The 121,896-nt window shown below is 43.3% G+C and overlaps 2 long non-coding RNA genes across 3 annotated transcripts; one reads left to right on the top strand and one right to left on the bottom strand.

Moving 5' to 3' along the window:
• Positions 1–753: 753 nt before the first annotated feature.
• On the bottom strand, positions 754–22,429 carry LOC146046282 (uncharacterized). The gene is made up of 4 exons (XR_014465831.1): positions 22,334–22,429; positions 16,649–16,808; positions 9,157–9,302; positions 754–1,452 (listed from the first exon to the last, which is right to left on the bottom strand). It is a non-coding gene; the product is annotated as an uncharacterized LOC146046282 (long non-coding RNA).
• A 520-nt stretch (positions 22,430–22,949) lies between these two features.
• On the top strand, positions 22,950–109,542 carry LOC146046284 (uncharacterized). 2 transcript variants are annotated; one of them, XR_014465833.1, is made up of 4 exons: positions 22,950–23,079; positions 26,890–27,017; positions 33,365–33,504; positions 109,471–109,542. It is a non-coding gene; the product is annotated as an uncharacterized LOC146046284 (long non-coding RNA). The 2 variants fall into 2 exon arrangements; XR_014465832.1 differs by lacking the exon at positions 109,471–109,542 and adding an exon at positions 48,093–48,991.
• The last annotated feature ends 12,354 nt before the right edge of the window (positions 109,543–121,896 follow it).

The raw sequence follows: 121,896 nt of genomic DNA, 5'->3' as shown, positions 1-121,896 counted from the left end.
AGGTCAGTGAGTTTCTGGTCTCCTGAAAGACCCTTACATCTTTCAGCCAGTGCTGCACTGACATGTCTGGATTCTGAGAGGAACAAAAATGTAGTTTAGAGGAGGTAGCAAACGTCTACCAGACCACAAGATCCTTAGAAATAGAAAAAGTAATATATACATATATATATATAAGGTAGCGGGGGGGAGTGCTGCACTCACGGCGTCTTCTTCAAATAAATACACAGCAGTCAGTTGAACTTGCAACGTTTCAATGCCTATATTCTGGCATTTTCGTCAGGTATCACGAAAATGCCAGAATAAAGGCATTGAAACGTTGCAAGTTCAACTGACTGCTGTGTATTTATTTGAAGAAGACGCCGTGAGTGCAGCACTCCCCCCCGCTACCTTGTTTATACACTCGCTCCGACGAGTGTTAGGTACTGACACCCGGCGCATCAGCTGTTTATTAGACGGAGAGCCGGTATAAAGGACTATGTACATATATATATATATATATATATATATATATATATATATATATATATAGCTCACCAAACTAGAACAGAAACGAAAAGAGGATTTTAGATGCTCTGCGATGCTGTAAATAGATTGTTCAGATTAGTCTGCTGATTAAGAATGGCCCCGGACACACTGTTGCAATGTTAACAATTTTATAATAAAAAAAAACATACCAATACAATTAGATGCACAATAAAAAATACACAAATATATAATTCTAAAATATAGCTCAATTAGTATGAGATAGCACTTAAGGGAAAGGAAGTCTCCAGAGCTCTATTGATTATCCGTGGGGAAATTATTTTTAAATGTAGCCGCAGTTCAGCATGCATAAGATCCGCACAATGCAGGGTTAACAAGCCGGTGCAAGAAGATAGCCAGTCCTTTAGTATGTGGGCAAACACGCAAATAATGTTAATTGGCAAGAAGTCTGTCACCGGGTTAGGCAGTAATGATACAGTAGCACATTCAAATCCTTGCATATACTCACATGGAATGTGTCAGATCATATATTTCTCACCAGGGCATAAGTATTAGCTGTTAGTATGGATTTAACGCTCAGCTATTTGGAATTGTAGTAAAAGCCAGTGGATATATGAGCGCTGAAACAATCTGGGATGCAGAAGTGCTCACCGCAAGCAGGTGAGCTGTCCGTGCTGCTGTTAGGCTTGACGGTGTATGTCGGGCACGGCGTTCAGTGTTATTGCAATAGCCGGCTACAATAGACTGGAGACTCCACAGGAAGTACAAGTGATGTCAACGTGTTTCATAACCAATATTCACTGGAAACTTTCTCAAGACGGTGATCTGTTTGCTTGTAATCAGTGAGTGTGTGTATAAAAGGTCAGTGAGTTTCTGGTCTCCTGAAAGACCCTTGCATCTTTCATCCAGTGCTGCACTGACATGTCTGGATTCTGAGTCATGTGGAAAGCAAAATAATTGTCAAAGGATCTGTAGGAAAAGGAAATTGAACTGTATAAAACAGGAAAGGGCTAAAAAAAGACATCCAAGCTATTGAGAATGGCAATCAACAGTGTTCATGCTCTAATTAAAAAGGGGAAAATGAGGGATTCTGTGGAAACCAAATCACCGCAACTGCATGGAAAATTATTCAAGATGCAAAGAAAAATCCACAAATAAATTCAGCTGAAATACAGGTCTCTCTGAAAAAGAGTGGTGTGGTTGTTTCAAGATGCACAATAAGAAGGCATTTGAAGAAAAAGGGGCTGCATGGTCGAATCGCCTGAGCATCAGGAATGCAGTTAAATTTTTGGAAAACTCTGCACTCCGCAATCAGCTCTAAACTCATTTTTCAAACACAGCCTGTGGCATGGCAGGTAGTAGCTGATTGGTTGGTGGTTTATCACTCTCCATTTTATCACTTTTCAAGCTTAGTACATCTGGCCCATAGTCCATGATACCACACCAACGCACGATTCACAGGACAGCTTTATCAATGCAAAACCTGGTGGTCACATGATATAAGCCTCCTATTACAGGATTGTACAGGCAGTTATTTGGTATGCTGGAGCCACGCCAGACATAGAAAGGTATAGTTTTAGCGGTCTACCTTCACTATGTGTAATTGTATAATACAAAGTCCACATTCTTAATAGAAATTGTTAGTAAAATGAAAGTACTATATAGATATAGTAGGTATGATTATATGTGGACACATTTCTTCCTACCTTCTTTTTTTTTTTTATAATTTTTATTGAGTTTTCTAGTAAACATAGCAACGTTGAATAAATAAAATCACATACAATTACCATTCACATCCAATATAAGACAGTCATAGATACCAGGAACATAAAGAACTGAAATCTATTAGAGTAGGTAATTTAGTAGGAGGTTATCCACCTCCCAGGAGACAGGCTGAAATAGGAGAAATTGTACCTGTTGAGGTAGTAACACTGGTAACATTACACAGAGTGAATGGGCATATATATATATATATATATATATATATATATATATATATATATATATATATATATATATATATAAACAAGTAATGTAATGAAAACTATTGTAAGAAATTTTTCGGGAAGATAAAGGAGGAAAAGGAAAGGGAAGGAGGGGAATGTTATTGGGGAGGGGGGATAGGGTAAGGAGGGGGGGATATGAGTGATGGTGAGAAATATAAAGGTTATATATTAGTGTTATATTGCCATTTCAAAGCGGAAAGACGAAATACCATCCAACTTGTTCCAGACATCCTTCCCTAAAGACTATAGTATACAGATATAGGGTGAAATTTACTAAAGGAAATGTGTAAAAAATAGGTGTATTTGTATCCAGAAATACACTTATTTTTGACATTTACTATCCTGAAAATACGGCAATTCCTATTTGTGTTGATTGTACATCAATACAACTACGAATTGCTGTATTTTCGGGATAGTAAATGTCAAAAATAAGTGTATTTCTGGATACAAATACACCTATTTTTTTTACAAATTTCCTTTAGTAAATTTCCCCCATAGTATCCAGTCTTGTAATCAGGAGAGCGCAATTCAACTTGAGAGGAAATCAAAGGATGCTTGATGTTAACCGAGTAGTGTTCATGAAAGGTTTTAAAAGGTCCGCTCTAGTATTGGGGGGGAGAGAGGTGATGAATGGTTGCCATATGGTATAAAATTTCCGAGATCTCTCCTCATCATGGGCATCCAAGATAGATCGTCTTTCTAGATATACCAAGTGGAGGAGTTCATTAAGGTTCGGAGGCGTCTTGGAGGTCCAATGGATGAGAATGAGTTTCTTCTTCCTACCTTCTTTAATGTATATCCTAGTTTGATGATATGGCTGATTATATGAGCCAGTATATACCTCCTCCTCCTCCTCCTCTTCTTCCTCCTCTTCTTCTTCTTCCTCTTCTTCCTCCTCCTCCTCTTCCTTCTCTTCCTCCTCCTCCTCTTCCTCCTCTTCTTCCTCTTCTTCCTTCTCTTCTTCCTCCTCTTCTTCCTTCTTCTGCCAGGGGTGCAGGTATGGCGGTACGGGGTGGTACGGCGTACCGGTAAAACATATTGCGCTGGTACACCGTACCGCCATAACAAATATTCCAAGTGCTTTATGAGCTATGATTGGCTGATGGCCCAGTCACACAGTGAAGCCGGGGAAGGAGAGACGCGTGATGTGCTCCCCTCCGAAGGGAAGCAGGCAGCGGACAGCAGGCCGCTGTTTGAAGCAGGTGGGATCAGCTCTGTGTTGCTGCTGCGAGTCCGGGATCACTTCCTACACACTCCTCGGAGAACGGGGGGATCAGTGGGCTGAGAGCCAGCTAACCCTGAGAGTAGGTGGCAAAGGGATGGGAGTGGACAGCAGCGCAGTCTCCGGGTACTAGAGGCAGCTCAGCTATTATTACTACCAGTCTGCTGCTGCTGCCGCTGATGACTGGAGCAAGGAGCCCAATGAGGACTTCAGTAGCAGCTGATGCCGCATTTATGAGCTGCTGAGGCTACACACGACTACAGTGACCGCTCCTGCCCGACATGCAGACGGGTGTGGTATAGGGGTCCGACAGTCGGGATCCCAACAGTCCTTATCCCGACGTCGGGATCCCGACTGGCCGGACCCATACACTATGGCGAGCGCAACAAACCCCCTATAGGGGTTGTGGACACCCACGAGGGAAAATAGCCGACGGCCGCGGGAACCCGGCTGTCGGTGTTTGACAGTCGGGATCCCAACGTCGGGTGAATGCCTGTCGGGATCCCGACTGTCGGGACCCCGTCCGGCACCCCACACAGACATGGGGTAAGTATAACAAATGTAATAAGAGCACAGAGCTTTGTCTTTATTAGGAATCCTTTCTCCTTCTAGCCATAGTAGAGGTAAATGTGGTCCTAAGTTTGAATTACTGTCTTTCCCTTACTGGTTTTCCATCTGATGTAAAATAATAAATCTCAAAGGTTCTACCATTGTCAGTGTCTCTATATGGCAGCGTCTTGACATTACTGAGTAAGCAGTATTTTTATAGCAAAACAATGAATTGTAATTCCTTTTGAGACCTAATTATTTGTGGCAGTAGTAATATGGACATTGTAAATCCAGTCAGCCAATCAGGAGCCAGCCCGCAAGATATGATTGGCTGACGGCCCAGTCACACAGTGAAGCCGTGGAAGGAGAGACGCACGATGCTCTCCCCTCCCCTCTGAAGGGAAGCAGGCGGCGGGCGACTGGAGGGGGGAGAGGAGACCTCAGAGACCCGGCACTGGGGGCATATGTGTGTTACATACTGTGGGGGCATATCTGGCACTGGGGGCATACTTAGCACTGTGGGGGTATATGTGTGGCTCTGGGGGCACACTTAGCACTGTTGTGGCACTGTGGGGGCATATGTGTGGCACTGTGGTGGCAAATTTGTGGCACTGTGGGGCATATGTGTGTGGCACTTTGGGGGCATATCTGGCACTTGGGGCATACCTAGTACTATGGGGGCATATATGTGTGGCACTGTGGGGGCACATCTGGAACTGTGGGGGCATATTAGCATATCTGGCTCTGGGGGCATACCTAGCACTGGAGGCATATGTGTGTGGCACTGTGGGGGCATATCTGGCACTTGGGGCATACCTAGTTCTATGGGGGCATATATGTGTGGCACTATGGGGGCACATCTGGCACTGTGGGGGCATATTAGTAATGGGCATCAGTTGTGCGGCAGCGGTGCAATGAGCATTTTGGTGTGGGGCATAATGTGTAACGGGCATTATGGCATGTGTAAATTTTGGCCGCCCGCCTTCAGCGTGCAATATCCCTGTTTGTAGTTTATCTGGCTCCTACATTTTGTGTGCAGGATGCAATGCACAATCCCAAACAGAAATGTCATTGTGTTCTAAAGTTTTGTCAGGTAGCCACTCCCCCTTGTGTCATATGACCACACCCCTAACCATGCCCATTTTCAGTGCGCATCTTCGGCGTGCAGCATAGTACTGCTTAGTCATTTTTTTACTTGCACCACTGTATATATCGCAGCAGATTCCATTACACTTTACAATTGTAAACATAGATAAAACAAACTGGGTAACAATAGACAGACTTGGAGGTAAGAGGGCCCTGCTGCAAGCTTACAACTATAGGAACATAGGAGAGAAACACAAGGACAGGCGCCAGTAATAGTATAGCAGTCCCACCACGTCGCAAGTTCAGAAGTAAAGCAATATAATACATAAGTGCCTCAGAGGGTTATGTGTGTGGAACTTAAATATGATAGGCTTGCCTGAAGAGGTGAGTTTTCAGGGAACACTTGAAAGTTTGGGGGCTAGTGGAGAGTCCTATTGTGCATGGAAGGGCATTCCATAGGATGGGAGCAGCCCGATGAAAGTCCTGTAATAGTGAATTATCATTATATGGAATATATATATAAAAAATTGGTACAGGTACAGTATATGAACATTTATGATATTTTTTTTACATTGTTAGTGATGATATATGTATTTTATACAAAACATAATAAAAAAATAAATGTGTTAAATAATTTATTTAAATAAAGAAAAAGAGAAAAAATGAGTTTTCTCTCTTTTGTGTACTAAAAAAATTATAATAATAGAACTATATATATATATATATATATATATATATATATATATACATACATACATATATACACACAACAATATCTCTAAAATTGTGCTATGTTATATAGTGGTCACCTCCAACACTGAGTCATCTACTAGTAGGAACTCCAGGAGTCCAGGAACAACATGTTTCGAGACATGTGTCTCTTCCTCAGGCTCCTGAGGACTAGTTCCTGGACTAGTGCTACCATTTCCAGATTTTTAGGTAAGTGTGAGATTGGAAGATACCTTTTTATGTGTTCAACGGCAGATGTCTCCGTGAGTACGGGTATGCTACCCAAATCCTGAAAGATACCTAGATAAGTGTGTTAAGCAGTTTTTTCAAGTGAGTTGGGTACGCATTAAGGAAAACTCACTTCAGAGAAAACACCACAGAATTTTTGGATATTATTTTAAACAAATCTACACATTGGATTTTGTATATGTTTTTGTCTCCTCACTTTTTATGTCGACTGAGGAACAACATAAGTGATCATTTCCGGAGAAAGAGAGAGATAACAACCGTCTGGAAGGGGAGTATATACCTACTTACCTATATACATATCTCTTATATACTTGATGACAAATACATTAGACTTTACCAAAATCTGTGAGGAAAGCGCCTAGTTCCCGAGTACATTATTAAAATCACAAACGTTTGCCAGGGATAAGGGAAATATCCCATCACCCGGGACGGGCGATCTCCTATCATAATAGCGCCACAAATTTTTTCTAAAAAATCCTTAAAAGATTAGGTTGTGGTCTAAACTTCCTCTGACATTAACTGGAAGAGTTAATTTAATAAAAATTATAGTTCAACTAAAATTTCTATATATATTTCAACAGGCCCCAATATATCTCTCAAATTCTATTTTTAAGAAAGTTAATAGTATGGTCTCTTCCTTCATTTGGAAGAATAAGAGGCCTCGCATAAAAATAGATGTACTAACCAGAACTAAAGCATCAGGTGGTCTAGCACTTCCAAATTTTAAATTATATTATTATGCGGCTCAGTTATCTCATTTAAGACTATGGCTTCAGGAATGTCCCTCAGATTCCCTTCCGAGCTTACTGGATTTAGAAATGAAACATGGACTTTCACCTGTCCAGGCATTGTTCGGTGACATTTTTTCTTATAAGAAGTTGCCACTTGTTATTCAGGCTCAGCAAATATGGAGAGAGATACATGCTTTAATGAATTTTCAGGATGTTGACCCAGACACTCCATTATGGAATTTTCTAAATTATTCAAAGCTTTTCTCTCTTAACCCTAGAGTAGTTTGGGGTGAAAGGGAAGTAATATCTGTGGGTCAGCTATATCAGGATGGAGTTTTGAAATCTTTTAGTCAGCTGAAAGATGAGTCTAATTTTACACCTATGTATTTCTTCAGATATTTGCAACTTCGTCACGCATTGTCTTTGCAGTTTCCTCAAGGCCCTCCTCTTATTCGACATTCTCCTCTAAAACCATTCCTCCTACAATTGTGCTCTAAACGTGCACTCTCATGTTTATATAATTTTCTCCAATCATATCATCATATTACTGACTTACCAAATCTGCAGCAGAAATGGGAATTGGAGGTGGGTAGGCTGTCTGAGGTTGAATGGAATGAGGCACTTGTATGTCCTCGTAATTCCACTGCTTCAATTAGATTTTAACAAATTCAATTGTTTATTTTACATAGAACGTATCTGACTCCGGTTAGATTAGTCCAATTTTGTGGAAGAACTTCTGATATATGTCCCAAATGTAAATGTAACATGGGAACATTTTGGCATTTATTATGGGTTTGTCCGGTTGTTAAACAATTTTGAAATAAAGTGCTTCAAGCTATATCTGTAACAGGAATTCCCTTAAATAAGTTAACACCAAGATTTTGTTGCCTTGGGGTATCGGGTAATGATGTCCTGGATAAACATTCTAGACAATATATAATTAATTTGTGTACATTGGCTAAGGTTTGCATAGCTAGACTCTGGATGGATTCATCAGGGCCTGATTTTAAGGCCTGGATTTCCTTGGTCAATGTAACAGTGCTACATGAGAAATATTTATATATTAATTGTAAGGCTGAATTTAAATTTTATCGTATTTGGTCCCGATGGCTTTCATCAAAATATTCATCTCTTAAGATATAATTTTATTAATTGTAGATTACCTTCTAATCCATGTTAATTTGATAATGCCATTTGTTCAAAAGAAAATATATTTCTGCTAATGTAACTTATTTATTATTATTATTAATATTTATATTTATTATATAATATTATTGTATTGATATGTTGTTGTTTTTTTTCTAAATTTCAGTCGATAAATTTGTTTATGTTTGATATGTTAATCTGTGTATCAGAAAATTTAATAAAAATCACTCAATGTAAAAAAAAAATACTTTCTATTGACCTCTGTGTGCCAACAAGAAGACAATCTATTCTCTTTGTTTTTGTTTGCAGCTGTGCAGGATGCCAGACGAACTTAGACGGCCGGACACATAAAGCATTACATCCCTCCCATGGACTCTGTAGTGTAGAAGAACGTGTAACCTTGGTTTTACATCAGGAACTGAACTGAACACACCAAGGGAACTCCCTCCCATCATGCATAGCCCCAAACAAAGCCCCATTCGGCAGGGTCCTAGCAGTATACACAGGAGGTAAAAAAAAAAGTAGTAAGTTTAATAGTATCTTTAATGTTACATGCAATATGTGCCATGGCTGCCTGCCCACTCTTCTTCAGTTCTCCTTCCAATATCATCCATCACCCAGAATCCCATTGACTAGGTTACAATGGAATGGGGTTACACAGAAAGGAGAAATTAAATATGCCATATGCAATGGCAACTATTGCTACTGATCTGAGGGGATAGACAAACATGTCACATATTACATGAAACATTAAAGGTAGTCATTATAGATGAGCTGTTCAGATTTCATGGAATCCCAACCACTGTGAACATTAAGGATCCGAGTACATATATTAATGAAGTAAGAGACGTCCCTCCAGGTACTTGAAAAAGACAGTGCTTTTACTGCAGTGTCAACGGCGTTTCCGGCTGGGGGCCCGTCTTCAACAAGTGAAAAAATGCATTAAATACCTTACCAGAGCTGGTGCCTCCACGGTCCACGCCATCATTCCGCCCTCCCTTCTGCTCCGGGACCAACTTCCGGGTTCACACATCGGATGTGATGCGGCGCCTTTTGCAGGGGAAGTGATGCCAGCGTGTTGGCACTGTCTCTGTGTGTTACCTAAAAACACAATTCATTATTACATTACTGTGTTAACAAAATTATTTGTACATTTACTTTTACTTGTACACAAAACTTTGTATCTTCACACTACCTCAGATTGTTTGTGCGGATCATTACCACCAGATGGTGCTATTTCCTAATAAGAACATATATGTACGTTCCAGTGCATATTAGAATATGATTAAGATTTTGTTATTGAGCCCCATTTATTTTCTTTAGATGTTGTTTTTTACTCTTACAAAGATTTGCCTAGTTGCAAAAATACGTGTCCAAACTTTTTAAGACCCATAGGAGCTTTTCAGCCCCTAATGGGATGGGTGTGAAAAAAACGTGAAAAATGACATGTGTGTGTAAAGAAAAACCTTGCAACCAGTGCCTATCAATAATCTTCATAGTTCCTAGTTGTCAACATGTTATATGCCGACCAATAAGGCATTCTATTAAGAAAAATCTCAAAGTGTCATAGGACGTGTTGAATAAAATGTGTAAACTAAAAAAATCAGCAATCCTGTACCTTATTCATGTGGGCATATTCATATAAAATATCCCAATATGCATATTATCATATATTTTATAATAGTTTGCAGCCCAATAAACCTTATCAACTGTTTTTTCTGGGGATGTGTTCCTTCTAATGCCTCTAATGGATGAGATAGCACTGCCTTATTTTAATTAACTATTTGGTTCAGATGTTACTCATATCTTGTTCTCCCGTTTACTCACTTAAATCCTTATAAGTAACAATTAAAGTTCAATGCCTCATTTAAACTAGAGATGAGCGGGTCCGGATCTCCGGGATCTGGCAGATCCGAATCTGGTGATCCGAGTCAGGATCCAAGCCTGAAAATTCTGTTATTTCAGCCATTTCTAGCATTTTTTCATAAAAATCCAGATCCAAAACCAAAACCTGCAAGGGTGGTTTTGCCAAAACCAATCCAGATCCAAAACACGAAGGGAGATACAGATCCAAAACCAAAACCCGAAAAAGTGGCCGCCGCACATCTCTAATTTAAACCAAAGGGTTTCACCGTATTTAATTTGTTGATCCAGCAACATTCTAACTGTAGCAATCTCTTATTTCTGTCTCTACCCCTTAAAGAGACAGGTATGTGGTCGATCATTCTGCATCGTAGGGTGGCCATGATGTGCCTAGCTTGTAGCAATCTCTTATTTCTGTCTCCACCCCTTAAAGAGACAGGTATGTGGTCGATCATCCTGTATCGTAGGGTGGCCATGATGTGCCTAGCTGCCACAAAATGTCGTGCCACTGCTTGGTCGCTTGTACCACTCCTCAGCGCATCCCTTATTGCTTTTCGATGCTGGGCCATCCGTTCTTTGAACTGCCTAGCTGTCTTGCCCACGTAGTGCAACACACATGGGCAAGACAGCAGATATACAACATACCTAGTAGAACAGGTCAGAGTGTGTTTGACTTTATAACTTTTGCCTGTGTACGGATGTCTGAACTGGTCTCGCGTCACTATATAGGTGCAGGTTGCACAACCCAGACACTTGTGGCATCCTGGTCGTTTAGCCAAATAGTGTGATAGTTTGGCCTTTCCAAAACCGCTGATATCCGTTTTGACCAGGATGTCCTTGAAATTAGGTCCCCTTACATACAGTAGCTAGGCATGAGATGACTGTCACGCAAACTCGTCAGGTCTGGGTCAGTATTGATGATGGGCCAGTATGATTTGACTTTTTTAATAATGTCTGGGCTTTTAACTGTATAATGTGTTACCCAAGTGATAGTGTTGCCCACTCCTCCTGTCCCCTCTGACTTCTCTCTACTTTTTAAGAGGTCTGACCTGTTTTTGCGGCTCACCTTAATTTTTGCTTTATTTAACGCTCCTTTCTGATACCCTCTCTCTAAAAAAAATTTGTGCAGTATCTCCAATTGTCTGTCATGCATTGTTGTTTATACGACACACGTGCAGAAATTGGGAATACGGTAAACTAGAGATTGTGTGTTTAGGATGGAAGCTTTGACTATGTACAATAGTATTCCGGTAAGTTGGTTTTGAATACAATTGTGTCTGTATCTTCCCTTCGCTCACAGTAATCTGTACATCAAGGAAGTTGACAGTTTTCCTGCTCACATTAAATGTTAACTTATCAGCACTGTCAGACATATTATGTTTCTGTAGCAGATCTATTAGTTGCTCTTGTGAACCCACCCATAATAATAGAATATCATATATATATCTTAGATATCTATAGATATTACATTGGATCTCGGGGTCTGTGAAAAATAGTTTATTTTTCTCAACAGAGTGCATATAGGCATTGGCATAGACCGGAGCAGCCACCAAACCCATTACACACCCGGAGCTTTGATTGTAGAATCTGCCGTAATGTGCGTAAGGGTAAACCATATTAACTTGAGGAAAAAGTCAATCTGTGGACCAGAATATAAGTTATTGTCCGTTATCAATTCCTGTACCGCCGACAGTCCATGCTGATGGCGAATGCATGTATATAAATTAACAACGTCGATATTGACCAAAGTCAAGTTCTCTGGTATTTGTGTAATTGAGGCCAATATTGATAACAGCATAGTTGTATCCTTCAAGTAGGTTGGCGTGGATTGAATGCAGGGTTGAAGATAATGATCAAAGTAGACAGCCAATGGTTCGCACAGAGACCCACGGGCAGAGAGTACAGGCCTGCCCGGGGGTCTCTGCGCGTCCTTATGGACTTTTGGAATAGTATAGAACAATGCAGTTTTGGTTCGTTCCTGTATAGATATTTTTGGGTATCCGGTGTGATGATGCCCTCCTCCACTGCTGTGGTGAGTAATACATCAAGTTCCTTGAGATAACGGGCAGTGGGGTTCTCACTTAGTAAGGCATAAGTATTATTGTCCAACAACTGACGGTCACATTCCTCTCAATACTGTGTTATGTCCTGCACCACTATAGAACCCCCCTTGTCGGCCCCCCTTATTACTATGTCTTGTCTGGCACTTCGTTTTTTTTAAGGCCATACTATCCTTCTTTGTTAGGTTAGGTTTGGATGATGTCTGGGCTGATTTACAAGAAGAGTCCACCAATCTGGAAAATGTTCTTATTGAGGCGTTGAAGGATTGTGGGTCGAACGTGCTGGTTGGTCCTAATTTTTTTCTTATGCTGTGCTCTTCCATTTGTGGCACCTCCAGTGTGTGTGATATTTTATCAAAATATTCTCTCAGGCATAACTTCCTTTTAAATTTATAATTGTGCACTTGCAGTTGGAAGTCATCCTTTTTAGTGGTCGGTGTATAGCTCAAACCCTTACTGAGGAGCTTAATCTCTGCTGATGTTAATGGGACTTTTGATAAATGAAACACTATTTCTTGCGCCACTTGGGTGATTTGTGTTTTCTGGAGTCTTTGGCTCTGTCCCCCCATCTTGTCTGTTTGGGGTTCCGTTTGCCTTCCGTTCCCAATCCATGATTTTCGATCGGGTATCGACCCCTAAAGGCATCACCGGTCTCTTTTTGTTCCTTTTATTGCTGCCAAATGTTTCTGTGTCGCTTGCCGATGTACTGGAGTACCCTCCTTGCTGTAATAATTGGGGCTCAATAACAGAATCTTAATCATATTATAATTTGCACTGGAACGTACATATACAGTATGTTCTTATTAGAAAATAGCACCATCTGGTGGTAATGATCCGCACAAAGAATCTGAGGTATTGAGAAGATACAAAGTTTTTTAATTGCACTGCAAAGTATAAAAATGTCACTGTTCCTGTTAATTAGTAAATGCACAAATCATTTTGTTAACACAGTAATGTAATAATGAATTGTATTTTTTAGGTAACACACAGGGGCAGTGCCAGCACACTGACATCACCTCCCCTGCAACAGGCGCCGCATCACATCTGGTGTAAACCCGGAAGTAGGTCCCGGAGCCGGAGGGAGGGCGGAATGGCGGCGTGGAGGCACCAGCTCTGGTAAGGTATTTAATGCACTATTTCACTTGTTGTAACTGTTATTGTGCTGAAGACGGGCCCCCGGCCCGAAACGCCGTTGGCACTGCAGTAAAAGCACTGTCTTTTTCAAGTACTTGGAATGACGTCTCTTACTTCATTAATGTCTACATACCAGAGTGCTTCTCTGGTTGGACGGGCACCCAGGCCAGGTCACCTGAGCAGAGCACTCTCTGTAGTAAAGCAGTGTCCCAGGTGCCTTCCACACTAAGGCCCTTATTCTAGTTAAAAGAATTTCGTGACCCTAGAGCCACTCCGTAGCGCTGGTCGTGCTAGTTCTTTAGTTCCCAAACAAAATTATTTTAATTTTTCCAAATGGGTATAATAATAGCACCATAGAACAATAGATATGTCACTAAAACAGGAGCAATGATTCAATCAATTTATGAATTTATTTAACTGGGCAGGATAATCGCTGCTTCTTTGGATAGGGAGTGTCGATCCCTTAGATAGTATAAATTTGTGGAGAATAAGTGGCAGACACGCAAAAGAGTGTCTGTCCCTTTAAGAAGCGCGAACCTGCTCAGTAATTAAATGACCAATTTTCAAGTAAAAAATATACACTTTATTAAAATAACACAGAAAATAATCAATAATTCCCCCCCTCCATTAATTCATGTGCACAGTATCAACAGACAAACAAGACAGACAACGAAAAACATATAATAAAAGCTGGATTAGCTGAGAATGCCGTTTACTGCAGTCACTTGTATTGTGGCAATGAATGAGGCAAGTGAATGAGGCTTTTGTACAAATTAGCTAGAGGCTTATAAGGTGCTTTGTATAGTTACCAGTCCTGTACACTTGATTTGCGCTGTTTTAGAAGAAAGGTGGAACTCAGGTCAGTCTCTCCATAAATTACCAGAGATGTGCTCCGGAGTTGGCTGTGATGGGGACCTCTCCTGCTGGACCAGCCAGCTGGATAAATATTTGTAATCCACGTGTGTTGCGCTTCTGCGAAAGTAGTGCAGGACCAGCGGTAATAAGGGCTCAAAAACGCGTTTTTTACCGCTGGTCCTGCACTACTTTCGCAGAAGCGCAACACACGTGGATTACAAATATTTATCCAGCTGGCTGGTCCAGCAGGAGAGGTCCCCATCACAGCCAACTCCGGAGCACATCTCTGGTAATTTATGGAGAGACTGACCTGAGTTCCACCTTTCTTCTAAAACAGCGCAAATCAAGTGTACAGGACTGGTAACTATACAAAGCACCTTTTAAGCCTCTAGCTAATTTGTACAAAAGCCTCTAGCTAATTTGTACAAAAGCCTCATTCACTTGCCTCATTCATTGCCACAATACGAGTGACTGCAGTAAACGGCATTCTCAGCTAATCCAGCTTTTATTATATGTTTTTCGTTGTCTGTCTTGTTTGTCTGTTGATACTGTGCACATGAATTAATGGAGGGGGGGAATTATTGATTATTTTCTGTGTTATTTTAATAAAGTGTATATTTTTTACTTGAAAATTGGTCATTTAATTACTGAGCAGGTTCGCGCTTCTTAAAGGGACAGACACTCTTTTGCGTGTCTGCCACTTATTCTCCACAACCTTATTCTAGTTGATTCGGTCGACCATCGAATGCCGACCATCGAATACTGGACTGAGTGGTCAGGCAGCACCGAGTGCTCCAGACCAATTGGGCATTTCTCCGTGCAAAAGCAGGGATATGGGCGGGCAGCTGGCATCCGGCTATGTCATATGCGTGCGTCACGGCCACATTACCATACGTATGCCCAGTGTTTTCATGGGAACACCTATAAAACGCAGGGAGTACGCATATGGTAATGAGCCCACACAGCCCTTCACGCCCCTCTCCACCCCCTGTTCGGATTGTTCCAAATTATCGTTTTCTGTACAGAATTCACGCCATATTTGGACGTGCGCGGCATTCGCACAGATACGCCTCTGCACATGCGCAAACACCAACCATCGGCCGTCCATCTGCATTCGGAGCCATCTGACTCAATCAGAATAAGGGCCTAAGTATGTATATGTGACAGGATTGGCTGCACTCACAGCAAGTTTTCAAAGAAGAACGACGGACAAGCTTAGTGTTCTCAATGTTTCAATTCTGTATTAACGAATTTTCATCAGGAGCAAGCATGCTGCCTGGTTCTACCTGGTTAATTCCACCTGCTGTAGCTGCTGTTATATTATCTCCAGCATCCAGCTTACAGTCAGCTTCCTGAGTGCAGCACAGTACCATCGGTTCCCAGACCGACACAGTCATCGACTCTCAGGACAACTGTGACATCATCGACTCCCAGATCGGCTCTGCTGTCATCGACTCCCAGGTCAGCTCTGCTGTCATCGACTCCTAGGTTGATGCTGCCATCACCGACTCCCAGGTCGATTCTGTAACCATTACCATCTCTCAGGCTGAAGAATACACTACTGGTTCTCTGACCAACAGTGGCCTCCTGGCTCCTAGGCCAGAAAGACTCTCTATTGGCTCCCAGGCCAACGTACCCTCCAGACTCCTAAGCCAGACGGACTCTCCAGTGGCTTCCAGTCCTTCAACTGCCCATATCGGCTCCCAGGCTGTCAACTGTCCATGTCGGCTCCCAGGCCGTCAAACATCATGTTGACTCTAAGGTTGTCAACACCCCTCTGGCTCCCAGACCATCTACAGTCTGTGTCGACTCCCAGGTCATTTACTTCCCTCTGGCTCCCAGGCCATCTACAGTCCCTTTCGACTCCCAGGTCATCAACACCCCTCCGGCTCCAAGCCCTGTCATCTCTCAGGCCTTCCAGACCAATGCAGACCAAGTTCCAAGTTCCTCAGTTCCAAGCTCACTGCCACTAGTCACCGTCTATCTCCCATGACTGGCCATTTAGCTGTGGGGAACTCCGGTCAGAGGGCTGCTACCTGGCACCCCAATGCAACGGAGTCCAAATCTCCTTGCGGGGGTCCCTGGTGAAATCTGGCGGTGGTGTTAGACTCTGCGCCTCTGACCAGAGTCTTGTCAACTCCCCCACCTAGCTGTGCCCACAGTGCCAGTGATCCTTATATGAATTGTCCTTGCCTCTAACCCCCAGTGTTCCAGTTCCCAGCATCCACCAATGGCCCACTGCTGTCACAGTTTGGAGCACCAGATACCCGAGTCCTGACACATTGCCTAGGCAAAAGACAAATAAATCCACCTCTTATGAGTGTATTTTTCCTACCCAATTCCAGGCAACAACTGTCAAGCTATCTGTTCCCTTTGTAAAGCCATAATAAGTAAAGATAGTGACCTCAACCATTTAGGATTCTCCTCCCTGTTACTTCACTGGCAGCGCAATTATCAAAAGTTTTTGACACTATCACCTAGCTCTATTCTCTCTGTTGGATCCAAGCACATGCAATCTCCACCACCAACACCTACATCATCAATATATTCAGTCATGTTCAGAAGAAGTCCTTGATCCAATTTTTAAAATCATGAATGACTCCTCTCCTATCTGTGCTTCCTCAGAGGGATCCTTGAGTGCTACTACTGCTGCTGCTGCTGCTGCTTTGATTGGATCTTCATTCAAAAAAGGGACCTGAAAGAAAACTTGTAGTAATTTAGCAAAACAATTGACAGTTAAACACTCCTTTGCAAAAAAAAATCCCATACAAAAGGGAAGTAACGTATTAGCGCCAGTGTGTTTCCATTTGTACTTTGTTGGATGTCTTGTATGTAAGGAGTGGTGTCTCCTTTCATCTGTTGAGATACACCGGCTGCTGCGCCAGAGGGTGGTCCACTAATCTCTTGTTGCCAAGTGTGACAGCAGTTACCCTGTGCACAGTGAATTACTGATGCCACTTACTGACAGCTTGGAGATATTAGAGGTGTCTCCATTATTCGCCATTAATGCAGAGCATTTTAAACAGTTTTTTTGAGGTCCTCTGTCCCCACTACCAAATGCATTCTAGATTCCACTTCACTAGAAAAGCAATTCCTAGTATGTACAAGGACGTTAAAAAAAACATAATTACTGTGTCCCGAAATGTTGTTGTACCCACTGTCCACTTAACCACACATTAGTAGACAAGTGGAACAGAGCAACCTAAAGACTACATGACTGTGACGGCACACTGGGTAGGTGTATTGCCTACAGGTGGCTAAAGCATTAGCATACTTTCACACATCTGCTGCATTTTTTTTAAACTGTCCCATGTCCCGTCTGTAGGGTTACCAACTCATCCCTTTAATCCGGGACACATATTATTTACACAGGTTCTGTGGCAGTTTAAAACCAGGTGAAATGGAGTCTTGAGGTGTGGCAGTTTAAAACCAGGTGAAATCCAGCCACAGAACCTGTGTAATTAATATGTGTCCCGCATTAAAGAGATGAGTTGGTCACCCTACCCGTCTGGAACCAGCAGTGTCCCACAGTGAAGAGGGTGGCAATTGGATGCCTCCTCTGCCCGGCGGTGTAGAGCAGGGAATTGATGCTGTGCGCATACATCTATTCCCTGCTCTGCAACATCTATTCAAAGAATCAGAGGGGCTGGGGGCATAACCAGCAGCTTACACAGCATTGGCCATGTCCCCATAGTGACGGGGAATGGGAGGGTGGCCTGCGGCTGCGGAATCCCCACAAGGCCACGCCTCCTATGGCATAGACCCCGGCCCTTTTTTTAGGCACATGCAGCTATGCCACGCGATATATATATATATATATAAACAGGGTTGGGATGTACTGAGAGCCCTAATTAGGGCTCTCACTTAAGTGATTAAAGCACATTTTTTTTCTCTATCGGTGTGAAGTCCCTGGAGTGCCATGCGATGTACCTTCCCTAATTAGGGCTATCAGTACATCCCAACCATGTTTATCATTGACCTGCAAGTGCACCCAGGCAGTTGTATACTTTGGAGGAGTGCCGAGTCTACCAGACTACTAATATATATATATATATATATATATATATATATATATATATATATATATATATATATATATATATATATATATTATATATATATATATATATATATATTAGGGCGGAGTGAAAAAACTGAAATTGAGAAATTCAAAATCGGCTAGTGTGGAAAAGTTGTGACTTGACCTGAATAAGAAACGTGCAAAAGCATTTTGATCTGAGTCAACATCTTCTGTTCTGGCAAGAGGCCTAAAGTTTCACTTTTTAGGTGAAAATGACGAAACCTATGAAGATGCTCCAATCTAGTTATAATTATGTCAGGATGTCTTAGAGTGGTTCATTAAAATACTTTAGCATAGTAAAAAACAGTACGAGCTTGTCCTAGTGCAAAGTGACTGACTGGCGGGAGAAAAAATCCCTAATAATTGACCCATTTTCATTGTCACAATTGTGAATATTGTGTGTTTTCTCCTGAACGTGTTTATAATAGAAGAAGCACAAATACTCTAAATGGAATTTCGGTGACACTGTGTGAAATATAACACTGCATAATAGCCCTTAATCAGACCTGATCCCAGTACAAATTTGTTCTCAAATTGGGCAAAACAAATGCTGCATTGCAGGTGGGGCAGATGTAACGTGCTGAGACAGTTAAATTTGGGTGGGGTGTGTTTAAACTGAAATCTAAATTGCAGTGTAAAAATAATGCAGCAGGTATTTACCCTGCACAGAAACAAAATAACTCAACACAAATCTAAAGGTGGCCATACATCTACAGATCGATTGTCAGATCTGGCTGGTTGGAACAAATACCTGGTAATATCTGAATGACAGTTTTTGGCAGTTTTCCAGCATTTCAAAGCAAAGTGCTCTCATCCATTACCAGTATTTTGTTCCAAACAGACAGATCGGACAATAAATCTGTAGATGTATGGCCACATTAACTCCCTCTGCACATGTTACATCTGCCCCACCTGCAGCTGCATTACAGCATATCATTATGCCAAAGATAAGCCAATATATTAACAGTTAAATACATTAAAGTGCATTATGCTGTAATAAGTATTGCTGATCAATCCTGCCTAGCAGGGCCGTCTTTTTGTATGGGCTTAATGGGCACTTGCCCAGGGGCCCCAGGCGTATAAGGGCTCTATGTTGATAGCTGAGGATCCCCTTTTTCCAGGGATACCAGAATTTTGAAAATCGGCCCTGGGGAACTGCAGATATCCAACTTCAAAGCAGCAGTCCACATCCGACCTGTTAAATACAATCTCCAGTAGTATTTCTCAGGTTCTCTCTGACACTAGCGGCTTGTCTCTATCATGCCCAGAACCAGAGATATCAGCCTTCAAGCAGCCGGTCCCTGCTCCAGCTCCAAACGTCTGGTGTAGTTTTATATTTTTGTCAATGGATTGCTCTGGCTCCTGATCTCTGATACCCAAGTTCCCAGCACCTCCTGAAAGTTGGGACTCTAGGTTTTTATACTAGGCTAAGAAATCTATTTCCAGATAATGGCGATATCTGCAGTCAAACAAGCTGCCCTTCCACCGGAAAATGACGAATATTAAGCCCACTCCATTAACCCCTGTGTATAAAACACCCCCTACCTCCCTGGAAGTCATTTACAAGGGACCCTTCATACAGCTCAGTGCCCCCTTCCACACGTTAGTGTTCACCCTCCCACCACCTGTGCAGTAAAGGAGTAATTAGCAGAAGTTACTGCTCCAGGTCCTACATGTTGAATGGAAGATAGAGCACCCCCTGCCACCCGTGGGACATCAAAGCTGCTGCTGATACCACCCCCCACCCCTAGGAGAGGAGAATGGGTAAGGGCCCCAGTGCATTGCTTTGCCCAGGTGCCCACACTGCTGTTAAGATGGATCTGCTGCCTAGAAATGAACACAGTCATTGGCATATATGTACTGCTGGACACCACTCATAGAATGATTAACCTGTTATTTTTTTAATCAATGTTCTTGTTTTTTTCCCCCTAAACATTAGATGTATTTGTTTATTTATTTATTTACAGTTTCTTATATAGCTCAGCAGATTCCGTTGCGCTTTACAATAGTAGACAGTGATAAAACAAACTGGGTAATGACAGACAGACTTGGGGGTTAGAGGGCCCCACTGCAAGCTTACAATTCGTATTTAACAGTTATTATATTGGCTTATCTTTGGCATAATTATATGCTGTAATGCAGCCCATTCATATTCCCAGCATAGGGGATGCAACACTGTTTTTCTGTCAATAAACAGAAGTGATATGTAAAATGATACATTAGACAGTTTACACTTACTTGTAATACTTATTGTAACAGTTACTGTTTTTCAATAACAGACTGCAACAGTTATTTCTTATTTATATACACAGGATTGTCTATCTTTGTATATGCACTGCAAAGAGAGCAGCATAAATCCAATTTCATGTATTTCAGTGACACTGTGTGAAATATAACACTGCATAATGGCCCTTAATCAGACCTGATCGCAGTACAAATTTGTTCTCAAAATGGGCAAAAAAATGCTGGACTGCAGGTGGGGCAGATGTAACATGTGCAGAGAGATTTAAGGTGGCCATACATCTACAGATTTATTGTCCGATCTGTCTGGTTGGAACAAAATCCTGGTAAAAGATGAGAGCAAATGACAGTTGACCATTTGCTTTGAAATGCTGAAAAACTGTCATTCAGATATTACCAGCTGTTTGTTCCAACCGGCCCAATCTGAAAATCGATCTGTAGATGTATGGCCACCTTTAGATTTGTGTGAGTTATTTTGTTTCTGTGCAAGGTAACTACCTGCTGCATTATTTTTACACTGAAATTTAGATTTCAGTTTCAACACACCCCACCCAAATTTAACTCTCTCAGCACGTTACATCTACCCCACCTGCAATGCAGCATTTGTTTTGCCCATTTTGAGAACAAATTTGTACTAGGATCAGGTCTGATTAAGGGCTATTATGCAGTGTTATATTTCACACAGTGTCACCGAAATTCCATTTAGAGTATTTGTGCTTCTTCTATTATAAACACGTTCAGGAGAAAACACACAATATTCACAATTGTGACCATGAAAATGGGTCAATTATTAGGGATTTTTTCTCCCACCAAAGTCAGTCACTTTGCACTAGGACAATCTCGTTCTCTCTTTTACTATGCTAAAGTATATTAATGAACCACTCTAAGACATCCTGACATAATTTTAACTAGATCGGAGCATCTTCATAGTTTTCGTCATTTTCACCAAAAATGTGAAACTTCAGGCTTCTTGCCAGAACAGAAGATGTTGACTCAGATCAAAATGCTTTTGCACGTTTCTTATTCAAGTCAAGTCACAACTTTTCCACACTAGCCGATTTTGAATTCCTCAATTTCAGTTTTTTCACTCCGCCCTAATATATATATACAGTATATATATATATATATATATATATATATATATATAAAAAGATAGGGAGAGCACTCACCAATTCGCAGCCAAGTCCAATAAGGTTTACTTACAACTTTATTCTTACATAAAAAGAATCAGGCGTCAACGTTTCGGTCTGTCTTGCAGACCTTTGTCAAGACATCAGGCCATATATAACAAGAGATCCTACTCCATCAGAGACCTAACTCCAAATGGCCCAGGGTCTGTCTTATATACCCTGACTGACAGGAAACTCACTTGTGGACCAATCACATTGCAGAAAAAACGTCACTTTTAAATCAGTAATAACAGCAATTCAAATGCCCAGAAAATGTAACTAAATTTTAAAATGATCTTTTCAAACCCCTGATGATCCACACGGAACTTATGATTTGTCCTTTTTGCCCCCCCCCCCCCCCCAAAAAAAAAAAGGCTCAAATGGAGTGGGATGGGGATCGGTCACTATGATCCCCATGATTCTTTTTTTATGTATGGTAGGTTATGGGTGAGTTAACCCATGCCTCCACTCTACGATTGTTTGTATCTCTGTATTTTCTGGATAATTTTTTATTTGTATATTATATTATACATGGTCTTAATTTTAATTATGTTAACTGTTAGCACAGGGCCTGTCATGTAGCCCTGATTGACATCTCACTTGTGGCATTTAATAAAGTTTTTGTTCTTACATTACATGATATTAAACACAGGACCCTGCGTCCCTGGTGCAATGGAACGCAATTGTGATGGTGCCAATTAAGTCCGCATTATTACACTATTTGCTCACCTACATACTGAGCACAGCACTTGCGGAGTCCCCGCCTGTTGCTAGGCAGCCGCCGATACACATCCGGCGGCTGCATTTTCTCATTGATGACAGCCGCTCGCTGGAGGTTGAATGGCGGTGCGCTCCACCGCAGTGGAACGCACGCCACTTCCGGGTGCGCGGCTCTGTCATACATGCCTCACAGTCTGTTCCCTTTATTTCTAATGGACACACCACCCGTGTTTTACTAAAATGATGTGAACTACATTCTTGATTGTCCGGAGTTCCATTCTGCCCATAAATAGCATCAGATGCTTATGAATTCGCCCAGGAGATACAATGGCGGTGCGTTCCACCGCAATGGAACGCACGCCACTTCCGGTTTTAGCACACACGTTTTTCTTTTTTCTTGTTTAATCCCTTAGTTCTGGCAGACGTACTTACCAGGTTTGAATTCATTGTGGAGAACCACAATCTGGAGCATTTAGTTACATTTTCTGGGCATTTGAATTGCTGTTATCACTGGTTTAAAAGTGACTTTTTTTCTGCAATGTGATTGGTCCACAAGTGAGTTTCCTGTCAGTCAGGGTATATAAGACAGACCCTGGGCCATTTGGAGTTAGGTCTCTGATGGAGTAGGATCTCTTGTTATATATGGCCTGATGTCTTGACAAAGGTCTGCAAGACAGACAGAAACGTTGACGTCTGATTCTTTTTATGTAAGAATAAAGTTGTAAGTTAACCTTATTGGAGTTGGCTGCGAATTGGTGAGTGCTCTCCCTATCTTTTCTATTTTTGCATTGTACCTTGGATTGGAGCACAACCGTGCTGAATTATACCCTATTGGTGTGCGGATAACCTGTTGAGATATATATATATATATATATATATATATATATATATATACATATACATATACATATACATATATATATATATATATATATATATATATATATATATATATATATATATATATATATATATACACACACACACAGGGCTATTTTTTCAGAAGGCTCCAGCAGGAACTGAGGCCCTTATTCTAGTTCACTCTTTCTGACAAAATATTTCTTAGATGGACAAAACCATGTGCACTGCAGGTGAGGCAGGTGTTACTTGTGCAGAGAGAAATAGATTTGGTTGGGGTTTTATACCTGCCTCACCTGCAGTGCACATGGTTTTGTACATCTAAGAAATATTTTGTCAGAAAGAGTGAACTAGAATAAGGGCCTCAGTTCCTGCTGGAGCCTGCTGAAAAAATAGCCCTGTGTGTATATATATATATATATATATATATATATATATATATATATATATATATATATATATATATATATATATATATATATATATATATATATATATATATATATATATATATATATATATATATATATATATATATATATATAGAGAAGTGGTTGCGGCCCGGCACTCCTGCCAATGGTACAGCGTACCCAGGTGCCTTCTGGATCAGATTTGTAGAATGAAAGAAAGAGACAGGCAGCGGCACTCTTAGGAAGTTTTCAAATGTATTCAAACGTGACCAAACCAACGTTTCGGGGACTAGCCCCTTTGTCAAGGTGTAGGTAGAACCGTTCTACCTACACCTTGACAAAGGGGCTAGTCCCCGAAACGTTGGTTTGGTCACGTTTGAATACATTTGAAAACTTCCTAAGAGTGCCGCTGCCTGTCTCTTTCATTCTATATATATATATATATATATATATATATATATATATATATATATATATATATATATATATATATATATATATATATATATATATATATATATATATATATATATATATATATATATACACAAACAATGGACCCAGCACTCCAATCACCAACAGTATATGCCCACGGTGCCTCCTAGCAAGTTCCAAGCAGGTACCTATAAATAGCAACAGTGTCCTAGAGCGGAGAGAAGTGGCACTCGAGGGACTCAGACCAAATAGGAGGAGCAATCAACATTTCGGTTTAATAACCTTTGTCAAGATTGACAAAGGTTATTAAACCGAAACGTTGATTGCTCCTCCTGTTTGGTCTAAATCCCTCGAGTGCCACTTCTCTCCGCTCTAGGACACTGTTGCTATATATATATATATATATATATATATATATATATATATATATATATATATATATATATATATATATATATATATATATATATATATATATATATATATATATATATATATATATATATATATATATATATATATATATATATATATATATATATATGCAATGTTGAGGAGGCACTCCTAGGTGAATCGCTTGTATGTCCAGGTGAATACAGATAATATAACTCCGGTGCCCTCCTGAAAGTAATCCAGCTGCTGCCGGTAATATGGACCCCCCGTTGGCGGCACTCGGAATAACAGACACCACACAGGGGTTGACCAACGTTTCTGTGCCGATAACTGTAAGGGCAGCAGACAAGGGTGACGGTATCGTGATCTTGGACACAGGTGATTATGTGACTGAAGTAAATTCACATCTAGCTGATACCACCACATATTTACCATTATCTAAGGATCCGACAACATGTTACAAGGCTGAACTTGATGGGATTTTAGAGCACGCATTAGCTGATTGTGCCTGTTCTATATTCCATCCCGAAGATTTAACAAAAATCCGGTGAAACCTCCGGGCAGACCGATCATCTCTGGCTGGGGGTCTCTTTACCAGATTATTTCACGGTATCTCGATGTGTTTCTTCAGCCCTGTGTACAGGGTGATGCATATTATCTTAAAGACACCAATATGTTGTTAAATAAGTGAATGGATCTGAAGGAGGTTCCACTAGATTGTGTGATGTGTACAGTTGACATTACAAGCCTGTACACGTGTATACCACACGGTGCAGGCTTGGACGCCGTCAGGACACTCATCACTGCCAATCCCCTATACTGTGGCCCTGAGGTCAATTTCTTTTTAAAGTTATTAGAGATGACGCTAACCCAGAACTACTTTACTTTTAATGGCAGATTTCGTACATGTTTGCAGTGGAGAGGGCTTTGTTTATTGATAACCCTATTACCAGGGGGTCGTTATTATAGTACACCCGGTACATTGACGATCTCCTGGTATTTTGGTCAGGGGATGTGAGTGTCTTACATGATCTGATTGATACACACAATGCTACTTGTTCTCCAATCAAATTTACGTATTTATCGAATGCATCCTCTATACACTATTTGGATGTGGAAATTCGCATTGTAGATGGTAAAGTGGAAACCCTGCTGTACAGTAAGCCAACTGACAGGAACAATATTCTACTTAATTCAAGTTTCCACCCTGCCCCCCTTAAAAAAGGCCTCCCATTTTCCCAGATGCTCAGAGCACGGAGGATCACAAGCAATCAGGGCGACTTGGAGGAGTCCTTGTCTAGTATGGTTGTTAAATTCAATCAGAGGGGGTATGATATGCCATCTCTACTTAAAACTAAAGAGAAAGTTTAAAATGATCCAGAGAGGAATCTCTGATTTCTCGCACCTCAGCCAAAAAAATTGACCAAAAAATCATCTGGGTCAACACATTTCACCCTGAAAGCCAAAATATTGGCAAAATTTCCAAAAAGCATTGGCCAATAGTGTCCACTGACCCCTCTCTGCCAGCGCTCAAGGGGAAGACCCTCATGCACTCCTACACCAGAGGGAGGAGCTTGAGAGACTTCCTAGTGAAAAACGATGTGTCCTTCCCTGTGGCTAACAATGCCCCTTTTTGGGGTAACCCCAGGAAAGGGTGCGTTAAGTGCACTGGTTGCACTACCTGTAGTTACATGGTACCATGCAAATCTTTCTGTCACCCGTACTCAGGGAAGAGGTTTAAAATACGCCACCGGGTCGGGTGCAACACCAAATACGTAATTTACCTTATCAGTTGTCCCTGTGGGAAACATTATGTGAGGAAGACCGATAGGTCTTTTAAAGAGAGGGCCGCGGCCCATCGGTCAGCTATAAAATCAGCTATCCAGTCCGGCCACCATGAGCAACCTGTGGCCCGGCATTTTGCCGAGGCCAAACATAATCTTGCCTCCCTACGATACTGAATAATAGATCATGTACCGCCTCTTAAAAGAGGGGGAGACAGACCACTCCGACTTCTCCAGCTGGAGAGTCGGTGGATCTTTACATTGGAGACTCTCAGCCCCAGAGGTCTCAATGAGAACCTGGGTCTCACATGTTTTTTGTAATACATTAAAATTGCTAGCACATATTATAAAATCAACGCAGTTTGTACGTACTTGGCCATATATTGAACCACCACCCTGTTTAAAACATTTGTGGTTTAAGTTACAATACCCTTTAGCATGTGTGGCAGTCCTAAATCTTAACCCACGAGAGTATATGCCTTAGCAGTGAATAATCAGGCATTTACGTATGTTACCATGGGAACAAAACATACTGTTTACTAGGATTGCATTTATTGCTTTATCAGTGCAGGAGACTGCGATCAGTCATATTCTCTTCTAATATTGTTTATTTGCACGGTTTTATTGGTATTTATGTATTTTCAATTTGTACGTAAGTTAATGTATTGTATTTTTGTATTTACAGATCGTTGCCAGGAATCCGGCTTTGTTGCACACGTGGTCCTGCCGTGCATCCCGCCGCACCACCCAGAGCTGTGATGTCATCTTTAGATGCCGGATCGGGAGGAGGTGACGGGCGGTACGGAGGATCAGGTAGGGTATTTATATGTTCACTGTTTGTATTTCTTTTGTTCCTGCACCTTGATAAAAGTGCCGCTGGGCACAGAAACGTCGGTCAACCCCTGTGTGGTGTCTGTTATTCCGAGTGCCGCCAACCCCCGTCTATATATACTGTATATATATATATATATATATATATATATATATATATATATATATATATATATATATATATATATATATATATATATATATATATATATATATATTTTTTTTTTATTACAAGACTGTGGTGTGTGCCCCCATCAGATTATTATATCCTACACTGCTACATAAATGGGACACATGGATATATATATAGATAGATAGATAGATAGATAGATAGATAGATATAATATATATATTGTCACTTGTATAGTGCTTGAAGGCATGTATATACAGGTTTCTGGCATATGTGTTTTAAATCCACAGGAGATTTGCTGGTTCTGCTGTGAGCTATTGGGCTCTTTATAAGAACTGGGATCGGGTCCTGGGGTTGGGTGGTTGAAGAGAGGGAGGGTTCACCATTCATTAGGCCCAGTTCGGTTCTTTGGCTGTTAGCCTCACAGAAGGTTTATCAGTGCCTCCACCTGTGAGAGTCTTGTGAAAAGGCTGTCAGACTGGGAGTTAAGCTGCCCTTACACGCTGCTGAGCCGATGTGTGCTTTGAGGTGCACGCTCCCGCGCACCTCATCGCACAGTACAAAAAGTATGTGCTTGCACATACTTTTTGTACTTAGGTTTCATCAAATTGCATCGCATTGCATGCACAACGCATGCACATGCAATGCAATGCAATGTGATCCCTGCTATTGCAGCCCACAACGCATGCCCGCATCAGGACGTGTATGGGCTGCTTTAGGGGTCTCTCTGCCTGGGTATGAATCATTAGGTCACCAGCATTATGTAGCATACCTCCCAACATGACCCTCTCCAGGAGGGACACATTACTCTGTTTCTGGGCTTTCCTCTTTATTTATGATTACCATCACCTGTGGTGAAACACCTTTCTTGTCCATTAACCTGTTTAAAACAGGTGATGGCAGTCATTAATTAAGAGGAAAGTCCAGAAACAGAGCATTGTGTCCCTCCCAGGGAGGGTCATGTTGGGAGGTATTTGGTAGACAAGCATTAGGTCTACTCTACACCATTAGGTCACCATGCATTTAGGTCGACATGATTTAAGGTCGACATGCAGGAAGGTAGAAATGACTTTAGGTTGACAGGGTCATTAGGTAGACATGGGTAAGGTCGACTTTGAAAAAGTTGACATGTTTTTTTTTAACTGGAATGTCAACACAGTCAACATAAACTCTAAAACGTAGTGCTGCGCTCACCATTCTTTGGGCACGGCACCTGATGATAGGGCATGAAATATCGCCTGTCGGCACATGTCGTGTTGACATGGAAACCAAAACGTACCACCGCGTCCCCTCGCATGGCTCGCTACTCTCGCCGTGCTTCTGTTTATTCACGCCCTAGTGGATGGTAGGGCATGAAATACCGCACATTTTTGCTCAAAAAACAGTGAAAAACCCCATGTCGACCTAATGACCCTATCGACCTTCCTGCATACCTTCCAACATGACCCATTGCATTCGGTACACAATGCTCTGCTCCTGGACTTCCCTGGTAATGTAGGATTGCCAGCACCTGTGTAGAACTAGGTAATTGACGAGAAGGGTGTTTCAACACAGGTGATGACAATCCTACATTATGCAATGGGTCATGTTGGAGGGTATGCTTCCGGCATGTCTACCTTAAGTTATGTTGACCTAAATGCTTGTCCACCTGATGGTGTCGACAAGGCCAGCTCTATTATTAGGCAGCTGCCTAGGGTGCCAGGATCTGGGGGGTGCCACCAAGTCTATGTAAAAAATCAAGGCCATCTATGAGGATCTTTGTTGTACTTAATGCAGGTGTCTGCTGTGGAACTTCTAAGACATACCTCCCAACATGACCCTCTCCAGGAGGGACACAATGCTCTGCTCCTGCACTTTCCTCTTAATGTATGATTGCCATCACCTGTGTTGAAACACCTTTCTTATCAATTAACCTGTTCAGCACAGGTGTTAATAATCCTACATTAAGAAGAAAGTGCAGGAGCAGAGAAATGTGTCCCTCCTGGAGAGGGTCATGTTGGGAGGTATGTCTAAGACCTCACCTCCATACATTCTGTTGAGGCTTTATTTCCTACTTTTCTGCCCCCCCCCCCCCCTTCTTGTACTCTTGTTGATGGGGGGGGGGGGGGGTAGGGTTACCACCTAGTCCCTTTAATTCCGGACACATGTTAATTACACAGGTTCTGTGGCAGTTTAAAATCAGGTGAAGTGGAGTATTGAAGTCAGCCAGCCACAGAACCTGTGTAATTAATATGTGTCCGGAATTAAAGGGAGGGGGGGGGAGTAGGTTGAAGTTTTGCCTAGGGTGCTGAGAAGCTGTACACCTAAAGCCTTTAAGGCTATTTCACACGCTCCGGCTCCTGTCGGGCGGCAAAACCCTGCATGGCCAGGAAGCCGGCACGGCATTTGTCGCACACAGCAGACAAATGTGTCCATTCACATGAGGCGGCCACATATAAATAGCCCTATTGCTTACCTACCATCATGCTAGTGACCCAATGACCACATCCCCTCTGCCTGTGGGAAAGGAAACACTGTGAAGTGCTCTATGTGGGAGATAACCTGTGACTGGTATGCATCAGGTTTTTTTTTTGTGAATTAGGAAACTGTCCTGTGTATTAGGACCTTATTCTACTTCACTCTTTCTGACAAAATCCTTCTTAGATGGACAAAACCCTGTGCACTGCAGGTGGGGCAGATCATGATGTTACTTGTGCATAGAGAATTCGATTTGGGTGGGGTTTTACTTCAAAGTGAGATCTATATTGCAGTGTAAAAATAAAGCAGTCAGTATTTTCCCTGCACAGAAACAAAATAACTCACCTAAATCTAATTCTCTCTGCACAGTTTACATCTGCCCCCTGCAGTGCACATGGTTTTGTCCATCTAAGAAGGATTTTGTCAAAAAGAGTGAACTTGAATAAGGGCCTTAGTTAGAGCCAGATGGCAAGGATTTATTTTGATGCTTTATTTCTGTTTTGTTTGATTGACTAATGAAGCTGGTTGAGGCCAGTTGCACCACAGTATTGTATTTATTTGTGACCTTCCAGCTGCTGCACCTTACTACCTACTCCAGGAGATGATATCTGTTCCCCTGACCCCCCTACTATCTATCTCTCTTCTCAGTGGCTTAACTATAGCTCCGCAGCCCCCGCGTTGGTGGGGAATGCGCAGAGAAAGTGTGGGCGCCGGGGTCTGCGGGGCTATAGTTACCCGCTGCTGTCAGCCGGTACCTGGCCTGCTGCATCTGTGGTCACGGCCCCATATCTCTCGGCGCCTGCTCCTGCTGCTATAATGAAAAGTGACACTTACAAAATGGCTGCCCCCATACTGCAGACAGTTTTTGAGGATGCTGTAGGAGCGAAGTTCAGCGAGCCCAGTAAGTACTGGACCTGCCGAAGTTGTGCCTTCTTACGCGGCAAGCATTCCCTTATGAGCCCCAGCAACTTTCTGACAGCCGGCAGCCGTGTCGATCTCGATGCCGAGATATGAAATTACGCAAGTGGGCCCCTCGGTCTTGTCCGCCGCGACCGGCACCCCGAGGTTTTGGAACACCTGTATCGCTGTGGACAACACAAAAGCGCAGGTGTCCCCGTCTCCAGGTCCCACAAAGAGAAAGTCGTCCAGGTAATGTGCCACTCCAGGGCACCCTGGAGCTTTCTTGGGCACCACGCCTAACGGCGAGAAGCACAAGTCGCTCAATGGTTTAGAGGGGAATGGGCCAACCATTCTGCCCAACGCTACCTCAGCCTGTACCTTCTGTCTCACCACCTCGGGGAACTCCATTGCCGATTTAAGATTCCTGTGGGACACCACCCTAACATTCTCCGAAATTGGCAAACTAAAACCATAACGAAAACCGTGTGATAAAAACAAGGCGTCCTCCCTGTTAGGGTAGGATCGCAACCGCAGCTCCAACTCCTCTAGGACTATGGGGGAGGGGGCCTTACTTAGTGCCAGCGTTGTGCTCGCCACCCGTGCCTGACTTACAGGACTTGGCCGGGTGGTTGGCTCCACATTTGCGGCATTCGTGGTGAAAACGGCATTTCGCTCCGCTGTCGCACTTGGAGTCATTAAACGCGTTGCACCTGACCTTGGCGGAGGGTTTGGACCCCTTTTTCCCCCCAAGAAATGGCTTATTTTTAGTTGACTCTGCTCCTGGATGGCCCTTCCCGATGACCTCCAACCAAATTTCGAAATGCTTAAGGCCCATGGGCATTACGCGGGTGCCGTCGTGTGTCAGACGAAACTTGTCGTTATAGTCCCTCCACGCCGTGCCCTTGTAAGCCATGAATGTCTCGTTAACCAAGAAGATGTACCTGAGTACATTGTTATGTTCCTCAGGCCTGGTGTCGAGGTAGCAGGACCCAAATATGAGGAAACCCTTGAGCCAGTTCTGAAAGCTCCTGTAAGGGTTTTCCCCTGCCCCAGCAGCTTTTTTGGCCTTTTCGTGCTCCTCTTTCATTTTGGTCGTCAATACAAAGACGTCCACGAATTTCCCCTTGGCTATCTTCCCTTTTATGCCCTTGCGCAAGCCGCGGGATACCGCTGTGTTGCTGCAATGGACCATGTCCGTGGAGGGCTGTGTCTTCTCAGTGGGCTTGACTTTAGGGGCCTGTTTACTACCACCCACCTTCTTTGCTACCGCACGCGCCACTAACCGGGCAGGTTTACGGGGGCGCCTACCGGTATCTGACCCATCACTGCTACCAGATGACTGGCCAGACGTGGAACAAGCAGAATCAACATCGTCATCATCATGCTCACCATCGCCTGGTACGTCCATCACGCCAAGAGACCCGGCAGCTTGAGATGTTCCTGCAGCGGCCACAGGGAGGCCCGATGTTGCTTCAGCTGTGGAAGTTGGCGTCGTGTATGCCATTATGCGGTTCATGATTGCCATCTCTGGAAGGACGTGCCGCCTCTGGTACCGATAGCTGCTGGACGGCCGATACCTCGGGAGAAGCAGAACGGGTTAGTGAGGCATTGGAGACCCCAGGCAATACTCCCTCCCTATGGGGCTGGGAAACCGTGGCTGACGTCACGGTAGCACTGCTGTCAGCCTGGGCCCGGGAATGTCGCGGACTGGATGCAGCTGGGAAACTATGTTGGAAACCACCGTAGGGGCCTGGCGGGTACTGCGGGGGGAAGTGCTGCTGGCCTGCCCAGCCCTGCCCAAAGTAGGTGGGGTAGTGACCTCCCATACCGGAGCCCTGGAAAAACTGATGACCCGGGCCGCCGCGTGGGGGTACCCCCAATGCGGCTGATAGGCCTGTTGTATATTGGGGCCCCGAGCCGCCTGTGGCGGGTAGGGCCACGGGGGGGCAAACTGCTGCCCATCCAGCAGAGGGAACACTGACAGAAATCGGGGAAGTGACCCGGGGTAGGTTCCCTGCGGTGGGTCCCCGCTGCGGGTGGCCCCCTGTGACGGGGTCCAGGATCCCCCCGGCCCGGGGGGTGGCAGCGGATGGAGCTGATGAATGGGCCCCACCAGGGGAGCCCCGGAAGAAGGGGTGCCCTGGCCAGAAACAAAACCCCCTATGTGCACGCTTATGGGACCCTGGGACAGCATAGATGCTAACTGCCCAGCAGGTGGCGCAAGAGTACCTTGAGTAGCTCTGAGCACACCCTGCCTGGGCTCATATCCCCCCTTGCCCGGGGGTCCTGGCCCCCCCATGGATGATAGGCCAGTCTGACCTGGCCTCTGGCGTGGAGGGGGGCAGAGAAGCCGCCGGAGTAGAGCTCCTGCGTGGCGTGTAGTATCCCCCTGCCGCCGCTCGCGGCTCATTAACTGCCGCGAAGGGGCTGGGGAGAGGGAGGAACATGTCCTGGCTGCCCTGAGCAGCGTGGGGTGATCCGGGCGGCGGCGCGGGGACCGGAGACTGTGCAACCGTGTGCACACCCCACCCGGCGCATGCGTCCCGCTGTTTGATAGATCCAGCGGCGAGTCAGGGGGGGACCCGCCATACACGCTCGCCGCTGGGGTAGGAGAGGGGGACGCAGCAGAATCTGCAGGTGCCTGGGAGCGGGTAGGACTGGCTGGCGTGACGGCATTAGGCCACGACTCGCGGGCGGTGACCCCCCGTGCTGCTGCGGCAGACAGGGGCCGCGCCGAGTCGGAGAGCCAGCGGGGAGGGGGGCCTGTCTCTGAGAGTGGCGCATTATATAAAAACAGCAGGAAAATGCAAAGGTACTTAGCTTCTTTTAACTGTCCCTGCAGCTCGACCTGTCCCTGATCCTGAAGAAAAATCCAGACTCAAGAGGAAGATGGATCACCTGACTACCCCTTATATACCTCCACCTAAGCTACCACCCCTTCCACACCTGATTGGCTACCCCAACTACACTGCACCTCTATGGGTAAGTGAAACTCTGATTTTTAGCTTTTGTCATACCATCCCAAACTGCACAGACTCTTATATTCCCTCATGCCTAGGCAGCCCTCGCTTTCTTTAAACATGATTATATAAACAACATAAAAAGTACAAGGATTGCAGGGATGTCACTGTGACCAAGCTAAAAGGCTAGCAGTACTGTACACTACATATATGCCCCATTTTACTGCACCATGTTTCCTAAGGCTCTAAGCTTATGACTATTGTGTCTTAACAATAGAAATTGTTATAAATGTTTACTTACGCCAGAGACTGTGACGCCCTATTAAATACACTGACCTGCAGAATTGTGCTAATAATGTAATGGTGTAATGAAGCTGTGTGCTTTTTTACCAAGTGATACATCTTATTAGACCTTTAATTTCTAGGCTTAGGAGTGTGTTAAGCATCCTGATTCCCTGGGTGCTGCATGGCACCTGCTGTCAATCCCCAGGGGAACCATCCAGAACATATATTACCACATGTTTGACCACATGCAAGGCTTAAAGTTGTCCTAGAGATGTGATGGAACTCGTTTCTCTCTGCCACCTAACTAAAATCAGTGGATGGCCGCTGATTGACCGAAAATGCTGGCAGTCATTGCTATCAGCCAAGCAGCAGTTTCCCATTGATTTTAATTGGACTTTTGAAATCTCCTGCCCATCGGCCACTGCTGCAGCCTATTCCCAGCTACATGACTGCTCCTGGGTGCTGGACGGCCTCTCTACGTGCAGTAGCTGGCAGCAGTGGAATAGCACCAGCCCTCCCCCCCTGCACTGCCAACAAAGCCACCCACAGCACTTCCAACACAACCGCCACCCACAGTGCCAACACCGCAATTACACTCCTGCACTGCTGTCACTGTTGTCTCCTTCTAACTAAAGGCCCCCATACATAGAGCCGACTTGTCCTAAGGACAAGTCGGACCTAATTCTCCTCTGAGCCGCCCGGCAGCTCCCCGGGAGGCTCACATACGATTTGGACTTGAGTTGTCATTTTTTACATGTGATAAATCGCATGCGATTTATCACATGTAAAAAAAAAATAACAGGGAGCTGCAGGGCGGTGAGGAGCAGTGGGGACGGGCAGCGGCGTCTCTCAAATGAGTGGCCGGCTGGGGAGGAAGGAGTGGGGCAGCAGCGCTAATCAGAGGACTCACTATGTCCAGCGCCGCAGCGGGCGGGCAGCAGCGGCGGCTATTACATCTTCAAAATAGCATATCTGACTCTCCGGCTTTTGATTGGCTGAGATAGAGCACTCTCAGCCAATCAGCGGCCGCAGAGGGAGGCCACTGATTGGCTGAGAGTGCTCTATCTCAGCCAATCATTAGCCGGGCAGTCATTTGACATGCTATTTTAAAGTTGTAATTGCCGCGGCTGCTGCCTGCCCGCTACGGCGCTGGAGTGGACACTGATCATCATTCTGGTCACCGCCACCCGCCCCAGCACTGCGCCCGCCCCAGCACTGTATACAGCACACACTGTATCCAGTCTGCACTATATATGACTCACACTATATCCTGCACTGTATCAGACCTGCAGTGTATACATCGTGCATTGAATCCATCCCACACCATATAAGAACTACACTGTATCCAGTCCACACTGTATCCAGCCTGCAGGTTAGAGGTAATTTATGTAACACTACCTACTAGCAGAGCCAGATTAAAGTCTAAATGGGCTTGGAGCTGAAAATGATCAAGGGCCTATTATGCGCAATGATAGGGGTTGTGGCCAGCACCTAATAATGTGGGGGGGTGACCAGTGTTCTGTTTGGGTGGTCTGCTCATGGGTGTATCTCTATTTGTGTAAATACTTCCAACTAATTATATATGCCTGGAAAAGGCAGGCTGCTGGCATAGGAAAAATGCAGGGAGATATATTGGCAGGACGTCAATGTCCTAAGATACTTGCGGGGTGAGGCGGCACTCCAGTCATAAAAAAAATACTGAAAGCCGAAACTTGGTAGACAACATTTCAGCACCTTTTATGTGGTCACCTAAGTTTACCACACCATATACCCCTTATACAAATTATGCAACACAATAGTAACCCCCTTATACTGTACTTGTCTCTTACACAATATGCCACATGGATTGAGTCAAAATTCACATTATATCACACAGATTAAGGCAAAATTCACATTTTGCCACATGGATTGACCCAAAATAAACCCTATACCAAACAGATTGAGCAATAATGCACAATATGTTCCACAAATGGGGGCATTGCGCGTCAAAGGCGTGCATTAAAAATTTACACCATAATGCCCATTACATGTTAAAGCCACACACCATAATGTCCATTACGTATTATGCCAAACACCATAATGCCTATTAAAAATGATGCTACATAAGTGCTGCTTACCTACATGCTCATTGCCAGGGGTTCCTTGCTTATTGCCAGGGGTTCCATGCTCATTGCCATGTGGGATTACATGCTCATTACCAAAGGGGAATACATGCTCGCGGTAACTGGGGGACAGCCGTGCGGAGAACAGGGGGCTGCCCGGCTGTATTCAGAGCACTGCAGGTCCCGGCTATTTTAAATAATACCCCTTTCACACCATAAAATGCAGGGACTTACCCAGTAATATGGTCCCACGATCATGCAGGGACATTCCCGGGCTGGGCTCTTTTATTCCAGCCTAGTCCCTGCATTTTCTGGTGTGAGGGGGAGATAACCCCTCCTTTAAACAATCAGCTATATCTTTGAAATCAACTGACCCATTTTCACGGGCTTCAAATGATTTTGGTCCCGTGAATCTGGGCCATTTGGTTCCAGAGAAATCTGCTCTCAAACAACATGAACAGCCATGAAATTACATTTCAGAAATGAAAAAAATCGGTTTACCTGCAATATCTCTAGAACCAATTAACCCATATGGACCAGCCTGGTATCAGATTGAAGGCCCAGCGATTGGAGATCAACCTCAAGCTTCTGTGATGCCAGATGGGGAACTGGCAGCCACTGGAACCGGGTGGGGTTGGAATTAGAGGGTCCGATGTTATCCTACGGGGAAAACGTTCCAGCTTTACCTGGCGGTATCTCCGGTTCCCGGGAGGCTAGCAATGCGTGGCCAGGCTCGTTGGAAAGCCCTGGCCCTCAGCTACAAAATTGGCCTATTTGGAGAGTGGGCCTGGAGCTGTAGCTCCATCAGGCCCATTGTTAATCCGGCCCTGCCTACCAGATTCTTAGTGAAGGGTGTGGTATGCATCCCCGACTGTCAGGATTGCAACAGACATTCCTCTGACATTAGAATCCAGACTATCAGTATTCCATCAGGGGGGTGAGCGTATCAGAGCCCCTGCGGGTTTTCTGCGCTCTTGGTGGGTCATTGCGCAAAATAAAACAAACCAATAGCTTATATATGCATGCACATTTCACAGGAACTGGGCGGGCAGCTGACATCTGGTAGGTAAGTGTACACCAACAAGTACGGATTAACAAGCACTTTCATGCGCACACACAAATACTAACACACATACAGTATATACACATAAACATTTACAACTACCAACCACATTATGTGCTACATTTACATGGAACACATACACATTTTAAATAAAAAATTGACGTGTATGGGTTAACTACAGTGCTGGATAAATATGTTAATCAATTTGTTTTGTAGGATTTGGGTTATTTACTCTACTCCACTCGGACTTTACAAAATGTTACTTGACTTCCATAAATTTCTTAACACACAGTCACTTTATTAAAAAATCAAAAAGCCTACAAAAAAATATGAAAAACATAAAAAAATCTCAGAGAGGCTTTTAAACATCACAAGCCTGGGAGAGGCGTGCCGGCAATCTTGAGCACCACGGCATAATAAAACATCTTTTTGCCGTGACTCCGCCAGACTGCGAGCGCAGGCAGAATCTGGACGGGAGAGTAGCACGTGGAGTACAAGCAAGTCGCGCACTTGCTCTAAAGACGCCTTACCTTTTTTTCTCCACCGGGAAATACTACATACACAGGGAAAACCTGAACGGGTATCACAGTGGCAGTGTGGTGCCCTAGGGAAGAGTACCAGTGAGGAAGCAGCAGTAGCCCTGCCAAGTAGGAACCCCCTATAACAACTAGTGGAGAAGATACACGATCCCAAGAGGTCCGATGAGCTTACAAATCTGGAGTAAAGTAAATAACCTTGCAAATCCTACAAAACAAATTGATTATCATATTTATCCAGCGCTGTAGTTAGGGCTTGGAGGAGGGGGTCAGGATATGGTTGGGGATTGGGATGGGGAGCGGTAGGGTCGCTGGGGAAGGGAGCTTGGAGGAGGGGGCCAGGATAGGTTTGGGGATCGAGAATGGTTAGATTTGGGGGGGGGGGGGATTGGGGAGGATGGGTGGATTTGATAGAGTGGGTGGACTGGGGAGGGGCATCTTGCGACTCTTCTTCCTCCAGTGCTGCCATTCGCTGGTGTATATGATGTTTTGCAGTGCATTCTGTGATGTTTTATTTGTTTGTATAAGTTGGAAAAGAAGGGGGGAACCACCATAAGAATTTAGTATTTCACTAATATAAACATATATATAATATATATATATATATATATATATATATATATATATATATATATATATATATATATATATATATATATATACGAATTGATCCAGATAACTGGAAGAATAGGAGGCGGCACTCAACTTGTAAAAAAGGTGTATTAAATCACATCAGGGACATCGTGAAAAAAACAGCATGTGCGTCAACAGTTTCGGAGCTGGCGCTCCTTCATCAGGACAGCTGAAATGTGCAACATGGCATCAAAGCAAAACTCGTGCAAAAACACGAGTTTTGCTTTGATGCCATGTTGCACATTTCAGCTGTCCTGATGAAGGAGCGCCAGCTCCGAAACTGTTGACGCACATGCTGTTTTTTTCACGATGTCCCTGATGTGATTTAATACACCTTTTTTACAAGTTGAGTGCCGCCTCCTATTCTTCCAGTTATCTGGATCAATTCGTCTATATATTATACCTTGTGGAAGGCACCTCGCCCATTGTCCCTATCAGTCCAAGTGCCGGTCCCCATCGCTATATATATGTATGTATGTATGTATGTATGTATGTATGTATGTATGTATGTGTATAGTAACATTAACATACAGTATATGTTATAGTAAAATACATTATTTCATGCAAAAGCAACATTCATGATCTCTCAGGAGAACTCACATTTAAAATCACCAGTCAATATTACTTATAACCTTTGCACCAGTGGGTGTGGTACCTAAAAAAGTCAGCTGATTCAATATATATCTTGTCCTATAGGGGCTTCAGTTAATGATGCCAAGGAGAATTGGCGCATTACTTATCTTTCGAATTGGCTTTGGACATAGTGAAGGGGTTTGGTCGCGACGCCCTGATGTGCAAACTAGATGTTGAATCTGCGTTTCGCTTATTACCCTTGCATCAATCCGCTTTCAAGTATATGGGCTTTAATTTAGATGACAGCTTTAACATCAATTGGTGTTTGCCCATGGTAGCTCTATTTACTGTGCCTATTTTGAGCACATCTTTACCTTCCAGCATTGATGTCTGCTTCCAGAACAACTGAATCACCCATGCATACAGTATGTGCCACATCGATGTGCACCCTGACGGTAAGATACAGCGCTCTAAGACTGATGTAGTGGGTAGGGATCATTGCGTCCGGATGGGTCGATGCAGTGATCTGCGTATTTGTCTGGTTTTCGCTGCTGAGACCTTTTGGGATTTGCGTCCTCTGTTGCCCGGTGGTTGACTTACTCACTCGGATGGGTCACCACTCAGTTTATCAATGCCGGTCGGTTTTGAAGTGCTTTATATTGGTCTTTTACTGGACGATTATGAAACTCACTCGCTGTGGCGGGTTGGCACATAGTCGATATCTGGGCACTGGCTAGGTGGACGGTCTGGTGCATTTTGACATTACATCAGGCCTTCTCCTGTTAGTGTCCCCCTTGAGGATTAGCCGCTCGCCACAAATACCTTTTGCATTTGGGTGCCAGTTTTAATTTTAGCTTTTGCCGGCTGGCGGAACTTTGTGTTTTTTGCTTCAAGTCAAAATGGGCGACCCATCACATCCCCCCCCTTTATCAAAATAAATACCCTCAATACCCTCTTTTTACAATTTCAAATAAAATTGTCAGTTCCCTAATAATTCCACCCCTGTTCCTTTGTCATTATTACAGTTGCAGAGTGTCCTGCATTATTAATTTTGTCAGTATTAAACTTTGCAGGAATGCGGCCGGATCCCAATATGATCTGGAACGAGTGTCACTCGTATATGTATATATATTGGCTATCAGTTTCTTCCTTGATAATGGATGTGGTTCGCTTCCCAGAGGTGCAACTCATCCTTTGGATTGGCCGTAGGGGTCTGGTGTAGTCACGTTTGAGAGAACTTTTGTTGTCGTCAGCCAGACACAGTTTGGCTTTCCTCTTTTTATTGTGGTGCATCTAGGTGGCAATTACCTCACTAATAGATCAGGGCTAGATCACCGTTTTGACAGTAGGAATCAAATGTTGCAGATAATGCTGGAGTTGCATTTTTGTAGATTCTTCTTGTCGGACATCATTCCTCACAGGTTAGCCCAGGGGCTATTGCCCTAGTTAGATGTCGGATAAACTCTGTTGTCGGCAGGACTGTCGTGCAAGAGGGTGGTTTAGCCATATCCCATAATGCTATTTGTTTTAGAGAGCAGAGTTTGCATAGGTCTGACGGGGTTCACCTTTCAGCCAAGGGCATGGCTTTGTTCTTTGAGAATGGGCATCATCGGTCCAGGTGGGCTCATATGCCACCTTCATGTTTAGCTGTCTCTTTTTATAACAATCATTATTATAAGAGGGCAGGAGGCCTAAAGTTTTTAAAGCAAGGGTATAGCGATAAGCTTAGCCTTTGCATTTGATATGAGGGGTCAGTGGTGGGGGCAGAAGGCCTTCCCTTGACCAAAAGGGCAGCAGGCCCTTCGATATTCGTTATTTTCTATAGCTTGATATTTTCTTCCCCTGATGTATAAATGCATTTATTTAACCGTTTTTCTTCCCACCACCTTTAGTTTAGAGTAGGGATTTAATTTTCCAGTTAGTCTAAATATTTATTTTCAGTTTCTTATATAGCGCAGCAGATTCCGTTGCGCTTTACAATAGTAGGTCTCCCCACTCAATAAAAAGCCGACCCCCTTCAAGCCACAATTTGGTAGTCTGAGTCATTATTTCATAGATAAGTGGTGTGAGTGGTGGTTGCATGCATCTAACTGTGTAAGGTTTATCGATTCTTAAGGTCAACAGTTCTTTGGACTACTTCTGTTAAGAAATTCTTGTTTAGGCTTGCAGCATTTAAAATAGTTTGTTTTCTCTCAACTATTGCTCTAGTTCTCTTCTTACTTACAACATGTGTTAGTGTGTAGTGTTAAAGTCAAGTTGCACACACGCCATTTTAGGATCGTATGGCCGCCATCTTGGTTCGCAGAGTTGCGCAAAAAAAGTATTATACCCGAGTCTGTGTAGCAAAGTGGACCATAAGCGCAGCCATACTAATACACATAAATTCATAATGCCAAACTTACACTAAATAAAATATAGTTTATTAAAGGTTTAGTGCACCACACATAGGTTAATCAGCAATACACAATTATGTCTGTATAATGTTTAGTATCATTATGTTCCATTTCTCATGCGCAGCACTCCGGTCGTAGCGAAAACTTTGCAACTCATAAGGTCCGATAATTACGGACAAAATCCATAATCCTATGTACTATTTCTGTTAGAGCTGTGTGAGACAAAGGAATCAAGTTATAACCGGTTCTTGTTGCTTTTTACGACCCCGACGACGATGCCAACAAACAAAGGACACTGAAGTACAGTAGTATTTTGCTACTTGATATTTGAACCTGTGACCAATGGAAACGGCCTTTGACCCCCCTTTGTTTGTAAACTATAAAGATAGCTATCCCAGAGCTGGCTGACTCTCTCTCTCTTTGGGCACTACATCTATCCCTTCACCATTGACCGGGCTATAGTTCAATCTGAATATAGCGAGCTCCGACCGGACAGCGCTGCGCTATTCCATGACGGTAACATTTGTATCCCTGTTTATGTAAATGGCTGATTATATTCTGTATCTGTTTCTGTTCCCCTGTTAGTTTAAAGTGTTAATTAGTATTGTTAAGGGAATTGTATCACGTGTTATCCTGTATTTCTTCTTTCTGTAACCCCCTTTTGTCCGCTAGGGACTAAATACACTGTTTGGAGAATCGATCTCCTCCCTTTGTTATATCCTTGTCTCGAGTCTCATTCGCATCTGGCGATAAAGGTTTATTACGGACATTGTCCTTAAAAGGTATTCGCAGTTAAGGGATTAAGTACTGCGAAGGGATATCCTATTACTGGCACTGATCCAGCGTGTACAACACACGGAAAAGGTCCGCTACGCTGCGCTATGCTTTGTTCACACGTAGCTAGGGATAAAGGGTACGCAAGTTAAGGAAAGAATATGTAAACTGCGCATTTCACTTATTGTCCTTCTGGTTATAGTTACTTTTATATCGGTATTGACAATTTCGGGCTTCGTCCGGGCGTTTCATACTCTAGAACACTGTACCAAGCGCACGACTTGAGCCTATACCAGCAAAAGGGTGGAAGTGATCATTTAACCATTGCTGGAGAGGCCAAGTCCACGGCGGTACAGGGTTTGAGAGGTGCTAGCGTATGAACCCGAGGTATAATAAGTGAAATCCAAAGAGAAATCACGTGACGTGTTTTAAGTATATAAGGTGTCCGTATTAAGTAAACTGTATTTCTGCCTGCCACAAGTAGTTTAACGGGGTATAGTTTCTTGAATTGCTTGTTAATAGTTACGGTACATGTGCGCGTGCGATAAGGTTTCGCACACGTGGAGGCAAAGGCCTGTGATTATTATAGTACATAGAGGATTCCTTCTGTGCAAAACTATAATTTTTTTGTTGTCCATTACTGCAGGGGTCAGGGACTCCGCCACGTGGCGATAAGTTCTGGGCCTTTTACAGTAACGTAAAGCGTCCGCAGTGTATTACGTAAGGTACGCACACACGTGTTTACGTTAAATATAGTTTCGCATCTCTGTACGTAATTTACGGATTTTGTGCGAGATTTATTTCGCATCCTTGTACGTTACTTACAGATTTGTGTTGGGATTATTTTCGCATTTCGGCGAAATTGCTGCATTTAGCGGTACCCGATCACGACCTTACAAATACATTGCAGAACACGTGGGTGGCCGATCCATCGGCGGCCGGTGAACAGGTTTTAACAAACACACGTGCACACGTGGCTGTTCGCTGGCACTGCACATGCAGCACACATAGGAGCCCAGAGGTGGCTAGTATTAATCACAAGCTCTATTTAAACGGTATATTAACATACTGTTGAAAAAGCGGTAATTACTACAAGAAAGTATAGTGTTTTAAAAGTCACTTTTCTTTCCTTTCAAAAGCAAGCAATTCAAGCATTATTTTAATAGATTCCTATAGCCATTTAAGGGGTTTATATTCGCAATAAGCATCTGGTGAGAAACTGCCAACAAGGGAAAGTTTTCTGTACAGAAATATTTGAAGTTTTAAGTGTAAGGCGCTGGTGTAAATAGCATCCAGTGTGAAAATCATTGGGTGAACGGGCGTATGACGGGTGCGACCCATAGCGCTATAGGAAATCAGAATAGGATTGTATGTTAACAAAGACATACGTGAATGGTAACAAAGACATACGTAGGTGGGTGCCGATCCACCAATTTTAAACTGCCCCTTTTGTAGGTCCGCCTATTTGAACTTATCGAAATGGTATAGGAGCCAAATCAGAACCCAGTGATCTGATTAACTTCCCATTTAAAATACAAGTCTTGCCGAACACAAGAAAAACAAGGTTTTTTTTGTTTTCTGCAAAATTTGGCCGCACCACTGCGAGGCGCGCTAGTGATTCGTCGCTAGCCGAAGGATAGTGGTGATTGAGTATTACATACTTTCAGATTGTGCTTCATGCTTAGGTGCGGAAAAGTTTCACGCTGCGGAGGAGGAGTTCTTTGGGTGTGGCTCACACACAAAACCACCCACCAGTCTTTGCTAGCTGTGAACTATTAATTCCTATGAACTAAATTGTGACAATGGGAATTATTAGCTTGCATGGGGAGATTGTGCTACGTAGGAATGAGTTACGCCGGCCCGAGGGATCGGCGGCATTCATAATGTGCAGGAAGCACGGTGAACGAGCAGTTGTTTACTTAAATAAATGGAAGGAAATGACACAGGGCAGCAAGGTAGAATTTCCCAGTGTTGGTAGTTTCGATCCAGAAGTCTTATCAGCAATTAGAGATAAGATATGTCTGCTCTTGTCACTCAAGGAGAGAGTTAAACAAAATGAATGTCTAAACTTGTGGCAGAAGGAAAGTAAAATTCAAAGGGAACATGGTTATTTGTCAGATGCAAGTATAATCAGCCACAGGAATACGAATGTTTCTATCTCCCAATATGTAAAAAAGGGAACAATTCCCGTCCAAAGTGAAACCAACAAAAACATGAAAGTGAATAACCTGTATGATGTTTTTACCCCCTATAAGCAAGTTTCAGATGGAGACTGGGAGTTTCTGGCACCAGCCATCCCTTGCGAAGCTAGCGGAAATGAGAGAAAGGCTGAGACAGTCCAAGCTGCTGCTGCCATCCTAGCCGAGAAAATGGCTGATGCCAGAAACACACTTGGAGACACAGGTAAGCACACACAACACAGCACAGAGATAGTTATCCCTGGAGAATTGTCCAATGGTGCGGAGGGAATACAAACCTACCCTCTGCACCCAGTGGAAACTCCTTGTGGGAAGGGAGACAGTGATGAGGTAATGCCTGTAAGGGTTAGCGACTTGCACAATACGTGGACACGATTGGAACGTCGTTCAATCATCTCAAATTTCCCTGATCCCAGGAAAAATCTGGCATAGTGTCAGAATTTTGTAAGGCAGCTGGGAAATTCAGATGAGCTCACCAATAAGGATTGGCGACACATGTTGAGAGCTTGCCTCCCTTTACACATAGAGATCCCGAAATTTATTCGGGATAGTGGTGTGGAGGGTGATAAGATTTTAACTGAACAGGGCAACCAGGAAAATATACACCTAATAAATATACAATTGGGTGTATATTTCCCTGTGATGGTTGAAAATATCCTGACGTTCACTTTCAAACAAAAAGATGGTGAATCTGCCAGCGGATATTTCAACCGTGCTTTGCAGGCATTGCCAACACTGGTATCCCTGACCCCAAAGACAACATACACATTAGGGGAGTGATTGTCTCTGTGCTGATACAAGGTCTTGAAGATAAATTGAGAACCCACATAGAAACCATTTTTCCCAACTGCAGAGAAATGACCATAGACACTTTAAGAAAATCTGCTGTTGATCTAGACAAACGATTTATGAGAGAAATGCAGACAAACGGTGTGCTGAAACTGATAGCAGCTGGCAGTCACGCTTTCAGTAGTGCCCCAACAAAAAACACACAACACACAAGGCCAGACACGGTAAGACGGAAACAAACAGTGTGTTTCAACTGTGGTAACGAAGGACACCTAGCCAGAAATTGCAGGGTAGGGAACCATGGGAAACTTAACACATATATAAGTGACTGGGAAACACACCGGGAGGAGATAGGTAGGTCTCAACACATAGCCATAGCCCCATCTATTAGCCAATGCCGCCCTAAGCATGACACATATATGCAAACAGGGAGAAGGTTTTTTGCTTAAACCTACTAACAACATTTCCTCCTGATCTAGGTTGTACCAAGCAAATGGTAGTTACAATTGGGGTAAAAGGAAAAGTGCCGCATTACCCATTGGTAAAACCAATACAGATCATAATCGGGCCCTTGCATACCAAATATTCTGTCTTATTGACTGCAGCGTCTGCAATTTACCTTCTAATTACAGAACTGGCAGGAAAAATAAGTTATGTCTGCTTCTGGACTCCGGAAGATTCATAACTTAGAGACCACAGGACCAGTAGGCACGGACAAGATGCAAAATTGTTAGATATACCTCCATGACTAATGCTGCACTGTACTGTTATAGATTTTAACCCATCTAAGGTAGCTAAAAACTACAGCATGAATACCAAGTTCCCTTTGAACTAAAGATGGGCGGGACACAGGATTAATGGCAATGATAGCTTCAATAGAAACCCAGTTAAAAACAGACAGCATAGCGCCCCAAAATACAGCATCACCATTTGAAACCTGAGGTCAAGCTGGAAAAGTACCCAGTGATATAACAAGGTTCCCAAAAGAGAACCTTTTAGTTAAAACCCCTAGACACAGCCCATAGTCACACCCCCGCTGGGTAAGAGAAAGGAGGGAGGGCTTACAGACCAGAACAGGATTTGAAAAGGGTGAAAACCAAATAGTTGAGAGCCAATTCCCCCAAAATCCTGTTGTCATCCAAATAAAAGAGAAATTTCTGTTGCAATAAATGAACACATTGCTGTCATTAATTTTTTCTTTTTAATCCTTTTTTTTCCCCCCTCCTCTTCTGTTCCAGATACTTTATAACCACAAAGCCTCCCCCTCAGGTCTCGCAGGATTGCACACTGTTCTTACAGCCCACAAATGGCTTGATACCAATACAATGGGTCAATGATTTATTGTTGTGTCCTGACTCATCCATAAAACCAGTTTATGGTGATAGACAACTTCTGGTGTATTCCCCTGAGGCAGGACATAAGGTATCGCAGGACAGATTGCAATTGTCTGAGTGGGGGGAGGGGAAGAATCTGGGACACTGGAGTAATCTTAACCCCACAAATGATAGAATAAGTAGTTCAAAACTCTGTCGCACACCCATCAGAGAAATACCTATCATGAATGTGCAGTACCCTATAAACCAGCACAAGTGGACAAGAGATTAGTCACACTATTTTTAAGTAAACGTTGAACAAAGTCCCAGTAACCTTAAGCATTGCTCCTTACTTTACCCAGGGCAACCACAGCCATCATCTTGTGAAAAGCTGTCCAAGAAGTGCACAAAGCATTCCCATCCAACAGAGAATGAAAAGGGTTGTAAAATGCATTTACATATGAATAGGTGCAATCACAAAACCCATGTCCTCACAGACACATGTAGATAATAGTAAAAAGGAACCTGCCACTATGGCTGGTGGTAGTTGTGTCGAAAACAGGCCTGATTACAGCCCCTGCACTGGGTATGACTGACACAGGAGACCTGGTGATTTGGAATACTAGGCATCTGCTGAGTGTGCGACAGATATAGTGACTTAAGAAACCTGGTGATGCCAGCCTGACCAATGTCGTACTGCAGTGTACAATTAAACCCAGTTACTCGAGCACTTCCTACTTGTCTACACAGTGTAGTTGCCATAGCACTACCGGTAAACAAGACTGAGGATGTGGTGTTGGGGTGTATTTTAACTAGTTATGCTCCTCATATAGGGGTTTATTCTAGTTCATTCTTTCTGACAAAATCCTTCTTAGATGGACAAAACCATGTGCACTGCAGGTGGGGCAGATGTAACATGTACAGAGAGAATTAGATTTGGGTGAGTTATTTTGTTTCTGTGCAGGGAAAATACTGACTGCATGATTTTACACTGCAATATAGATCTCACTTTGAAGAAAAACCCCACCCAAATCTAATTCTCTCTGCACAAGTTACATCTGCCCCACCCGCAGTGCACATGGTTTTGTCCATCTAAGAAGTATTTTGTCAGAAAGAATGAACTAGAATAACCCCCTTAGTCTGGACACTCCTAAAATTCTGCCTAAGCATGAGAAAAATATTCATCAGCCAAGTTCACTAAATGGGAACTTGCATTGATGAATTTTATAAATGTTACCAGTAACATGGGTAATATTGTAAACCCAGCAACACTCTTACCAGGTGTGCCTTTCAAGGCACAAAGGGTGGGGGTTGATGCTGAGGTTGCTGGAATGGTGGAAAGTAGTGGGAGCCTAGACGAATATGATTGCATGACATGTTTGAATCAGACCTTGCAGCATGCCCCCAAAGGGTGGTAACAACCCATTGGAAGAGGTAAATTCATTTTTTTCCCTCTTTCTTTTCACTGATGGCAGCTGCCACAGAAAACACTGAAATGGAAAAATCGTACACTGGCTATACCGTGATAGATGGAGAAGGTATAGTAGAGGCTGGACCCCTTGGACCGTCTCACTCAGCAACAGCAGCCTCATTAGTAGTGCTGCGGGCTGAGGGAAAAGCAGCCAATATTTATGCCGACTCTAAGTACGTTTGTTGGGGTAATGCAGAAGATCCTGATCCCTATGGCGCCTCAGAGATTTTGTTACAGTAGCGGGCACTCCAGTGGCGCAAGCGTTGTAAATTCAAAGATTTCTAAAAGCCGCACAGCTGCTGGACAGAGTGGCTGTTATCAAGTGTAAAGCCCACATCTTCGATAAGGATTCAGTGTCACTTGATAATGAACATGCTGGCAAGGCAGCTGGGTGAGCCATGCGCTCTGCGGATAATGTTTGTGCTCCCCTGTAAATGTCAGTGTATTCACATAAAAATGCAAGATTTGTGTCCCCTGCAGGAGAAAGCAGTCTGGAAGCCGAAGGGATGTGGACAGGAATAGAAAGATGGACAAGGAAAACCAGTGACTCAGAGAACATGCCAAACTGTCAGGGCAGAGATAGCCTATGGCCTGACATGCCTTGGCAGGGAAGGTATGTGGAAATTAGTCAAAACTTACTGGTGTGCGCACAGACAGGTAAGACGACAAGGTCATGCTTTACTTGTCTGGGGAAAGATACTGGAATGGCTGTTCCCACAGAGCCATCTCCACATCCCTCCACCAGCAGGATCCTCTGCAAGTAATACAAATTGACTTTTTACAGTCCACTCTAGAAGCGTTTAGTTATTCCTTTCATATGTGTTGAGGTTTGTGTGTATAGATATGGTAGCCCAGAAGCACCCCTGAGTACGCAAGTGTATATGAAAAGTTTTAAGTCATGTGTAAACTCCTAGGGACTGATGGTACACCCCACATTCTCTGCTGACCCCAAGCTCCTGATGAAGACGCGAGACAGCGTCGAAACGCGTTGAGCAGTATTTCTCCACTGCATCTAACTGCCATTTGCACTACCAGGACTGCACTATATCCCACACTTTATTCCGGACCGGTTTCACTATTGTTTCCAGGACCTCTCTAATTCAGCAGCTATCAGCAGTGTCGTGCCAGGTATGCTTATACCAAAAGGACTGCCATAACAAAACCTGCTTGGATCACCTGGACCTACTGGGCATTTTTCCGGATTGGGACACAATCTATGCAGCCAGACATCTAAGGAGACTTTTCATTTCCCCCGTCTCCCCCTGGTAATTATAAACGTGCTGGTGCCAACATTGTGGAGATATTTACATCAGAGAGCCTCGGTTCCAATATATGTGTTTTTAATGTATTTTTATTGTTATGAATTATTATGAGAGCTCTCATTGAATTATATATTTTTTTATTAATAATGTTATAAATATGCACATGTGGTAGTGTATACTTTTTCAGAAAAAACCTAGCGCTGTACATCCACTTTTCTCTTTTGCATGCAGGAGATGTGTCAGTAGAAGAGATGTTTTGTGCATGTTGCTGCGAACCCAGCACTGTGACCAATGCAAACTGCCATCTATCATTGCAAACAGTGGTTCCACACAGATGTTCCACACAGCTCCTCCCCGAGACTGACTAAAAAAAGGCACATTCCCATTACTTAAAACTCACCAGAAATCCATATCAATTTCAACCTCACGCTACTACTCCGCCGAAAATCGCACATTCGACATGTTCGAATTGGTTCAATTTGTATAGGTTGAAAATCGCACCTCACTATATTTGCCCTATCGATGGCCATAGTTGCCTTTGCCATTGATGTTTACCATTGATGGTAAAAGTGCAACTGACCATTGATAGTGCACAAATATGTATTGGATAACCATCAATGTTTTCACATATCGATGGTCATCCATTTTCTTTGACTGATTGGCCCATGGGGCCATCTGGGGGTGGGGCTTCACAGGTGTCCTGGGTGGAGTTATTCTCCGTGCCCCAAGCAAAATGAAAAAAAAAAAAACTATTCGTTTAACCTTGACATTGATGGTGGGAAACCATCTGGTACTCCCCCATCGATGGCAAAACTATTTGACCTCTGTCATCAACCATCAATGTTTTCTAATCATCAATGGTCGGTGGCCATCCCTAATTTGGTCTATGATGTGATTGCAAGGCCTAATTGAATCTGGCAATATTGGGGTAGAGTTTGACTTACCATGTGAGATTTGTAGAACGGAGACTGAGGGTTATATTTAGTATTATTCATGTTTCAGATTTTTTTTTTTTTTTAATCCTGTCTTTTTTAAATAAGCTCCCATGTTTGGTTTATTTGTGTTCTATGATGTGCCCTCTGTGTTATCACTTCCTCATCTCCCTCTGTCTTGCCTTCTCTAATTGCCCCATACTGTAGGTGTCTTTCATTTTCTCACAAAGCTGCACTACTGTATATTTTTTTTGTTTTTTATACTGTATTTAAAAAATATATATATATATATATATATATATATATATATATATATATATATATATAATTGCATTTAAATCTACTTAAATTGTCAGATTTCTGTATTACATTGTAGTTATTTCTACGAAGGTCTACCTGTCAATACTTGAAAAGGCATTTCAGTTTTATGTACAGTACTCCCATGCATAACCATGCCTGCTTTATGCATGGGAGTACTGCTGAGGATTGCGAAAACATATGGGTGAAAACCAATTACTATATTCTCTATTGATTGGTCTTTATTGATAGTGTCATTATTTCGCCCTATCTTTGGAGGTAATATGTTACTGGTAATCAATTGCATATTCTGTACTATATCTAATTTCCATTTAGCAATATTTACTTCATGTCATAAAAGGTCATAAAAAAAGCCCATAGGCTTCTATGGGGTTACACCGCCCCCCCCCCCCCCCCCCTCCCCCACAGCAAAGCTCCGGCTGTGATGCTTTAGTGTTTAGTGCTGAAAATTAGGTAAAAATCCTGTTAATGAAGTTTTTAACCCTTTGCAGTCCACTTTTTTTTTTTTATTCAAACAGTCTGGTTTAAATTAATTGTAATTTTTTATTTATTTTTATAAAAAAATGGTTGAAGTGGCTCACCATGGGATCTGCTACTAGCACCAGGGCTGTTGAATATACAAAAAATATTTCACCCCTGGCGCTGAAAAATACTGGAGCCGCAGAAGACTATATGTGCGGTCAACGGACCACAAACGGTAATGGTCCAGAAAAAAAAGGAATAGTCTCACTTGCGCTGACAGTAAAAGATGTCCCAAAAAGATTTCCACTTTCTTTTCTCTCCAATTCAGGCGTATGACATGTGTGGAAAAAACAAGAAAATATACAATCGTGTAATATTCCAGGGATATGTAAGAGCCCACTTTTGAGTGCCGCCCACACCCCAATAGTATACACCACAAGTTCTGTGTGTGATTGTTCTGCCCACGCAGTGTTATACAAACTGCACATTAAAAATAATTAAAGTAAAAAATCCAAATCATTTTTTCTCTTCTTTATTCATTCTTTGTGTGTACTGCACCCATAGTATACTGTCTGAAGATTCGTGTGTGATTGTTCGGCCTCCACGCAGCATTATACAAGCTATGCATTAAAAATAAATTGAATGAAGACAATATTGTGAGCTGTAAAGTGGTCAAAATTGTATGGAAAGGGCTGGAAATTAATATTATTGCGGTTAATATTACTCTAGGGCAGTGGTTCCCAACCCTGGTCCTCAAGTATCCCCAACAGTGCACGTTTTCCAGGTCACCCGGCAGGTGCACTCATTATTCAGGCACATTTGAAAAGATCCACAGGTGGAGCTAATTATGTCACTTGTGATTCTGTGTGGAGAACTGCAAAACATGCACTGTTGGGGGTACTTGAGGACCATGGTTGGGAACCACTGCTCTAGGGAACAAAAAATCACAAATATTTGGGTGGTTTTTTACCATTTTTAAAAAAAATCCAAACCCTTTCACCGCTGCTTGACAAAGCCAAATCCAAATCTTCATCCCAGGCGCTCATCTCTACTAAAAATACAAAATGAGTAGGGGTCCCCCATATTTTGACTATCACCACTGGGCCTAAACAGCCAACAGGGTAATGCCACAGTGGAGAGAAACTTTTTATGCATGTTTCCCTGGCCTCACTCCTCCAGGCGGTCCTCACTCCTCCAGGGTCCCTGCCCAGGCTGTCCAGCCACTAGGATAAATACTTTGACCGAGGGAACTTGCACAATGTTGTTTTTAGTCCAATAGGTTGCACCAAGGTAGATGGACTATGCACAGTGACGCAAGTGAGCGGCATAAACACTGGACTGATAAGGCACACTTAGTAGCACCCCTGGACTGATATGGCACACTTAGCAGCACTCCTTGACTGATCCGACACACTTAGCATCACCCCTGTACTGATACAGCACACTTAGCTTAGAGATTAGAGATGTGCACCGGCCACTTTTCGTATTTTGGGTTTTGGGTTCTGATTACCTTCAGGTTTTGGGTTCGAATGGGTTTTGCCAAAGCACCCCCTAAACGTTTTCGGTTATGGGTTCTGATTTTTTTTTAAAAGCATAAAAACTGCTAAAATCCCAGAATTTATTTTTGTTCCTACGCAATTATTAACGTCAATAACATTCATTTCCAGTCTAATCTGAACACCTCACACCTCACAATATTGTTTTTAGGGCAAAAGGTTGCACCAAGATAGCTGGATAACTATGCTAAGCCACACAAGTGTTCGGCACAAGCACGTGGCTCATCTAGGAGTGGCACTGCAGCGGCAGACAGGATGGCAGTTTGAAAAACTAGGCCCCAATAAGACCCCTATCTGGCTTGATCGTGTTTTTACGATGTGCAGCCGAGGAGCAGTGGGCGTTTCGTGCAGCACTGACTTGTTCTGCAAGTGTGTAACTGTTTTTATCAGTTTAATATCTAATAAGACCCCTATCTGACCCCTATAATGCAGTGTGAGAGCTGCAGTGACAGACTCCCAGAATTAATGCAGGGTGAGAGCTGCAGTGGCAGACTCCCAGAATTAATGCAGGGTGAGAGCTGCAGTGGCAGACTCCCAGATTAATGCAGGGTGAGAGCTGCAGTGGCAAACTCCCAGAATTAATGCAGGGTGAGAAATGCAGTGGCAGACTCCCAGATTAATGCAGGGTGAGAGCTGCAGTGGCAGACTCCCAGAATTAATGCAGGGTGAGAGCTGCAGTGGCAGACTCCCAGATTAATGCAGGGTGAGAGCTGCAGTGGCAGACTCCCAGAATAAATGCAGGGTGAGAGCTGCAGTGGCAGACTCTCAAGATTAATGCAGGGTGAGAGCGGGTATCTCCTGACTAGTGAAGTGGAATCTAGATGTGATTTGGTACTGGGGACACTATACCTCCATCAACCATCTAAATCCCACTTCACTGATGGCGGACACTGGACACACGTCTAACACCAACATAGCTGTCAAGGCCCAAAATAATGCAGGGTGAGAGCGGCAGTGGCAGACTCTGGAATAATGCAGGTTGAGAAACGTCAGTGGCAGACTCCCAGATTAATGCAGGGTGAGAAACGTCAGTGGCAGACTCCCAGATTAATGCAGGGTGAGAGCTGTGACCAGCCGAGGAGCAGTGGGCGATTGCTGCAGCAATCAATTACTCTCATTAGTGGAGTGCAAACAGTTGTATGCATTTAAAGACAAGTACACTTATCACTGTCAAGAACACAAACAGGTGTATGCATTGAAAAGACAAGTCCCACATATGAATGACTCTCAGCAGTAGGATTAATGAATGGTGATGCAAGATGAAATTGTCCTCCCACCCACCCTTATGTTGCGAAAATATGACATGCACACTATAACAAACCAAACTTTTCAGCGACATGGCCTACAAAACTGTGGCTGAAATGATTGGTTTGTTTGGGCCCCCACACAAAAAAAACAATTCATAATATCTCCCCAGTGCCGGCAGGCAGTGGCAGAATGCCGAAAATTTTGTGGACCACCGCAAGCATCTCCTGCACGCTCCTGTCATTTTTGATTAAATGCTGCACCACCATATTTATTATGTGGGTAAAACATGGCAAGTGCTGGAAATGTTACTGGCGTTGTCCGACACCACAAATACCCAGGAAAGTTTTAGAGGTGTAAGCCACTGGGCGATGTTTCTCTAAGAGGTTGTTGGTGTTGTGCCTCTTCCTGAAACAGGTGATACACGGCGTAGCCTGCCTTGGAAGGAGCTGGCGTGCAGGAGATGCTGCTGCGGAAGGCGATGCATCTACCCAGTGGGCTGTCACAGTCATATAGTCCTTAGTTTGCCCTGATCCACTTGTCCACATGTCCATAGTTAAGTGGACAGTGGGTACAGCCGCATTTTTCAGGGCACTGAGGACACTTTTTCTGACATCCCTGCACATCGCGGGTATCGGCTGCCTAGTGATGTTGAATCTAGACGGGATTTGGTGCCGGGGACACAATACATCCATCAACCGTCTAAATACCACTCCGCTTATGGTTGACACCGGACGCACGTCTAAAACCAACATAGCTGTCAAGGCCGCAGTTATCGGCATTGCCATAGGATGACTGCGGTCGTATTTCGTCCTCATGGCAAACGACTGTTGGATGGTCAGCTGCTTAGTGAAAGACGTAGTGGTCTTACGACTTTCCCTCTGGGATGATGACCGACTCCCAGCAGCAGCAGTATTAGGTTGCAGGATCCTCTGGAGGAGTCTCGGATAGAAGAGGAGTCAGTCATGCTGGTGCCATGGCCTGCAGGACTCCCCCTGATCCGGATCAACTAGAAATTTGACGAGGAGAGAGTTGGTGGTGTGCTTTTCAGGTGCTTGGCTCCAACAGGAGCACCATGGGATTTAGGTGTCCCTGGACTGCTAGCCGCAGTTCCTGAACTATACACTGATGTATGAAGGTTCCACAGGTGATGAATAAGGGAGGATGTCCCTCGGTGGGTAAGATCCTTATCCCTGCTTATAGGACATTTACCTAAGGTATATATGGCAACACATACATTTTCTGGATTCTGAAAAAAAAATCCAGACCAAAGAGGTGGATTTATTGGTCATCTGCCCAGGCATGGCGATGGGCTTTTTCATCTGATGGACAACACCCCCCCCCCCCCCCGGTGCCTCATTCCCCCCTGGTACCTCATTTAATCAAACCACCTCTTCATCCTCCTCATCAACTTCCTCCTCTGCACCAGCTACATCAATATCCTCCTCCTAGTGTACAACATCACCTTCATTATTACAATCTGGAACTAGACTGTGGGTGATCCTTCCAGCATATGCAGAGGGCATACTGCAAATGGTGGAAGGAGCCACCTCTTCACGTACAGTGATGAGAAGGTCCGGCATCACAACCACTACACCATTGGACTCTCCTTGGACTCTCCTTGGGGATTTGGGATATGTCTTTATAAGGCAGAGTTGTTTTCTGAGTTTTTTTAGTCGGTGTCAGCCTAACTCTCTTAAATGTACTATAGGGCGGGGGGAGGAGTACTTTGATCGCCATGTGAAGCTGAACCACTAGTCATGAACTTAGGCCATGGCGTTAGCCTTCCTTGCCTCTCCAGGTCGTGAATGGCATATTGGCAAGGTTAAGTTTCTCTTCCAACGATTTACATTTACTTTTTCGAATCCTTCTACGTAACTTTGTTTTTTTTCAATTTTACATGCCCTCACCAGCCAGGTAGATACAGTAGTACTAGGCACCAGACAGGTAGATATTTCAGTAATAGGCACCAGACAGGTAGATACGGCAGTACTAGGCACCAGACAGGTAGATACGGCAGTACTAGGCACCAGACAGGTAGATACAGTAGTACTAGGCACCAGACAGGTAGATAGTTCACGGCAGTATTAGGCACCAGACAGGTAGATACGGCAATACTTGGCACCAGCAGAAACATATTATATTGCAATAGATAGGTACTGGTTGGCAGGGCACCAGCAGCCTGGAATTTATGACAGCACTGCAGGATGGGTATTATTTATCAATTCAATATAATAGCCTAGGTAGTAGGTACTACTAGGTAGGTACAGGTAGGCAGAAGCACTGTCAGTGGCACCAGTGGACTGAGTAGGTACTGGCAGCCTCTATTCACTCAGTGCAGGCACTACCAGCACCAGCGGACTATATATATATATATATATATATATATATATATATATATATATATAGTATGGAAATAATGGGCGTCACTCCGGGACTTGCGTGGAAAATCAGTGGAAGTTTATTTTTCCTTACGGTCTACGCCGTAAAACCCTTCGTCAGGACCAAAGTATGGAACAAGTGCAAACACTGTGACTCTACCACAGGGGAAGGCACCCGGGCACAGGAGTTTCAAGGAAGCGGGGAGTGCCGGACATTACATCGCTATATATATATATATATATAAATTCACAGCAGGATCCGGCTCTCCATATAACAATAAATCAGCGCCGGGTGCCCATACAGCATAAGTGATAGCAGGAGCCGGGGGGGTATAGCACTCCAGACGTCTTAATAAAGAATACTCACAGACCACTATGTGGTTACAACGTTTCAATGCCCGATATATATCATGTTTTGTCAACCTTCATATTACCTGTATGATTTAACAGTGGACCTGAGGAAAAAACCTTCGGGTTTTGAAACGTTGTCCCATGTTTCTTATGCTTTAACACACCTTTATTCTGTTTGACAAGCCCGTGGAGTGCCGCCTATTTCTTTTACTTCAGAAGCCTACACTGGTCTCAGGGAGTGAAAACATTGTGCTGCATTATCTCTGTGGAAGGCACCGCGGCATCTTTCAACCACAGCCTTATCCAGAGTGCCAACCATTTGACATTTGTATATGTATATATGTATATATATATATATTCTTGGTATAACCGCACTCCAAGCCACAAGTGCAAACAGATGGGGTGCTCCTTTATGGCAGCAACGTATGCTCCTATAATACAGGATACGACGGGCCCTTCAGGGTCCAATCAGGGCACTCACCAGCAAATATAGTAAGTACAATTTTATTTCAGTACATCACCAAATAGTGGGGACCGTAGTCCTGGTCGACGTTTCGGCCGATGTCCGGCCTTTGTCAAGAAGACAGCCACACAACCAAACAGTAGCAGGGATTGAAGATCACTGAGTTAGCCTTGGGCGCCCCCTTAAATAGTGTAGTTAATGGCAGAATTATCGCAGGTGGGCATTAACTCACCTGAGTCCACGCCGTCCACCGCAGTGTGCTATTTCCGCATCAGGATGCCGGATCCAATATGGCCGTGCGTCTCACAAGCCGGAAGTGCCGCGTATATGCGTTCCACTTGCCGGAAAAACAATATGAAGTGATGAAGATCACTATGGTAACCACTGAGGCGTAGTAATCCTGTCTGTCCTGTTGGACTTGGACTAAAGTGCATCATGCATATAGTTTATCAACTGGGATGTTACACTTATAGGAAATGAATATAGTATACTCATTTCATAGATATATTATACTTATTTAAAGGAGCGCCGGCCGGAGTTGACAATTTATAGCCTCACTCAATATATCACCGCATATGATACATACTGCAGTGATATCACAAGAAGTAGACGCAAAAGTTATATACAGAAATGATATACCGGTAATATAACAATAAAAAATGTGAAAAAAAAACAAAAACCAAACAAAAAAATTAATTATTCAAAAATACACACAAACATAAATATTTTAATATTCAAAAAAGAGAGATGTGGGGCAGGAACCTATGGATAATACATGCCACAGATCAGCATACAGTGTCTTGTTTATAGAAAACAGGAGAATGAGTTATTTTAATTTAACCCACGAGGAGCAATAGTGTCCAGTTTGTATATCCATCGCGCCTCGCATCTTCTTAGTGCCCGGATCCGATCTCCTCCTCGTGCGGGTTTTGCAATATGATCTATTAGTATAAACCTGATGGATGCTATTTGGTGTCCCAACTGGACGCAATGCCATGCCACTGGTTTATCTGTTTCACCGGAAGAGAAAGCCTGTCTTATATCCGTCCTGTGGTTTGTCATTCTTTCGTGAAAAGGCCTGGATGTAAGGCCCACATAGTATTTCCCACAGGGACAGATAAGTACATAGATGGCAAAAGCACTTGTGCAGGTAAGTTTGTATTTTAATGCGTTGTCCACTATGTGGATGCCCAACAGAATCCCCCATCGTTATTGAGTTACACGTGGTGCAGCCCTTTGGACTTTTATAGCAACCCATTTTGTTCGATCTTAGCCATTGAGTTCCTTTGGTTGATGGTTGTAAAGTAGGTCTCATAAGAAGTTGGCGAAGATTTGGGCAGCGACGATAAGCATTCATAGGTGCATTATATTTTGATAACTTGAGTGTGTCATAGCTCCCAATAATCGGCCAATATTGTTTGTGTCAGGCTTGGGTCGTATTGGACATATGATCAAAAGTCCCCACGTGAACCATTCTGGGTTTCTGTGTCTCCTTATTGCCCTCTATCTGTGGCTTCTGATGTTTTAATTTATCCTTCCGTAGGCATCTTGAGATTACGTCGTCCGAGTAACCTCTGGCTCGGAATCTGGCACTCATTTCCAATAGCTGGGTCTCTGCTGTCGATTTGCATGAGTTGGTTCTCAGAACCCTTAGGAACTGGGAAATAGGTACATTTTCTTTGAGGTGAGTCGGGTGTTGACTCCCCGCTTGCAACAACGTGTGAGTTAATGCCCACCTTCGAAAATTCTGCTATTAACTACACTATTTAAGGGGGCGCCCAAGTCTAACTCAGTGATCTTCAATCCCTGCTACTGTTTGGTTGTGTGGCTGTCTTCTTGACAAAGGCCGGACATCTGCCGAAACGTCGACCAGGACTACGGTCCCCACTATTTGGTGATGTACTGAAATAAAATTGTTCTTACTATATTTGCTGGTGAGTGCCCCGATTGGACCCTGAAGGGCCCGTCGTATCCTGTGTATGTATATATATATAACAATACAATATCACTAGATATTTGCGCCAAGTGCGGGTGGTCACTACTAACACTCGATCCCCTACTAGAGGGATCCACAATCAAATACACAACCCAATAGTGTTATACAGCGCCCATGTATAATTAACCAATACAATGATTTCGGTCTTTCCACTAGTTGTAAAATATTGTCAACCAAGATTTCTTTCAGATATAAAACATTTATTATAAAACATATAAAAATTAGGATTAAATACTCTTGGAAACGAAGTGTTCTCTTGTAGCTAGGATCACACCAGATACCCGACGCGTTTCGCCTCTTTAAGAGACTTCATCAGGTGTTTGACATATAAAATAAGAATCTACAAAAGTAGAACATTGTTGTAAGTACAAACATTAGGAAAGACATAAATATTAATTTGTACTGATTTTTTAACAGCGTACCAAATACAATTTTGGGTGAGACAGAGATGGTATACAAGAGGGGTTTGGAACAGATGGATGAAGAGAGAGAAAAATGACTAAGAGTCTGTCAAGTTTTGTAACCATTAATTAATGGAATCTTCAATCAATGTCAATATTGGAGATAAATGAGAATTATAATAGCATACCTTCAATAAATTAGAGATGTTTTAAATTTGCAAATACTTTAGAGAGGTTTTGTTCCACTAGATGATCAAGAAGTACGATTACTGTGAATGAAGTATATACATTGACAAAACCTGTGTGTGGTTTCTTTGTGACTAGTCATCTCTAACAGGTTAATTCATATGAAGTTTGATATACCTGTAGTTAATCTTCAATTGGAGATTTCTAAGTACTTGTTTATAAAGGTTCTTATTTTTATAAGGTTGGACCTGTAACATATAGATAAGTTGGCTAACTTGTTAGCTCTTCTGAGAGATCACTAAATTTACTAATCTGCTATAATACATACCATATCTGGATGATAAATTTGTCTCACTTGTTACAAAGCACTCCTTTTCCAATAACTCTCAAAGTGGGTAGCTTAGACACTCCCACTCCCATGGGCCCCTAGAATGGGCAGGTCAAACTTAGTAGAATAAGGGTGGCCAATACTGGTAGAAACCTTTTAGTTCTTGACCTATGGGTAAATATATGGTTTAACTGAGGTTTTTTTTATTGATTGATAAATTAAATTATAATTTTATATAATATATACATACCTCCAATGGATGGTCCCCTAACTGATCTTTTAGAGGTCCAGTATTTTAAACAGGTATGGTAACCAGTAACAATATTTTAAACCTATAGGTGGATATGGATATTGTGTAATTAAAATTAATAAAATCTAGTGTTAGTATATCTAATGAAAGTTGTGGAAAAATACATACCTTCAGAAAAAAAGAAGTAATCTCTTCTCTAATTTTTAGGGACAATAAATTTAAGGATCCCCTAATAAAGTAAAGAAACGTGTAATATTTAAAATGTGAAAATAGCACTTATTAGGAGGGACAAAAAAGGGCTTCCATTTAATCTTACCTTAGTGTGGCCTGAGCATGTGAACTCTCCAGTGTCCAAAGGGCAAGTGATAGCAGTGAGCCCTGTGAGGGTATTTATAGTGAAAGTGCATGACATCACTTCCTGTGGGTGTGTTTATTCAATTAAGGTAAATTTAATCTTATAATTTACCAATACTTAATATTTTGTGCTTATTTTAATAAATAAACATATATAATATTTGTTTAATCTTTTGAGTGTTTAATTTTTTTATATTTTTTTATTTTTTTATATACAAAATGAGGTGTTCATAATGGTGCCAGTTTATTTCTGTTTTGCTTTAATTTAACAGCTTAATAGCTGGGTCTAATAACTAGGTGCTTGTGTCATCAATCCTGGGTCATTTAATAGGAAGTGCCTGGATAGTTCTTTAAGTCTGCGTTCCACATAATCACTGGTGGAACGCACGGCCATATTGGGGTATTTAGGTAGAACTGTATGACGTCTTTTAAATGGCAGCAATTAACTCAATATTATTTAATAATTATAAAGTAAGTGTACAATCCGCCCTATGCAGAAAAGGTGTATATTATGTAAATAGGTGAAATAAAATATATTAAATAAGGAAAAATAATTTTTACCTTGAAATGGATGAAGACTTTAATCAATATGAATCATTAATTTAAATAACTTTTGAATCCCTATTTTGACAGTCTCTTAATCATTCAGTCAATCCCAATATGATAGGGGAATGCACCATTAGATGAATTGACACGATACCGCTATATATGATACAATTGGTATATATAACAATAGTTATTTTCATACTCAAAAATCTACTATAAAAAGGCTAAAGACAAACAAAGCATTTTACAGACAAGAATTGACAATTGAATTCATATGATATATATATATATATATATATATATATATATATATATATATTAGTACATATGGTAAATAAATATACCATTCTAATAAGTGTATACAACATGTATGGCACATGTTCATATAATCCAATATGGTGATGTTTAAACCTATTTTTATATATTTGTAAGATAATAGGTACATAGATCTATGGTAAATTTTGATCAAATATATATCAAAATCATATAAACAGAAACAAGAAATGAAAAATTGAATAATTGAATTTCACAACAAAGGTACAGTAGTTACTTATATATAATCTACAATCATAAATGTCCTCTGGCATGGTTGCAGTATGTCATATCATGGTCTTGCATCATAGAAAGGGTGTAATTTCTATAGCCTCATTAAGACCTTTGGGGACTACGGTGTCAAGAGAAAATATCCAAAAATATTCTCTCATTATTAATTGCTTATCTCTATCGCCACCCCTTGGGTCATTTTTGATATGTTCTAGGACTGAAAACCTGGAAGTGCTAATATCGGAATTGTGCTTCAGTTCAAAGTGACTCGGTAGGCTATGGGTCTGTACCTTTCTTTTTATATTTCGTAAGTGTTCTTGTATTCTAATTTTTAGGTTTATTTTTGTCTTCCCCACATATGACATATTGCAACTACACCTTACAATATAGACCACATAAGATGAATTACAAGTGACCACCTCATTCAATCTACACTCTCTTTTTAGATTGTCTGGTATATTGGGGCCCTGTTTTTCTATGTGCCTGCAACAAATACATTTGTTGCATGGGTATATCCCTCTCCTATTGAACAGGCTGTTTGATTGATTAGTATTTGGAGTTTTAATTTGTTTTAGTTGGCTTGGGGCTAGGATGCTCTTCAATTTTTTTGCCCTTCGAAAGATCAAATCGGGTTTATTTGGGAGGTGGGGGCCTAAAATGGGGTCCATTTTCAAAATGTACCAATGTTTTTCCAAACATCTTTTAATGTATCTATTCTCTTGGCTATATTGTGTTATAAAAGGCCTTAATTTCTTTGGAGTTTTATTGTCTTTTACTTTAAGTAGATCTTGACTATTAAGTGAAGTGGCTTTATTTCGATCTTTTATTAAATCAATACTTATATAACCTTTTTCGATGAAATTATTCAATAGAATCTCTGATTGTTCCCAAAACATTTGTAGAGTGCTACAGTTCTTACGAATTCTGACAAATTGTGCGTAAGGGACGTTGTGTTTCCACCTATCCAAGTGGCAGCTATTGGCCGGAATATAGCTATTAGCATCAGTTTTTTGTATAAATTTTATTGTTTGGATCTACTGTTAATACAATATCAAGAAAGTCAATTTCTGCTTTGTTATCCTTGTATGTGAATTTCAAGTTATAGTTATTAATTTGCAGTTCCTGAATAAAACGATCTAGACTTCCTTTGTCACCTTCCCATATAAGTATGAGGTCGTCGATGTACCTTCTGTAAAATTTAATTTAGTTAATTTTATAATTTCCATCACCATATGGAACTTCCTGTTCCCAGTTGTCCATAAAAATATTGGCATAGGAGGGGGCAAATTTAGTGCCCATTGCCGTCCCCTGCCTTTGAACGTAATGGGTATTATTAAATTCAAAATGGTTGTGGTCCAACACAAACGAGATGCTATCTAATAAGAATAGTTTCTTATTGTTAGTTATGTTTTTGTCTTCAGATAATATTCTATTAACTGCTTCTAATCCTTTTGAATGAGGAATACACGTGTAAAGGGCTTGTACATCAATTGTGGCCCATCTATAAGTTGGTTCCCAATTGAAACTTTCTAGTTCTCTGAGTACTTGAGTCAAGTCTTTCAAGTAAGATTTTTGGGTCTTTACATAAGGCTGGAGTCTTAGGTCAAGATAATGCGACAAATTTGCTGTCAAGGATTCTACCCCTGCTACTATGGGGCCACCAGGGGGATGTATTTTATCTTTATGAATCTTAGGTATATGATATAAGATAGGGGTTCTGGGGTTTTTTAACATAAAAATACTCAAATTCTTTTTTACATATTGAATTATTGTGAGCCTTATATAGTAGAGCGTATAATTTTTCTTTATAAGTTTCAATAGGATTGGAGTCTAACTTTTCGTAGGTGGTTGGATCATCAATTAACCTGTTAGCTTCAGATATGTAGACAAGAAAAAAGGAAAGATTGTCTTTTTTGCTGGCGCACTAAAGAGAGAAAGAAAGAATTTTTGTTAAAATATACCTTTTATTAATGTTCCGATAAAACCGTTAAGTGAAGTATATACCACTTAATCAATAAACGTTTTTATATGTTTAAAAAGATGCACGTGCTGGATATGTGTTCTGTTTGTGGGTAATATTATGTGATTCCTATATGTATAGGCTGAGAGCGTCGGTTTAATTCAAACACCAATGTCTTTTCTGGGATGCAGTTAATATCCCGGCGGTCGGGATCCCGGCGTTCAGAATCCCGACGCCGGAATCCCGACCGCCGAAATACCGACCGCCGAAATACCGACATATTCTCCCTCCGTGGGTGTCCACGACACCCCTGGAGGGAGAATAAATTAGTGTGCCGAGCGTAGCGAGGCAACGGGCCCGCTGCGTGGCGAGCGCAGCGAGCCCGCAAGGGGGGGGCGATCCACGGCCCCCCCCTTGTCGGCATTTCGGCTGTCGGGATTCCGGCGTCGGGATTCTGAACGCCGGGATCCCGACCGCCGGGATTCAGTACTGAATCCGTCTTTTCTGTGTATATAAATATATAAGTTATGGGCACAGAATGTAGATCTGTATTTGATGCTATGGAATATCCGTCACTACCTCAATATAGTAATAGGGAGGATGTTACTGTGTATTATTATGCTATTTGGTTAGACACCTCTTGGGTGACACTTGGTATTTTATTTCTGGTAGTAAAAGTGTCAATTTAGAAGCTGTACGCCTTTTCAAAGATTGGTAACACTGTTGCCCTCGTTTGGATATAAAATGGGCTTTGTATCAACAATTTGTCTTGGGAAAATAAGAGATTTGGTTGATGGTTAGCACAAAAGCTGCACTGCTAATATATAGTAGCGTTATTTCAGCACAGTATGCGTAAATGGGCTGGTCACAGATACTCTATCCCTTTATAGGAATTTGTCTATAGGTGACCTTGATGTGACGGTAGCTGTATTCCTATTATGGTGCTACTCTTTGTATACACAAGGTCCTATAAGCCTATATGTGGGTGGTTATCTGTCACCTTAACAATCATTTGTATGTGCATTTAGATTGTATCCATGGGTATTAGGTATTTCCGAAAACATGAGATGGTTACTGTATTCCTGTTATGGTGTCTACCATCTCCGGTGCAGGTCGATCTTTAATATGCACTTTACTGTGTGACTTTAGATATCCTGAAATATATAGGATATCTTATGTCAGTTACAGTATAATTTTTAAGTAGCTATTGCTGATAAGTCGTCAATGTTGGGTTGATAAATGGTATCGGTTGTAGTGCCGTGTATTTATTCCTACGGCATTTATCCAAATTTTACTTTTTCAGATGGCTAAGTAAACATCCTCTTTCATATGTTCATAATGTGACCAAAAACGGCTTGGGGGACTGTATGTGTGGTTGTATGCGTGTAGTCTTTCCACATAACTTGTTTCACATACAGAGAAAGAAAAGAGGGTACTCTAATGTGAATTCAATTCCTCATTCACATTTAGATGTGTACCCGCATTCACAACCTTACGATATGATTGGTTATTCCAATTTTTCATTGGGTGTGTGGCCACCCCTTCCAATCTTGCTATGTAAAGATTTGCAAGATTGTTTATGTCAAAACCTTGGTATTTTTATGTATTTATGTGCGAAGAACGGCTTGAGGGGTTTATATTTCTAGTTGCCGTGTTTTATGTTTAAACGATCTATGCACACCACTTGTTTCATATCCAAGAAAGTGTGTTTTTAATGCAGTGTGTGTTCACACCTGCAATCTTGCGATTTTATATGTGATTGCCGTGTCCTTTTCATGCAATTCATACACGTGACTTTTTTCTGACTAGTAGGTTTGGATAGTCAATACACACAATTTTTACCATTTGTTATGCATTAAACCTATGCCCAGTCACTGTAACTATAATTCCTATATACCGGTGATCTAAATTGATTTCTATCTGATCTTTGGTAAGAGTTTTTTTCTTTTTTTGATAGGAATTACGTCTATAAGGGGTATTATACTCCCTTTTATATGTGAATACCTCATCATTTTGTTCTCTAAAATTTCTAGAGTGCTTTCGTGGTCGTGAAATATAGGGGGTATAATTATTTTCAGGTTGGGCCCAATTACGCACCTTTCCTTTTTCGTAATCTTGTTTATCTCTGGCAAAAAATTTTTGTTTCCTAGAGATGATTTCTGTAAAATTGTATTATATACAGCACAGCACCAGAGGTAGGCCCCGGCACAGAGGAGCCAGTAGTACTACAAGTGCACAGTTAGTTACACACAGCAGAATCAGTTCACTACTTTACACTGCAGTAGTTACACAGCTGACTGTCCTCATTGCTAGGGTGATCAAACCCTAAGCAGAGAGGCCAGAGTACACAGCAGCACTGAGGGAGCCCCAGTAGACAGCCCCAGTGACAACTTCAGTTAAAGTTCAAGCCCCAGCAGCAGCACCACCAACACACCCTCTCCCAACACTCTCCTAGACTGGAGTGAAGATGGCGGGCGCGGGAGCCGCTATATAAAGCATTGCGAGAATCCGGCGCCGGACGATGACGTTTTGCCCACGCGGCCGGATCCGAGTCAGGCGGGAAGCTCCGAGCGCCGCTCAGATCCGGGGGCTCGGATTGATGACATTTGTGCGGGCTCGGATCTTGGAAATCCGAGCCCCCAAATTTCTACTTAGCATCAACCCTGGACTGATACAGCACACTTGGCAGCACCCGATGAATTATACGTCAGACTTGGCTCACCCGAGGAATTATATGGCACATATGGGGCACTGACACCCCTGACTTGATACAGCACACATGGCAGCACACATGGAATTATACAGTATGGCACAGATGGCGGCACCCCTGGACTGATACGGCAACATGGCGGCACATATGGAATTATACAGCACACATGGCGGCACTCCTGTAGTTAAAAAAAAGTAGAGAAAAGCTTTTTTTTCTTCAAATAAAAAAGAGCAGCTCCCCAGGAACTATACGGCTGTTTTAGTCTCTCCCCAGATTTTAAACGACACACTTAGCTCACCCAAGAAGTTATACAGTATGACACACTTGGCTCAACCCATAAATTAAATGACACACTTGGTTCACCCCATGAATTATGCAGCATACTTTGCTTACCACTGGACAGATACAGCACACTAAACAGCCCTGGCAGTAAGAAAAATAAAAGGGCAGCTCCCCTGAAATTATACAGTTTGCAGTAAAAAAAAAAAAATCCTTCTTTTTCTTTTAATTAAATTTAACAGGCAGCTTCCCTAGACTGATACGGAACACATGGCGGCACCCCTGACCTTTATACAGCACAGATGGCCGCACACATGGAATTATACAGTACAGATGGTGGAACCCCTGGCCTTATACAGCACAGATGGCCGCACACATGGAATTATACAGTACAGATGGTGGAACCCCTGGCTTTATACAGCACAGATGGCCGCACACATGGAATTATACAGTACAGATGGTGGAACCCCTGGCCTTATACAGCACAGATGGCCGCACACATGGAATTATACAGTACAGATGGTGGAACCCCTGGCTTTATACAGCACAGATGGCCGCACACATGGAATTATACAGTACAAATGGCGGAACCACTGGCCTTATACAGCACAGATGTCCGCACACATGGAATTATACAGTAGAAATGGCGGAACCCCTGGCCTTATACAGCACAGATGGCCACACACATGGAATTATACAGTAGAAATGGTGGAACCCCTGGCCTTATACAGCCCAGATGGGCACACACATGGAATTATACAGCACAGATGGCCACACACATGGAATTATACAGTACAGATGGCGGAACCCCTGGCCTTATACAGCACAGATGGGCGCACACATGGAATTTTACGGCACACAGGGTGACACTCCTGCAGTAAAAAGTAAAGAAAACTATTTTTATAATAAAAAAGGGCAGAACCCCTGAATTGATACAGCAGACTTAGCAGCACCCTATGAATTATATAGCACACTTGCATTGGGTCCCAGTCGGGATCCCGACAGGCATTTACCCGACATTGGGATCACGATTGTCAAAACACCAACAGCCGGGTTCCTGACGGCCACCTGCTTTTTTCCCTCGTGGGGCTCCACGACTCCCATAGAGGGAGAATAGAATAGGTGACTCGCTTAGCGAGCCATCGTGCCCGCAGCGTGGCGAGCACAGCGAGCCCGCAAGGGTCTTAGTTGCGCTCACCATGCTGTCTGGGTCCGGCCAGTCGGGATCCCAACGTCGGGCTAATGACTGTCGGGATCCCGACTGTCGGACTCCTGTACCACACCCCTTACGTCAACCCTGGACTTATACGGCATACTTTACAGCCCTTGCAGTTAAAAATTAAATAAACATATATTTTTTGATTTTTTTATTTAAATTAATAAAAGGTCAGCACCCATGGATTGATATGGCAGACTTAACAGCACCCCATGAATTATACGGCACACTTGACTCTCCCCATGACTGATACTGCACCCCTGAATTGATACGGCACGTAACAGCCCTTGCAGTAAAAAAAAATATATATATATATTCTTTTAATTAAAAAAGTCAGGGCAGCTCCCCTGGAATGATACGAGACACTGGGCAGCACATCTGGACTGTTACAGCACACTGGGCAGCACAACTGGACTGTTACGAGACACTGGGAAGCACAGCTGGACTGTTACGGCACACTGAGCAGAACAGCTGGACTGATATGGGACACTGGATAGCACAGCTGGACTGACATAGGGCAGCTCTGCAGAAAAAATATTTTTTTTTTCAGAGAGTACCTTTGTTTTCAGAGACTCCCATATAGCAGCCTCCCTTAGTAGTGCCCCCATAATACTACCCTTAGCAATGCCCCATAGTAGTTGTACCTTCAAAATATCCCCCTTATTATAGTTTCCCCGCAGTAGTTCCCCCTTAGTAGTTGTGCCCTGGCCTTTATTAGTTTCCTGCTCATTAGTTCCCCCTTAGTAGATGTATCCTCTAGTTTCCCCATCAGTAGTTGTCCCTCTTAAGCAGCCCCCTATTAAGTTATGCACCCTGTTAGTTCCCCCATTAGTTTGTCCCCATTAGTTTGATTTTCTCCCTGCAGCCCCCATAGCTTTCCCCTCTCTGCAGACAGCACAGACACATACTGTGCATGCTGTCTGAATTTCACATGCAGACTGAAGGTGGCACTGATCTCCTAGATTTTTAGAGTCCAAGTCTCGCGAGAGTCTGACAGTGGGAAGATGATGTTCATACTCATTTTCGACTCGGATTGTTGGCGGGATGGTAGAGAGACACTCGAAAATGCCTCAGATCAGGTAAGTTCAGGTGCGTCGGACCTCTAGGATCATTCTAGGAACCCGAACTAATACTTAAATATTACCTATATAAACACTCTAGTGATCATGAGGGCAGGTTCCTTTTGGTGCACCTCACAATCCAAGGTGAACATTTTACACTCCTCAATTTATATATATTAAACTCTCCTAAATTTTATTTTTACAAATCAATCTCTAGCTTGAAAAAGCTGTCCCGTGAGTGACAGCGAAATGCGTTGGTGATCACTTTGGAACCTCTCTTGGACCCACTACATCCTACCTGCTTATTTCTCTGGACTCTGCTGTTTACAATTCCCACACTTGGAGTAATCAATAATTGCTCTAAATCCTTTCCATCACAAGTGTAACTTAGAGAGGATCCTCATCTGTGTGCAAGTCCTCCACAGGACTGGGGCACCTCCAGCGACGATCTGGGAACAAAATTGGAGCACTTTACTTCTCCCAAGCACGAACGCACTTTAGAGAGGATCGCCCCATACCAGTAGTCCTTTACAGGACAGGGACACCTCCAGCGATACCTGCTGACTGCTTTGCCGTGATGCTGTGATGGGTTGTAGGTGTGGCCAATGTGGTGTGGGGTGGCCACACCCCTTCATTAGAAATTTCTAAAAACAATATATGCGCAGTGGGGTGCTGCTGACAATTACAGTGGATGGCCAGTTTAGATTGCTCCTACTTAGTACATGCAGGACTTTGGGCAGTGAGAGAGGACTGAATGCTATTGCAGTAGCCTCTCTACCCAATCAGATAACAGTAGCATGTGCTGGGGAGAGAGGCTGTTACATCTACGGTCAGTCTCCCTTCTCACTACCCAAAGTCCTGTTGTCTGTATTGGAGGAGGGTGCCATTGACAGTTACAGTGGGCAGTGCAGTTGGGGTGATCACATCCATCCACCGTAACTGTCAGCAGTGGCCCCGCCCCTCCATTACCGACAGCGGGACTTTGGGCAGTGAGGACTGACTGCTTCTGCAGTATGTGCTGGGCTGGGGATAATGACTGCTGAAGTCAGTCTCCTCTACTCCACTATCTCTACCCAAAGTCCTGCTGACTGTAATGGGGGTGGGGGGCTGAGGTATTCAATCCCCCCACCCCCAGTCACCCAGTGTAGTAACTCATGGTGTCACCCCCCCCCCCCCCCCCGCCAACTTTCTGGAAGATGGAGAGTGGATGCTTGTGCACGCCGGAGGCGTGCCGAAAAATTGGGGGTGTGGCCTATCAGAAGGGGGCATGGTCTGTACCATGATTGTATTGTGTACCTGCAGATAGCACATTTTTGCGAACTATACCCATTACACATGACGTAATGCCAATTACACATAATGCCGCACACGTGATGCCAGTTACACATTACGCCCCACACGGCAATGCTAATTACACGATAAACCACACTCTGTTATGCTAATTACACTTTATGCCGCACACCTTGATACCCATTACACCCCACACTGTGATGGCAATTACCCAATGCTCCCCACACCATAATGCCCATTATGCCCCATACAACGATGCCCATTACACCGCACAATGTGATGTCCATTAAACATATGCCCCCACAGTGCCAGATACACATATGCCCCCCACAGTGCCAGATATTCCCCAACAGTGCCAAATACACATATGCCCCCACAGTTCCAGATATGCCCCCACAGTGCCAGAAACACATATGCCCCACAGTGCCAGAATTTCCCACCAGCAACTCACCATTGTTACTGTCACCATCTGCTGCTGCTGGGTAGGGGGGGGGTGTACATGCCCCTCCTGCCCACACCCCAGTCCGGTGTCCCCCTGGCCTGCTGTCCTGTCTCCTGCAGCCGCCACGCCGCTTCAGAGGGGAGGGGAGCGCTCATCGCAGGAGGCATATCTCCTTCCCCCTCACTGTGTCTATGAGTCTTTCCCTGTCAGCCAATTATATCTTGTGGGCTGGCTCTTGATTGGCTGCCGGCCCGCAAGCTCTGATTGGCTCACGATCCCGCGGCCAATCAGGAGCCGGCCTGCAAGCTCTGATTGGCTGACGGCCCAGACAGGGACAGACTCATAGACATAATGAAGGAGAAGGACTAGAACAGTGGTCTCCAACCTTTTTTGGGGCGGGATCTACTTGCAACAAAATAAACCACCTGAAGAGCTACTAAATTAATTTTTTTTAACAAATCTGCATAATATCAGAAAAAATACAAACCGTAATGCCCCTGACACATTATACCACACACTGCAATGCCCTAGACACAATATGCCACACACTGCAATGTCCAATATGTCACAAACATACCTCCCAACACTAGAGGCAGAGGAGAGGAGACATCTGCGCCAAAATTAGAGGGTTCACCAACTACCGTGGAACTCCTGCGAGGCTACATCCCCCATTTTTTCTGCTATGAGGGCATGGTGAGCTCTCTAAGAGCTGTAGCCACATGGGGTATGGCCGTGGAAAATGGAGGTGTGATACACATATCCCCCAATTATGCAATGCCAGATACACATGACCCCAAAAGTGCAGTCCGTGATGCCCATTATACCTATTCTGCATACTGTGATGCCCATTATAAATATGATCCGCACCGTGATGCTCCATTATACATATGACCCACACCTGGATGCTCATTATACATATGCCACACACATGATGCCCATTATACATATGCCACACACATGATGTCCATTATACATATGCTCCACAACGTGATGCTCCATTATACATATGCCGCACACCGTGATGCACATTATATATATGACGCACACTGTGATGCCCATTATACATATGACACACACCGTGATGCCCCATTATACATATGACACATACCGTGATGCCCCATTATACATATGCCACATATCTTGATGCCCCATTATACATATGCCACACACCGTGATTCCCATTACACATATGCCCCACACCTTGATGCCCATTACACATATGCCCCACACCTTGATGCCCATTATACATATGCCCCACACATGATGCCCATAATACATATGTCCATTTTACATATGCCCCACAACGTGAAGCTCCCTTATACAAACGTCTTACAGCGTGGCACTCCATTAAACATATGCCACACACATGATGCCCATTATACATATGCCACACACCGTGATGCTCCATTAAACATATGCCCCACAGCGTTATGCTCCATTAAACATATGTCACACACATGATGCCCATTATACATATGCCCCACACCTTGATGCTCCTTATTAATGAGCATCAAGGTGTGGGGCATATGTATAATGGGCATCATGTGTGTGGCATATGTTTAATGACTCATTAAACTTTAATGAGTCATTAAACATATGCCACACACATGATGCCCATTATACATCAGTAGGTATGCAGGCTGGAGTCAGACACAGTTTTAAAATGAAACATCAATTACCAGATGCAGGGAGATGATTGGGAGGAGCAGCGGCGTTGATGGCATGTCATGAGGGAAGGAGGGAGGAATAAAGCGTGATATCTAGCATTGGGGAAGGCAATTGCTGCTGTGTGCTGTTCCTCACTTGGTGGCAGGAGGTCAGATAGTGACTTCCTGCCGCCAAGCGATGAAGCAATTCCCGATGGCGGAGCGGCAGGAGGTCACTATCCGGCAGGAGGTAAAATAAGTGCCGAGCTATCACTGAGCGAACCCGGGACTAGGAAATATGCGCCCCATGCTGAGCGCTCTCCTCCCCTCCCCTCTGAAGCGGCTGATAGTGAGGGGAAGGAGAGATGCTAAATGTACTCTGTCTTCTCTCTCACCTCTGCATGGAAGCGGCGGCTGGTGCGGCAGCACGGCTGATGTTGGTGTCACCCCACTAACTGGTGACCCCTGGTGCGGTCCGCACCCCCCACACCTGCCTAGTGACGCCACTGCCCAGGGCTCAGAAGAGCATGAAGTAAGCTCCTTCAACCAGTGACTCATTACTGATCATGTGCAGTACTCCTCCAACCAGAGCTTACTCCTCCAATCATCTCCTCTGACCTCTGGAGCAGGAAGAGCTGCAGTGACCACCCCTACTGCTATTTACAGATGACCTGTCCATGGGTTCTACTGGACCCTAGACTGTCCCCTATACCACCTCATTGGTTATCCAGTTCTTCATCACAGCCATGTGAAAGTATATTAAACCTCAACATAGTTAACTGCAATAATATGTAAATGTATGGGGAACAATTATCTTAATACAGGAATAAATTGCAAGAATTCTGACCTATACAACACATTTGTTGGCAAGCTGCTCAATCAGATTGTGATGTCAATCAGGTGCCAAAAGGGAGGGGTAATTCTAGTTAGGAAAAAAACATTTTGTATCCCAATTGCACACTGAGTGAGAAATATCTACATAATAATCAAATAATACAGAGATATTGGTTGCATATATCTGCAGATATAGGGCTAAGCCACCAGGCCATACGTCAAGGCATCTCTGTATCACTGGGGGTCCCTAATATTGGTTATGGGTCTGGGGTGTGGGCCCCCAACATGCCGACACAGGCTGACTACTCCACGCAAGCACACAAATTAAAGTTAGTAAGGGTTAATAAGAAGCACATAAGTGCTATGTAAGGGAGTGAAGGTGTGATTAAAATAATACATACAATGTGATAGGGAAAAACATAAGTGTTAATAATGTGTTAGGGTGTGCTAACCTGGAGCAGACCAGCCATACCAACAAAGGGGGAATTACACTCCCAAACCCATCCCATAAACAGTTACATATATGTCTGGGTCTAATAGCCCAGTGTAAGGCCACATGATAATGGCTTACAACATCTGAGAGCCAGTTTACCTGGAGAGTCCCCTGACTTCTCCAATGGCATTCTGGAGTCAGCAATCCCTCCTAATGCTGACCCATCTATTCCTCTCAACTACAGTACACAACACATTTGTTGGCAAGCTGCTCAATCAGATTGTGATGTCACTCAGGTGCCAAAAGGGAGGTGTAATTCTGGTTAGGAAAAACACATTTTGTATCCCAATTGCACACTGAGTGTGAAATATCTACATAATAATCATACAATACAGAGATCTTGTTGCATATATCTGCAGATATAGGGCTAAGCCCCCAGGCCATACGTCAAGGCATCTCTGTATCACTGGGGGTCTCTAATATTGGTTATGGGTCTGGGGTGTTGGCCCCCAACATCCCTGCACATGCTGACTACTCCAGGGTAGCACACAAATGAAAGTTAGTAGAATTCTGACCTCAAAAACTTTAACACTCTCGAAATAGATACAATCTGAAGAACAGAATGAAAGCATGAATCATAATAATGCTTGCTGGGACAGCAATATATAGCTTCATTAGACATTAGCACAATTCTAAACAGAATAATGTATGTTTTTGTTGAAGTGCTTCTTCAATTCATTGGTACAGCACCCACAGCTGCTTTTAAACACCTGGTAGGTTGGTCTAAATCTTGTTATTTGTATTAGCACAATTCTGCAGGTCAGTGTACTCTACATTCCGTCATAGTCTCTGGTGTCTGTAAACACTGGTGACAATTTCTATTGTAAAGGCACAATAGTTATCACCTCAGAAACAAGATGCTAGAATATGAAGGGCATATGTGTAGTGCACTGCTAGTCCTTTAGCTTGGTCACAGTGACTTCCCTGCAGTCCTCTTATTTTTAACCCTTTTGGGTTCCCTAGCTTATGTGTTCTAAAATGTTAAATTGTATTGACTGCATAATCAAGATGAAAAATGAAATAAAAATATATTACGTATACATTTTAACAGTAATATTTATGATTATGTTGAATATGAAAAACTCTGAGGATACATACAGGATCCCGGTGGCCAGGAAGCTGGCAGTCAAAAGACCCACACTGGCATCCCAATATGGAGAATCCTGACAGTGGTTCTGTAAGGGATCTATGATCCCTCTTTCCCTCTCAACCTAACCCTCCCTTGCAGCAGCCTAACCCTAACCATCTCTCCCTGCCGCCTGACCTTAAACCCCCATGCTAGTGCCTAAACTTTACTCCCATACCTCGCCAACCTAAGCCGAACCCCCGAGCAGAGATTACCCTACCCCCGTCCTGTAAGTGCCTAAACCTAACTCCCTTTATTTAATTATTTTTCTATTTTCTACAATGTCAGACCTGTGCAGGCTTCAGCCAAATACGCCAAGTTCTATAGATGGTATATTCATTTGTACACAAGAATTCGTCAGAGCTTGCCATATATAAATATGTTAAATCAGCTGAATTTGGCTGATAGTAAATTAGCTGAAGCTAATATTTTACATCGAATGGGTACGAAAATGTGCATTCATACCCATTCGATCTTTGTAAATTTCTCCAAGGTCATAAAAAAGGGTGGAGGTGACTGCTCAATGCATTGCATTGACCATGGCCCATGGAGTGAGTTTAAACTTTGCAGGGGCTGGCGATATAATCGCCAGCCCCTGCAAAGTTTAAACTCACTCCATGGGCCATGGTCAATGCCAGCCGCCAGGCCCAGTGAGCCATTGGAAGGGGCGTGTGTGCACGAGACGCTCGCGCACCCTGTTCCTATGGAGCACCCCTTGGGTCCCCGCCGCCTCGCCGCCGGTCTCCCATGCTTGCCCCACCTACCCGCACTCCCCCTAACCATGCCATTTTGCACTGTAAAAGAGAGCCCAATGCAGCTGCTGACACTGTGCTAACTGGTACACACTAATGTTTCTCTTGATTGAGAGGTCTAATACTCGACACTGGTATTTGTGCAATAGGAGAGCCCTGATTTGGGGCAGCATTAAATCAATATTGAGATTTACCACAATGACAAATCTATCAATGTGGACCAGAGACCACAGGCATTGAGAAGCTGGATGACCATGGAAGCTTTTCAGCCAGGCAGTGGATGGCGCACTTTTGGATGCCCTGTCCTACATTCTATTACCTGCTGGAACTACTCACCTCAACACTGACCAAGGGAAGCACCAACTAGCACAAGACAAAAAGCTGTGCAGGAGACAGGCGATTGTGTTATGGTGGCATGTAACCCTAGAGCAGGCATGTCCAAACTACGGCCTTCCAGCTGTTGTGAAACTACAAGTCCCATTCATGTGACTCATGGCATAGTGGAAGCACGTGGACCTTAAAGCAGACATGTCCAAACTATGGCCCTTGTGAAACTACAAGTCCCATCATTCCTTGCCACAGTTTTGCTATTAGGGAATGCTAAGACTCTGGCAAGGCATGCTGGAGTGTGTAGTTTCATAACATCTGGAGGGCCACAGTTTGGACATGCCTGCCCTAGAGGATACCGGACCATCTGCTGCTTGTTTGGTGTAGGCTTACTGTATCAATGGTGTTTGTGCTAGTGTGGGAAGTGGCCCAGGCATTGCAGAAAACCCTTTACCACCTCTTCACCTCCTGGCTGAATGATAATAAAATGTTTCCTGTAACATGGATATACCCAGTGTGCTGGAGTTATATATGAGACCCACAAACCCATTATTGCTTTCAAAGACAACCCAGTGGTTACCATAACCAGGGATGCAGTTAAAATCCCGGCGGTCGGGATCCTGGCGTTCAGAATCCCGACGCCGAAATCCCGACCGCCGAAATCCCAACACATTCTCCCTCCGTAGGTGTCCACGACACCCCTGGAGCGAGAATAAATTAGTGTGCCCAGCGTAGCGAGGCACCGGGCCCGCTGCGTGGCGAGCGTCCCCCCCTTGTCGGCATTTCGGCTGTCGGGATTCCAGCATCGGGATTCTGAACGCCGGGATCCCGACCGCCGGGATTCAGTACTGAATCCCATAACCACAACGGTTGGCTCTCCATTATCCTGCAGGCTGTAGTGGGCCATAAGTATTGGTAAGTAGTATGTTTTATTTAATAAGAGTAATATGCTGTGCCTATGATGTGTATTGTTCAACATAGCTAATACAGATGGAGAAGCAAAAATAGGAGAGGGGAGTGCCGGCGCTCAGGGGTTTGGTGAGGATATTGGGACGTATAGAAAGTCAGATGCTGGGAGAAATAACTGTGGGCTGAGTGTTGTAATGGTGAAAACAGGGCGCAATAACTGTAGGCTGGGTATTGGAATGATGTATAAAACTGGGAGCAATATCTGTAGGCTGGATGTTGGTGATGGAGGTGGTGGGAGGGAGATTCCCAACTATGGTAGATGTTAAGGTACAGAAAAAGAACAGAAAAGGATTGTCTTTTTGGCTGGCGCACTGAAGAAGAAGATGAATTTCGTTTAAAATTTAACTTTTAATAATGTCAAATAAAAGGAAAGCCATTTAAAGTGAAATATAAGTTACATACATGACTGACGAAAACATTGAACAATTAATAAAAATGCACGTGCTGTATGTGTGTACTGTGTTCGTGGACAATAGCGTGAGATTCCTGTTCTTGATTTTCACTACAACAATAATTGAATTATGTCAAATCTTACTATATGATATTGGATGGGTAATCTGACCATGTGTATGTAATCAGATACCTCTATTGAGTTCCAATATCTATTAGATCGTATACCTCAGAGCCATATCTTATTCAGATTCACGTTGCTATGGATATGATCATAGGGGGGGGGGGGGGGGGGGGGTTTCTGGATGGGTGATCCGACCATATATGTGCGGTCAGATGCCTCTATTATATTCCAATTAGCCCCAGGCCCTATGTCCTCACAATATATCGCTGTTATGCGCTTTTGTTAGAAAAAGTAGTATGGTGTCTGTACAGTATTCAGTTATACTGAATGGATACCTAGGCAGGGGTGCGTACCGTGCCTTCTGGTGTAGTGAGCAACCGTGATTTTGATGGTCTGCACAGATATAGTTATGTGCTATATAGAAGTTTTTAATAGGAAAAATTGCCTGGGTGATCCGACGATATTGGTAGTTGGATCCCTCTATTCAATTTCCAGCCCACAGATATCAGAGTACGTGATGGTTGCAATATTTTAGCAAGTTAAATATTGGTATACATTGACTGCATGTTAATGCAGCGCAGGGCATACAGCGATTTTTGTAATATTTGTGATTTCACATAGACTGGGTGATAAAGAAATTCTAGGGAAAAATTGCATGGGTGATCTGGCAGTGTGTACGGACAGACCCCACTATTTTATTGCAATATTGTCCTTTCAAACGGTGGATATTCTAATAGGCAACCGTTATATTGTATTGGATAGGCTCATGTTGGTCTTAAGTACATAAATGGCACAATTAATATAGAGTTGTTGAGGTTAGTCGAAATATCACGCTTATTATTGAAAGATTGTACCAGGCGAGTAAAAGTTTATTATTTATTTTGCATTATAATCCCTCGCTTATCTGGGGTACATATGAAAAGGTCTCAGGAGGAGTTAGTTTGATTGGGCTGCAAGTTTAATTATATGAGCAGGGTTTTTAGATTGCAGTTCCAATAATAATTATACAATATAAAGAGACGTCCAGTACTCGATAGCAGGCAAATGTATACGGAATGTCCAGTGCTCTATCTATCAGTACACAAGTCTCTCTAAGTCGGGTGCAGACAGAGAGATTATGTGTTGTCTCTGCTGTGTCGGCCTTGTTCCACGCTGATAGCAGGCAAATGTATACGGAACGTCCAGTGCTCTATCTATCAGTACATAAGTCTCTCTAGGTCGGGTACAGACAGAGAGATTATATGTTGTCTCTGCTGTGTCGACCTCATTCCCTGCTGATGGCAGGCAAATGTATACGGAGTATGATATGTTTATATTCGGAGCACACGCAATGTAATATTTTCGCTGAACAGTGTAGCCTTGCTGGTTAATATGTAGGCTACAGTGTTACTGGGAGCACTCGCTGGCTATGCGTGTGGTCTGTACGTTGTCAGATTCAACTGACCGGCATATGCAATGTATGACAAGTGGACAGTAATTAATTCTCTATGGTGGTTATACCAGCTATGTTTTTGTGTAATACACGTATTTGTAGCAGCTCATGTAATATACGTCCAGATGATACAATCACTGCAGCTCTGCTAGGCAGTATCTATCACACTATACATAGTGGTTAAACATTTATCAAAAAAACATTCGATGCCCTGTCTGTCAGAGTTCAGACCTCCTTGGGTTGAGTACAGACGGGGGGATTATCCGTTGTTGCTGCTGTATCGGTTAGTTTTCAGACTTTTGTTCCCTGCTAAGGGTGAGCAAAGTGTATCGTGTCCCAGTTATTACGTATGTCTGGGGCATATATTGTATTTTCGTTGGGCAGTGCGGTTTTGTACTACTCACAGTCTGCTAACCAATATACGCCGTGTATGACAAACGGATAAGGTTTGATAGTAATATGTATCCAGGTTGGTCGCTAGGCAATTTGCCTTTCCTGCATGTCATGCAGATTACAGCGTTGCTCCTAGAGACTCACTATGTATGTATGCGATCTGGTATGTTAACACAGTCTGCTAACCCACGTACGTAATTTGTGGCAAACGGATAGCATTACACTGTGTAATGGTAATGTATATCCAAGTTATGCCATCAATAGAACCCTGCACCGTTAATTGCAAATTTGTATCATATTAGGCAACCGTTGGGGCTCCGCTAAATAGTGTTTAGCTGTGCATAATAATTATGCTGTTCCAGCTTTCCTCCGTGGGATTACACGGACCCCCGTTCAGCGGTATATTGGTGCTGCACGGTAATTGCACTAACTAGTAATTACTGCTCCAAGAGATTAAACAATTCATAAGTTAATACATAATATTTACACACATTTTATAACAGCACGTGCATACTGCCAACGCGCGTTTCACATATGGCTTTTTCAAGGCTGAAGCCCGGCGTCCTAATCACTTCCGGGGGCGTGTGGCTGCAGTGCGCATGTGCACAGACCGGGCGCTAGAGCCCGATGTGTGCAGTAAGTGTGGTGAAAACTGTGCATGTGCGAGGTGCGGGCAGTGCGCCCAAGTGCTGGGATAATCAGGGCCGATGGGACCGGATGTGGTCAGGCGCATGTGTGGGGCGGGGGCTGCCGGGATTTGTAGTAATAAATCCCGGCAAATCCCGGCAGCCCTTGCCTGACACAGGCGCACTGCCAATCCATTTCATCTCTGACACATTTAGTCTCCGTTATACTACAAATCCCGGCAGCCCCCGCCCCACACATGCGCCTGACCACATCCAGTCCCATCGGCCCTGATTATTCCAGCACTCGGGCGCACTGCCCGCACCTCGCACATGCGCAGTTTTCACCCACTTACTGCACACATCGGGCTCTAGCGCCTGGTCTGTGCACATGCGCACTGCAGCCACACGCCCCCGGAAGTGATTAGGACGCCGGGCTTCTCAGCAGCAGCACACTTATCTACCCGATTTAAACCCCAGATCGATATGGTTACCCCAGTTGGGAAACTTAGATGTTATTAAATCAGAAATTGATGTTTTTTTTGGGACAAATATTAACTCTGCCAACCCTGTGATTGTGTGGGACTCCTTTAAGGCCTTTCTAAGGGGAATAATGATTAAGAAAATAGCTCAGGTTAAGGGGGCATATCAAAAAACAGCATTGATATTGGAGGCAAAGACGAGGGACTCAGAGCAAAGATACATACAACAACAGATTGAACTTTGCAAACAGGAATGGTTGATGGCACAACATGCCTGGGTGTCACATCTTCAAGAAATGGCTAAGTGCAGGCTATTGAGGGAGTCCCATACAAGATATATAAATTCAGATAGAGCAGGTAAACTGATAGCCTACCTTGCTAGAGTGGATAAACCCCCGAATACCATTGTTAAAATATGTTCAGCCACGGGAGAAATAGTGACTGAGACCTCAAAAGTGGTAGAGGTTTTTGTGATGTATTTGAAAGAATCATATAAGTCCAAAATAGGAACGGGGAACAATGATAGTATTTATTACCTGAATGACATTGATCTTCCAATATTATCCCAAGAAGCAAGAGAACTATTAGAACAGCCTATAAAATTAGAAGAGGTTGAAAATGCAATAAAAGGACTCTCAACCGGTAAGGCACCAGGGATTGACGGTATTCCAGCGGAGTTCTACAAGGTGTTTGGAGAAACCCTGGCAAAGCGGCTTTTGTATTTTTTTCAGGAAATGGATAGCGAGGGAACTCTCTCGCATTCCATGACTGAAGCTATAATTACATTAATTCCTAAAAATGGCAAAGATCCTTTAAAAGTGGAATCATATAGACCAATTTCTTTATTGTTGGTTGATGCAAAAAATTTTGCTACAGTCCTTGCTAATAGATTAAGCAAGGTAATATATGAAATCATTCATCCAGACCAGACTGGTTTCATGAGGGGCAAATCAACCGCAATAAATCTACGCAGAGTATTTACATACTTACAAACAGGAAAGATCAACGGAACTGAAGTAGCCGTGGCCTCATTTGATGCCAATAAGGCATTCGATTCTCTTGAATGGCCCTATCTGAAGAACACCTTAGAAGCTCTAGGTTTTGGACCCTGTTTTATAAAAAGGATATTTTCAATATACCAAAACCCAAGGGCTAGGGTCTCTATTAATGGGTTTGTATCTGATCCATTTCCCCTATTTAGGGGAACGCGTCAGGGCTGCCCACTTTCCCCCCTCCTATTTGCAGTGGCCATTGAGCCAGCTGCATGTAAATTGAGGAAAATTTTGTCTGAAGAACAGCTAGACGGCGGGGTGGAAAAGAGTAACCTTGTTTCTTTGTATGCCGACGATCTCTTAGTGGGATTGGTAGACTACAAGAAAGATCTTCCCCGGGTAATGGCTACACTACAGGAATTTGGAAGGTACTCCGGGTTAACTATTAATAGGGATAAATCCCACTTGATGATTAATAAAAAGACGACGGGAGCAGTGGAACAAACACAGGATGAGTTAATCCCCAGAGTTAATAAATTTAAATACCTGGGTGATGATATTAAGTGACCCTACTGAGTATGTACCACATAATGTCCTACCACTGATTGAGGAAACTCGAATAAAATGTAAGAGCTGGCTAAAACTACCATTGACTCTACTAGGATGAGTAAATTTGATAAATATGATTATTTTACCTAAATTTCTTTATGTTTTTCAGCACTCTCCAATTTTTATTAAGGATAAGGTCTTTAGGCAGCTTAATGGAATATTGACTTCATTTATTTGGAGAAATTAAACCCCTAGAGTGAAGTTGACTACACTGACTAGAACTAGAGAACAGGGTGGAATTGCGTTACCGAATTTCAAATTATACTATTTTGCGGCACAGTTGGTACATTTACAAGTATGGCTTAAAGGAACAGGACCGACCGATAGAATTAATATATATGATCAATATTGCCGTTCCAGGATGCACGCCACTTCAAGCCATCCTTACAAGAACATGCCGTAAAAACCATCCCCAGATACTTAATCAGACCATAAAAATCTGTAAATGGGTAGGTAAAGAGGAAGGACATGAGATCCTAGACCCCGACACCTCCATCTTCTCATTAATCCCATTTAAAAACTTGGAAAAACAGCAAGGGGGTGTAGCATGTTGCTCTTATGGAATAAAAACAGTAGGCCAAGTATATAATCAAAACAGTTTAAAAACATTCCTTCAACTTCAGGAGGAATTTGATTTGCCCAAAAATATGTTTTTTCGATATCTTCAAGTGAGGAGCGCCTTTGACCAATATAAAAAAGATTCTCTTATTAATGTAAGTGATACCCCCATAAAAATGTTTATAAAAAAATTAGGTCCAGTTAAATGCATTGCAAAATGCTATAAACAATTGATATATATAACTCAAAAAGACCACTTAGAAGATCTTGCACTAAAATGGGTCGGTGATATTCCCGAACTTACAAATGAAGACTGGCAAAAAGCATTATCCATACCTAAGATATCAACAAATTCCTTAAGAGTGCAACAGATACAATTTAATATATTACATCATACATACTTAACTCCCGCTAAAATAAGAAGGTTTTCGGATAAGGTGTTAAATGAATGTCCAAAATGTAAAGCAGGGGGTTGTAATTTTTGGCACTTAATTTGGCAGTGTGAGAATTTGCAAAGTTTTTGGCAAGAAGTGGAGGATATCTTGGGGAGTCTGGGCATACCCTGGCAGGAAATCAGGCCCAGTGCATTACTTCTTGGGATATGGCCCAATCAGAGTATTTCCCAGGAGGTAAAACAACCGGCCATTAATCTAAGCTCCCTAGCTAAAGTAACTATCGCAAGGATTTGGATGGCAAAAAGGGCGCCCGGTAAAATTGAATGGATCCACTTGGTCAATAATACTGTTAAGCATGAGAGGGAAATATACTTCTCAAGAAACTGTATTAATAAATTTTATGAAATATGGGGACGATGGTATCACTCACCGCTCTATGAAGGAACACTACCCACACACAATTAATTAGTTAAGTATCGATTATTAATTATATAAATTCTTACACACGAGTTTTACAAAGAAGGAGAGAAAGGAGTGGGAAGGGGGAAGAAGGGAAAAAAAGGGGGGGGGGGGGAAACAAACAAATAAAAAATAATAATAATAATAATAATAATAATAATAATAATAATAAAAAAATAAAGAATAACACGAGTATAGTAAAAAACACTGTAGAACTAAATGATAGTTTAGATATATTAAAAATTAACACAATTTTGCACCTAATATGTGGAAAGATTCAGATAAATATATATAGTAAAAGTTAAAGTAAAGAGTGTAAAATCATATTAAAAGTAAAATAAATCACTAATCACAAACTAAATGAGGAAAAATATATGTATATGTATAAGTTTGTATATATACATTTATGTGTATTTTTTTTTCCTCCTCTCTTCTTTCTATCTTTACATATAATGTACACGGACACTTGGAGTTGGAAAAAGGGAAAAAGGGAGAAAAAATAAATAAAAAAAATCATATTAACAAATAGGTAAACATAAAATATAAATCATAATGTATCATTACAAAAAAGGTGGCCCCATCCACTCTAGACAAATAATTTAATCATGCAGTAAGGTAGAACCCAATATAATACTATCAGGGAGAGTGAGCTACAAGGTTGAGGAAGGAATAAGTCCATATGTTTAATATAGGGAAGTAACAGGGTGAAACAGAACAGGGCTAATAGAGGACCACCGCTGAAGGATTTGATTAATTTTTTTGTTTTTTTGTTAGTGTGATGTCTTGTCAGTGTATCATTGTCATAACTTTTGTATACATCAACAGTACCTCTGTATCGGTCTATGTAAATGTGTATGTTTTGTTTTTACGTGTGTAAATGGAAAATGTGGAAAATAAAGAATTTATTAAAAAAAAAAACAGATCACAGGAACGCAATTCTGCCATTAAAAAAGTCCTATTCTAGGATGAAACGCGTTTGGCTACATTCCTCATGGTAAATATTTGTTATCCCATTGTATGTTCATTTGTTCCAGTTGTTACTGGTAATACTTTCCACTGGTAATACTTTTACTGTTACTAGCTATCTGTTAATAGTCACAATAAATAGAACTTTGTGAATACACCAGTTCACCTCCTATTTGTCATACGTGCACTCCCAAGTCCCCTTCCACCCACTACACGGACACATTAGACTCTGGAGCCGTGACAATACATCAGGATTCGGGGAAGTTACGCACCATTGATATCCGCTGATCCATCGGAACTATACGGTAAGCTACTACCACCTTTTTCTGTACACCACCTGCATATCCTGAACCACTTCCGTTATCTTTGGAGGTACATGCATCCACTCCTGAGCTAGACGTGAAGGGATCTGGGTACCGTGACATCTCCATCTATCGGTAAGACATCAGGCATTGCCTCACCATGGGACAGGTTACCTTAACATCCACCATAGTTGGGAATCTCCCTCCCACCACCTACATCACCAACATCCAGCCTACAGATATTGCTCCCAGTTTTATACATCATTCCAATACCCAGCCTACAGTTATTGCGCCCTGTTTTCACCATTACAACACTCAGCCCACAGTTATTGCTCCCAGCATCTGACTTTCTATACGTCCAAATATCCTCACCAAACCCCTGAGCGCCGGCACTCCCCTCTCCTATTTTTGCATTTGTATTACTAGGGGGACCGAGACTTTCCCCCAGAAGTGTGGGCCGCTAGGGGTTTTCTCTCCAAGCGCTGTGCAGTCTTCTCTTTTGTAATACAGATGGAGAAGCCTGAAGCTCCATCTGGCAGGGACGCATGAGCGTCTCACTCGCTTGCACGTCCCCTTCAGCAAGGCGTCAGGGAGCGGCATTCTTGCCTGTCTCCGCTTCAGGGAGATGGACAGGGAGCGAGGGCAGGCTGGGGCAGCTGGGGCAGAGCAGGCGGAGGGGCAGACTGTCTAGCGTGCACCCCACCCCAGTTTCTTTTTCTCTTGTTTTTTGTTGATAATTGACTAGCTATAACTCGGGGGTGCACCACTGATGTCACACAAAACACACATAGTAAGGGGTATTGACCCCATTGTGACAAGTGACCAACAGTGAGAAAATCTCTGAATAAGTCAGTTATGACCCCCAACTTTATGAACTCTAATGCTAAATAAATTTAAATTTTCCCATCTAGTGCGAATCCCCAATCTCTCTTTTTTTCAGTGTTCTCTAGATGTAAATATATATATTTGTTGTTTTCTTATGTTTTACACAGCAACCGAACAGTACCGGCCTAGCCAACCTGTGGGTCTCCGGCTGTTGTTAAATTACAAGTTCCAGCATGCATTGTTTGATTTACAGTTTGGCCAGGCCTCCAATTAGTAAATTGAAATTTTGGTACAGGGCTGACCTGTGAAATTGTGTAGTAGTCCATACAGATGTAGCGCCTGTCGTTCTTGCAGGGGCTGGCAGTAGATTTGCCAGCCGCCGGAAGGGGACGAGCGCGCATGAGATGGGCGTGCATCCGCTTACTACTGAGCTTCCCGCTGGTACCCACCGCCTAGCCGACGGTCCCCTCCACCTGATCCCACCTCCCTGCTCCCCTCCCCCCTAACCCTGCCCCTCTCCCTGAAGCGGAGATGGGCAGGGTTCGCCTCCACCGCCTAAAGTAAAGTGGGACGCGCATGCGTGTGAGATGCTCGTGCGTCCCAGTCAGATGGAGCACCGGTTCGCCAGAGGGGGCGTTCTGGTGAGCCGCAGCGCTGAATGAATGGCGCTCCATCTGTATTTGTTTGTTCAAGGGGGCCTATGTATTAATGATTGCAACATTAATATCTATTTGTATTGGCTTTGATATTTGCATTTTTTACTAAAATGATCCACACTACCTGCCATGGCCAAACTCACAGGGACAGCGGCCATGCTAAATGTCCCTGCAAGGTATATACAACTGTTTCAAAATAATTTTCTTGAAAAAAATATCACATTTCATCAGCCGCTACTTATATAGATTGTCAGCTCCAATTCTTATTTTCTGTACTGTGCTGCAGAATATGTGCGCACTATAAAAATAACTCTCGTATTTTCAAAAGTGGCATTCTCCTGATGGATGCTGGTTTACAAAATAGGGAGGACCCCTGTTCCAACCAGCAGTGGCTCAATGGGCCAGGGCTGGCTATATTCGTGTGTGTGTATATGCCGGGGGGGGGGGGTCAATATTGTTTTTACCAGTTGTTACTAATCTTTATAATTTGTATAATGTACAACTGAATTTTGTGGTGAAATAAAATGGAATAATGTGGTGAATCCAAAAAAAAAAGTTACTTTTCCTCTGCAACATTTTGTTCTCAATTTCCTGTATTACATGGGTTAATTTTTACTCCAAGATAAAGCAAATTAAGCTCTAATGAGTAGGACTTCAGTAAATAACAAAAATGTGTTACATTTAGTAATCAACATAGTAACAATAGACAATAATTTAGCATATGTTTCACATTACTACTTCCAGAGAACAGAGAACAACTTGGCTAGGGAACTGTACCAATTAAATACACACCTTGACCTGTCAAGCCAATCTGTACCTAGAGATATGTGTGACACAGCTGTATTTGATGGTAGAATTACAGAAGCTTTAAACATACAAATAAAACATGGCTCTTGAAGCATCATCAAAGAAACTATGGGCCTAATTCAAGTTGGCTCCGTAAGCAGCTAACACCTGCCATCCCACCCAACGCCTGCCCCCTTCTCCACCGAATACCTTTGGCACCATGTTAACACAGCCCCTTGCATGCCTCCGCTAGCAGGATAAATCATTCTGCCTGAACTGACTTTTATTTCCTCCGCAAATCGCAGAGGATGGGGCGAGAGGCTGATGCGTTGTGACATCTGCCGCCCGCGCCCAGCAGGCATCGGCTCACCCACGTACCCATGGGAACACCCAGCATTATCATGCGGGCGCGCATGAAACGCTGAGCGTTCCCATAGTCCAACGCCGTCAACTGCCTGTCCGGCCGCTCCTCCTCGCAGAAGGATGGCAAAATCAACCTAGTTTTTCAATGTACAGATGGGGCACCGCTCCCCCTTGCCGCCAGCTCGCCATATTGCTGTAGCTGGTAGACGTTGGACGGGGGCGCATGAGAATCTCACACGATTGTGCATCCCATTGCCGAGAATGAGGCGCATGCCCCATTCTGGCTGACGGCACGGGACGGTGTGATGGCAGCAACTCTGATGAGAGCATATCCAACTGTAAATGATTTCCCATAAAAAAAAAATGGGAAAAATCTCCCAAACTCTGTCACTTTCTGATTCTCATATCCTATTACATTTGGCCTTGAGTTTGAAAAATGTCAGTTAGGGGCTGATTGGCTGGTGCATTCTCAACGGACACTTTATCACAGGCATGTCCAAAGTCAGGCCCAGGGGCCAATTGCGGCCCGTGCTGTCATTTCAAGCGGCCCGCAGCCTCCAGCTGGAAGCAGGCAGAGCATCAGATGTGGGAAGCACAGCACAGGACACTAAAGGTGGGGCCCCGGCAAGCGCGCCTTTATCTTGCTGTCTGCTGCAGTGAGGAGGTGCCAGTCAACATGGGCATGGTCGACACTGACACGACAAGCGTTTTTCACATTGTTTTGGTGTAGACCGACTTGGTTCATACTAAGCATAGAGCGGAAATATAATTGTGTCTCGAGCAGGGCCATGCCAGGGGATGCGGTACACTTAGAGGGCGTCCATGGCAACATATGTCAACATAGACACCAAAATGAAGTGAAAACGTATGTCGACCTTTTATGTGTCAACCATGCCCATGTTGACCTTAAGCTTGTATTGACCTTCTGTCAATGTCGACCTATGGTGAATAGTGGTCGACCTCGTGACGTCAATCTCGACATTGTCTATCTCTCATGGGATGCAGTTACAATCCCGGCGGTCGGGATCCCGGCGTTCAGAATCCCGACGCCGGAATCCCGACCGCCGAAATGCAGACACTTTCTCCCTCCGTGGGTGTCCACGACACCCCTGGAGGGAGAATAAATTAGTGTGCCGAGCATAGCGAGGCACCGGGCCCGCAAGGGGGGGCGATCCACGTCCCCCCCTTGTCGGCATTTCGGCTGTAGGGATTCCGGCGTCGGGATTCTGAACGCCGGGATCCCGACCGCCGGGATTCAATACTGAATCCTCTCTCATACTGTCACCCTTTTGCATATATATATATATATATATATATATATATATATATATATATATATATATATAATGCATTGTATTGTTACACTTTCTGAGATGCCTAAATGAGTACCCCTCAACTACCCCCCCACCCCACCCCAATCCACACACACATAGTATACAAGCATTTAAGACCTATTTGAATGGAAAGCATTTACTGCATCTTGTCCCCCATAGTTAGACTCACTTATCTGACCTACTGTACTTGTTATACATGTAAGGCATAATTGCCCACTTCATGCACTACAGTATATGGCAATGTAGTACTGTATTATGCCTACACTATAAATATACAGTAAGCAGCATCATAACTACGTTTAAACTCCTCCCCTTTGGTTCCTTTTACATGGATCACAGCCAGTTTTTGTTCTTATAAAGCCTTAGCACAGTGCAAGTGAAATTGCTACTTAGGGATCCCATTGGTGAGCAGTGGATCACGGGCCACAATGACGTTTCAGATAGCCCTGTGGATTTGTATTATGAGAATAAGCTTTTCAATAAATAATGGTAAGGAAAACATTTTCTTAATTTTATTGTATCAGGATGTAGGTTTAAATGCTATATCTACTAGTAGATTGTTGTTAACAATCAAATCCTGAATTTATTTGAACATTTACTAAATCTGTCACAGAATCTGACAATATGTATGTAGCAATTTAATATTATTATTTGTCTGATTATCTCTACTATATAATTATTATTCTCTTAACATGAAATGGCAACATACAGACGGAGTCGCGGTCAGCAGGCGTGCAGTGGGACCCGACTCGGCATGCCGTTTACATGGGAAAGGTCTCACACGGTCGTGCGTTCGTTGCCGCAAATGGGGCGCATGACAGTCTCACACACAAGCGTGCCTCATTGGCGCAGAGACGCACTCTTTTTTTTTTTTAATCCACTTGTGGAATTATGCTTTTTTATTATCATTTTACGTTCAGCAGCAGATCCATCTGAAAATCAGGCACCTACAGTACTGTACAATTGTGTATGTGGTTATAGTAGAGAAAAGTATTTTCTACAACCGAATTAAAAAAACAAACATTTGTGACATACACTTCTGTCCAGCTACTATGGTTGACATATATAAATCTACAAAAACTATTAACTAAAAATCATAAAAACAATCATTTTGAATTTGCTTTCCCATTAATTGACAGGGATATTGAATAGTGTTTCTGTACCTAATACACTTGTTTATTCATTATGGAAGTTATAAAAATACCAACTTTGTTGTTATACTATAATATCCGATGTCAATGCCTTATATGACATATGTTGACAATCTTGATGGCATTTGAAAATGTTTCTTTATTGTACTCATGGTGCTTTAGTAAAAAAATTATTGAAAAATAAATTGACAGAGATATTTAATAAGCTAAGCAGAACATCTTGAACTTGAATTAGAGCGTATTAATATTTTATTCAACCTTAATATCTATGTATTTAACCTTAATATATATTTGTCTATAAAAAATAACCCTACAGTATTTCTACAATCATCCTTAGTAAAGTCGGGATCCCAGCTGTCAAGACCCCTTACACCGGAAAGCCGGCAGCAAGGGAGCACAACGATACCCCTTAAGGGCCCGCTGTGCTTGCCATGCTGTGGGCACAATGGCTTGCTTTGCTTGCCACAAGGTTCTATTCCCCCTCTTTGGGGGTTATTGAGCCCCATGGGGTAGAATAGACCCTTTGCACAGGGATTCCGGTTGGCGGTAATGCCAGCAGTTGGGATCTTGGCTTCGACATTCTGACCACTGGGATACCCACTGTCATAACCCAATAACAGGTTCCACTCGTCCTCTAAAGTGCCAAAAATAAATGAAAGTCTAATAATAATAATAATAATAATAATAATAATAATAATAATAATGTCCTTCTCCCCACCAGTACTAATCACTGGGAATGAGAGGTCCAGTCTGATAGAAATCACTTTTTGTGAATGGCAGGGAATGGTGGTAAGGACTGTAAGTCCCTTTATCTCCCCAATCCTAGTACCTAGATACTGTAGATGTAGACAATCAAACTAGAAACATGTATGTTCTGTATTTAATATGAAGTAACCCAGTATAGGTTAATGTATCTTGATCAGTGTAATAATCCGACATTAACCCCCTACACATTGAGTTTTAGTTAAAGTTTGCCCATTTTAGAAAGGTTGGAGTCCCCATTGGTAATCAATGGGCCCTAAGTAAATATTTTCTCATGATCACAAGACAATGGCACTAAGGTTAATGTATACTTTCCATTTATAGGGGGCTTTTTTTTACTTTTTTGAATGCAGTGTGTCTTGCAGCATGCCATACTCTGTATACCCACGCATATGAATTGTGCCAAATATGTACATGGCTACATCTGTACTTATACTAGAAAAGGAAAACAAAAAGAGAAAGAAACTCGGGTGGGGTGCACTCTTATTCCCCCAAACTAAAAGTTGCTCAATAAAGATACTTTAAAGATTTCAATTAATTTTTTTATTGTGTTTTTTTTATATATATTTGCTGAGTGTTTATGTTAATGGCCAAAATTAATAATTACTTTGAATTTAATCTGTCCTGGCGATTTATTACCTATTTACAGGAATTAGTCTGATGGATATGCGTAAATATATATATTTTTTATATATTTTTAGTTGTGAGAGCTGACCATCATATATCCTTAGTGCCTTTAACCAAGAGGCATTATTGGTGTAATCTCAATTAATTCTGAGATAAGGATTATAATCATTGATCAGCATAACTCAAAATTTCAGAAAGAACAGGAAAATAAATCAACTTTCTTATATACACATACGCATATCAAAAATTATGGTATTATTTACATATGTACAATTTTAATTTTTAATTTCAATTTCTCCCTTGGCAGTCATTTATAATGCAATTATTAATACATTTTCTCTGTGGCTTTAAAATGGCAACAAATCAACTATCAACTATGTGGCAGACCTGCTGCCACACATTAGGCCTTATTCTGATCTGAGCTCAGTACAAATTTGTTCTTAAAATGGGCAAAACCATGTGCACTGCAGGTGGAGCAGATGTAACCTGTGCAAAGAGAATTAAATTTGGGTGGGGTGTGTTGAAACTGAAATCTAAATTGCAGTGTAAAAATAATGCAGCCAGTATTTACTCTGCACAGAAACAAAATAACTCACACAAACCTAACTCTCTCTATACATGTTACATCTGCCCCACCTGTAGTGCACATGGTTTTGCCCATTTTAAGAACAAATTTGTACTGAGCTCAGATCAGAATAAGGCCCATTGTAGCAAATTTTGTGTTTTGTTGAGCAGAGAGGTTAACAGGTCAATTACCCTAGTTGCAATCCAAAATTGCTGTCTTGGAATGCTATTAGGCTTAGATAGCACTGGCTAGGAGCACACGTGTATTTATCACAAATTGCCTCTGCTGCGGCTTACACACAAGCATACACACTTAGATGCAAATAAAGACCAGAGCTGCTCACTGTCTGTCAAATCAAATTAAACAGTCACCCCCAGGTATGGTCAAACGCAGTTATCACAGTGCTAGTCAAGCAATTCAGTAAACCAAACTGCACATTTATTAGCGCTCAAACTCTACGTTATTCTGAATGGAGATGAATGTTACACCTGATTGGGTTGCCCCAAACGCTGAGACACACTGCGTGTCAGTAACCAGCCAAAATATGGGTTTAAATGCACTCACCTCCGTAAATGTCTATAGCCCTATATAACTCTAACACACGGGAGAGAGGGAGAGCATTATTCAGGATGGGTAACAGACTGCTAAATGAATTGCTGCACGTGTTGCCGCTTTGCCACTAGTAATAGCAAGAAAGCAAATGTACCAAATCAACGCACAAGGGAAAAAAATGATGCTCAAATAGCCACATGAACATATAAGTAAATAAATAAATAGAAGGACCGCCGCCCTGTGTCAGGAGCCAGGCCAAATGGCCGGCACAGTATTGCACCACAGGGAGGGGGTCCCTCGTTACCGGTCCTGTAAGCTGTGATGAGGTCTCCTGAAGCCACAGTCGGGTAGTTTCAAATCTCGAGCAGGAGAACGCTCTGCCGGATCTATAGATCTGGCTACGTGTGCACACGTGACCGGCAGAGCGTTCTCCTGCATGAGATTTGAAACTACCCGACTGTGGCTTCAGGAGACCTCATCACAGCTTACAGGACCGGTAAGACAAATAATCATACCACTCAAAATAGTTAATAACTAACAAAGACCATATGTCTACTTTATGTTGCCATAATTATTTCAACCTCCTTTTAATTTTTTTGGACACTAGGAGGCTTAAAATATGAATAGCAAATTCTCAAATTTTCAAGAAAATTTCAAACACTGATTTTTTTAGGGACCAGTTCAGTTCTGATGTGACTTTGAGGGACTTGTATGTGAGACACCCCCATAAATGATGCCATTTCAAAAACTGCACCCCTCACAGTATTCAAAACAGCATTTTGGAAGTTTGTTAACCCTTTAGGTGTTTCACAGGAATTAAAACAAAGTGTAGGTGAAATTTAAAAATTTCATTTTTTTTGCAGATTTTCAATATTAATACATTTTTCTAAGGAACACAGTAGATTTTACTAGATAAATGTGACTAAAAATTGATTCCCCCAATTCTTTTGTTTTCATAAATATCCTATATGTGGCCCTAGTGTGCACGTTGACCAAACCACAGGCTTCATAATAGAAGGAGCACCTACTTGATTTTGGAGCCTCCTTTTTATGAGATTATTTTTTAGGCACCATGTAGGTTTCTAGGCACCATAAGATGCTAAAAGTTAGGAACCTCCCCCACAAGTGACCCTATTTTGCAAACTACACCCCTCAGGGAATTCATCTAGGGGTATAGTGTACATTTCAAACCCCCAGGGGTTTCACCAATTTTGGTACAACTGGGCTGTGAAAATGAAAAATTACATTTTTTTACACAAAAATGCAGTTCTGGCTTAAAATTTTTCATTTTCACAAGGAATGAAGGAGACAAAGCACCCCAAAATCTGTGCCGCAATTTCTCCCGAGTACGGCAATGCCTCATATGTGACCAAAAAATACCATTTGGGTGCATGGCAGGACTCAGAAGGGAAGGAGTGATATTTGGATTTTGCAGCACAGATTCTGGTGGAATGAATGGTGGGTGCTATGTCGCATTAGCAAGACCCCCGAAGCACCAATACAGTGGAACCCCCCCACAAGTGACCCCATTTTGCAAACTACACCCCTCAGGGAATTCATCTAGGGGTATAGTGTACATTTCAAACCCCCAGGGGTTTCACCAATTTTGGTACAACTGGGCTGTGAAAATGAAAAATTACATTTTTTTACACAAAAATGCAGTTCTGGCTCAAAATTTTTCATTTTCACAAGGAATGAAGGAGACAAAGCACCCCAAAATCTGTGCCGTAATTTCTCCCGAGTACGGCAATGCCTCATATGTGACCAAAAAATACCATTTGGGTGCATGGCAGGACTCAGAAGGGAAGGAGTGATATTTGGATTTTGCAGCACAGATTCTGGTGGAATGAATGGTGGGTGCTATGTCGCATTAGCAAGACCCCCGAAGAACCAATACAGTGGAACCCCCCCACAAGGGACCCCATTTTGCAAACTACACCCCTCAGGGAATTCATCTAGGGGTATAGTGTACATTTCAAACCCCCAGGGGTTTCACCAATTTTGGTACAACTGGGCTGTGAAAATGAAAAATTACATTTTTTTACACAAAAATGCAGTTCTGGCTCAAAATTTTTCATTTTTACAAGGAATGAAGGAGACAAAGCACCCCAAAATCTGTGCCGCAATTTCTCCCGAGTACGGCAATGCCTCATATGTGACCAAAAAATACCATTTGGGTGCATGGCAGGACTCAGAAGGGAAGGAGTGATATTTGGATTTTGCAGCACAGATTCTGGTGGAATGAATGGTGGGTGCTATGTCGCATTAGCAAGACCCCCGAAGCACTAATACAGTGGAACCCCCCCACAAGTGACCCCTTTTTGCAAACTACACCCCTCAGGGAATTCATCTAGGGGTATAGTGTACATTTCAAACCCCCAGGGGTTTCACCAATTTTGGTACAACTGGGCTGTGAAAATGAAAAATTACATTTTTTTACACAAAAATGCAGTTCTGACTCAAAATTTTTCATTTTCACAAGGAATGAAGGAGACAAAGCACCCCAAAATCTGTGCCGCAATTTCTCCCGAGTACGGCAATGCCTCATATGTGACCAAAAAATACCATTTGGGTGCATGGCAGGACTCAGAAGGGAAGGAGTGATATTTGGATTTTGCAGCACAGATTCTGGTGGAATGAATGGTGGGTGCTATGTCGCATTAGCAAGACCCCCGAAGCACGATGAAATGATGAACCTAATAATCCATAGATGTGTGGTATATTTTAAAACACTCCTTCATACATAGGCCGGGTTTGTCGGGGCAAGTTTCACAGTGGAAAATAGTTTGCTTTCTTATTCCCTTTTTATAGCAAACTTTGCACCTTTTTTGTGTCCTGCCCTTTTTTCCAGTGGAGGGGATTTCGTTAGGAAAATTCTGCCCTGATACAATACGGGGGCCAGTACTAGAAGTACTGGGGCCAGTACTAGAAGTACTGGGGCCCTCTGCCTGCTGGTTCCCAAATATTAGGCCCTTTATGACTTCCTCTTGAAAGTGCATAAATGTCCCCGTCTGGCTGGTAGAACGGAATAGTACGTAAGCGTTATACAGTGCCATCTAAATGATATACACGGCCAGCTTCTTATACCATATTTTTGTTTTCCGCAGGGCACTGTACGGCTTCAGTACCTGATCTGAAAGATCCACTCCGCCCATGTACTTATTGTAATCTAGGATACAAATAGGTTTTGAGGTGTGGGTACTGGTACCTCGTACAGGGACGGAGTTGGTACTGTCTACGTGAATTGTTGTCAGTATAAGGACATCCCTCTTGTCCTTATATTTGACCAACAACATATTTTCGGTGGATTGTGCCCTGCTTTCACCCTTTCTCAGTAATTGGGCAACGTGCGTTTTTGGGAGGCCTCTTTGGTTCTTGCGCACAGTACCGCAAGCTGCTGTACCTCTTGAACCAAGGGCCTTAAACAGGGGGATGCTGGTGTAAAAGTTATCCACATAGAGGTGATAACCCTTATCCAGGAAGGGGTGCACTAAATCCCAGACAATCTTTCCACTAACACCTACGAGGGAGGGGGGGCATTCTGGCGGTTCAATTCTTGTGTCCTTCCCTTCATATACCCTAAACCTGTGGGTGTACCCTGAGGTACTTTCGCACAGCTTATACATTTTTATGCCATACCTTGCCCTCTTATTGGGAAAATACTGGCGGAATTTAACCCTTCCTTTAAAATGTATAAGTGACTCGTCTACACAAATGAATTTTTCGGGGATGTACATCTCAGCAAATTTGGCGCTGAAATGATCAATGACCGGCCTGACTTTGAATAGCCGGTCAAAGGTGGGATCATCTCTGGGTGGGCACTGTGCATTATCGTTGTAATGCAAAAATTTAAGGATCGTCTCAAAACGAGTCCGGGTCATGGCCATACGATGAAGTGGGGTGCTGTACAGAACATCTGTATTCCAATATTGTCTAATTTCTGGCTTTTTAACTATGCCCATATGTAACACCAGACCCCAAAACGTCATCATCTCTACTGCATCTACAGGGGTCCACCTAGCAAATGATGATGTGGGGTTTTGGGCAATAAACTGCTGGGCATATAAATTACTTTGGTCCACCATTAAATTTATAAAATCATCAGAGAAAAAGACTTTGAAAAAGTCAATTTCTTTGAGGCCTGTAGTATCAAATTGGATTCCTGGGTTGGCCAAAAACTCAGGAACCTGGGGCTCAAAATTGTCTGGTGGTGGGGTCCATACGGGATCAATCATTTGGGGGGGGTCTCAGCTGCTCTACGGGGGCGTCTTTGAGGGGGTCCCTCATCACTAGAGGAGGAAGAGGAGCTTAAGACGAATGCAAATTCATCGCTTACATCACTGGCTGTGTCAGTGTCAGAGGCAATAAGGGCATATGCCTCCTCCGCTGAAAACAGTCTTTGGGATGATTGGGACATTTTTATTATTTTTGTGTTTGTGTAAGTGTAGTGTTTCAACACGTGTATAGTGTAGGGGGGGTACAAACTTTATTTCAACACGGGGGGTATGTAGTGTGTATGTAGTGCAGCAGCTTCAAGGCAGCTTTTGTTACTACCTTGAAGGGGTTAAAAGAAAAAAAAAATGCTCCTGCGCCAAAAATTGAGCACAGATGTTGGTCAGTAACGTCCGTCACTGATCAGCGCCCAAAGGCAACAGGAATTTGATCCCAAAAAAATAATTTTTTTAAAAATTGCTGATCAGTGATGCGACACTGATTAGCAGTGAGGGGCAGCAGGCGCACAACTTTTGGTGCAACCTGACATGGTATAAATAAATATAAAAAAAAAACCTGCACCCCCAAAAAGTTGCTGATCAGTTAATTTATACTGATCAGCACAAAAGGGGGGCAGCAGGGGGCAGCAGAGACAAAATTATATTACACAATGACGCTACAGCAGCACAACAACCAGGAAGCACCAACAACCAGGAAGCACCAGCAGCAGGCAGCACGGATGCCACCACACCACCAACGCTGATCAGGTCAGTATAAGAGGACAGATGGGCACGGAGACCGCTCTGCATGCTGTTCCTGACCGGAATGGCGGCTGCAGGGCTGTCTCCGTTATTTTCTCTGAGGTGTAATGGCTGTGATTGGTCCGTCGGTCCGACGGACCAATCACAGCCTTGGGGGCAGGTGGGGTGAGGTGGGGTGACCACCAGTGACCCCTTTACACCCGGTGGTGATTGGTGCTGTACTTAACAGCACCAATCACCACCGATCCCTGTGTTACCGAGCGCCGTTATTCGCCGGTACACAGAAAACGCTGCAATTGGCTGTTCACATTTGAACAGCCAATCGCAGCGATCGCCGATGGGGGGGGCATCGCTGCCCCCCCTGGGCAATGAGGGAAGATGTCTGCTGTCAGGGACAGCAGCCATCTCCCCTCTGTCACCGCGTCTATAGATGCGGTGACACTTTAAATGCATGACGTACATTTATGCCATGCGTCGGGAAGTACATCCCGACCATGACGTAAATGTACGTCAAATGTCGGGAAGGGGTTAAAGTATCTTTATTGAGCAACTTTGAGTTTGGGGCAATAAGAGTGCACCCCACCCGAGTTTCTTTCTCTTTTTGTTTTCCTTGTTAAACTTATAATAAACTCGGGGGTGCACCACTGACCATTACAATAATCAGGCCAAGGCCAGTGGCAGAAGCTTGTTTGTAATGCCAACCGTAGAAGTTATTCTTCAATTCTAGTCAGTTATATCCCCAATCCACTATCTCTATTTCCTAATCATTCTAAAATTATTTAACCCCACCTAGTGCAGACTTCCCTCATCCACCCTCTCCTTTTGCTTATACTAGAAAACACAGACCAAGTGGCGCTTAATAATACACCAAAAGAAAAAAATAATTATTATTTAATATCACAATAGACATATATGAACAACACGCAACCTCCCGTGGGTTAAGTCAATATATATATATATATATATATATATATATATATATATATATATATATAATCACAGTATGATACAAATTGTTAGCTGAATGTTAGCAATATTAATGAATTAAAATGCCAAGGTGCCAATGTACTTGCACAGAGCCGTGTAGCTCACAAGGGTTATATTTGCATTTCTTCCTATCCATCACTTTACCATAAAATGTGAAGAATGGAGAGCAAAGAGATGTCCAGTATGTCACTAGTCCAGGCAGCTGACACCGCTGATGGTGCAATAGGGCTTGTTCCCCTATGCTTTCAGCTGATTGATACAGATGATCCTATGTCAGATAGTCTGCATGCTCAAAAGGTCATACCGGCTGTTAGGCTGGGGTAGCCCATAGATGGAACATTCTATGGGCTGGAGATCGGCCTGCGTGGCTGTGATTAGGGATGCCAATCTTGGGACATTTTTTCAATCCCGTGACTGAGAAATGCTCAATCCTGGCATTCCTGGGATCCCAGAATTGGCATCCCTAATAAAAAAAAACACCCCCCCCCCTTCTGGGGGTCCGGGCATGAGTGGGCAGTTGGCAGCAGCAGCGCAGGTGGGCAGCAGCAGAGTGGGCAGTGCAGCTGCTAGATGCGGTCAGGAGCAGGGATGCGACGGTGAGGCTTATTTAGCGTGACCTCGACGGATAGCATCACAGGGGGTGCGCAGGTGCTACCGGCATTAGACTGCGCATGCGCAGTCTAATCCCGAAATCCCAAGACTGGATACTCCAATCCTGGGATTGAAATCCTGAAAAATTTTGGGGCCAAATCCCAGGATTGGCCACCCTATCTGTGATGAATGATGCTCACAAGCAGGTGAGCCAGTGCTGATACAACTGTGTCGTGTAGTTGGAATTTCAAGGCACATTGAGCCAACAATTTGAATCATATTGTGATATAGGGTGACATTCTATGGGATGAGATAATCTGACTTTTGCGAATTTTTTCGCAAAAACTGCCGTTTTCGCACTTTTTCCCTAATTCGCATATTTAATGAGATGCGAAAAACGGCAAAAAGTGCGGTTTTGCCGCAAAAGTGCACTTTTTCAAAGTGCAATTTTTAGTTTTCGCCAGAACTCGCATCCATATGTTTTTACATTGAAAAGTATACAATTTGCATATTTAATGAGATGCGAATTAGAAAAATGTGTCTAAAATTCGCAAAAAAATCAGACTAGGTTCTGATATGCGAAATGGCCAGAACCCTGCACAGATCATTGAGATCTGTGTATGGCCCTGTGGTAAAAAATGTTGAAAAGTGTTTTTTTTTTTAAATGGCGTGGGGTCCCCCCTCCTGAGCATAATCAGCCCCGGGCTCATTGAGCCGGGGCTGGTTCCAAAAATACGGGGGACAAAAAGCATAGGGGTCCCCCGTATTTCTGAAACCAGCCCCGGACTCTTGGACCGGTCCTGGTTCCAAAAATACAGGGGACAAAAAATCTGGGGGTCTCCCATATTTTGAAACCAGCACCGGGCTCCAACAGCCCTCGGTGTCATGCCACAGCCGGGGGACACTTTTTACAGTATATAAGGTCCCCCGGCCGAAACATGAGCAGCGTGGCTGATCAGCCTTGGACGGGGTACCTGGAGGAGTGGGGATCCCCCCATAAAGGGGTCCCCCCAGGCATCACCTGTCCAGGGCTGAAGCCCGGGGCTGTCACCGGCATCCGTGGCCAGTGGACGCCGGCCTGATAGGGTTAAATCTTCCATACATAACATTGCTTGATACAGGAGAACTACAAGTGCCAGCAGACCTCCCCCGCATGCTGGGACTTGGAGAACCACAAGTCCCAGCATGCGGGGCATTAATGGGCCCGCTGGGACTTGTAGTCCACCTGTAAAAAGAATGTTAAAAAAACACACACACACAGAGAAGTAAAACTTTATTACACACACACACATCTCACTTTTACACCAATATACTCACCAATCCAGGTCCAGCGCTGTCCTCTTCACAGCCGGCTCCCCCCGCACTGACAGCGGGGAGAACCGACTATCTCCGATGCTGCTAACAGCTTCTGTTGCGCTGTCCCAGCGCTACAGAGGCTGAGAGCGTCTTTGGTATATGCGTCTCCATGGAGACGCATAGCTCAGCCAATCAGGGCTGAGCTATGCGTCTCCATGGAGACGCATCGGCCAATCACGCTCTCAGCCTCTGTAGCAGGCGTGCATAATGCGACAAAACGTTGTTATACTGCATCGGATCTCATGAGATCCAGACTCTATATAAGTCCTGGTCATCGGCGCCATCTTGATTCCCGCACTTGATTGCAGACAGCACAGACGTATCCCGTGCTGTGTGCTACATGGGGGCTATAATGGAGGCTGGGAGGAAATAAAAAGGGGCTTCTACAATGGGGGACACATATACTACTATGGTGGACAACTGCTAAGGGGGGAACTACTATAGGGGAAACTTACATGGGGGACATAGAATACCCCATAGTAGTCCCCCCCCTTAGCAGTTGTCTAGCACATTGATCGCAGCGAAAACCAAATCCCCTTGCGGTCTACCCTGGAGAAGACCTCTGGTGGGTTAGACTCTGCGCCTCTATACTGGGTATCAGATTTAAAGATTCACTAGCACAAAGTAAAGAACATTAGCAAGATGTCTAGAATTGGTGCATTTAAAATGTGCAGATATCTTGGTTTAAATTACATCGCTGAGAGAATTAGATGTAAAAGTAATTGTAGTAAAAGGATCCATTAACTGTTCCACCACTTACAGTTATACAGTATATTTATTCATCTAATCTGTTATTGGAGAAACTACTGTATATGTTGGCAATGCAACAATAGAACATTTTACCAAATAGTATACACTGGTGATGTAGAAAAATTACATAATATATTAAATGTTGATTCACCTCCGTTATATAGAAAAGTAAAAGATAAAAAATAGTGATTATTGTAATGATCCTTTTCTTTTCGCACCTTATCACTTTTATGTAAAGTACTTGTATATGTCAATGCTTTTGCTTCAAGAAATTTTTTTTTTGATTATTCCTTTTTAAAGGAGTTTCTAAAAGGCTACGCTGGATTTTAGAGGTTTCATGCAAAAGTTTTTATGGTATATTTGCTGTTTTCTTGAACAACTATTATGTAAACATAAAAATTACTGCGCATATACACTACTACACCAATCTCCCTTTTTCTCTATTACCTTGTGTGATGAATTGACTCTTTTGTATTATATTTATATTATATTTATATGGCCAACTGTTATGTAAAGTTAAACAAAGTCAAACAAAGCTTTTTTCCAAATCTTTACATTCACAAGGCCACCGTCCTTGTGTCAACTTTGATTCTGCCTTTCTCTTTCATAGTCCAAAATCTAAAATATACTGTTAGGTAAATTGGCTCCCAACAAAATTAACCTTAGAATGTCCGTGTGTGCGTGTACATGTGGTAGGGAATATAGATTGTAAGCTCCACGGGGGCAGGGACTGATGTGACTGTTCAACTATTCTCTCTGTAAAGTGCAGCGAGAATATGCACGCGCTATATAAGTAACTGGTAATAATAAAGGTACTTATGTAGTATCTGGGCTGCCGATTTCTAAATCGGGTCGGATCGGGAGATCGCATCGCATCGCATGCGACCATGCGATTCGATGCGATGCGATGCGATGACCCGATTTTTCCATAGGAATCAATGTTAAAATGGACTGAGTCCATTTTAACATGGAATTCAATGGGAAAAATGGGTCCTTTTCATACCCCTACTATCCAAGTGGGCATGGAGTTGGATATAAACCTGTGGCGAGCGTAGCGAGCCACCGAGCCCGAAGCGTGGCGAGCGAAGCGAGCCCCGCGAGGGGACGAATACCGTCCCCTCGCGGGGCTCGCTTCGCTCGCCACGCTTCGGGCTCGGTGGCTCGCTACGCTCGCCACAGGTTTATATCCAACTCCATGCCCACTTGGATAGTAGGGGTATGAAAAGGACCCATTTTTCCATAGGAATCATTTTAACATTGATTCCTATGGAAAAATCGGGTCATCGCATCCGATATCGGATGCGATGCGATGCGATGCGATGCGATATCGCATCGCATCGCATCTGATTGTATGCCTTAACTTAAGGCATACAATCAAAAAATCGGCAGCCCAGATACTACATAAGTACCATAATAAATAATTAATAAATATTTTGGTCACTACCAGCTTCAAAATATTTTAAACAACAATATATTTTCATTCCTGAATCAACCAAAATGATTATGAATTCTCTATTAACCCAACAAATCCATAGTCTTCTATCTGAACCCATTCGCCTATCCCAATTAGTCCTCATCTTAATCAATACTAAATGCCAGTGATCTTGCTGTCTACCCACTCCACATGCACTGCTATGTTCTGCAACTTCTTACAGTGGCGTGCCATATTCCACATAATTAATTTTATTTAAATGAATCTCATTGTATAATAATATCAACAGCATGTCATAAATCGCACTCTTACTTTATTTCCAAATCATAAGGTTGCACACTGAATTTGGATCCAGTTAGAGCGATCGGTATTTGTGATAAATCATGCCATGTCAGCACCCGGAATATTGCTGGGTGCTTACGTCAGGTGGTGGCGGGGCAGAGCCACGGTGGAGCAGGGGAGGAGGAGGAGGCAGCACTGATGCTGCTGCCTCCTCCAAAGCAGTGGATGGTGTCATGATTGGATGCCATCTTGTCATGAACGACCGCCATTTTTACGCCAGAAGGAGCGTAATTGTACCACGCCATTCTGCCCTAATTGTAAATGTAATGGAGAAAGTGACCTGCCTTTGCCCTGGATGGTTGGGAGGACTGGGGGGTGAAGCAGGAAGGCAGATGGGATCTCTTTCCTTTGAAGTCCATGCTCTGTTTACAATACTGTTTCTGATATGGTGTGCAATCTACTCATCCTGTATTTTTATGTGGGTAAAAAGGTTATTCCAACAACCCTTGCTCATCTGTTTGAAACCTCAACAGGAAAGCAAAGGTTATCTCCTCCCCCCCTGCATCTATAAATCTTGTATTGAAGTCCAGGGTCTCTGGCAAATGTCTTCCCAGACCAGAGAGATGTCAGGAAAGCAATTCCCTTATAACTCTAGAAGGACACCTTATTTGAGATAAGAATTAGGAGGCCCAGGGGGGTGATTGAATGGCTACATTGCTCATCTTCAAAAGGGAAGTCAATTAGCCAGCCCCTGGTTATATCCTAGGAAACCCCTGGACAGGGAAATTCCTGAGGTGGGGGCTGTGATTGTGTGTGTTTTGAAAATCTTAAAAGTGTGTGTCTCACAAGACATTTTGTTCATTTTCCTTGGGATGATACGGGTCCGATACCTGTCTCTGAAATGATCCAGTATCCGGAGAGATTTCCACTCCAAACCCCGCTTCATGCTGTGTGTCCTTGAAGTGGTTTGTTTCTTTATTCCCATTTTGTTTTATTTTGAAACTGTTTTTACGTTTGACTTACCTATTAATCATTTTACTTGTAACTTATGTTTTCTGTAATATACTGTAAGCCTTGTAGTGTTTTCACTTAATTAAAAAGTCATAATTAGTTCTGGTATCTGCTGTTTTCCAGCCCAAGCCTCTGACGAATTGCCAGAGCGCTACCCTGTAACTCATAATTTGGTGTGTCGGCAGAATCAAAGCTGTCGCGGACTAAGTCCAAAAGTTTACTTTGATTGGTGGCAAGCGGAATCGTGGTGAAATACGCACACGCTTGGGGTACTCAGTAGAAGTGTCACGTGGCCGCGATTCTCAGATTGTCGTATCTGGGGAATCGCCGACTAGGGTCGTGACAAACTGGTGGCCAGCGGTGGGGATATTTCAAAAAGCAATTTTTGTTTTTTATTTGGATAACTTAAGTGAATACATTTCACCAGATACCAAAACTCAAGGCTTATGTAGTAGTGTAAGTCACTGTAAAAGCATTTTCTGTTCCCCATCCCTGTTTTATTATTTTGGAGAAGTAACTGCAGCAGAATGGCAGCTACTTATAAGGAGGCACAGATTAAGTGGAGATTGACCTGTGACTCTATGGAGGAAGATACAGAGCATCACGATGGTGGACTTGTGCGTGAGAGTTCACCAGCCAGGGCTACTGAGGTAGCAGGAGGTGGACTTCGTACTGAACTTTTACTTTCTGCGGAAATTAATAGTGTGAAGTTGGATCGTGATGTGGTCTCTGGTATCAACCGAGTGGAGCCTGCCAAGGGGCAGACCAGGGAACAGATGATCCAAGTCCTCAGAGATGCGGACCAGCAGGTAGCTGGGGGGAATCAAGCGGATTCCAGGTCTGAGGTTGGGAATCATTCTGGTTCCAGAACAGAGGAAGAGGAGAAGCGGACAATGAAGATTGCAGGCCCCACAAACCGTGGATTGGATGCCTCCAATTACTGCTCTGCCTTGGATCTGTATATGCAAGAGGCTCTGAAGTATGTGAAAGAGCCAGATAATGCCGTGGTGCTGAAACTGATAATGCAGTTTAATAAAAGGGAGTCCACTGCTGCAAAGGAAGCAGCAGATCGCAAGCTTCAGCTGGAACTAGCTAAGCTCAGCTGGCAGCCTGTGACAGTAGATGCAAATTTCAATGGACTGCGTCACAAGGATTTCCCTGTCTTTGAAACACACAGGGAGAGCAAAGTAAATGCCGGCTTGGTTGTGGATAACCAGCTGGACCTGGACTTTACTCAGGGGTCTGGCATTTCTGCTAGTACCAGGGAGACTGGAGGGTGCATGGCAGTCACAGAGGCTGCGGAGTACCAATCCCCTATGGTACCGGAGGAGTCCAGTGGGTATATTGACCCAGAGGATGATGATGATGTGTTTACCCTAATGAGCACAGAGGAACTAACGGAAGAATGCCAGCTGCAAGGTATCTCCTGCCACCACCATACTCGTGGGGAGATGATCACGCAGCTCACCCAGGCAAGGGACGATGAGTGCAATGCCTTTAGCCAGTATCGTGCAGCATTTCGTGTCTGGGGTCCCTCTGCATCTCCTGAGGTGCTGCTGAGAGAGCTGGGAGAATGTTACCAATTCGCGCAGCAGGAGGTCGCTGCTTGGAGAAAACTGGATACCCCATTTTGGAGAGATCAGTGCCGCCGGGTAGATGCGGAGTGGCATCGCCTAGAACAGCTGCTGTTACCAGCTCTGGAAGCAAAGCCCCAGTTTAAACTGCTGGGAGAAGCAGAAGCTGAGGATGTCAGCAGCTTGCTCTCACCAGGAATGCCCTACCAGGACAAGGTAACTCTGCCTACTACAGTCGTCATGGAACCTGCTCCGGAGACCTCACATCACAAGGCCCAGTTTAAACTGCTGGAAGATGTGAGCAGCATGTTCCCACCCGTTGCTCCAGATTTGTTGCCGGAAGAGGCTGGCTGCATAGTGAAAGTATGCGAGGAAGGGACAATGTTGGAAAGAGGAATGGGACTTTCTGACTGTATGCACACAAATGTGTGTGGGACTACTGATGTGGGACTTTTATTCACTCCACACATATCTGTGAATGTTTTCCCCACTGTCGCTAACCCTTCTGAACCATATGATGCATCTCAGGTAGTATGTAACCATGCTGAACATTGCAATGTTGTGATTTCTTGTGAAACTCCTGGGATGATCTGTGATAGTGCCGTACCTTCTGTAGAGGTAGGGGAGGGCGAGTTAGAGACAGGTATAGTGGGTAATCCTTGCCAGTTTGTGGGGTTAAACGAATGCCCTAATCTAGTTGGGAATGAGACACCCTCACTCACCAATGGTAGGAGTGCTGCTGGTGACGTCATTCAGGTTGCTGTGCTAGAAGTTAACCCTGTTCTTCCAGTGATGTCTGGTTGTGATATGGGGCCAGGGGACGCTAACTGCACAAATGGGACCGATCTGAGTTGGTTGCAGGCAGCGCATGTACCTGCCAATCAGTTAATGGTGACAACAGGCTCAGATAACCCCATTCCTGCTCAGAGACAATGGGATCCAGATATAGTGGTTTTGCCATGGTTCAATTGTAAGCCAGCAGGATGGGTCCCATGTGTTGTGGAAGATGCACAGGCTAATTTTCAGGTATTGCAGGATGTCTCCCCAGGTTATGAGATTGATGTTACTGTTGATAATGTGATGTCTTGTGCTACTGTGGGAAATGTGGTACCAGGTATAATCAGTGACCTGGTGGGTCCTGGGTGCACTGCAGAACTGTCAGATAGGGAGAGAGTGTCCCTTACTGCAGCTTCCCCCACAGACCCCCCTTCTTCTTCTTGTCAGGACACAGTCACACAGCAGGAGGTCCCTGCACACCCTGAGGGCTCAATAGAAAGTGGATCTTTCAAAACTGAATTGATAACGAGTCTCAGGGCTGCAGCAGCAGCTGAGGAGTCAGATGGCTCCCAGGGTACTCCCAGGCTGTACTGGGAGAATGGTTGTTTGCATAGAGAGTATGGAGTCCACAACACTCCACCAGGGCAAGTTACGGAACGTCACCTGGTCATACCCCAAAGGTATAGGGAGGGTCTGCTTAAGGTAGCTCATGAAATTCCCCTCTCTGGACACCTTACGGTTAAAAAGACCGGGGCTTGCCTGCCTAAGTTCCACTGGCCAGGTATGATGAAAGAGGTGGACTGGTACTGTCGGACCTGCCATACCTGTCAGATAGTGGGGAAGCCTGGGGATGTGGGCAAGGCCCCCCTCATTTCTTTCCCCGTGGTATCAGAACACTTTGAGAGGGTGGCTGTAGATATGGTAGGGCCCCTTGCAGTGCCCAGTAGCTCCAGAACAGAGTACATTTCAATAGGGGTAGATTACGCCACCCATTACCCAGAAGCGGTAGCCCTTTTATCCATTAGGGCCGACAAAGTGGTCGATGTCCTTGTCCCCACATTCTCCCGGGTATGGTTCCCCAGGGAGATATTGACGAACACAGGAACCCAGAAGGGGTCCCCTCCAATCACGGAGAGATTCCGTGACCAAACCGTCACGGAGGCTGCAAGCCTGCAAATGCCAGGTGAGCCGCCTCCCACTGTGGCTGCCCCATACCTGGGAAGTGTGAAAGATACACATGGGTATAGTGAGAGGGTTGCTTCAGTAATAGAGCCAGTGGCAAGTCGTGAAGCTGCTGTGTATAACCAGAAGGGTCTGAGGGCCCACGGAGCACAGATAAACTCAGCTCCATTAACCTCTGAAAGGCTGGAATTGGATGTTTCCAACACAGGGGACAATGACCTGTTGATTTCCCCCCCTGCAGAAACCTGCCCCCCTTCACAATTCCCACACACAAAGGCTTTGAGGGAGTGTACCTTCCCCCCAGTGAAAGGGAGGGGGAGTCAATCAGCTCAGGCAAGAGAGCAGGACAAGAGATTCTTGGAAGGTGACAGGATGACCTGTCCCATGGTATGTAGTGCTGAGGTAAACACAGGAAAGGCCATAGCCAATATGATTTGTATCATATTTATTGTTGTTAACCTCATGTCATGTCAAGGTACTTTACAACACCTGATAGCATTGTCCCACAGTCCTCTTAAGGCTGCCCAAGCCAAGCAGAGGCTCTGGAATGCCTACACCTCAGGGGAATGCCCGTGTGGGGTGTGGCAGAAGAGGTTGGTTCTGACCCCAGGATGGCAAACGGAACTGCCGGCTGCAGGTGAGAATCTATGCCCAGGAGTCCAACGCACAGCTGGGGTGGGCTGTGTCCTTGCCAGCAAGGATGGCACAAGGGGACACAGCTTCCACTGTATCAGTGTGCCCACAGATGGCTTGGGCAGGGACACCTGTTTGCCCGCAGCTTACTGTCTCCTGGAAGAGGAGCAAGAATCCGGTAGTTCGGAGACCCCGCCCATAGCGCTGGTCCTAACCTGGAAACTGCAGCAGTCTGTCGGGCAGGGCACTGACAAGTGTCAGGGCTCAGCATGGGATACTGTGGCCGGTTTGGCTACTGCTCCCATGCTGATCTTTAAAGGGGGAGGTGTCATGATTGGATGCCATCTTGTCATGAACGACCGCCATTTTTACGCCAGAAGGAGCGTAATTGTACCACGCCATTCTGCCCTAATTGTAAATGTAATGGAGAAAGTGACCTGCCTTTGCCCTGGATGGTTGGGAGGACTGGGGGGTGAAGCAGGAAGGCAGATGGGATCTCTTTCCTTTGAAGTCCATGCTCTGTTTACAATACTGTTTCTGATATGGTGTGCAATCTACTCATCCTGTATTTTTATGTGGGTAAAAAGGTTATTCCAACAACCCTTGCTCATCTGTTTGAAACCTCAACAGGAAAGCAAAGGTTATCTCCTCCCCCCCTGCATCTATAAATCTTGTATTGAAGTCCAGGGTCTCTGGCAAATGTCTTCCCAGACCAGAGAGATGTCAGGAAAGCAATTCCCTTATAACTCTAGAAGGACACCTTATTTGAGATAAGAATTAGGAGGCCCAGGGGGGTGATTGAATGGCTACATTGCTCATCTTCAAAAGGGAAGTCAATTAGCCAGCCCCTGGTTATATCCTAGGAAACCCCTGGACAGGGAAATTCCTGAGGTGGGGGCTGTGATTGTGTGTGTTTTGAAAATCTTAAAAGTGTGTGTCTCACAAGACATTTTGTTCATTTTCCTTGGGATGATACGGGTCCGATACCTGTCTCTGAAATGATCCAGTATCCGGAGAGATTTCCACTCCAAACCCCGCTTCATGCTGTGTGTCCTTGAAGTGGTTTGTTTCTTTATTCCCATTTTGTTTTATTTTGAAACTGTTTTTACGTTTGACTTACCTATTAATCATTTTACTTGTAACTTATGTTTTCTGTAATATACTGTAAGCCTTGTAGTGTTTTCACTTAATTAAAAAGTCATAATTAGTTCTGGTATCTGCTGTTTTCCAGCCCAAGCCTCTGACGAATTGCCAGAGCGCTACCCTGTAACTCATAATTTGGTGTGTCGGCAGAATCAAAGCTGTCGCGGACTAAGTCCAAAAGTTTACTTTGATTGGTGGCAAGCGGAATCGTGGTGAAATACGCACACGCTTGGGGTACTCAGTAGAAGTGTCACGTGGCCGCGATTCTCAGATTGTCGTATCTGGGGAATCGCCGACTAGGGTCGTGACAGATGGGATCCGGGGTTCCCATTCATACTGCCAAACCGCCTGGCTCCAACCCGCATAAAGAACTGCATTTACCCCGGGTCAGGTTGCCAGGTGGACTGGGCAAAAACACAGGGTCCACCCCGGGATATTTGTGCAGAGTGAAAGGGGTATTAGACGGCATAAATACATCGATAGACATGGCATAGGTCTTTGCCAAATATGCCTCTTTAGAATTCCCTGGCTGCACACACCAATGAAATACAGTATGCTGCAGTCTTCCATTATTATTATTTTTGTACTTTTTTAATTAAAGGCTGCATAGTCTGGAGTTCTTTGTAGAAAAACAATGGATGGTTCAGAAAGATTTGCAAATATCTTACCTAGTACTCTTAGCTCTCCTATGGTGTTCTATCCGTTCCAGGCATTCCTTATTTTTCCAAAAAGAATTCTATGTAGTATGCAAAAAATGGCGGCCTCACCTGGATCCTTCGATGAGCTGAAAATTCTAATTGTTAATCCAAAATTTATTTTCATGCATATCTTAACTCTTATTATATTTATAGATCCTGTGATCCTTGAGTCCAATTGGAGAAATAGGGCTATTAATAAATGATTATTATTATTATTACTATTATTATTATTATTATTATTATTATTATTATTATTATATTTTGGGATTTAGGGCCTTATTCTGGTTCACTTTCAGAGGAAAATTTCTTCTCAAATGGACAAAACCCTGTGCACTGCAGGGGTGCAGATAAACATGTGCAGAGAGAATTATTTTGAAAATGTTGATGCTGAATTGGAGACATGAAGTATGTTATTTATTCAATATTTTCTATTTTATTTTCAAGTTCTTGGAAATGAATGTTACCAGTCTGAACAGTATCCCGATCATTTTAGACACATGAGAGTAGAACCCCAACCACCTGGTACAGTATAATATATATAATATGCTCTCTGCTGCAGCAATGTGTATTATATTCTGCAAAATGTTTACCATACATTTTTAACACCCAGTCTATGTCAAATCTATGGTCATTTTATTTAATCATTTTCCTTTAATCAATTTCCTATTTTTAAATACAGTACATTTTTATTAAATTAAGCATAAATAATGATGAACATACATACAATATAACAATATTTCAAATAAAGAATCAAAAGCACAAAACTGTGTATTTGAACATGTATACTTTCTAAAATAAACATTATTATCCCTTTGAGTGCCAAAATCTATGTGAGAGATGTTCAAAATATCTGCTAAAAATGCCAGCGTCGCTCACATTTTTTATAGAAATTCAAATAAAAAAATGTTGTTTAAAAAAAAAAAAAAAAGATTTTATTTCCTATATAAGGTAAACATTACAGGTCATTATGATGAATAAAAAAGTTTGCTTGCCGATTTTTACACCTATTTTGACAAATTCACTTGGCACTCAGATATATATATATAGGACATAAGCAATCAGCCGGCCCCAGGGATACTCATCAACACTAATCAAAAGAAGACAACAATGTAGAGAGCTAGAGACTAAGGGGTAGATTTATTAAGCTTGGTAAAGTGATAATGTGGCTGGCACTTTATCACTGGCCAATCAGCTCCTAACTGTGAAGTTACAGGCTTTGTTTAAAAAATGACAGGTATGAGCTGATTGGCTGGTGATAAACTGACTGTCACCACACACAGACAGCAGCTCAGCCTCAGTTGGGGGACTGGCAGTGCAGAGCAGGTACTAGCAAGTGGGTGGCGGAAGTGGCATAGTTTTTTTTTTTCACTAATGAAGGACATAGCAACAAGACATTCACTGTTATTGTTGGACTTGCACAAGCTAATTGCCAATTCATTTTAACATGTGAGTGCACTTGGCTCAGGTGCTGCATGACAACTAGGCTGTAAAGTATGATTTTAGAGATGACATTGTGTGATGACATACCTGCCCGCCCTCTCCACCATACAAAGCGTCCGGAGGCCAATCTCAAGGAATACAGAGATTGAGAGTTCTTCATCCCAACATTGAAAAAATGGCCTCCCTACCTTTCACTCTACTTCTGCCCAGAGTTCTGTGTCCACAATGTCCCATTGGTTGGAAGGAGCAGAGGCAAACTTGCCCTCGGCACTGAGCATGACAGCACTCTGGCAGTTGGGTCCCTGGGACGAATAAGATATCCAAATAGCCTTAAAAACATAAGCAAAACGAACCAATAAACTATGGATATCCATTGATAATACAGTACAGATGGTGTAAAATGATCACATAGTGCAGACCTGCAGCCTCGAGCAGAATCTGCCGCAAGAAATCAGTGTAATCTAGCACATTATGGGGTATTAAATGATTTTTTCTAACTGTCAGAACATTTCTGACTGTCAGAACATCGTCCAATTCAACATTGGAAATTCAATCTTCTGTCTGTCAGAAATGGTACGACAGTCGTAACCCATGTGAATTGTCAAATCCATGTGTATTTTGTAGAAAATGGCAGTGGATTCGACAATCCAGCGGCCATTTTCAACTATGTACAGTAGATTCAAAATAGAGTCTGCAAGGGCAGCAATGTGGCTGAAAACAGTTGCATTGAATAATGTCAGAAATATCGGCACATATTAAATATGCCCTATGGGTGAGATTGATGCTTTGAAAGCCGCCCACCCTGCTCTCATCTGCTGGTAATACCAGCAGATGAGTGACAGTGGCCAGCATTGATGCGGGAGTGTGCATCAGCACTCACCGGTCATCGCCGGGCCATACACGCTGGGATATTTTGAGCTGAAAGCAGCTCACCTTTACAGATGAGTGGTGGGATGGATGCCTCTCCCTAGCTTCCTGCTATGGAAAGCCGTCCACCCCTATGAAAACTGCTTGGATCGGTGAAATTTGCTCAGTTAGTATGCACATAGCGATTTTCAGTCCAGCGATTTCCTGCATCATCGCTGTGCACATACTGGGTGAAAACGCCAAGTTAAGCATTCTAAATTGCCCCAGCAATAGCCACAGTACTCTAGACTTATGTACAGTATGTCATAGCCTTTCTCCAATTTAACTGTGGTTTGATAGATTTTCATTCTGATCATAATAACAACATCAGCATCTTATTATTATTAGTATTATTATCATCATCATAATTAATAATATTAAATAATAATAATACTTCTTAAAAACAATAAAAAAAAATTACTAGGCAACTGGTTTCTTGCGGTCTGACTTACTTCTAGTTTAATTTCTGCAAAAACATATAACGTACATGAACTCATCCTGAAATAAAAAAATAAAAAAACATTTTGACTTCCAAAAACTATTATTTTTGTCTGTATTTGTCCTGAACATTTAAAATATTTGCATTCCAAAGTAATACTATTTTATTTTCTTCCAGTTACAACCAATAATGAGAATGTCTGCAGCACCTGGGGGGACTCCTATATCAATACATTTGATGGATATATTTTCCAAAACAATGGAAATTGTACATACGTTTTTGTGAAACATTGTCATGCATTGAACGAAGACTTTAAAATATTTATTCGACGAAATATGATAGGGAATGAATCTTATATAGACTATATATTCATAAAGATGTTTTTCCTATCTATCGAAGCTAGTACAAAAGGTATTTTCCTCAATAAAATAGAGTAAGTATTTATTTAAAACATTGAGAATTTTTATCATAATTTCCTTCATTAAAATTAACTTGGTTTTATAATATATATATTTTTTAAATTATATTACTGAAATTTCTGCTATTGAAATAGTAGATGTACTTTACTTTTTTTTTTTTTTTTTACTATTCATAATGAGAGAATTGAACAGGTGAATATGACAACATCAGTAAACAGACATCAAACAGTTCTCAGTTTTTACATTGTGCAAAATAAAGTAAGAAAAATATATATAAAAACCGTAAGGCTAAAGACAGAGAATGGAAAATAACTAAATCTAAGGATAAAGGTAAAATAGGGTGGGGGAGGGGGGGGGAGGGGGGTCACATATATATAAAGAAAAAACATAACATTAAAGCAGTAAAACAGAGGAGGCATAATGGTATGTGAGAGCAAAAGTAGGGTTACGGTGGAACGGAGTATAAAGTACAGATTGAAAGGGAGGTCTGGGGGGGGGGAGAGGACCCAAGAATAAATCACTCAAGAATTGGGAGCTGTTGTAAGGCAGATGACAGGCTTTAAGTAGGGTGGGGAGGGTGGGCTGAGAACCAAGGGTCCCAAACCACGTTGAATTTATGTGAGCAATCGTGGAGGTGATACGTAATTTTCTCCATACCAGCAATATAACACACATAACTAGTCAAGGCTGGAATAGAAGGAGGGGAGAGCGATTTCCAATTCCTGGCTATCAAAGATTTTGCCGCTGCCAATATGTGGGAGAATAATTTGTTGAGTGATGGTTCTAGGTTTTGGAAAGGGCGTGCTAATAAGAAGACCCAGGGATCTAAGGTAAGTGCTATGCCAGAGAGGGACTTTAGTAGCTTGAGCACTTGGGACCAAAAAGGAATTATGATAGGGCAAGTCCAGAAGATATGTAGTAGAGTGCCTCTTTGACCGCAACCGCGCCAGCACACCGGGGAAGTTGATGGGTAGATCCGAGATAGTCTATCTGGTGTGAAGTACCACCTATAGTAGAGCTTATAGGAAGTTTCTTTTATACGGGTTGAAATTGAGCTTTTAGCGATTCCCTCCCTCACCTCTTTCCATGTTGCAGCATCTGGTGGCGAGCCAAGATCTCTTTCCCACTCCAGGTCATGTCGGATCTGCACAGGGGCAGTGGATTCCACCAGTATAGCATATATAAGAGAGATTGCACCCTTGCCTTGAGGGTTAGATAGGCACATGTGTTCAAAGGAGGTGGGAGCCATCGGAGACCTGGAGTGGGGAAGCGATCCAAGAAAGTGGCAAATCTGAAAATACTCAAAGAAGGGGGGAGTCATTAGAGGAAATTTGGCCTTGATGTCATCCAAAGATGCCAGTGTCCCCCGGACAATTAGATCCAAAACTAGTTTAATGCCTGCTTTAAACCATAGTTTAAATTGGGTAGGGGAGTTGCCAGGTGGAAAGGCTGGGTTGTCCCATATAGGAGTAAGAGGGGAAGGAGAGGAAGTCAGTTTAAATATGCGGGAGGAATTGTCCCAGAGTGAGAGGGAAAATTTAAGGGATGGGAGTAAGCGAGCTTGGAAATGTCTGGAAGGTTTATCTAATCCCCAGAGGGAGGTTAGAGAATGGATTCCTATAGCATGGGTCTCTAGGTCTATCCAGGACGATGACCCTAGAGGAGAATAGGAAGCAACAATTTGGCTCAGTTGGCTGGCTATGCAGTATAGTTTCACATCAGGGAAATCTCTGCCGCCCAGAGACCTAGGGAGTTTAAGGGTATTTAATGCTAATCTAGGGGTTTTATTGTTCCAAACAAACTTAGAGAGGGAGGTTTGAATATCCCTGAGTACAGTGTCCGGAACTTTAATTGGGAGTGTTTGGAAAAGATAAAGAAGTTGAGGTAGTATATTCATTTTAATAGCAATGATCTTGCCTAGCCAAGAGATGATATAGGACTTCCATAGGGATAAATCTTGTTTAAGTTTATTGAGTAAATGAGGGTAGTTTTCCATGTAGAGCTGTTCATAACGGGGGGTAATATATATTCCTAAATATTTAATTTTATTTGCTTGCCATTTAAAATCAAATGAAGAAGATATGGTGTTCCGCATGTCATGGGGAATGAAAAGGGGTAGGGCTTCTGATTTTGAGAAATTAATTTTATACCCGGATAGGTGGCCGTATTCATTGATAATGTCATATAATGCAGTTAGAGAGGATTGAGGGTGGGTAAGAGTTAACAGGACATGGTCTGCAAACAGAGAAATTTTGTAATTGTGAGGGCCTATCTCAACTCCACGTATCTAATCCGACAGTCTGATTATAGCAGCAAGAGGTTCTATGACCATTGCAAACACCAAGGGCGAGAGAGGGCAACCCTGTCTCGTGCCGTTGGTGAGCGGGAAAGGATCTGAGAGAGTGCCATTAGTCATGACTCGAGCAGTTGGGGAAGAGTATAAGGACGAAATGGCTGAGAGAAATTCGGCTTTTATACCATACATTTGGAGGGTTTGGAATAAGAAGGGCCACGAAATGCGGTCAAACGCTTTTTCAGCGTCGAGCGCTAAAATAATAGATGGGGATTGTCTACGGTTAAGAATTTGGATCAAGTCTATAGTCCTTCTAGTGTTGTCCCTGGCCTGACGTCCCAGGATAAACCCCACTTGGTCATAATGGATCAGACCAGGGAGAACAGCATTTAGACGGGTGGCCAAAATTTTTGCATATATCTTTATGTCAACATTTAGTAGTGAGATGGGGCGGTAACTAGCACATTCTTGGGGGTTTTTACCTTCTTTGTGGATAATTATTATTTTCGCTTCCAACATAGTTTTGGAGAAGTGGGGACCATGCAGTACCGCATTAAAAAGAGATTTAAGATGGGGGGTTAAAATGTGGGACATTTTTTTATAATAGGAGGCTGAGAAACCGTCGGGCCCAGGGGTCTTTGAAGACTTTTGTAATTTTAAGACGGTGGAGATTTCTTCATCAGTAAAATCTCGATTTATTGCATAGATGCCTGTTCAGATAGATGAGGGAGATGAGCACAATGGAGAAACTCGTTAATAGTATCAACAGAAGGGCTGGGAGCTGGGGAGTCCTTATTTAAATTATATAAATTAGAATAGAAGGATTGAAATTCTTGATTGATGGTAGTGGGTGAGTGGGAGATGTCACCTGTGCTGGTTTTAATTGCTGAGATATTGTTACGTGAGTTTCTGGCTCTAAGTCTAGAAGCCAGAAGTCTGTCAGCTTTATCACCTTTTTCGTAAAAGGTTTGGTTTAGTTTTTGAAGGGCTTTGGCTTTGCGTTCTGAGAGGAATAGTGAGAGGCTTGCTTTGGCTTTGTTTAACATTTCCAAATTGGCAGGAGTTGAAGTTAGTTTGTGCTGAAGTTCCAGTGAATGAAGGTTAGAGGTTAAAGAGGTCAGGGAAGAGTTATATAATTTCCTGTGTCTAGATGCTAAGCTAATAAGATAACTGCTTTGTGAGCTTCCCAAAGTGTCAGTGGGGATATGTCGGGAGATTCATTTATTTGGAAGTAGTCTAGCAGGTGGTTTCTAATCTGGGTGACATAATCCGCGTTGTGCGGAAGAGAGTCATTAATTCTCCAGGAGGTAGGGGGGGGGGGGGGTAAGATGCTAAAGAGGAGAGGTCTGCTGATATAGGGCAGTGATCCGAACAGACCATGGGGTGAATAGAAGCCGAGATAAGTTGGGGTAAAAGCTCTTTGCTTAGAAGGATCATATCAATCCTAGAGTATGTGTTATGCACAGGGGAATAAAATGTGTAGTCCCTTGCTGAGGGATCTATTAGTCTAAAGGAATCATAGAGTAAGTGGCGCTTAAGGAGAATTAGTAGTGCCCTCGAAGCTGGGGAGAGTGGTCTTGGGGAGCTTATCTTTGAAGATGAGGAGCGGTCTAAAGTGTTATCTAGAACCTCATTAAAGTCTCCTGCAAGAATTACGGCGCCCTTGGCGTATTTAACAAGTAGTGCTTCTATTTTCTTGTAGAAGCGGGCTTGATTTTGGTTAGGTGCGTAGATATTTACCAGGGTACACAATGTGTGATTGAGTTTCCCTACCAATATAAGCCATCTGCCCTCTTTATCTGCATGTACATATTCCTGTTTAAACGTGAGGTGGGAAGTTAAAAGGATCAATACCCCTCTCTTTTTCTGATTGGAGTCACAAGCATGAAAAGTGAGGGGAAAAGTTTTAGATTTCAATTCCGGTTGGAGTGATTTTTTGAAGTGGGTTTACTTGAAGGAACACTATGTCACTTTTAGAATGTTTGAGGGACAAATATAGTTTAGTACGTTTAGAGGGAATGTTCAGACCTTTAATGTTTTGAGAGTAGATTCTAAGAGTCATTGTATTGAAAACACAGATACGCCTCGGATCCTCCTCCAACAGTGCAAGACACTAAGATAAAATACAACAGTTGGAATACAGATATAGTGAAAAGTCCAGATATTACCAGATAGTATATGCGACCCATGGGGAAGGAAAAAAGGAATGGAGGGGCAAACAAAAAACAGGGTAAAAAGGGGGGTGGAGGATTGGAAGACCAGAGCAAAAAAAAACATCTGGTCTAAGTTGCCGGTTAAGGGGAGTGAGGGAAAAGTCACTATGTGACAAAAACCAGAGGTGGGTGAATAACCCACTGAGGGGGGCATGGCAGGAGCAGCTCAGGGGAGCAAATAGTTGGCCAGAGAGTACACCTCTGGGCCGGGGCTAGCTGGGAATTGGTAATTAGGGGAAATATGTGAATTATATTAGGCACATTTCAATATCTACATCCAGTATAATGAGCAGTAACTGTGGCAAAATAGAGAGTGAGGGATGAGGTCGGGTAGGCCTGAAAGGCACATAGGAAAGGGTGTAATTACCAAAGGGCAGAAATATCAAGGCTAATTTAGTAACAGGGCAGAAAATCCATGGACTGTGAGTCCAATAACACGTAACAGGACGGCACCATAAGCGGTGGGAATACTGCAGTAGCAGAGCAACTACATATCAAACAAATAGATATGGGAAGTATGACTACCAAACAGTATGTTGATACGTATAATAACCTGGGATATATGAAGGAAGACACAACAGGTATCCATAAATGTTCAAGGCGGGGGGTCAGAAGAGGCTGTTTTCCTTGATGTTGGTACTTTCGTCCAATCACGATTCAGGGACCGCCGAGGCGTGGTAGCTGGCACTGAAGATTGTGGGGTCTGATCGTTTGAAGTCATGCCAGTCGGCGGGGAAGGTGTCTGCAGACCCATATAGGGCTTGGGCTTCAGGTAGAGATTTAGCAGGGTGGAATCGATTTAAGTGCCAAATCAGAATGCGGAAGGGGAAACCCCACCTGTAGCGAATGTTCTTTTCCCTTAAGAGGGCAGTAATCGGTTTGAATTCTTTTCGTTTGAGAAGAGTAGTTGGGGCAATATCTTGATAAATCTGGAGCGTGTGGTCCTGAAATGACACTAAGGTTAGCTTCCGGGCCTCGCGTAGAATGTCTTCTTTAGCCGTGTAGTAGTGGCATCTCAGGATCACATCCCTGGGAAGAGAGGGCTCCTGGGAGCGAAGGCGGAGAGCTCTATGAGCCCTGTCCAATAATAGGTGGTCCTCTGGTGTAGTAGGGGATAGGTGAGAAAAGAGCTTTTTGAGATAGTCATCCAGTGAAGAGGTTTCAATTTCCTCAGGGATGCCTCTGATGCGTAAGTTATTACGACAAGCTCTATTTTCTTGGTCCTCTTGGTAGTCAGCGAGAAGCTGGATCTCCTGTTTTAATGTTTGGTGCTCCGAGTTAAAGTCTTGTTGGGACGAGATGACGTCATCCATCTTAGACTCCAGATGGTCGGTTCTGTCCCCTATATCGTTGACTTCAGTCTTGAGGGAACTAATAGCTTCATGAACCTCAGCTTGTACAGCCTGGACAGAGCGCCGCGTTTCTTGCACCTCTCGGAATAGAGAGTGAAGGTCTCTCCTAGTGAGGGGAGAGTTGTCAGAGTCTTCTGAATCAGAGTTGCCTTTATGGGAGGGGGAGGATTCCTGTGGGGTTTTATTAGTAGAAAAAGCTAATTTCTTCAGACTTTGGGATAGGTCTGGACCTCCCTACTTGCGATGGCCTTTAGGCATGATGGCTGAGTACGCAACGAATGTTGGTGTCTTCTTTGTTTGTCTTGAGATTAGGGAATTACAGTAGTTGAAGTGCAGGGACAGATTAATTCAATGGTGGTAGGGGAGAAAGCTATAGCTCGGGCCTGGAGTGCGCCCCCAGAAGGTTACATATTGAGGAGCTTGGTTTTCAGGGGTAGCTGTGGAAGATCTCCACGGGAGATACAATCACCCCTGTTCCATGTCAATCAGTGGAGGGCACTTAGTGGGGACCCCAACTCCCTTTGGCTGCGGTCATCCACCAACACCTGTCAGGGTGTGATGTACAGGATGAGAAGAGGTGTGGTTGGTGCAACACAGTGTGCAGACCTCTAGTCAGAGGTGATGAAAGAGGGTGGGGGACAGGCTGCAGGTGAAGCACCTTTGCTGTGGCCCACACAGCGCTACGACAGTCAGTGCCTCTGCTAGGCAGGCAGTGAGGGGGGAACAACAGCTGGCCGTAGAGCGTGTTTAGGGTAGGGCCTCAGGGTACTTGGGAGTGGGAGGAAGGTCCCTGTAATACGGAGGCTGTAATAGATAACCACAGTGACAGGTGAGCGGGACCCCAGGTGGCTTTGTGTATCACAGAAGTCAGGTCCTCACCCTCACTCGGCATCCCGGGCCCTGAGAGGGAGGGATTATGCGGAAGAGGCTGGGAGAGATGATGTGGTGGCTGGGGGAAGATGCGTACCCCTCAGAAGGATATAGTCTTATTGTGGCCAGATACCTCAAAGGGGAATGATAACAATGTAGCCACTGGAATTATTGTATGGAGGAGGGAGTTCACAGATCCTCTTTCAGCAGCACCAGCATTTAGTGGGGTGGATGGTAGAGTGATACAGGCAAAGTGGCCTGGTGCTAGTAGGGCAGTTCTTTAAGTGATAGTGCTGTGCCCCAACCAAGTTGGCCACCTCAGTAGGGGAAGGAGATGGGCAGACAGCCGCACACTCTTCCAATATGCAGGGGCAGAGACAGAGTGGCAGCACAGGGCAAGGGGAAAGTGCCACCCACCCCCAGTCCAGCAGCAGTTCCGAGGTGGGAGCCAAACATGCAGCAGGCACACAGTGACTCTATAATTGTGCAGCCAAGATGGCCGCCTCCAGCACAGAAAAACAGCAGCAGTGGTGTTCAGAGCCCCTCTCACCGTCCTCCCGTCTGGATCCTGTGGCCCAAGGTGGTGACTGGCAGCAGTACAGGTGATCTTTGGTTGGTTGGGTGGGCAAGAGCAGCTTCCACGCTGATCGCGGCTCCGTGTGCCCGCGATTTCCGCCCTGGAGCTCGAATCCCGGGTGGTCTCTCAACTCCCGGTCCCGGCTTCAAGGGAGGCTAGGCCACAACCCGCAGAGACCTATTAGAAGCGTCTCCCGGCTCCGTGGTCAGCCTCAACCTTAGCTGCAAGGTGAAGGACGGCAGAATAGAGGGGGGAGTAAGTATGTGGGAGATGGAGAGCCCCAGTTTATATTAATAAATTGCCGATGGGAGCCGGAGCTCAGCAATGGCGCTGCTATCCGTCTTCCCGGCCAGGCCACGCCCCCCCCGTACTTTACTTTTTTTTTGCAGCTCTGTGTACAGAATTTTTAAACAGTACAGTACTGTTTTACCAAATGGACATTAATGGACAAGGTGGGAGTTCAAGGTGTCAAGGTTGCATCTGGTCATAAAATAGAAAATCATGAGGAAAACAGGGAGTTTGTGGGCAACATGTATATAGCTGCCCTCTGCAAAAATATGGACCTGTGAAATGTAAACCTCAACTCAGCTGCATCACCATTTCATGACATTGTTCATGCTACATGTCTGACTAAATCACGATTTCATGGAGACTGCATGACAGAGAACATGGACATGAGCATAGACCAAATAGCAGGGATGGGGTAATTTGCTGAGAGTCTTTCCTGTAGCTGCTGTCTTCATGGATGCCCCAGTGCTATCCTGGCCATCTGGCAGTTACGGCTTTGGGTTTTGAAGGGAATGGAAAATCCCAATAGAAGGTACATTTAACTATATTTTTTTTAAGTACTGTATACAATTAAAAACACATTAATACTAGATAGAGTCCTCCGTTTCAATAATTTTGTAACAATAAGACACATCCTAAAAATATACTGTACATATTACCTTAGGAGAGGTCCTATATTCTATGTATACTGGCAGACCAATATTTGACAATATATTATCATAAAGATAGGGCAGTAAGACAGATAAGACAGTTTTTTGTAATGGGACACTTAATCAGTAACATACTAAAATATATAATTTGTTATTAAACATAAAAGAAAATTTAAAAAAAAAAACTTTAGTGTGACCCAAATTACTGGTTGTCATGATCCATCAGACTGCTGAAACCAACTTAACTACAGTAGATGTCAGGCCGGGACAGATAATGCAGAATTCTGGGCTGGGAAAGGCTACACGGGATACTAGGCTGAAGCCAGTTAATTGGCTACACAGGGTACTAGGCTGAAGTCAGTTAATTGGCAACACGGGATACTAGGCTGAAGCCAGTTAATTGGCTACACAGGGTACTAGGCTGAAGTCAGTTAATTGGCTACACAGGGTACTACCATACACAATTTACATTTTTATATAAAATATATGAGGTTCTAGGTATAGTATTGGTCGATAGTATGAGCCTGCCCACCACTCGTCAAGGTGACCTGGTCGAACAGGTCCCAAACATTAAAGGGGTTCACCCCTGTGGTACAGGGCATCCCCAAACTTACACTCTGATACTCCACTTGTTCTTCTTATTCTGACAATCAATCTGTAGATGTATGGTCAGCTTTAACATTTCTTTGCAATGTTGATGGGATAGTTGCAGGTTTGTAGATGCGCTTCATGTGCTTAAACTTCTGTAGCTCCCCCAAATGTGCTCCATTTGATTGAGATCTGGTTAGTGTGGAGGTAATTGCAGTGCACTGAACTCATTATCATATTCATGGGACCAGCTTGAGAAGACATGTACATTGTGACATTTTACTGCTACAAATAGAACTTAGAAGATGGGTAAATTGTTGGGGACATTCAGGCTCCGGGGAGCGGCATCCTCGGCACGCGTCTTCAAAAGCCGGAGTGTCACTGGTGGTCTAGGGAGAAGGTGGGGTAGGTGGCCTACCTGCTTTTGGGAGAGGCCTCATGGGGAGCTTCGTTAGCATTTTTGCATTCCAACCCCACCGTCCTCTCCTGGAACCGCAGCCATATTCTTTTTTCTGCCGCTGGCCCATCTCCTCTTCAGCCAGATGGTGCTGGAGATCTTCCTTCTTGACTCCGACATCTTCTGGCCTCTTCAGTGGCCACCAGAGATGTTCTCCTCTCCATGACTGTCTTCTTTCTCCAGTGGCGTCTTCTGTCTTCCTCCGGAGCGCTCCTGTGCTCCTCCTATGGGGAACTCTTCTTTTTCAGCTCCCGGTGGCATCTGATGTCAGGCGGCGGGGCCGAGTATGGTGTGTTGAGCGCTGATTGGCTCACAGTAGCCATCTCCCATTGCCCGCTGATTCGGGAGCTGTGATTGGCTGCTGAATGGTGGGAAATT

Source organism: Crinia signifera, chromosome 11 (genome assembly GCF_055691185.1).
Source record: "Crinia signifera chromosome 11, ASM5569118v1, whole genome shotgun sequence".
NCBI classification, from domain to species: domain Eukaryota; kingdom Metazoa; phylum Chordata; class Amphibia; order Anura; family Myobatrachidae; genus Crinia; species Crinia signifera.
The sequence above is the reverse complement of the archived record's forward strand: the minus strand, read 5'-3'. Positions and strand labels throughout refer to the sequence as shown.